This window comes from Paroedura picta, chromosome 13 (assembly GCF_049243985.1).
Source record: "Paroedura picta isolate Pp20150507F chromosome 13, Ppicta_v3.0, whole genome shotgun sequence".
Lineage (NCBI taxonomy): Eukaryota > Metazoa > Chordata > Lepidosauria > Squamata > Gekkonidae > Paroedura > Paroedura picta.
In genome coordinates, this window is record NC_135381.1 from 8,495,514 (window position 1) to 8,638,159 (window position 142,646).

A 142,646-nucleotide genomic window follows, 5' to 3' on the forward strand; every position below is an offset into this window, starting at 1 on the left:
CCAACCTAGCAAAATGTGTGTGTTTTACACATTCGTTTCTCCTCAAAGGATTTGCTACACCTTCCTCGCGGAAAATTTGAACGGGGAGGAAATGCGTCTCGGGGCTGTTCCGCCACAAGCCCAGTGGCAACTCACACTTTACAACATACCCTGCGGTGGCATAATTGCTCCTCAGAGGAGGATCATCGGGATATTTGTATTCCGTCGCAAGGCAGTTCCCGTCTAGAATCCCAGAGCCGTTATCGGGGTCCTTTCAGACAGACAGCCTTGTGGCCATGGTGTGCAGCCGGCCTGCATTTTGGGAACACGCGTAGCTCCCTCTGTGCAGACAATGCTGCGCATGAATTGGGTATTTGTGTGCTGAGTGTCACGCCATGGAGGTGGGAGCACGAGTCCTGTGCAAATAGCTCGTATGTTTACCCTGTTTTCTTACAACATCATTTATGAGGGGTCGCGTGGGGTGTTCCCAAAGCTTTGGCTTACTCTCCCTCTACGCTACAGATCGTACAGCTGTCCTGCAGGGTAGGCATAGGTGGGCACTCACCAACCAATGAGACCAGCCTGTGGGGGGGAGGGCTTCATCATTCAGCCTGAAACTAGGCTTGCTGGGTAATTTGGACTGAGTCACTAAACTCTCTCGGGTAGGGCTGCCCATCCCCAGGTGAGAACAGCCCTATCAGGGCTGTGACAAGCCCAAGGTCACCCAGCTGGCTGCATGTGGAGGAGCAGGGAATCAAACCCGGTTTGCCCGATAGGAAGCTGCCACTCTTAACCACTATCCCACGCTGCCTCACTGCTACGTCACACTGCCTCGGTGTTGTAGAGCTGTCTGCAGGACTAGCTGTCTTGCCTATAACACGGCCGTGTCGGGAGTCACCTTCCTTGAGGGCTTTGAACTGCAAACATTAAAAAGGTAAAAGTTGCACGGTGAGGGCCGCAGCGAGGGAATAAAGCAACATATGGCTTCATTTAGCAAGAAAACAGAAAGTGCAGCTGGTGATCTCTGCATCGGGGGGGGGGGAGACTGCTGCCCCCCAACAGGGTGGGAGGTGGTGTGAAAAGCCACCGTGGAAGTCCCAGCCTCCATCCATCACTCTGGCGCCGAACTCCGTCTATTGGATTGCAGGCTGCGTTAAGCCAACCTTTTGTCTCATCCCCGGGGGGGGGGGGGGGAGAGGCGGAATCAGGAAGGAAACTGGTCTTGACTGATGAATCGGAGGGTGCAGAGATGGGAGGTACAAAACCTGTGCAGGAGATCAAAGTGCATGCACCCCCTTTGCGGAAACACTGGGGTGACGGTGCTGGGGTCCTTCCAGCAATTGAGTGCTCTCTGAAAAACATGCGCTACTGGGCAATTCAAACCATGCAGAAAGCCAGTCAGAGCTTGAGGGGAACTTTGGACGGGGACGTTATCTCGGCCCGTAGTCGTAGCTGGCGGGAGCGCCTGCAGCGGAATACATGTTGGCCGCCGCGGCTGCCGCAGCAGCTGCCGCCGCGGCTGCCGGATTCATGTGGTGGTGATGGTGGTGGTGGTAACCGTGTCCCCGGATGCTGGGCAAAGGGTAGGGCGCCGGTCTGCTCTTTGCTCCCAGGTAATGGTCGTAGGCCGAGACGGGGTGTTTGTAGGGGTGGTGGTGGAGGGTCTCCGAAGCAGAGGGCTCCAGCCGCAGTTCGTGGTGCGGAGGGCTGGGCCGGCTTCCTGCCGCGCTGGTGAGGGGGACCAGGCCGCCCCCGCCGGGCACGGGCAGGGCGGGGCTCAGCACTCGAGACATGAGCTGCTGGTGAGCGGGATCGGCGTGCAGAGGCGTCCCGCTGGCGGCTTCCCGTTCGTACTCCCGCCGACTCTCAGCTGCCTCTGCGACGGGTGCCAGAGGAAGAAGGGAGGGAAAGGCACAAGAATCAGAAACGGATAAAGACCTTGGCAGCCACATGGGAATGCCTGGACTCCATGGGCTGAGCTAGTTTCTGGAGCAGCCTCTCTCTACCTGCTTACATTCTTCAGGCTTTGAGAAACCCCAGAAGTGGCATGGTTGTGCAGAATATTATTTACTTATTCGTTCGTTCGTTCATTCAATTAGTTTGTTTGTTCGTTCATTCGTTCAATACCATCTCAGTCAAAGTCACAACTGCACAGGGCAGGCCAACATGTAAAAAAGCTAATAGCTACTAAATTGCATAGCACTTTATGCTATTTTGTAAAAACGCATGTTCTACACCAAGTCATGTTATGCTAGACAGAGTGATTTCTTTCCTTTCTCCCTGCTTGCTTGATCGCTTTAAACTCGCCATTAGAAATAATTTTTACACCCACCCCTGTCGAAATTTTGTTTTAATGCCGCTGTGTTTCAGAACCAAAACCAAGGGAGGCTTTTGTTGTTCCTTAATGTAAAGCTCTTGTGTTAACACAGAAGAGAAGAGGAATGCCAGAAATAGCAGCTCTTTAAAAAAAAAAAAAGTGTTTAACATTGTGTTCGGCAGAAATCCATGCTCCTGGGACAAGACATTCTGACTGTGATAAATAGAGCTGAGTTGAGTGACAAGTCTGCACACGCTTGAAATTTTTGAAATTGTATAACACTAAACAAATAGTGACTTCTCTTTATTTTAATAGGCTTGGAGTGTGCTGCAGGAGGGGGGGTAAGTGGGGCCCTGGGTTTTTCTCTTTGCGATTGTTTACTCTGCATAATGGAAAGAGAACCGATGCAGAGTACCTAATGGGTATTCAGGGCTTGGCAGAAGGCTAAATACAACTACCGAATTTTAGGATTTGTGGCACTTTGCTTTTTTAAAAAAAAGTAAATAAAATAAAACAGAGCATACAAAAACACTGACAGACAAGGGCGAGAATGCGGGGCACGGGGAAGAGATCTTGGACGGTAGGTGGGAAGAGAATGGAAAGGGGAGGAACTGATATTTAGGTGCGGAGTCAATTTTAGAATCAAAATCTGTGGCTTGTCTTCCTCCCCCCAAAAAGTAACAGAAATCAATGCTTCGCTGAAAATAATATTTCAGGCTTGGTTAAGAGCGGCAGCCTCTCCACTGGAGAAGTGGGTTTGATTTCCCACTCCTCCACATGCAGCCAGCTGGGTGACCTTGGGTCAGTCACAGTTCTCTCAGAGCTCTCTCAGGATCACTTACCCCAGCAGGGCGTCTGTTGTGGGGAGAGAAAGGGAAGGCAACTGTAAGCTGCTTTGAGACTCCTTCGGGTAGTGAAAAGTGGGGTACAAAAAAAACAGCTCTTCTGTCTCCAAGATTGAACATTTAGCCCCCCATCAAATGTACATGAATTGGAACATTTCAAAATGTAGGTATATTTGTCTATGAATATGTCTTTCCAACATTTATTAAGAACTCTGCTCTTAATAAAGCATCAGTATGAAAGAACATAGAAATGATTGGAAATGGGGTAGTGATACATCAAGAGAGACTTTCAAAATATCAAGCCAAGTCAAAGGCCATTAAAGTTTAATGATGTCCCTTTATTTAAGAAGTCACTGAAAGAATGTGTAAATACTACAGTTTTAAAGTGACTGAAGTGATTTTTGAGTAGCACCATTTGATTTCCACAGTAAAGTGCATATTGTCCTTAGTATTCATTACTTTTAATAATTAATATTTAGTAGTATGGATGTTGCTTTCGATTAGGTTTTTCTATATGTCACCAATTAGCATAGCACAGGCTTTCTCAACCGGGGTTTCTTAACAACCCTGGAAGGATTTCCTGAATGGGTGGGAATTAATTTTTAATATATTTTTAAATTTTGTGGGTCAGGAAGGGGTGGGGAGGGGAGGGGCCCAAGTTGGGTGTGTTCACAGCTATGCTTCCCAACCATATTCTGCCTTTCTCGACTTTTTTACCATTGAGAACCCCCTAAAAAATTCTTCAGGCTTCGAGAAACCCCAAAAGTGGCACCATCAGGCAGAATATGGCTGGAAAGCAGAGCTGTGAACACGCCCACCTGAGGCCCTTCCCCTTCCCGCCCCCTCCAGGCCCATCGTCGGCCATTTTGGGAGGGGCAGGCAGGTTGACATGACCATATATGGCCCGATCACCCAAGAAACGTTTATCAGACTATTAAAAATATATAAAAAATTAATGAACTCCCACCCATTCAGGAAACCCTTCCAGGGCCATCAAAAAAAACCCATGTTTTCACGAACCCCTGCCCTAGCATGTTCCTAGTCCTCCCCAGAGATAGTACGGCAACAAGGGTAGGAGACTCCCATTCTATTTCTAGAATCAATGTTTAGAATTGACTGCTTAATCTTGCCAGTAGGTGTGGGATCAGGGGGGAACTGCCTGTTCCAATGCGCCCTGAATTCCCTTCTCAAGCCAAGCCACATAGCAATTGAATCCTGGAAGCGCCCTAAGCAGATTTTTTTTTTTTAAGCCTTGAATTGCACCCCCGCCACTTGGAATGGTACAACCCAGGAAGACCTTCCCAGTGCTGGATTCTGCCGACTGTTGGAGGTGATGCTTGGATGGATACCTGACACCACCCATCCCGCATCTTGACCCTAAACACAATCATGCTGATCCAGTGAGTGCAATCTTTGTGCAGAGACAGGCCTCCACAAGTAGAGTTGCTTTGCCAGGTGTGCCAAACCTTTCTCTATGGGGAGGGGAGGGGGGGGGAAGGTAAATACTGCGTTCAACTGTTGGGAAATGCAGGCATCGCTCCGTTCCTTAACCCCATGGCTCCACATGCCCTCCGAGCGAAAGCACGATGCTCACCGTTGGTATGGCGGAGACAGAAAGAGCCACGGTTCCTAGATAATGTCAAATCAAAAAGCCCGCCGGGGACTGTGCACGGAGAATTCGCTTCAAATAAGACATCACAGGGAGAAAACATTTCCCAATGTTCTCGTCAAATAGTTCCAGAACAGTAACCGACAATGGCTTATAGCAGCCAAAACTGGATCGCGTTGTCATAGCTCGGAGCTCGTTTTGAGCCTGGCAGCCCGTGTGAACCCTGACCTCTTTTTGGTTTCAGGAAATGATTCTTGGAAGAAGGCATTTAGCCGACAAACCAGCACTAACCGGCAGCTTTTCCAATCAGAATTATACTTCGATTGTTGTATTTTTTAGCCATTGTTGGTTACTGTCCTGAAACTATTTGACGACAGTGTTGTTTGGGAAACGTTTTCGCTTTGGGATGTCTTGTTTGTAGCCATTTTGCTGTCGACAGCTCCTGCAGGGCTACTCTACGCCGTCGGTATGCCAGCAAAGCAGCCGGTGAGCTAACTTGGATTGCTCCTTTGGGCCTGGCCTGGAGAACAGCCTGCCATTTCCCAGGCTTGTAGAATGTTGTTTTTTCCCCCGGTTCTATATGAAGAGCTATTCCAGGCGTCTGCCTGCTTTGGCTTGTATATGCATGTCTTTGCACTTCTGGGGCCTTCCGTAGGGACGTGCCCCATTTCAAGACACCTTGGTTTCCAAGAAAACGTTACAAAAAAGAAGCCCGGACTGCGACACAGGAAGCATTTGGATTGAAGCGGGCTTCCTCCAGGCCTGTACGTTTGACAGGATGAAAAGGGAACATGGAGTCGGAGCACCAGGCATGGTTTAAGGATTTGCAAGGCCCGCCCATTCCTGGCTCCACCCCCAAAGGCTCCAGGTATTTCCCAGCCCAAATCTGGCCACCCTCATGTGCAGACTTACAAGAACTGCAGGGTGAAATCCCTCGCTGTTAACATATCTCTGATTCTAAACCGTTGCCCACCTTGCTGCAGGGGTCAGTACAGATTCTCTACCCAAACCATACAAACTCACCTTTCTCACTACCGTTCTGATGTGCCGGGGAGGATACTGGATTTCTGGACCTGGCAAAAGCACTCATGAGAGGCAGGGCCCCAGGCCTGTGATTTCTGGGCCTGAAATGAAAACACAGCAGTCATAACCAGTTACAGGGTGCTGAGTTAGCGAAATGATCAGATTTTGAGAATACGCTCTCACCGGATGCGAACAAGGCCTGCAGCTTTAAGAGGAGGAGGGGGAGAGATGCAGCGCTTGCTATTTTAATGTGGGTTTCGACTGAAAATGCTTTTCGCTATTCTTGTGAGATGCCATGCCCCACGAGGAATGAGGGGCTATCAATATTTTACATAAATAAACACAGACATTTTGATCTTAGCACCCCAGTTTCTGGCATTGCTTCTGGCCTCTTGGAATGAAACCATAGCATCCTCCCCCATAACCAACCCTACTAATAGAACTGTTGCCAACAAAAAGTATACCCGTCAAGAAAGGGGGTTCGTTATGCATCAAAGACATAAAAATGGCAGAAGATGGCAGAAGAACGGCAAACAAGAAAACGAACAAACAGTGAACTCCAATTCAAGGCAGGGTTGGCGGTAATGCACAAAAACAAGGAAGATGGCATATTTCCAGGGAAAACCTGGAAGTGACATCATGCCACTCTAGGAATTCCTGGAATCTCTATGGTAAGCTGAAACTAACCTCTTCATATGCTTGAGAAATGTGACTTCTTCCTCAATACTGAGTACTTCAGGATTAGTGAAGGACCCTAAGCCTCACAGTCTTCCCATTCCCTGTCCCTATGTGGTTGTTCCTTGGACAGCCATTTGCTGGAACCAGCTAAGGGAATTCATTCAGGCAAGGATACTACTTTCTAAGCGGTTTTCCTGTCTCAGAAATAACTTGCTTTCACAGTTAGGTTTCCACCAATGTCTGCAGCATAAAGAGCTTCCAAGGGTCCCGTTTCCACCAGTGGCTATAGATATCTCTCCAGGAAATCCAAAAACAAGACATGAAAGCTGCAAGTTTCTCCCTGGATTTGTCTCCTGGAAGTCTTAGACAAGGAAAACACAATGCCCACGCATCCTCTCAACCCCCAGCCATTCGAAACCCAACGCTCAATTAGCAAGGTCCTTTTCAATCTAGCGGCAAAAATTCCAGCATGAACCAGAAAGGGGAGAAGCAGAATCGGGGGGAGCTTGCTAACCGAAACCCGACCTCTCGTGGACCAAAAGCCTTGTCCATGGCCTCCTTCCAAGTTATTTTGAAAGATTTGGGAAACAAGACTAGAAGACCATTCGGGTTTCCTCTTTTGCTGGAATCTCTACTCCTTACGAAGTCAGATTCTGCCCTTGGGTCCCACTTTGCTGTAGTCAGGGGCTGCTGGCAGGGGTTCATGGGAACTGTAGTCCATAGGCCTCTGGAGAACCACATTTCGGCCACCCCTGCTGCAGTCCCAAAAACAGCCAGATATAGAATGGCAATATAAAAGTTCCTGTTAAAAAACGCTACAGCATTATATCCTGCTGGAGCCCTTCCCTCCCCCAACACGGTCTCCAGGTATTTCCCACAGAATGACATGGCGTCCTCGTGTTTGTGGTTCCAACGAGGCCCTTAGTGGTGGAAGGAAAGAAAGGGCATGCTTACCAGTCTTCAGGGTCACAGTCTCGGAATCCTTTAGCAAAAGGGTTGCTGGCAATTTTGAGTTGGGTAATCTGAAAAGAGACACGAGGTCGGGGAGGAATAGGTGTCAGAGTCAGCTGGGGACAATGGGAGACGCTTGAATCGACACTAGGCAAGTGTATGAAGTCAGCCCTCACCCCCAATCTAATTAATTACACCACACTCTTGTGGCACAGAGTGGTAAGGCAGCAGACATGCAGTCTGAAAGCTCTGCCCATGAGGCTGGGAGTTCAATCCCAGCAGCCGGCTCAAGGTTGACTTCCATCTTTCCGAGGTTGGCAAAATGAGTACCCAGCTTGCTGGGGGGGTAAACGGTAATGACTGGGGAAGGCACTGGCAAACCACCCCGTATTGAGTCTGCCATGAAAACGCTGGAGGGCGTCACCCCAAGGGTCAGACATGACTCAGTGCTTGCACAGGGGATACCTTTACCTTCACCTTTATATGTATGCACTTGGAAATGAGCGGGAAAGCTGAGCAAAAAATTCCAATAACACAGTCCTAAAACACAGTCCAGTCATAGAATCACAGAACCATAGAGTTGGAAGGGACCAAAGAGGCCATGTAGTTATATATATATATATATATATATATATATATATATATATATATATATATATATATATATATATATATAGTTATAGTTATAGTTATAGTTATAGTTATAGTTATAGTTTGCACCTGTGTTACAGTTTAATGTTAATATTATTACTGTTTCATGAAAGTTGTTATGTAAACTAAGTTCTATGTCCTGTTTCTACGTTTTATGTAAACCGCCCTGAGCCTCAGGGGAGGACGGTATATAAATACAAACAAACAAACAAAACAAATAAATAATTATGCATATTAATTCACTCCCACCCATTCAGGAAAACCTTTCCAGGGCAATCAAGAAGCCCCCGGGTTTTCATAAAACACTGGTTGAGACAGCCTGCATTACAGGGCACCTGTTATTGGAATAGCCAATGTCTGGTGTACAAAGAAGAAGAGAAGAAGACCCTGCAGGGGGCAGCAAGAAAACTATTAGGATAGTGAGAGGACCTTCTCTCCTGTTACGTGTCAGTCCTTGTCTGTCTCCAGATTCCTGCTTGTAGGGGCAATTTCCTCCTCCTTCTTGGATACCACAGTTTCTCTCTCTCTCTCTCTCTCTCAGTTAGACCTGTAGTTAGCTACTATCTCTGTCACTCCCCTGCACTCAAGTGGGCAGCCGTGTTGGTCCGAAGTAGCACAACAGAGTCCAATTGAGTCCAATAGCACCTTTAAGACCAACAAAGTTTAAATCATTGTCGGTCTTAAAGAAGCTATTGGACTCCACTTGCGTTCTCCTCTGCACGATCAAGTCTATTATTTCCTGAATAAACTCTTATCTCCTCTTTAATCAGGTTGTGCAACCTCGCTGCGTTATTGACTCTGCTATCGCCTGTCTCCCCCTTGCCCTGCCCTCCAGCCTCTGAGCTGGCAATCAATAGCTGGCGACGCAGAGCTCGGTTGTGTCTTATTTCTTATTAGCTGTGTCTCTCTTCGGGGGCTTGAAGCAGAAGGCGAGAAAATACCGCTTTGGCACTGGTGCTCCACGCTAATCCACACCCGCTTGCCTTCACTTCTGTCAAGAGCCAGGGTGGTGAAACGCACTAACAAGAGAGACACTGATGATTCCCTGAGGTCAACAGCGAGAAACCCGGGAAGTTGCTAATATATGCTCATGGGAGCGGGCTGGAGGAGAGGGTTGAGGTCTCTATGTCAGCCTGGCATGTGCTCTGTCATCTGAGCTCCAACTCTCTCCCTAAGGTCATGTGGGCACTATGGATGCCCAAAATCACTCAAACCACTTTCCTGCATGGAATCCTGGGAATTGCTTAGGGTGGGGAACATGGAGATCTCCGACAGATAATCCTTCGCCCTCCCACAAAGCCCCAGTGCCGGAGCCTCCTTACGGAACCGGTTTTCGATTTGCAGAAGGGATGAGCAAGGGCTCCTTTGCTCTCTCTGCTTTATGTATCTGTTTACATTTTCCCCGGTGGTTTCAGTTCTCGGCCGCTCGCTGTTGTCTTTGCAGATTCCTTTGCGTTGGGTACACATGCGGACGAGCTTCAGTTTACCATGCGTAGATTTAACATGTGCTGTCGACCCATTTCCTTCATGTAGTGTGGAAAATACTAAAATCGTCAATGTGAAAACACGGTTGGAAAAAAGTGGGCGCCTTTCCACCGAAAATTTGGTGCGAGGAAGAAGAAAGTGGCACGAACACCATCCTATGGCCCAAGAAACGAAATCGAACAAGGACTGTTTCAGGACAAGAACAGCCAAGAGTCGCAAGTAGAAATCTGACATCATCCCTCCTTTGCAGGATACAACATGTAAACCATGCTTCTGCTTTGCGATTGAGGGGACTTTTTAAGTCCTTCCACCCTTGCTTGCACTTAAAGGGTCTTCTTTGTAGACCCTCTCAAAGGAAAAAGGCATGGAGGCTGTTTGGGAAATCGCCAATCAGGCCTTGGAATTCAACCATGTGGCTTCCCTCTGCTCCCCAAAGCAGAATTGCATTCTGTGTAACGCTAATTCGCGGCACCGGAGAAAGGCAGCTCCTAAGCTGTCTGCCATGAATGCAGTTGTAAGTGGATGCCGCATTACATGGCCTGCTCCCCCCCCCCTGCTGCCGCCACCGCCACCGCTGCCGCCACGGACCAGCCATGTATTTATTTCATTCACCAGGGAGAGGGAGAGAGAAGAGAGAGAGAGAGGGCATTTTTCTATATTTAAGCAAATCCACGGATAAAGTATGAGATTGTAAGTTTCCGGAATGGGTTGAAAAACAAACTTTAAGCCCCTCGGTGACAGTTCCAGCCTTAGAGGTCAAACTGATAGAAAGCAGGAGAGAGGTGCAGCTGTCTCCAGCCATCAGAGGGATGCCAGTCTGGGAAGGCCTGGGGAGTCTCTTAAAGGCACAGTGCCCTGCTTGTGGGGGAAGCGGTGTGTGGGGGGGTGGAACGACGGTTTCAGACGCTGTCAAAGCTCAACACAACCATTGTGACTTAATCCACCCCCCTTCCCGTTGTAGCACATGGTTAAACGGTGAAAACGTACAGGTGTTTAGTTTTTCGTTCGGCGGTTATAAGCACTGGGTTCTTAGAAGAAGATTCTGTCACCGAAAAGAGACTTTTAAAGGCCGCTCGTCTAGTTGCATTTGCAGGCTAGGCTTGTTCCAGTGATTTCGGTGGGACTTTCAAGTTTGAACATGCAAGCTTGATTCTGCACACATGCATGCACTCGGTAGGGCATGCTTTCTCAACCAGGGTTTCGTGAAACCCTGAGGTTTCTTGACCATTGTGGAAAGGGTTTCCCAAATGGGTAGGAGTTCATTAATTTTAAATATATTTTTAAATTTTTGTTGAATATTTATCAGGTGATATGACCTTATGTGGTCATGTGGACCCCCCAAAATGGCCAAAGATGGGCCTGGAGAGGGGGGAGGGGCCCTAGGTGGGCGTGTCCACAGCCCTGCTTCCCAACCCTATTCTGCACGATGGCACCACTTCTGGGGTTTCTTGAAGCCTGAAGGATGTTTCAGGGGTTTCACAAGGGTAAAAATGTTGAGGAAGGCTGTGGCAAGGCATATGAGCTTGAAAAGAAAAGGGATGTCAAGGTATCCAACCAAAATTTGAATCCAGTGGCACTTTTAAGATCAACAGGGTTTTATCTGCGCTGTAAGCTTTTATGTACACAGACACTTCTTCAAAGCCATGTGGTTGCCCGTGGAAGCTGGTGCCCAGTATTAAACATCTGGGGCTCTCAGGTGCCAGCGTCTCTGTATGGAAAAGTACGTGCAACTCTTTTGTTGCCATTATCTGCACCCTGCCAGGCTGGCTCCTCTGTATGAGAATGGTCTGTTTTCTTCTCGCAAAGTTCAGTAGCACCTCTTTTATAGAATGTTTCTGATACAATTTTGATATCGGCCTTGCTTGGATACCTCCGTTGTTCTGTGTGTTTTATCTTGGCTTCCTAGCGATTAGCTTTTTAATTGTGTGTTTTTTTTTTTGGTGGGGAGGCTAACTGGTTTTATTTTTTTTAATACCACCATTTCTGATTAGTCTTTTTAAAAGTTGTAGCTTAGTTTAGCGTCACGGCCTTCCTACTTTAAAATATTTCTTGTCCAGTTTATAAATATTCTATCATTAATTGCGGGATTCTTGAAAAATGTTATTGTCTCCATGAATCTGAGGAAGGTGAGGTAACGTTTTATGGTACGAATGTATGAGATTTACTGTTATTTCTTGTGCACAGTTTTCTATATTATCTTTTGTACTTCTGCAATTGTTGTATACATACATACTTGCCTATACCCCTCGGAATTTAATTGATTCAAAGCTCTTTCTGTCATTTGACTTGTTATCTTATTTTATGCCTGGGGGGTAAACGGTAATGACTGGGGAAGGCACTGGCAAACCACCCCGTATTGAGTCTGCCATGAAAACGCTGGAGGGCGTCACCCCAAGGGTCAGACATGACTCGGTGCTTGCACAGGGGATACCTTTACCTTTACCTTTACTATTTGTTTATCTGAAACTAATACACTCAGTACACCCAAGCGGCTTTCATTTGCAATATGAATTCAACCAATTTCGGGGGTACGTGAGAATACACAGTCAGCAAAATCCAACAAAAGCCACTGAAATCACTATTAGAAGCAATAAAACTATCAAGCATCTATCAAGGGAAAGCAATTGAAATTACAAAAAAAAAATCAAAGCAATAAAACTACCAAAACAGCCTGAACACTTCCTTAGATAGGAACAGCAAAAGCAACACAAAAGTTCAGTGTAATAACAAACTCACGCAACATTTATCCCTAAAAGGAGTTGCGAAAGAGGGTGGTCCAATATGAACTAGAGCCATAAAGTTGAGGGAGTTGAGATAAGGTTGAGATGAGGATGCCAGCCCTGTTAGGAAATACCTGGTGATTGTGGGGGTGGAGCCTAGAAAGGGTGGGTTTGGAGAAGGGAGGTGTAAAATCCTAAAGTCCACCCTCCAAAGCAGCCAATTTCACCTGGGTAATTGATCTTGGTTGTCTGGAGACCCCCTGTAATAGCAGGAGATTTCCAGGTGACACCTGGAGGCTGGCAACCCAAGGAAAGGAAGTTCATCACACCTCCACTCCACCTGCTGCTTACCTAATTTAAAAAATTCAGGCAGCTGGAAGAAGAAGAAGAAGAAGAAGAAGAAGAAGAAGAAGAAGAAGCAGCAGCAGCAGAAGCAGAAGCAGAAGAAGAAGCAGAAGCAGCAGAAGAAGAAGAAGAAGCTGGGTTTTATATCCCACTCTTCAGTAGCTAAAGGAGCCTCAAAGCGGCTTACACTTACCTTACCTTCCTCTCCCCACAACAAACACCCTGTGAAGTAGATGACACTGAGAAAGCTTGACAGGACTGCTCTGGGAGAACAGCTCTAACAGGATTGTGACTAACCCAAGGTCACCCAGCTGGGCTGCATGTGGAGGAGCAAACCCGACTCACCAGATTAGAGTCCTCCACGCTTAACCACTACACCAAGTCTCAGAAGAAGAAAAAAAGGACAATATTTGGCTCACCCCCCCCCCAAAGCCACACACCCCCATGAGGGGTTACCTATTTGTAATCATCAAAACTATGTGAGGATGGTGGTTGAATTCAGCCCTACCATCCCCAGAACTGCAATCATGAAATTCTTGGACCCTTTTCCACAGCTAAATTAGGGCAGGGGTAGTCAAACTGTGGCCCTCCAGATGTCCGCGGACTACAATTCCCAGGAGACCCTGCCAGCGAATGCTGGCAGGGTCTCCTGGGAATTGTAGTCCACGGACATCTGGAGGGCCGCAGTTTGACTACCCCTGCATTAGGGGTTCTAGTTATGGAACTGTCCTGCCACTGCTTAAAGACTGTCAGTAATTGTTATTATTATTACAATTGTTATTGTACATCTGTGTACGACGTTCCCTACAAACTCTAATATGAACGCCTTTAATTGGGAAGAAAAAGGAAAGGAAATGTGTTCAACTAGTCTTTGGTCTGACAAAACTGTCAAGATGGGGGGGGGGAGACATCGTAAAGGCTTTCTCTGGTTCAAAAGATACATTTAGGAAGTCGGAGGTGGTGAGTGACTAATTGCAGAGTTTAACCAAGTAATCCTTTCAGCCTTAAAACAACTATATTTAAATTTGGGCCCGAGCGTATGCAGCACGTCGATATTTATTTTAACAAGGAGAGGAATATTTTTTTAAAAATAAACAAATCACACCTACAGAAACAGCACCGGCATTATGCTCATGCTTCTGAAATGCAATTTAAAAAAAATACAGTTCAACAAAATGTCTGGATGAACCGGAGGGCAGGGGGTTCTCCAGAAATGGCGCTTCGATTCTCGCTGAAGAAATCCAATTCCTGTCCTCTTCCAATGCACTCCAACGATCATTTTGCAAGCTGCTTAAACCATTCTGCACACTTTGGATAATGCACCTAAAATGCGCTTTTGCGCATTTAGTCCCACAGTGGCTAAAAACTTCACGGCAGCACCCGTCTCGCGTTAATACACAGAAGCATCACCACACATGCGCAAACGACAACATAAAAGGAAGCAGTAGGGGCCGCCCAAGCTTCCCAGAGAACCAAAGAACCAGCCTCCCACACCTCTGAAGTAAATGTCAATGGCATGAGATGAAACCAGTTCCCATTATTGCCATTCATAGACAACATGTGCATAGAGCCAGGTGCAAATTCGATGGTAACTTCCAGAGACCAATGCAAAGGAAACCTGGAAAATACAGGCAACTGCGGAAAAGCCCCTGGGCTTTCTGCGCAAGCAGGAAAATCCACTTGTGGAGTGCATTATATAACGTGTGCAGAATAGGCAGCGTTGAAACAGTGTTATTTGGCCTGTACAAAAGAGTCAGCAAAAGTGAGGAGACCCGCCAGTCCCAAGCAAGAGCTGTCTGCCTGGCTGACCAAGTGGCATTGACCATGCTCTGTTCTGATCAAGATGTGTTTAGTCTGTCTGTCGCAAGAGAAAAGAGCAAGACTCCAGGAACATCTTAAAGACTAACCAGGCCTTTTATGAGTATCTGAACAAGTGAGCAGGGACTCACGAAAGCACATCCCTTGCCACAAGTTTGGTCAGACGTTAAGGTGCGCCTGGACTCTTATTCTGTTCTGAGCAAGCCTGGCCCGCTAGTTCATGATACAAGCGATATCTCACTGACTTCCGGGAAATTTTTGCTGGCATTACAAGCAAATAACAACAACAACAAATTGTCTGACGAAGAGTGCTTGCGCTCGAAAGCTCACGCCCTGAACAAATCTTTGTCGGTCTTAAAGGTGCTACTGGACTCTGATTCTATTGTGCTACTTCAGACCAACACGGCTACGCATTTGAATCTACAACAAATTGTGAAACCCTTGCCCTCTTCTTTCAAAGGGATAATGAAGCAAGGACTCCCAGGAGGATCAGATTCCTCCAGTAAGCAAGACATGGGTTTAGAAGAAGAAGAAGAAGAAGAAGAAGAAGAAGAAGAAGAAGAAGAAGAAGAAGAAGAAGAAGAAGAAGAAGAAGAAGAAGAAGAAGAAGAAGAAGAAGAAGAAGAAGAAGAAGAAGAAGAAGAAGAAGAAGAAGAAGAAGAGTTGGTTATTATATGCAGCTTTTCTCTACCCAAAGGAGTCCAAAAGCGGCTTACAATCGCCTTCCCTTTCCTCTCCCCACAACAGACACCCTGTGGGGTGGGTGATGCTGAGAGAGCCTGATATCACTGCTCGGTCAGAACAGCTTTATCAGTGCTGTGGCGAGCCCAAGGTCACCCAGCTGGCTGCATGTGGAGGAGCGCAGAATCAAAACCGGCTCGCCAGATTAGAAGTCTGCACTCCTAACCACTACAAATCGGTTTCAACCAGAGCTAGGACTTTCTCGGCCCCGGCCACACCACAAGCGATCAGCACCCTGAAGGATCTTAGACAGTTCCACAAGGCCTCTAAAACTGAGCTGATCCACTGGGTCTATGGTTGAGGCCTACAGTAACCTCTAGCTGCTGACTACTCTGCCTGTAACCACTAGGTGATACTCCTCAGTTAGAGTTACATTATGTGGCATACTCCCCCTCCCATATAAGAACACTATTAAAGGTGTATACTAGCTGTGTGATTTTATTTATTTGTTTATTTGCCTGCTTATTTACTTACTCATCATTTATGGATTTATTTGATCCATCGATTTTTTTATACCACCTCTCTCGTTCACCCATCTCAGGGTGGCAAACAACCAGCATTCGTTGTGTACAATGAAATGGTTCAGCGATAAAATCTACAAACTTTAAAATCATAATTAAAAACTATTAAGAACTATCAGAATGATTAGCACCTAGCATGTGTTCCAAAGGTGGAATTGGTTGACAAAGGCGTTTGAAGGCAGGAGGAGTAGGAAAGAAGGGAGAGGAGGGAGGCCTGGTAGTTTTGGAGGTGTTGTTTCCTTGGCCGGCCTCAACCGTAAACCTGGTGGAAGAGCTCCATCTTGCTGGTCCTGCAATACTTAGCAAGTTCCACCAGGGCCCTGCTGTCTAGGGAGCTCGTTCCGCCAGGCAGGAGCCAAACTGAAATGAGGGACGGAAGAAGCCATGACTTGGGGGAGGGCGATAGCAGCTGGGGAAGGGGAACGATCCAGATCCAGTCTGCAGCCTGGGAGAAGATGAGGCTTAACCCTTTCCTCCAGTCAAGGGGGTCTCCCTTTAGGTCCAATGGTGCTCTGAATTTCTCTAAGAAAGAGCAGGACACAGCTGTTGATTATACGACCTTGAATCCACGGGTGTTGTAACTCGTTACAAAGGCTTATTGGGTGGGATTCAACCTAGATCCCGTTTATGATTCATTTCCTGTGTTTTTAAGGAATAATAGCCTTGACTCAACTCAGCAGAGAACAAAGGGGAAAGGCAGTAAAGAACAAAGCCCCCAAATTATCCCTGGCTTTAATGAAACAAATAAGGCACGCACATGTGACTTTGCCCTGACCTGGATAGTCCAGGCGAGCCTGAACTCATCAGATCCCAAAAACTAAACAGGGAGGGCTCTGGCCAGTATTTGGAAGGGGGACCCCCAAGGACTTCCAGGAGGCAGGCAAGGCCAAACTACTTCTGACCGTCTCTTGAAGCCCCTGCAGGGTTCTAATAAGCCAATTGGGACGTTTAAGAAGTGACTTGGTAGAACTGCAGGCCATCAACCAACAGGTATTGCTATTCAAGGCACAATTCCAAGGCTGTTTTATTCATGTAGGGCAGGGGGGTGGGCAAACTGCGGCCTTCCAGATGTCAGTGGACTACAATTCCCATGAGCCCCTGCCAACGAGTGCTGGCAGGGGCTCATGAGAATTGTAGTCCATAGACATCTGGAGGGCCACAGTTTGCCAACCTCTGATGTAGGACATGTAGCACATGCTGCGGGCCCCGCACTTCCAGGGGCCCCGCATGGAGCCTCCCCCCCATAGATGAGGACTGTAGCCTCTCTCCTTCTCCCTTTCCCCTCTTTAAGGACCTTGGAGTGACACCCCTTTCCACTGTGGAAGGCCCCTCCGCCCCCAGTCAGACTGGTCCCACCACAGTTGTTCTCTGCCACAAATTCTTAAACTGGCTACGGGCCCCATGAACCCTGGGAGGGTTTAAATAAATAACTAATTGGTATTGGTATTGATATTGATATTAATGATGATGATGATGATGATGATGATGATGATGATGATAATACATTAAACCACTCCTGGACAATTCCTAGGGAATAAGGCTTGAGTGGGATCTACTTCTTTGTAAACATGCAAGACTGCATTTTAAGTCTCCTAACTAGCACGTGTGACTTGGTTTCACACTATTTCAATCCTGTGCGCAATTCCTGGAGAATGTCCCATTGACCTCAATGGGATTTACTTCTAAGTAAATGTGTCCGAGGATGCACTATAAACATAAAAACGAGCACATCAATGGGCGATCCACCCTAGTCCTCCCCTCCAAAAAAAACCCCTAGAAATAAATTTTGTCAGTGGCATTAGAACTCATTTCTACATGTTTAAAACAGAGCCCCCAAATAACGCAGTTTAATCCGGCCAGCAGAAAAGAACATCAAAAGCCAGGAACAAACATCCAGCTTAGAATATTCCGGTCCATATCAATTGCAAAAAGGGGACCTTCCAACAATTCCAAAAATGGCATGCCTCCATTTATTTAAACCACGTTTCATCTCATCTGTTTAGTCTGATCACAAAGCGGGACTAGACGACCTTTGAAGGTGTTTGGTTCTGAGGTTGTTGTTTTTATCCCCTCCCCACTACAGCCCCCCCCAACTTGATTGACTGCTCTGAACAATCTATCCTTCCTGCCTTCCCTTCTCCACCTCCCCATCCATCATGTGGCTGGAAGTGGGGTGAGGGGGGACCATTTCTTTCTTTCTTTTTTTTTGATAAATGAAGTACTGGAAGGTTTGTGTCTCGGTAATGAATTCCAGATACTCACTCGGTGGTTCTGGTAGGCCGTCACGGCGGTGAAGCGGGTCTCCTCAAAGACAAAGGTCTTAAAGTTCTCCTCGGCGTACTTCTCGCTGTCTTTCCGAGGGTCCACGTAGACCACGTGGAAACGAGGCTGGTATCTGTGCATGGAGTTCAAAATGATCTGAATGATAAAACGAGCAAGGGAGATCATAATGGATTCATTCGACGACACAGAGACAGCATGTTGAGCGAGGAGGGGAGGGCCCCGCACCCGTACCCCGGATATCAAATGCTCCGGGTCAGGGTGGGAGGCTACGAGGGGCAAGGTTGGGAGGGGAATCATTGAGATCGGGGGTAGGAATGATTTCAGGGCATACTGTTGTCATTGAAAAGAGCTGGATTGGAGGAGAAATGCATGAAAGTGGCCAAGTGTGGGACAAATTATTTGAATTGATCAATTGAGAGGGGGGGAAGCCCTCCCGCTATAAAACTTAAATTTTTAGGTGTCAAAATAAAATCTTTGGGCTTCTCTGATTGTTTGAGTGCACCCTCTCCCCGCTTCAGTAATATCTTGCCTGGGATGAATTTACTGGCAGTGATAAATTTTGGCCGATAATGATCTTGCTGTTTATTGATATTTTGATCATCAATTGGGTTTTATTATAAATGTTTAATGTTTTATTGTTCTGATTTATAATTATGTTACTGCCCTGAACCGGTCTCGGAAGAGTGGTTTAAAAATGTTAATAATGATCATAATAATAATACTCTCTTCATTTGAGAGAATAAATTCCAGTAACTTTTTTGTATCTGATAAGAGATTATTTAAGACAAGTGGTCTCTCCTAGCTACGTTTCGATTACCTTTTGACGTAGACCCTTCAGCTAAGCATGCAATCTATGCTCATTCTGGCACACGTTGGATAATGCACTTTTAATACACTTTAAAAGCTAATTTTCCTGTTCCGCACTGGAAAATTCAGCTGCCAAAGCACATTGAAAGCGCATTATTTGACATGAGTGGGATAAGACCTAGTACCAGTGTTTCAGTTCTGATTTCAGCAGGAGGTAAAATACATGCTTGCTTCTCCTGTGGGAAATGGTTGTGTGTTGTGTATTCAAATGCCAGCAAGTGGCTCCCCACCTATGGCAACCTTATGAATTGATGACCTGGACTGAAAACTGGTCTTACAGACCATACCCAAGAGAGTGCCTTGCCGTCTCAGTTTCCCATCCGTTAAATGGTCTCCGAAAGTCACTGTTGTAAAATTTTAGGGAAGACATACCAAGTTGTCCTCATATTCTTGGAAGACAAATGCCCTGTGTATTCATGGAAGTTAAGCCCTGGTAATTTCGGGGAGAATTGTTTCCAAAGAACTATCGATAAGATAACAGCCGTAGTCATGCATGGTCAAAATGACAAGCTTAAAACAGCAAAATACACCCCAATAAAAATTATTATTATTTTTTAAAGTCGTTTTTAAAAGACACATCAATTGCTTACTTCCTAGGGATATTGTATGGATATAAGAGCTCCAGAACGCAATGTGGCAGAGATCCAATAGATATGCTCTGCGGTAGCTGTTGTGGCCTTTTGCTTGTAGCCCTTTAGAAAGTCTCAGGCTTTCGGAGGCCACACATCTGTCCCAGATGTGAACCCTACAGCCCTGGGCTAACTCCCTGAGTCATTTGCTGAGGCTTAGCAGCCCACCCGCAGGAAGGCCTAGCTCCACTGTCCCACCACACTGAAATTCATCTGCTGTTTCACTGACCAAGCCGTCCCCCTGGGGTCTTCTGCCTCCCCCTCGTAACACTTACGTGTCCGTTGTCATCCAGTAAATTGTTCGTCAGCTTCAGTTTGTCAAAGGAGACGATCTGTTTCATCCACTGAGCGCCCCGGGCAGGGGAATCCGGGTGGTAGTGGACTCTCCCCGGAGTCGCAGGGTCGGCCTTGCCAGCTACCAGCCAGGAAGAGCTGTGAAACGCGTATCTGTGCGGAGAGAAAAGCCAGGGCTGAGTTAAGCCTGCAGTGTCAATCCTTTCGATGTGTCTTAACATTCTGTAGCTCGGGACCCAGTGGTTGTTTCCCCAACACAAATCAGGGATTGTATAGGCCAGGGGTGGCCAAACTGTGGTTCTCCAGATGTCCATGGACTATAATGACTATGAGCCCCTGCCAGCGTGCTGGCAGGGGCTCATGGTCATTGTAGTCCATGGACATCTGGAGAGCCATGGTTTGACCACTCCTACTAAAGGCGTATTCCGAAATGCATATAATTCACCTAGCATAAGAAGCTGACATGGCTCTGGTTGGTATTTCTGTAGTGCGTTAGAGTGCATGTAGTGCGTGCTCCCCAGATGTCCATGAACTACAGCTATTTAAAGGTATTTAAAAAGTATTTTAAAAGAGAAGGTGATTTGCAGCTAGTACCATATTATATTATTGTTTAAAAGAGCCAGTGTGGAATCGTGGCATAGATTGGTGGCCTCTAATCTGGAGAGCCGGGTTGGATTCCCTGCTCCTCCACATGCAGCCAGCTGGGTGACCCTTGGCCTCTTCACTGTTCTCTTGGAGCTGACCTGTCCTGTCGCTTTGGGACTCCTTTGGGTAGCGAACAGCAAGGCATTTTTTTAAAAAACAGCTCTAAATCGGAAGAGAGATGAAAGGGAAATTCTGTGGCCCTGGAATCATTTCAGCCCCCCCCCACACACACACACACACACAGCTTTAGGAGTTGAAACATGTTTTCTCCCCACAGCTGGGGAGGGTAGCCTAAAATTTCAGGGAGCCGGGCAGAATCGTAGACCACATAGTGTCTAATATCTGAAAAATGGATTTGTCTCAGCAGCAAACAGCCAAAAGCAACCATTGCAAAAGAGTCTTCTCCAATAAAGCCACGAAACCTTCCAGCTTTTTGAACGTTTTACCGAAAACTTGACCATCTTTTTTGTATCGGTGCTGATAGCTGCCTAATGGACGGCTTAAATTCTTAGAGGCTTTTAATGGTCTTCTTAAGGATGACCACTGTTCTTTTTATTGCTGTTGTACGTTTAGCCCCGAGGCAGCTAGTCCATGAGAGGAGGTATATAAATCCATGTCATAAATATCAGCATATCCCTAAACGGCATATAAAACATTCAAATATCTGTCAAGGCAAATCCTCCCCAAATATAAATATAACTGGATATTAAAATTTAATAGGTTAATTTGGGGACAGAATGAATGAATGAATGAATGAATGAATGAATGAATGAATGAATGAATGAATGAATACTACGGAGGGGACAGGATGTCAGATAAACAACACTGTGGCATAAGAAGGCCATGAATATTATGTGAATATTATGACACATTTTACTAATTTGCTGCTGATTTACTTTTGCCTTCTATCTGTACGCTTATGATCCTTGTTTCATTTAGTCTAAGGAAGAGCGCCTGCCCTCGAAAGTTCACGCCTTGAATAAGTCTTGTTGGTCTTCAAGGTGCTCTTGGACTCAATTTTTGTCATTTCCCCAGGTCATTCCGTAAATCCTGGAGCACAATAAGAAACTACAGCCCCATTCCGAGCACGGATCTTGTCTTCTGCATGCAACCTGAGTCTGGAGGAATCTCTGCCCAGGGGTGTGCTGGTATGGGGCAGAGCCCCAAGGCCCAGGAGAGCATTTTCCAGCCTCCCCCCCCCTCCCAGTTCATCCTTTCAAAGTACATATTGATTCAAGAGCACAGACTCAGAGACCTCTCCCGCTCGGCGTGTTTATTTAAAAGCCAGCCCCGTTGCTCAGTGGGAACAAACCGTACAGCATCGGTTCTTGAGCAGAAACACAAAGGAAAGAAGAAGGGGGTGGGTGGGTGGCTGGCAGAAAGAGAGAGAGACACTCAACTGGATGTTATATATCCCGTTTCCTTTGACAAGCAAACATTTCTGAAACGCCCTGGGAAGCTGGAGATCTGTCTAAATATTTACATCTTCGGCATCACGATTCGTAGGCACTGGGGCTTTCCAGGCGTCTTGGATCTGCCCAGCGGAGGGCATAATGCGTCTTTCACTGGCCCTTTTAAACGCGGAGGTGTTAAGAAGTCAAAGCGCCTCACTGCAAGGGGGCTTTGGAGTGGGGGAGAGATAGCAGAGCTGGGCCGAGTCCCTGCCTTTGGGGAGAGTGCAGAGAGAAAGGGGGTTGCAATAAAACATCAGCAAGGTGTGGTGGCTGCAGAGAGACGGCCTCTAATCTGGAGAACGGGCTTTGATTCTTCACTCCTCCTCCACGTGCAGTCAGCTGGTTGACCTTGGGCCAGTCCCAGTCCTGGTGGAGCTGTTCTCGCAGGGAAGTTCTCTTTAGAGCTCTCTCAGCCCCACCTGCCTCAAAGGGGGGCTGTTGTGGAGAGAGGAAGGGAAAGGGATTGTAAGATGGTTTGAGACTCCTTTGGGTTGTGTAAAGTGGGGTATAAAAAAGCTCTTTTGCTTGGTGCAACCCTTAGGAGTGGGAGCTTCTAATCCGGCAAGTTGGATTTGATTCCCCTGCTCCTCCACGTGCAGCCAGCTGGGTGACCTTGGGCCAGTCCCAGTCCGGATAGTGCAGTTCTCGCAGAGCAGTCCTGTCAGAGCTCTCTCAGCCCCACCTATCTCGCAGGAAGAGGAAGGGAAGGTGATTGTAAGCAGCTTTGAGACTCCTTTGAGTATTATATACAGGGTACAAAAAACAGCTCTTCTTGAGAAAAAACTCCCCGGGAGGTCTGATTTCCAGAGAGAGATGCAAGCTAGGGCTGCAGCAGCCGAGATATCAGATGGTTTATGAGTTGACCCCCTGGGGGGATTGCTGACGGCAAGGCGTGCCCCTCGACCAGTTCAGACTGAAAGGGGGCTGTCTTTTCAGGGCAGGGGAAAGCCCTTTGGGGATTCAGAAAGCACTGACATGCTTGCAAGCCCAGGCGGCGATCCCTGTAGGTCATCTTGGTGCCCGTAAGGGGGCTCAGCAGGAGAGCAAATCTCTTTCAGCAGAGGAATGGCTCTTTGCAGGACGGATTTCTTGCTCCTTCCTGGGCTTTCTCAGAGGCCAAAGCCCAGATCTTCTCCTAGAGACTGGCAAACTGTCTGGTGCTTTCAGGCAGGCTAAATAATGCACTTCACTCCTCTCCAGCAACCGTCTGCAAGAGGGGCTTGCCATTTCATACAGCAAAATCCAGTTGCAAAATGCATTAAAAGCAAAACGTCTCTTAGGGTGCGTGTGAAAGCACCAAGGCCATTGATGTAACTGTGGACCACGGTGTAAAAAGTCCCCAGGTGCCTGAGTTGATTATTCCAGTTTGCTTCTTGATCTAGGGCAGCAGGGTCCTTTCTTGTTTCCAGCAAGGGGGGGGGGGGGCAGGTTGCCAGATCCAAGCTGTGAAACTCCTGAAGATTCGGGGATGGAAACTGCAGACGGCAGGGAGCTCTGTGGGTTACAAGGCCATAAAATCCAACCTCCCATTTCCTCCAGGAGAACTGATCTCGGCCTTAAGTCAGTGTGTGGTATAGTGGTTAGAGAGTGGCCATCCTGGACCGATTCCCCACTCCTCCTCCACATGCAGCCAGCTGGGTGACCTTGGGCTAGTCACAGTCCTCTTAGAGCTGTTCTCTTGGAACTCTCTCAGCGACGGCAAGCCGCTTTGAGCCTCCTTGAGGCAGCGAAAAGCGAGGTATAAAAAACAACTCTTCTTCTTCTTTAAGCCCCTGACCCTGTCCATTTCCAAGTGAGAATTTCCAGCCCATTCCTGACTTTCAAGGAAGTCCCAGGGGACCAGCGGCGCTCCTGACTGGGAATGCTGGAAGCACCTCTGAGGACTGTGAACACCGCAGGACTATTATTGGGGAAATTAAGGAACCGCCTTCTGCACAAAATCTTCAGGAGACTGCTGTGAGACAGATTTATTATTTTTTAACCAACTACAAAATTGGGTCTAATCGGTTACAAATTGCAGATGCCTCACAGCAAAAAGAGAAAGAGAGAGAGAGAGAGAGAGAGAGAGAGAAAGAAGCAGATGATTGGAAAACCCCACTCACCCCGCCTGGGGTCAGATGGCAAACTGCAAGCACCAGCTCTGAGTCAGAGGACCCTGGGGGAAGAGGGGGGGAGAAGCTCCCAGCCTCTCTTTCTCTTGTGGCCTCGCTGCTCCTTGCGAGATCGCATGCAAAAAACGTTGCAAATTAAAACTTCCTAGACAGGTGCAAACGTAACCGTCCAAACCCAGATGACAGGACAGCCAGATAGGACAGCGATCCTGTGCGCATTTACCTGGGAGGAGTACGTTCTGCTGTGGGGCTTGCAAAGTTTGAAGACCAACCAAGTCTTATTCTGGTGTGCCATCCTGGACCTTTCTCCAGAGACAGAACGGAGTTCGAATCCGGGGGGGGGGGTACCTTGAAGCCCAACAAAATTTCAATTTGGAGCTCCGTCTGCTTCTACCTGTGAACAGAACTTCAGTGGTCTTCCAAAGGGCCCCTAGACTCAAACTCTGTGTTGGAATGGGCAATGTCTGGTGTACAAAGAGAAGTGTACAATGCTATACACTTTTCTTGGATGCTTTAGGATGCTTAGGGCTGATCCTGCGTTGAGCAGGGGGTTGGACTAAGGTAAAGGTAAGGTAAAGGTATCCCCTGTGCAAGCACCGAGTCATGTCTGACCCTTGGGGTGACGCCCTCCAGCGTTTTCACGGCAGACTCAATACGGGGTGGTTTGCCAGTGCCTTCCCCAGTCATTACCGTTTACCCCCCAGCAGCAAGCTGGGTACTCATTTTACCGACCTCGGAAGGATGGAAGGCTGAGTCAACCTTGAGCCGGCTGCTGGGATTGAACTCCCAGCCTCATGGGCAAAGCTTTCAGACGGCTGCCTTACCACTCTGCGCCACAAGAGGCTCACAAGAGGGGGTTGGACTAGATGGCCTCTATGGCCCCTTCCAACTCTATGATTCTGTGATTCTAAGAGTAGAAGAGCCTGAAGGAGGCAGCAAGAAGACCATTGGATAGTTCAGTGTGGTGAGGACCTTCCTCTCCTGTTAAGTGTCTTTCTTATTTGTCTCTAGATTGCTACTCTTAGGGGCAATTTCCTGCTTCTTCTTGGAAACTTCTCTCTCATTCTCTCTCTGCTGGGCAGCCAAGTAGACAGGCAATCTCTATCTCTCCTCCGCACTATCAAAATATGGTTGTTCCTTAATAAAACCTTTTTTTCTCCTAACCCTAAAATACAGCGTGTGCATAGCTATGACTTGATTACCCTGCTAACACTTTGTTCCATCTCTGGAGAAAGGTGCATGCGCACAATAGCTTATCCCTTGGACAAAACTTCCTGGCACTCTGTTCTCGGAACCTTACTTCCGAGTAGGCACCCAGGAACCCTCCTCCTGCTCCCCTTGTGCCCTCCCCCCTTCCCCCAGAAAGCAAGAAATTTCTCAGAGGATTGACCAGGAGGAGGGGGGGAGCTGAAAGCCACCAGAGAAAGTGGCTAGGGTACCTATGCTCCTCTTGCAGTCCCAGTTGTGGCCTAGGGAAGGGGAGGGGGGGTCGCACGATGGTTGGCAAGCGCCTTGGCTGCTCCAGTCCCCAGACCCATCTGGCAAAGCCCGCGTGGGTGGAAGATGACGGACACCTGTCCTTGATCGTCCCGGGCAGCTGCTTCTCCGGAGTCAATAATGCCTCTGAATATAGAGCCTCCGTATTTAGCCGTCACAGCCTCTGGGCCGCCTTCTGCCCTAAGCCAGAGACCTTCGCCACACCCCACGGCCATGAATGTCGTTCTTTGGGGTGGGGGTTCGCTGCTGGGGATGGATTGGACTGTGCATCAGAGGAGCCTGCTGGGGTTGGAGGGCTGGGGTTTTATCCGTGCCTTTTAGGGCAGGCTGTCTCAACGAGGGGCTCCTGAAACCCCCGGGTTTGTTGATGGCCCTGGAAGGGTTTCCTGAATGGGTGGGGTTTAATTAATTAGATAGATAGATAGATAGATAGATAGATAGATAGATAGATAGATAGATAGATAGATAGATAGATAGATAGATAGATAGATAGATAGATAGATAGATAGATAGATAGATAGATAGATAGATAGATAGATAGATAGATAGATAGATAGATAGATAGATAGATAGATAGATAGATAGATAGATAGATAGATAGATAGATAGATAGATAGATAGATAGATAGATAGATAGATAGATAGATAGATAGATAGATAGATAGATAGATAGTTTTAAACGTTTTACACTTTTATCAGGTGATATGACCATATATGGTCATGTCAGTCTGCCCACCCACCTCCCCAAATGGCCAGTGATAGGCCTGGAGGGGGTGGGAAGGGGAGGGGCCCCAGGTGGGCGTGTCCACAGCTCTGCTTCCCAACCATATTCTGCACAATCGCACATTTTCTGTGATTTCTTGAAGCCTGAGGGATGTTTCAGATGTTTCTCAGTGGTCAAAAAGTTAGGGGCTAGTCTTGCTGCTGAGAGTGCCTGGAGAGCATTTTTAAGAGGAAAGCATTTTTTTGAGAATTGCCTCAATTTATTAGGCTCCCTTATGATGGCAGGGAATTCATGGTACTGATTGGTTTATGTTAATTGTCACTGTCCTGTCTGCAGCAAGCCTGGTGTACTGGACATAATGTCCAACTCGGAACTGGAGGGACAAAGGGAAATACCACTTGACACAAAGTGATTCAAATGTGGAACTCCCTGCCAGAGGATGTAGCTATAGCCATGGGAATAAATAGACTTAACAGGGGGGTTAGATAGATTTGTGGAGGATTAGTTTATCAGTGATTACCAGCCATGGTGGCTGAGGAGAACCTCCATGTTCAGAAGAACTAAGCCTCTGAATTCCAGATGCAAAATATCAGAGGAAGGCCTCAGCCGCCCTGCCCTGTTGTTGGCCCTCCAGAGGAATTGCTTTGGCCACTGTGTGAGACAGCATGCTGAGCTATAAAGAATGCTGGTCTGATCTAGCAGGGCTCTTCTGACGTTCTTATGAAGGCCTCAGCCTCTATGCGGCTCTCCATGGACTACAATTCCCATCAGCCCCTACCAGCATCAGGCCCTGCAGAGGAACTGGTTGGCCAGCTTCTGAATGCTGGACTAGATGGGCCACTGGTCCAGCAGGGCTCTTCTGATATCCTTAAAGGGATATCCCCTTTCTATCCATCGCACCCCCTGAGACCTACCTTCACAATCTGGGGAGGGGGGTCTAGAATGAAGGAGAGGGGAACGAGGTAAAAGCAAGAAGTAAATAAATGAAATACTTATAGTCGGGGTTGGAATTTCTCTGCATACAAGCAGGCTCATTTTTGTCTTTAAAGTGCAAATGCAGATCAACCCCCTAATGTCAACCCCCTTGCCTGAATTGCCTGTTTATCTGAATTTGGGAAACTCTGCAGCTGGTTCTTTCTTTGCTCTTAGCAGAACCCAAAACAAGAAGCTGAAGAGAGTAGAGACAAAAACATGCCTTGAACAGCAAACCAACAAGCAAGTAGCGTTTTTCACATTGGTGTAGAAAATCGGAGATCCAATTCCCTTTGAATTCGAGGAACAAATTTAGAGCTCAAGGGCACCTTTAAGACCAACAAAAATTTTATCCAAGCCTGAAATGGGAATTTTGGTGATTTTGAGTTCCGCCAAATTGCCATTTCCCGCCAATGGAAAGTCCCTCAAATCCGGTCAACCAAGACCTTGCAGGTAAGACAGTGAGGGCAACCTTCGGCAAGCAAGTCTACTCAGAAGTAAATCCCATTTTATTCAATGGGACTATCACTCAGGAATGCCCGTTTGTGAATGCACACTCTCTCTCTCTTTGGGGTGCGAACCTGTTCCCGTTTAACTAGGGTGAAGGGATTTTTTTTCGTTTTCCATCTGGAGGCGCGCTTACCGGTATCGCTTGTCGTCCACTGGAACAAAGTCCATCAGGAGCATGTAGTCGGCCATGGGGTCCATCCCGAAGATCTTCACCTGGAAAGTGGGGAACATGCGCCTGGAAAGGAGGGGAAAGGGAATAGCACAGAGCAGAAGGTGAGCAAAACACCCCCTTCTCAGGCAGAAGGTCTTTCCCGTCCCCTCCTGCCTGGTCTGTTTCCCTGGAGATGCTGGAAACGAAGGCAGCATCTAAACAAAGCCCACAAATGTCTCTTCCTGGGATTAAGATGCGCCAAGACTAAGATCAAGATGCGCTCTTTGGCCGGGCAGTCTGGCCTTGAGATCACGAGTGGCTGAGACCTGTGGCAGCAAACGGCAAAGTGGATATTAGTCACATTAGTCACTGGGTTTTTGGGGGGGGGCAGGGGGAGACGCTGGAGGAGCACATGTGCCCAGATCTCTCCGCAAACAGGAAAACAACGCAGTGAACAAGAGGGAGGAGGGTGTTTACAAGATCTGTGGGTTTCCTGTTCCCATTAATTGTTTCCCCACACTTCAAACTGTGGCTTCATCTGCATTCTCATTGCACGTGTGGACCATGCCTAAGAGATTATTATTATTAATAATAATCATAATATCAAAATATTAATAACATTATTAATAATAATACTAATAATGGGAGGGATACAAAATAATTTATCGTGATTATTATTGACGATTATGATAACAACAATACTAACAATGATAACAATACTACTACTAATAGCAATAGTAATAATACTAATATTACCACTACCACTACCACCACTATCACTACTACTACTAGTAGTAGTAGCAGCAGCAGCAGCAGCAGCAATAATAATAATAATAATAATAATAATAATAATAATAATAATATGATTTGCTTCCTGCCCCTCACTTGCGGTCTCCAGGCTGCCGGTTAAAAAAAATTCTCAGCTCTTTATTCGGGTTGGGCTTTGTTTTCTGTGGGGCTCTTCCGCCTCCAGGGTTTAAGGAGATAACAGGAGGGGAGTTCCTGGCGAGGCAGGCATGCGAAGCATCCCGTCCTTTACTCGGGAGTAAGTCCCAAACGGAACCCGGGAGATTTACTGCCCGCCGACGCCTGCGAGCCAGTTGCGCCGTAAATCTTTGGCCTTAAGCCGGTTTCAGTCCTCCTGAAATCCATTGGCTCGACTCCCGGCGCTGCCAGGGCGCTGCAGCGGGCTTGCCGAAGGCGGGCCTGGCGGGGAAGGCCTGCAGGACCCAGAACCTGGGAGCCCGCCCTGACAGTCTCCTTCCAAAAGAAGCTTGGAGGGACAAAGGGACGGACTGTCGCCTCTCCCCCTGCCTTTATGCGCTGCTGCTTGTTGTTCGAAGTCGGCTCCTAAGGATGCGTCCTTGCTGTGGCTCTTTTGCACCCTAATGGGTCGCCTTAACCCCTTCCCCGCTGGCTTGGATCTCTGGCGGCTTCCACAGCTCTGCAAGCCAGATCTTAAGGCTCTGGACTGGGTAATCCGCCTTGAGCCCCAGCGAGGAGAAAGGCGGAGGATGAATACTTATGGGGGAAGAGGGGAGGGGTTGCTACTCATAACTCCCTGCAAGAAAGGGGGTGGCCCGGGGAGAATGGGCCCGATGGGTGGGGGCGAAAGAAGACGTTTGCTACCCGAGGAAGCTTTCAAATGTGATCCCTCCAACTTCAGTAAAAAAAAAAAAAATACATTGCTTGCTATTTTATCCACACACACATACCCCAACATGCGCTTGCAGACCGGGCCCAGAACAGCTGGGAGGGGGGATGTTCGGCGGATGCAGCCAACCAATTTGCGGGAAAGTCTGCAGGGGTAGTCAAACTGGGACCCTCCAGATGTCCATGGACTACAATTCCCATGAGCCCCTGCCAGCGAACGCTGGCAGGGGCTCATGGGAATTGTAGTCCATGGACATCTGGAGGGCCGCAGTTTGACTACCCCTAGGGCTTCTCTTCTGGGCGCTGCAGAACCCACGGAGAGGAGAGGACAGAGGCTCGTGGTGGCCCCGCACGGCCCTAGGCGCTTGGAAGGGGGGTCCTCGAATCAAGAGGATCAGAACGGGCTCGCGAGACGCATTTCACGGCGCGAATCCCCCGGGCTTGATTGCCCGCTGGCTTTAGGATGGCGCTGCGCAGCTGCTTAAGGCGGACTCTTTTGGGTTCGAGGAGGGGGGCTGCGAGTGCAGGGACAAAGCGGCTTTCCCTCGGGGCTCCTCCGAGCTAAGCTGAGCCCAGCCTAAACGCACACCAACACCAACAAATGCCTCCGGTAAACCTCACGGGCGCCCGCTTGCGTCCATGGACATCTGGAGGACCACAGGTTTGACTACCCCTGCCGGCTGTACTGCAGAGCCATTTGTTGTTTTACATTTCTGCACTTTTGCAGATTTCTGCCTGCCGAGCCCCAGGGCGCTGTTCCCCGGGCGTCCCCTCCTGTTAATCGTCTTTTGATTTATTGTGTTATCCGCCTGGAGTGGCCGTGGGAAAGGCAGCCTGATGCACCATATGCAGAAATGCATTCGGGTGGGGGTTGGCCCATGTTGGCCTGAAGCAGCAGAACAAAATTTGGGTCCAGGGGCAAGCGTCTGCGGAAGAGCCCCGAACGGTGCCACCAGGCTCGAAAGGGTGCATGCGCAGAAGAACATTTTTTTATTCCAGGGACAAGCTTTCCTGCGCGTGCACAGAGTGCACGCGCAGGAAAGCTTATCCCGGGAATAAAGTTGTGTTGGTCTTGGGTGCCACTCAGGGGATTCAAACTTTGCAAAGAAAAAAACGCAGCGCTAGGGAGCGGCAGTCCGCGCTTGCCATCAGAGGAGACTCCGTCCTCCGGCTTCCCTGGCTGCTCAGCGCACCTCCTCCCGGCTCCCAATTCACAAGGTCTCCTTGGAAGTAAAGCCGAGCGAATTCCCTCCCTGGGACTTTCTTCCCGTGAAGCACCCTCGACGGGCAGCTTCTATGCAGCTTCCATGAAATTGCAAGCCCAACCGAGCTGAGCTGAGCTGACGGTTACGAGGGGAGGATCTGCTGGGCGCTTTGCGGCCTCCTCTGCAGACAGCTCCGCCACAAGCCACGAGGCTTGGTGAAATCTCTCCCCAAGGTCACCTCTGCCAGCACGGGGGCGGGTGCAAAGCGGGAGTAGGGGGCCTCTGGGCTGCACGGCTGGAGAGTTTGTCTCAGTAGGCCGAAAGAAAAAGCCCTGCGGGCAGGGAGTTATGCCCCACTTTTCCTTACCGGAGTCCCAGAGTGGCTTACAATTGCCTTCCCTTTCCTCTCCCCACAACAGACACCCTGTCAGGCAGGTGGGTCTGAGCGAACTCTGAGAGAACTGGGACTGGCCCCAAGTCACCCAAACTGGCTGCAGGTGGAGGAGGAGTCGGGAATCGAGCCCGGTTCTCCAGATTCGAGTCGGCTGCTCTTTAACCGCGGCTACCCCACGCTGGCTCTCGGAGCCGCCTAGTTAACCAGAGTTCAGAAGAAGAGTTGGGCTGTATACCCCGCTTTTCGCAGCCCGAAGACATCTCAAAGCGGCTTCCACTCCCCACAACAGACACCCTGCTGAGCTCGATGGGGCTGGGATAGCTCCGAGAGGTCGCCCAGCTGGCTGCATGTGGGAGAGGTGTTGGGGAATCAAACCCCGCTTGCTGGATTAGAAGCCCAGGGGCTTAGCTACTACTACCACTCTTAGCTACTACACCACACAGGGTCTCAGAGACAAAGTCGCTTTCACTTGGTGGTTTCTGGACAAAACTCAGAGCTCAGGCTGAGAGAGAGGCCGTTTCCTGGGGGGTCACGATCCTAACACAGCTGAAGAACCAAAACCCTGGCTCAAGGCGAGGCAGCCTTTAATCGGTGGCCTGCGAGTCCCAGAGACTCCTTCAAGAAAATGCCACCAGCGTGGTCGGCATTTCCCCTGAGGACTGGGGAGCAAATTCGGTTCCTGTCCTCCGGCTTTGCTTGCAGACGAGGCTTTCAGCCTCACAGCTGTTGGGAGAGGAGGAGGCGAACTCTCTGGCTTGGGGACACATGGCTGGGCCAGGGACCCCTTTTCCCCTGAGTTCTGGGACACTGGAATATCCATACCAGGGGTGGTCAAACTGCGGCCCTCCAGATGTCCATGGACTACAATTCCCATAAGCCCTTGCCAGCATTTGGGAATTGTAGGCCATGGACATCTGGAGGGCCGCAGTTTGACTACCCCTGATCGATACCATCCAGGTATGTCCCAAGAGGGGGAAATCTTAGGACAAACCAGGGCCCTGACGGTTCCCAGCCAACCTCTGCTTACAGAGGGGCTGGCCCTTAAACGAAATGCAAAAATAAAACACACAGAGATATACACACACACACCCCACAGATGCCTTTGATTAGGACAATCCCAAGCGACACAAAATGTCACTCCAGCCTCCCCCCCCAGAACTGGATGTTGCAAATGAATTATTTTCCAAAAGTGGGGACAGAAAAAGGGCGTGGTTTTCAAGGCCCTTTCTCACCAGCTCCCCTAGAATCCATGTGGCCCCCAAGTAGATATACAATGGGTGGGGGGGGGTGTGTGCCTTCCAGCATGGGGTCCTGGTTAAAGACCAGCGAACTCTGATCTGGATCATTGGGTCACAAAGGGCCATTCACAGAGCTCTCTCAGCCCCTCCTACTTCCCAGGACGTCTGCTGTGGGGAGAGGAAGAGGAGGCGATTGTAAGCCGCTTTGAGACTCCTCTTGACAATCAAAAGTGGGGTACAAAACACCAGCTGTTCTTCCTATTGTCGTCCCGTTACCTGAAACTGCATCTAGGATGTATTTGCAGGAGAGAGATCCCTCTAATACTGGTCTATTTCCGGTGAGACCCAGTGTGGCCCGCTGCCTTTCTCTCCCGTCCATCCCCGGGGTCCCTGCGGAGACCAGGGGGTGGCAAAGGCCCCTCGCTCTGCTCCAGAAACACTCGGGAATTCGGCGCCTGGCCAAGCCCAGCCATCTCCACCATGCCCCCTTGACAGCAACCCAAACAAACGGCTCTTGTGGCCTAACTCGTTCCTCCTAATGCGGCGCTCCAGCCCTTGAAGGAAAGAAGAGCCGAGAAGAGAAAGGCGTGAGCACTCGCAGGGACAAAAAAATCTGCACAGCCCTTATCGGTTCAGCGGGAGGACATTTGGAAAGTTGCTTTCAATTTTACCAGCTGCTTGATCTCCTGTTTACATGGGGGTGTGCCAGGGAGGAGAAAGCCCCAAGGTTTGCTTTTTTAAAGAAAAAGGACAGGTAGATAACTCTATCAACAACCGCAGAGCAAGGCAGGATGTTTCAATTCAAATAAATAGAGCCTCCAAAGAAGGCTCCCGGGATCTTTTCACCAGGGACTAGAAGCCTGCTTTTGCCTAAATTCTCACATGCCACCCTAGATTATAGGCCTCTCCGTTCTTCAAGATTTTGAAACAGTTGGGGAAACACCAGTGTGCGGAAACCACAAGAAATCGTATCTTTCTTAATTGTTGTTGATTTTTTCATTTTCGCTTCTTTGCTCCCCCCCCCTTTTCCCCCCTAGTCATTCAAAGAAAGGACCTGGAGCTTGGCTCATCCTTGGAAAAGGATCCCTCAGGGCAGACCCGAAGCAACCTCCAGGAGAAACAGTAACCCTTACTCCCGAGTAAAATTTCTCCCTGCTCCCAGAGGAGCCAATGGGACTGAAGGTTGAATTTTAAAGGGAGCAGCTTTTATCTCTCTGGTCACTTGAGGCCAGAAAACCTTTTCTTGAAAACCCTCCCAGTCTCCACGGTTGTTTAAGCGCTTTGTAAATAATGAAAGTAATTTTTTTTTAGAATTTATAACCTGCTAATTCTCCCCAAAAGGCATTCGGAGTTGCTCTGCGATTCCACCCTTAATGGAGCGCTCCATTGGGTTTGATTTCATGGCCTCCCCTCCTCTTAAAACACCCTTTGCTGAAATCCTTCCACTGCTCCCTGTGTTACTCGGGTTAAATTGGGAAGGGGGGATATCTAAAGAAAAACAGAGCTTCAAATCCAATCCTCTCCTCCTTCCTTCCTTCCTTCCTTCCTTCCTTCCTTCCTTCCTTCCTATTTATTTATTTATTTATTCTCTCTCTCTCTCTCTCTCTTTCCGAAAGCAGAAGAGATCCAAGCCAAGGAAATCCGCCCGAAATAAATCCGGAATGATAATATTAATTATTGATATTAACATCACTATTAATATGACTATCATTGTCGTCAGGGGCATAGGTGTTGGACTTCTCCTCCCCCCCCCCCCCCCGTGGCCTGACTCCTGAACAAAAACGGTGGCCGGCCCTCTCATCCCAGAAGTCACCCCAAAACGCCGCCCTCGCCCAGAGGTACCGACAGGATCTTGCTGGGTCTCGCTGTCACGGGTCGCCGCGGCCGCTGCATCCACCCAGCCTGCCTGGAAGGCGCAGTCTTCGTTGTATTGCGCAGGCAGCCCCCCCCCCCCCGGCTGCAGAAGGCAGACGGCTCTTTGGGCTCTCTGGTTTCACGGCGACGGCCTCTGGGCTCGCCTCAGTTTCTCTCTTGGAGGCCTTGCGCCCGGCCGCCTTCTGCCCGCTGGCCCCACAATAGAATCCGATTTCAATGCAGCGCAGGTCTGACGCTCCGGAGCAACAGGGCCGGGAAGGCGCTCTGCTCTGGCGCCCACGAAGGCCTCCGAGGCCAGGCTGTTTCCCCCACGCGGTTCCCTGTGAGATTTCAGCCCTGCTCTCTTTGGGGGGTTATGCCCAGTTTTATGCGCCCTCCCCCAAATCATAGCTGGCCAGAGGACAAAAGGAAGGAAGGATCTGCTTTCCTGGATCTGCTTTCCTGAGAATTCAAGTCCCCCCGGGCGTCCGTCCCCGTGCAGGGGGGCGAGGTTTTAGGATCTTGGAAAGCCCCGTCCCCCGAGGTCCCGCTGGGAGAGAGCAGAAGCCCACCCCCACGCTTGGAAGTGGGTCCCGCCGGTTGGAAAAATTTGCTCCAAAATAACGGCGCGCAGGGGGGAAGTTTGAGGTCCTACAGCGAGGTTTTTGAGCAAACTCCGTCAAATTGCCTAGCGAGCAAATTCGGAGTCAGTCCGAATCCAAGGACTCGCTCAGTCAGTATAGGACCGCGCTGCAGAACTCCCACGAGGACCCTCGCGGGGGGGGGGGGTTAAATGGTGAATTTCTGGCTGCCTCGTGGGCCCTGCCCCCCCACCCCCCAAATGTACATATCCCACGTGCAGAAGTTCAAGAAGCGGTGTGTGTGTGTGTGTATTAATCTGTGTTCCAGTTTGCAAATCGCCATTCACCAAATGCCAGCTGTTCGTAAACAAGGGCACTGCGGGTCTACGGTCAATATTTGCACAAAACTATTCCGGTTAAAACCGCATCGAAAATACCTGCAGAGCCCTCGTTTGGAGGAGGGAGGGGAGAATTATTCGCCAGGGGCCAGATCCAAAACTTTATTCGTTTGGGAAAGGGCACACGTGGAGGATTTCAGCGCCCAAGAAGACCGGGTCGCCTCAGCCCTGCTCTCTGCCCGCCATCCAACAGAGAAAGAGGCGTTCAGGATACCCCCCCTCCTCTTCACCCACTGGAAAACGGAGAGACGCTGATTTGATATAAATGAGGCTGGAAATTCGGTTTGGTGCCTTAGGACCGGCGGTGGGTGCGGTGAGGAGCAGCAAGGGGAACAAAAATAACAATTTATCGCAAGGAAGTCCCGGGTCATCTCTGACAACAGACGGAAAATTCTCGCCGGGGATTGCTGACAATTTGTGGGTTAGAAACAAATAAATTCCAGGGCAAGATTTTCCCGGGGACAAGCTGGAAATATTAGGGAAATATTTAAAGGGAGTGCGGGATTTGCAGCCCAGTGCAGATACAAAACACACACCAATTAAAGATATGTAAGAAATTGTATACAGTTTTAGGTTTAAAAAAATGATGTGCAAGAAGGCCGGGAGAAATAATAATAAATAATAATAATAATAATTAGTATTATTAATTATTATTATTGTCACCTCCTGGCGTTTATCAACTGGAAGAGGTGAGCGCGGTGGCTTCCCATTTGCAGTTAAAATTTTTACGAGGCTCTTTCTGTCTGCCCGCCTCGACCTTCTCCCCCTTCGGGCCAGAGTCAGCCCCCCCCCCTCGCTCCTTTGGGCCTTTCTCCCCGCCCCTCCGACACACACACACACACACACACACACACACAAACCTAACTCCAAACGACGACAAAACGCAGGAGCGGCCCATGCAGAAACACGACGGGCTAAAGCAGATTACTGCGGGGAAGGGAGGCAGGGAGAGAGAGAGAGAGAGAGAAATCTCACAGGCCTGCAAAATGCGTCCTGCTTCCCCCCCCCCCCAAGGGGTTTTTGGTTTCATTCCTTAAGGGGGGGGGAGAGAGAGAGAAAATTTTAAAAACAAGGATCCCCTGCAAGGGCCGTCGGGAGCACAAGTCCGCATTCATGGCGCCGCGTTGCCGGAAGGCAGGGAAAGACCAACGCGCTCCTGAAGCCACGTTTAGACCGAACGCCAGGTGGGCCCCGGATCGAGTCCGAAGCCCCGCGGCGTGGGAAATGGGCACAGGACAGAGCGAAGTTAAGGCAATCGAGGCGGAGGGAACAGACATTGGGGGCTCCTTCCTGCTCTCAGCCTCTAGAGCAGGGGTAGTCAAACTGCGGCCCTCCAGATGTCCATGGACTACAATTCCTATGAGCCCCTGCCAGCGAATGCTGGCAGGGGCTCCTGGGAATTGTAGTCCATGGACATCTGGAGGGCCGCAGTTTGACTACCCCTGCTCTAGACCCTTCCTAAATATTGGACCCCCTCCCCCCTTAACAGAGCTAGAAAGGGGTCCGGGACGATAACTCCGGAGCCCAGAAATATTACCTTCGAAATAAGTCCCCAAAAGGCTTAACTCGTTGGGCGAATGGAAACGGGAAAGCTGCCTCGCTCCGCTTGAAAGCTTTGTTGTTTGGGGTTTTGTTTCGGGGGGTGGGGGTCCGGCTGGCGTCTTCCAAAGCGTCCAGGCCACCGCTGGCGCCCCGGCCCAAAAGACATAGGGGGTGGGGGGTGGACACGCGCTCCGGGATCGAGCGATTTACGCGTCGTGGCCTGAAGCGCAAACCGGTTTGAGGGCCGGGGCCGTCGCTAAACCGAATCGCGGGTCTGACGCCGGAAGGAGAAGCAGGTCGAGGCGACGACGGGGCTCGTAAACAAAAGTCCCATTGAGAGCGCGGGAAGGAGCGGGACGATCCCACCCCCCACCCCCGCCGTCGCCCCCTACTCCGAATCGGATCCAGGAATCATTTTCACAACACTCGTTTGAACTCGGAGCGCTTTCCCCGTCGGGATTTCGAGGAAAGCTCTCGCCGTCCGAGCGCCTTGAATCTCCGAGGCTTCGAGGCTTCCGAAAGGAACGAAATCGGGGGTTTGGGGGGAACAGGCGTGGCAGCATTTGCAGGGGGCGGCGGAGGGGGGTGCAGGCAGGCAGGCCGTGGCTCAAAGGGGACCCGCGTCTCAGAGGGGGAAAGTGGTCCTGATGGTTTTTAAGGGCCGATTGTGCGGGGTCTGCACCCATGCATTCTTAAACGCCTCGCGGAGGGAGTCTCTGCAGGAAGGGAAGGCCGGACGGCAGGCAGACGCCACCGAGCGCGCCTGGGAAATTCGGATTCATCCGACCCCCGGCGCCGGGGAAAGTCAGGGATTCCCACAGGCCCGGGGACCGCCAGACGGCTTGCCCACCCTCGAAATCATGCGCTTCCCATTCCACTTCGGTTCTGTTGCACGAAATGTCCAAACGCCGCTTGCATGCCCAGGGACATGCGGCGGCCACTCTGGGGGAATTTCAGAAAGGGAATTTCTTCCAAGCCAGATTAGCCAGGGATTCGGTGGGGTTTTTTTTTTAGGGGGGGGGGGGCTCATCTGGCCGTGGAATTGGGGTCACGGTAGGCGGGCGGGTCGTTGTGAATTTCCTGCATTCTGCAGGGGGTCGGACTAGATGACCCGGAAGGTCCCTCGCGACTAGGAGTCTCGGATCGGAAAGGCATTGTTTGGCCTTGAATCGAAAGCAGCTCCCAGGTTGGCTTGGCCGGCCGCCGGGCCCGACCGGGAACCGAGTGCTTAACCCCGCGAGGCCTGGTGCCCAGGCCGAACCGCACGCGAAACAGCCACACGGCCGCGGTTGGGCCAGAGTCCTCCTGCCAGCGGGGTCTGGGCAAAGGCCGCTTTTGGGGACAAAGCCCAGCCGAAGCCTGGGGGAACCAGTGGGTTTGGATGGGGGGGGGAGTCTAGCCACCCCGCCAAGTGTCCCCTGTCGCGGCACACGGAAGGGACGCGAAGAAACTCGACTAGGGCGGCCCTGGAAGACTGGAGACTCCTTTCTCCTGTCTCGCCGAAGTTTGGAGAGGACGGGGTGCCTCCGAAGCCCCCCCCCCGGTCCTGGATCCCGCCTGTCGGTTTCTCTGGTCAGCCTGCCCGCAAACGGCTCCACCGGGGGTCCCAGGGCCACGGCAGGCCCGCGAAGGAGAAAAGGCGTCGGAAGGGAGGGAGGTGGGGAAGCGCCCTTGCAGGCGGCTCGACCTGGCGTCGGAGGAAGGCGAACCCAGCTAGACGTCGCTCCTTCCTCTCGCAGGCTTTAGGATCGCGCCTCCCTCCTTCAGGATCGCCCTGGCGCTCGCTAGGACGGCCCTCCCGCCCGCCAGGCCTCCCCATTCCCAGGGCCCCGCTTGCTAGGCGCCTCCGCAAGGCGCAACCCGGACCAGGAGGGCCGTCTTTGGGGAGAAGGGGACGGAGGTCCTCCCATCCAACCCGCCCCCCTCTTTCCCGGTCTCCCTCGTGCCCCCTTCCCCCCACCCTAACCTGCCAGGGGCCAGCGCCCTCCGGGGGGTGGGTGGGCGCGACTGACCTGCCGGCCTTGGTGACGATCATCTCGGTGCCCAGTTGGTTGAACTCGTCCCAGAGCGCCTTCATCTCCAGCTGCACGCTGACGTTGGCCACCTTGGGGTTCTTCTTGACGGGCGCCTTGGCCGAGGCGGGGGCCGAACCGCCGGGCGCGTCGGGGGCGTCGGAGCCCGCGGGCGCCGGGTTGGACACGCCGGGGCCCCCTCCGCCGAACGGGTAGCCGTGCTGCTGCTGCTGCGGCTGCGGCTGCGGGGGTGGCGGCGGCGGCGGGCCGGGGTGCTGCTGCTGCGGCTGCTGCTGCTGGGCGGCGCAGGGCTCGTAGTGGGGCGGCGGCGGGGGCGGCTCATGCTGTGCGTAGGGGTCTCCCGGCGAGGGCGAGAGGTGGTGGTAACCGGCCGAGGCGTTGAGGCTGCTGAGGCTGTTGGCCGTGAAGGCTGCGACGTCGCAGAAGTGCGAGAGCTGCGTCAGCCACGGGCTCGAGATGGCCGAAATCATGCCGCGCCGCGCCCCGCAGGCAGCTCTGCGCCCGGCCGCCGCCACTGGGGGACCCTTATAGCGCCCCACGCCCCGCCAGGCCCGCCAGCACCAGCGGGGAGGGAGGAGGGAGGGAGGGAGGCGGCGCGCCTGCGCCCAAGCCCCACGCCCGCCAGCCGCGGCCGCCCAAGCTCCCCCTGCCCTGCCAGCCGGGACAGGGGAGGCGCGCGCGCAGAAGAGGGGAGGGGGGAGAGGCGGCTCCTGAGCGCAGGCGCTCCGGCCGAGCCCCTCTCGCGCGGCTTATGCACACACAGCCCTCCCTCCCTCCCTCCCTCCCTTTGTCTCGCTCGCTGTGGCCAAGCCTCCCCAGGCGGCGCGCGCTCGCTCGCGCGCCTCCCCCTCCGCCCGGGCTCTGGAGCGCGCGCCTCTGCCTCGCCCCGCCCCGCCTCTGTCAGGCTCCGCCCGCTTGGCCGCCGCGCGCGCCCCGGTCGGCCCCTCCCCCTTGCCCTCCCCCTGCGCTCCAGACCCGCCGCGGCGTGGGGGGAGAAGGAGGGGGTGGCTGCTGCGCCCGCCCGCCCGTCTCAGGCTCCGGCCCCGGAGTGGAGCTCCGAGCCCACGGGCCGCCCAACCGGTTCCCTTCGCGGAGATTGGCGGGGGAGCGGGGGAGAGGAGCGTGTTCCGTCCCCCGTTCCGTCCCCCCTAGCGCCGGAGGGACCCTCCAGCTTTGCACCCCCGGGCGATCCTCAACCACGGGATCCTCAACACGCTGCGCGGAAGGGAGCCGTCTGACTCCGCCTGGCGCTCGCTCGCCTCGCTTCACTGCCGGCGCCCGGCTCTCGGCGGCCTGGCGGCGACCCAGTTGCACACCGGGCGGCCTCTGCCTTGGCCTCCTCCGCTGCCGGCCGTCGAGCCCCGGGCGGCGCCAGGTGTTTAGGATGCGGCCGTAGGAGGAACCGGATCGTTGAAGTCCCTCCGTTTTGGAAAGGAACCCGGTGGATCTAAAGGGCTGGGGGGGGGGTCTAGAAACAGGGCTCAGGGTCCCCCCCCCCTCTTATCGGAACCGAACCATTAAAAGTAGGGCAGTTAAACTGCGGCCCTCCAGATGTCCATGGACTACAATTCCCATGAGCCCTTGCAGGCAGGGGTTCATGGGAATTGTAGTCCATGGACATCTGGAGGGCCGCAGTTTGACTGCCCCTGATTATAACTAACCGAACAATAAACGCCCTTCCAATAAAGGCCGCCTGTTTCTCCTAGAAAAGTCTTTCAAATGATTTCAAACGCGTCCTGCGACGGGCAAAGGGGATCGCGGGAGTCGCTTCTGCGCCGGATCTCTCGGGGGAGACCCATAGAAGCGACCGGATCCGCTCCAAAAGACCCTTTCTCCCAGTCACGGAGTCGCCGAGGAGGTCTCGTCCGCCCCACATTTCCAAGGGCGCGTTTCGCAGCCTCTGGGCTTCCCCTCCTCCGGGATCTGGCCCGGCTCCTTCCCCCAGACGCAGCGAGGGACAGAAGGAGACGATCCACGCCTCGGCCTGTGGGTGCGCAGGATTTTAAGGGCCATAAAAATACGTTTCTAGGCCATTTCAGAAGAAAACCTCTCCGGCCAATTCCGATTAATTGACTGCAATACTCTTGACAAAAAGCTATTGGGGTTGATTTATTAATTTCCCTCGCACACAACTCCAATTCGACCCCCCAGACGTTTTTAGAAGGAAGTTACTCCCGTTGAAATCCCCCTAGATTTCTAGTCTTGAACTAAATTCAAAATGCAGTTTCGAAAACACTCGAAAATCGGACTCGCCCCCCAGGGATTTTAGGACGAGGGCGCGTGTTTCAGACTTGACTATAATTTTACCCTCTGCGCCCTCTGTTTTTCGGAAGGCGTATTATTGTTATTATTTGGGGAGACCTTCAACTTGGGCCCGCTTACTCCGAAGTAAGGGCCACGTGTGCTCTGTGCAGGAGAGTGAGAACAGTTGGGTGTACCCCGCCGAGAATATCGGAGCGGAATCATTCTAGATCCTGCATGGGGCACCTTTCGAAATCCAAATCGGAACGAGGCGAAATCCGGTGTCTCCCGCCCCTCAGGCCGTTTAAGCGCCGCAGCTGCGCTGTCAATGAAACGGCCGTGCTGTGTCTGTTTACTCGAAAGTAAGCCTGGCTCTCTCTCCTCCCCTGGTGCGTGTGCCTGGGTGCACATCCTTCTAAGGGCCGGGCTTCGGCTGGATCGAGCCCTGCGCCCCTGTGCTACTCCACAGGGCATCCCGACCCCCCTCCCCTCCAAGCCGCGGCTTCTGGGGCCTGGGATCCGCCTCCCTGCGAAGCGGATCGCTCAAAGCGGCCTCCGGGGACTCAGTGGCAACCGGCAGCGAGCTCCCGCTTGGCCCGGAGGCGAGTCCTAGGGGTTGGGGGGCTCGCCTTGGCCCCTCCGCCGCTCCCGGTTCGCGGCCGAGCTGGGAGAAGGCGCTGCAACGGCCTAACGGCCTGCCGGTTCGACCGGACGGAGGTTTGGGGGAAGCGGCGAGAAGCGACCGTCCGGCGGGCTCAGAGTCCGGTCTCGCCGACGCTCCGCCGGGCCGATCGGCCTCCCCGCCGCCGGCTCCCGGGCGCCGCGTTCTCGGGCAGGTTGCGTCGGCTGGCGACGGAAGCGTCCTCCGGGACCGCAAGCAAAGCGTGTTGAGGATCGCGGCGCAAGGGTGGCCCAGGGCGCGGACCGCGGAAGGGGGGAGCTTCTTTTTTTTGGGGGGAAGGCCAGGCGAGCGCAGCTGCTTGCCGCCGGGAGCGCTTCCCCTGCCCAGGATCGAGACCCTCCACCCGACGGCGCCGGCGGCTTACCTTCCATGTCCCGGGTGACGGCGCTGAAGTGCATCCTCCTGCGGGCGGCGGCGGCGGCTTCGAGGGCGAGGGCGGCGGGGCTGTAGGGCTTGGCGAGCCCCCCGACGGCGGCGGCGGCGCTGAGCTGGGCGTCCAGGGCGGCGAGGGCGTCCTGTGCGGGGCCGGGGCCGTCCCCCTTCCCGGCCCGCCGGGCGGCTGCAATGAGAGAGGCGATGCTGAAGGCGTTGGCCTTGGGCGACAGGGGGCTGCCCTCGTCCATAGAGGAGCGCGGAGGCCGCAGCCCGGCCAGGCGGGCCCCCACCCCGGCGGGAGGGCGGGAGGGCGGGCGGGAGGGCTGGCGACGCCGCGGACCGGCGGAGAGGCGCGGGAGGCTTCCGCCGCGACTGCCCTCGGCCGGGCCCGTCCCGGCCCTTCCCCCTGCCCTCCCCTCCCCTCCCCTCCCTTCCCTTCCCTTCCCTTCCCCTGCCCTCCCCTCCCGCGCCGCTCCCTCCCTCCCTTCCCGCTAGAGGAGAGGCTCTCGGTGCGCCCTCGCCCGGTCCGGCCCCGGCCCGGCCGCCCCGTCTCCCCCGCGCCTCCCTCCCCCACCCCGCAGCTATTTATTTCTGCATCTCGCCCGTCTCTCTCCCCCCCCCCCGGGCCTCCCCCTCTCCCCTTTGCCCCATTGATCCGCTGGCACGGATCGCTGGCTTCTCTTCCCGGCCCCCCTTCCCTGCCCAGGTATTGATCTGACGCCCTTCTCCCCCCTCCCCTCTTTTGCACCCAGGGCTTTCAGGTCGCCTCCCCCTTGCCCCTGCCGCCGTTCTCCTCCCCCGGCCCGCTCTCTGCCCTGCGCCTTCTCCTGCGCCCGCCCGCAACGGTCACAGAGAGGGGCTCCTTCCGAAGAACACCCCCCCCCCCATTCTAAGACCCTGGCTGACAGGGAGAGCATAAGGAGGGTTAGTGTGTTAGCAGCACCGTTCAAACACCCTCCCCCCCAAAAAAATCCTTATTTTTGCCAAAAGGGCATCTTAAAAGAGGACCTAGGGCAGAAGTAGTCAAACTGCGGCCCTACAGATGTCCATGGACTACAATTCCCATGAGCCCCTGCCAGCTGGCATGGGCATGGATATCTGGAGGGCCGCAGTTTGACTACCCCTGCTCTAGAGAAACCTCAAACTGGAAGGGGTCGGTGGAGGGGGGGGGGAGAAAAGAATACCACAGTGTGGTCTAGTGCAGGGGGAGTCAGCAGGGGCTCATGGGAATTGTAATCCATGGACATCTGGAGGACCACAGGTTGACTACCCCTGGTCTAGTGGTTAGAGCAGCAAACTCTAATCTGGAGAGCCAGCGGGGTGACCTCGGGCCAGTCACAGTCCTTATAGAGCTGTTCTTGCAGAGCAGTTCTCTTAGAGCTCTCTCAGCCCCACCTGTCTGTGATGGGGGAGAGGAAAGGAAGGCGATGGTAAGCCGTTTGGAGACGCCTTCTGGTGGTGAAAAGCAGGGTATAAAATCGTTTTTGGATTCTGCAGGTAGATTCGCGGGTGGACTTTAGGGAGCAGCGGGGGCTCCCCTTCGTCAGACGCCGGGTGAGGTCGTTTCAGAGGATCGCCGCGCCCGTCTGCGGGAGGACGGTGAGATCCGAGACCTTCGGCAGAGCTTTGGCCCTGGCTTCGAGAGCAACGCGCTTCCCTCCCAAAAATTACATTTCTACAGAGCCGCGCAGAGGGGAAGGTGACGATCGGAAGAGTATTTCTGGCCCAAGTCGCTGGAGATGGCCCGGGAGCACCCGAAAGAGTCGCGGCATTTGTGGCAGGGGAGGAGCTGCCGCGATCCCCGGCTGCGATCCGGAGAAGAGAGCAGAGGCTCACGAAGGCTCCTCCCTGCCCCAAGGGGCTTTCGGGTGCTCCTGGGCTCCGGCTGTGAAGGTCAAGGGAGGGCGAGGCAGCACAGGGCCCGTGGCGAGGGAAAGGGTCCCCCTTTCGCTCGGCGGCTCCTTTTGGGTTCTCCATCGAGGCCCCGGCAGGCGCTGCTTCCGGCGGTTTGCTGTGCAGGGCCTCGGCCTCGGGGCAAATGCCCCTCGCCCGCATCGTAGGGAGGCCTACTCGAAAGGAAGCCTCCTCGCCTGCGGCTAAAGAGCAGCAAACTCGAATCTGGCGATTTCTCCAATGGAAGCGCCTGTGCCTTCCCGGGCATTTCATCCCCATTGACCAGAGCGGAATCGAGGAGATTCAGGCGATCACCCCTGCAGTCCTGGCCATCGACTCAGCCCCAAACCCGGGCCAGCGAGCATCAGCCGGGATCACTTGGCGCACTTTGGGGAAGATGTTTAGGATCCTGAAGATGGAGACGGAAGGCAGGCAGACAGGCAAGAGTGAAAAGCCATCAATAATTTGAGGAACGCCGAAGGAAGGAAGGAAGGAAGGAAGGAAGGAAGGAAGGAAGGAAGGAAGGAAGGAAGGAAGGAAGGGAGGGAAGGGAAGGGAAGGGAAGGGAAGGGAAGGGAAGGGAAGGGGAGGAAGGGGAGGAAGGGAAGAAAGGAAGAAAGGAAGAAAGGAAGAAAGAAAGAAAGAAAGAAAGAAAGAAGGAAAGAAGGAAGGAAGGAAGGAAGGAAGGAAGGAAGGAAGGAAGGAAGGAAGGAAGGAAGGAAGGAAGGAAGAGAAATGGGAGGAAGGGCGAACTCTTTCCCGAATGTTGAGAGGAATTCTCTTTTTACAAACTTGCAAAGATCCTTACAGCTGAACCCAAGTCTTCCAGATGGAAAAGGCGTGTTAAAAATCCGATGCCAGTGGTGAGCGGCCCGAGATCCCCCCTCTGCCGCCCAGCCCTGCTCCGGCCGTTTCATCAAGCCTCGATTTCTCCCGCAAGAGGCTGAGTTCGACCCCCGGCTGGCCCTCCCTGGGCTCCTCCGCTGCTTCCGCGCGCGGCCTCCCCGGCCGGCCGAGCCCGAGGCGGGGATCGGCTCGGTGGGGCGTCCCCTGGGAAGCCGCGGGCGAAGCGCCTTCACCTTTCTCGCCTGCAACGTTAGAAGGCCAGCCCGCGAAACAGGATCGCTTGCCGCGGCTCGGCCGGGCGCGGGGCTTGTGCAACGCGATACGCCGCCTCCGTCCGGCCCTCGCGGGGGGTGGGTGGGGGTGGGGGTGGGGGTGGGTCGAACCTGCACTCCTGAAATTTAGAATCCGGACTGGACTACAAACCAGTTGAGGCATCTTTGCCTTCATGGTTCATGACCCGGGTCTCTGCCGCAGGGTTTTCTATTGCTGTACTCCGCCTTGCGTCTTGGCGAGAAAGGCGGCAGAGAAAGGCAGGAGCCCGAAGAAAGAAGCCGCTGGGAAAGTGAGCGTCGGGCGGCTGCGACGCTCGGATGTTTCGTAACGTTTTTATTTTCAGACCGCGGGGGAAGAGGTGCCGCCATGTCGCTTCCAACCAAGGACTGACCTCCAAAAAGGGCCTAGCATTTCAAGATTGCCCGTATGTTGTCGTCCCTGACCAGGGTGGGCCGGATTCTCACGGTCTCGCCAAACCTCGGAAGCAAAGCAGGGTCGGACAGGGTTAGTGGGAGACCCCATGGAAACGTCACTGGAGGGGTGGCCACGCTGCAGATGCCCATGGACTACAATTCCCATGAGCCATGAGCATGCTGCAGATGCCCATGGACTACAATTTCCATGAGCCCCTGCCAACAGGTTATGCAGGCTATTCCTTCATGGGAATTGTAGTCCATGGGCATCTGGAGAGCCACCGTTTGACCATCCCATGGCCCACCGGATGGCCATAATTCGGCTCCCACTCAAGCCCATTTCCCACCGCCAAATCATACACGACTGGCATGATTCCATAGGGCAGGGGGTGGCCAAAGGGTGGCGCCCCAGGTTCTATGGACTGCAGTTCCCATGAGGCCCTGCCAATTGGTTATGCTGGCAGGGGCTCATGGGACTTGTAGTCCATGGGCACCTGCAGAGTGCACAGAGTTTACCGGCTGTCATTCCCTTCTCCCTCAGTCTCAAAGCGGTGCACACACACGGGTGGACTCGGTGTAGAAATCCTACTCTGGACGGCAGATCTGCTGCAGGCGAAGGGAGCTGGGGCCGGGTCGAGGTGAGCTTCAGGCCGCATCAGTAGCAGCGGGGAAAAGCCAAAATTTAGTGGTAAGTAGGGGATGAGCTTCCCGAAGTCCCTGCTCCCTTCTTTAGCTAGCAAAGAGCCAGAGTCCAGGAGCACCTGAAAGACGAACACCACTCGTGGCTGAGATGGAGCTTTTGGGAGTCATGGCTCAGTTCTTCAGATAGCAAAACCAGATCGGGAATCAGATAGGCAGCCAGCGAGGTGTGGTGGCTAAGAAAGGAGGCCTCCGCTCCTCCACGGTGCAGCCAGTTGGGTAGCCTAGGGCTCCTCACTGCCCTGATAACGCTGCTCTCCTGGAGCAGTAACATCGGGGCTCTCTCAGCGCCACCTACCTACCCCACAGGGTGCCTGTTGCGGGGAGAGGAAGGCAAGGCGATTGGAAGACGCTTTGAGACTCATTTTTTCGGTGGGGCAGGAGCTTTCAGGTGTGTCAGCTCTCTCCTCCGGAGGCTTCGGGTCTTCCCAGCCACCGCTCGGCTGGCGCCTCCTTGAAGCTTCCTGCATGCCGGTCAGGGCCAGGTTTTCAACGGGTTTGGTGCAGAACGCTTTGACCTGAAGGCGGGTCCAGTTGGTTTGGATGCCCCCGCGCAGTCCCGGGCACGATCCAGACCTAGGTCAGCGCCTGACCAGCAAGGCGATGGATTTCCACACACCCTTTAACTCCCCTGTTAAACCGAAAGGATGGGGGGGGGGGTTCTTAACTCCTGCCGGAAGCCCCTCTGAAGTATTGCCGGGTATCCCGCACAAACGGTGGAAATCCAGTGGCCTCTTGATAGGGTGGGCAAAAGGACCCATGCAAAGAAATTTACGCCCCTCGTGGGATGACAGCTCCTAGGAGTTTTGTTGTTCTTTTTCCTACAAGGATCAGGAGACTTTTGAAGACTCTCTCCTTGTAGGAGAGCCAGCTTGGTGTAGTGCAGGGGTAGTCAAACTGCGGCCCTCCAGATGTCCGTGGACTACAATTCCCATGAGGGCTGCAGTTTGACTACCCCTGGTGTAGTGGTTAGGAGTGCTGACTTCTAATCTAGCGAGCTGGGTTCTGAAGCCGCTTTGAGACTCCTTCGGGTAGAGAAAAACTGCGTATAAGAACCAACTCTTCTCCTCCTTCCTCTCCTTCTCCTTCAGTAATATCAGGGATCTCTCAGCCTCACCACAGGGTGTCTCTTGTGGGGAGAGGAGACTCCCTCGGGTAAAGAAGAGCGGCATATAAGAACCAACTCTTTTTCTTCCTCTTGGGCCCAGCCACCTGCGAACCACGGATCTGAAGCTGAACATCTATTTTCAATTTACTGTGAATGAAGTCCAGGGTCACAGATTCAGGTGAGCAGCCCTGTCGGCCTGAAGCAGCAGAGCAAAATTTGAATCTAGGGGCACCTTGAAGACCAACGGAGTTTAATTCTGCACATAAGCGTTGCTACCAGAAGGACTACAATAAAATCAGAGTCCAGTGGCACCTTTAAAACCAACATAGAGTGCTTGCACTCGAAAGCTCACGCCCTGAATAAATCTTTGTTGGTCTTAAAGGTGCCTCTGGACTCCGATTTTATTGTGCTACTTCAGACCAACACGGCTACCCATTTGAATCTACCTGACAGAGTCTGCATGGCGGGTGCCCACAAAAGCTTGAATAAAACTTGCTTCGTCTGAAAAGTGCCTCTGGACTCAAACTTTGTAAAGGATTGCACAAAATTAATCCACCTGGAAAAACCTCTAGCCTTTTATTAGTTACCCAATTTCGGTCTCCCTACAGCAGAACCGTGCATGTCGCAATAATTACCATTGTAGACCTCTAACGCCATTAATGGTTTACGGATATGAATAATATTAACCACTAATGTAGACATTTTAAGGCAAGGTGAACCTCTGGAGATTTGGAGCCCCTCGAGGAAATGTTAACTCTGCAGGGTGTCAATTCTTAGTGATGGCTCTATTCAGATTCTCAGGTTTGAATGGGGCGGAACTGCAGGGCGGGGGGGGGGGGAGCAAGTTGAACCAGTTTGATGTTTTATTGTTTGGATGGTTTGTTGCGACCCGCCGTGAGCCGGTTTCCAAGAGTGGTGGGCTATAAATCCAATTAGAAATAAATAAAAATAGGTTCAGTGGATGCTGGCGGGGAGATCTGTGAGATCAGATGCTAGTTATTAGGCCTCAGCTGTAGGCTTGGCGGAACAGCTCTGTCGGAACTCTTTAAGGCCCCACTGGGCACTGACCTCATTTGACAGAGCATTCCACTGGGCCGGAGAAGGCTGTGGCTCTGGTTCATGCTGATTTGATCTCTTTGGGGCCAGGGATCCGGCCAAGCTTCCACTTTTCAGCCCTCCCAGCTCACTCACTGGTGTTTACAGGGGGACTGAATAGATCCTTGTGTGTTGTAGATTCCTGCTCCCACCCTCTGGACTCAAATTTTCTCTCCTCTCATTAGGAAAGATGAGCCACCCCAGAGAGAGAGAGAGAAGCTACAGTGCTAGGAGGGAGAGGAGAAGGGAAATCAGCAGCTCCTTCATTTCTCTCCCCATCAGACACAAACGCACACACACACACGCACACACACACACACACACCTGCCTGGTTATGCGGATGCCTCTCTTTAAATAGGTGCAATATCGTGACATCAGATGAGGACATTTTCCTGGAGTGGGGCCTGCTCTCCCCGCCAGGCTATTTCCACACTTGAGAAGCCTGACACAACAGGCAGGCCAACCTCTCAGGAGCTGCTTCCGACTGATTTGTTATTTATTTTTATACTTGCATCCCACCCTGCTTCACCCAAACATTAGCTGAGCCAGCATCCTGACTTCAGCAGACCTTGCAAACCGTATTTTTATTTTCCTCTGTATCCAACCCTTGGCCGAGGGAAAGCGACAGAGAAATAACCCTCTGATGACACAAGGATGCCTTCACCCTCCCTTTGGAACCATTTACATTTGAGTAGGAGTGTGCAGCTTCACCATCCCCCAACCAGACACATTTCCTGATAAGAGAAAACACACGCCTGTTTACATCTGCCCCAGTGCTTGTTTTACAATGGATCATCTAAGGACTGGTGTTCCGCCTTCCACCCTCGGCTGGCTACTGAATTGGGCCATATTTCCCGGATGGTGCAACCCGAGAGTCTCCACCACCAGCACTGAGAGCCTTGGCACTGCTCTAATTGAGCGTGGATTGCATTGTTGATTCTTTGCTTCATTCCTTGTTGTGTCTATCAAGCAATGCACAGTGGCAGCCAGGGCTTCAGAGCAGATTGGAGAGATGAGAAGCTGATGGACAAGGCCTGATGCAATCAGCCTCTCTCAATGTTTTGATCGTGGAGGGAACCCCTGAAATATTTTTGTGGAATCCCGGAAGCGGTGACAGGCCTCTTCTAAGAAATGGGCTCAGAAGTAAAATTCAGGAGCCAGCCAGTCAATGGACTGATCACTTACCTTTTCTACAGACCAGGGCTGAATCTGAACATACTTTGTTTATTCTGTTGTGGATCCTGCTGAATTCAGATCGATTTGAACTCGGGTCTCCCCCCCCCCCCATTGAAGCAGAAAAATGTTCTGCACATGATTAGGGAAGCTCAGAAGAGGGGGGGAGCCAAGCGCAGCAGGAGCTTCTTTCTTTTTTTGAAGTGGGGGGGGGGAGAGGATTGGAGACAGCAGAGGAGGGGGAATAAATCCAAGAGGCAAATAGACACACTGGTGTACATGCATATATTGTGTTTGCGTCTGAAAACTTATGCCTTGAATAAAACTTTTGTTGGTCTTCAATTTGCCACTGGACTCAAACTTTGCTCCTCTGTTTCAGACCAACATGGCTACCCACCTCATCCTTGTCTGCCTGGCCTTTGGGAGTCAACACATCCCGAATCAGGACTACATAGCCAGATTGGGACTGAATTGCAGGAATGGATGGTTAATCCTCACAGCAGTTCTGTTCAATGACAAGAATCATGCTTTATAGTCTGGAACCACGAATGGACTTGGTTCTCTGCTAAAACCCGATTCTGTATTTGTTCCGTATTTGCCGAAATGCTACACTGCGCATCACATTCCAGTGTGCGCTATCTGTGTTCATCTAAGTCAGGGGTAGTCAAACTGCGGCCCTCCAGATGTCCATGGACTACAATTCCCAGGAGCCCCCTGCCAGCGTTCGCTGGCAGGGGCTTCTGGGAATTGTAGTCCATGGACATCTGGAGGGCCGCAGTTTGACTACCCCTGATCTAAGTGGTGCCTATCTGTAATTGAACCTTATGCCATTAAAGGTAATCTTTCTCTCTATCTTTTCTTTGCATAGAAATCCAGAGCGCCTTGAAGAACTCCACCAAAGCAAAGCTCTATCCAATGAGGCAACCAGCACTCCTACAGGAGGGACACTTGGTTGCATCACATGGGAAGAAAGAGTCACTGTTCAAGGCAGAGACCAGACAAAACCAAACAGAGCCCCATAAAACAGATTCCGTCACCCCAGCCCTGCACAGCGACAGAATCCGAGGCTTAATTATAGCCAGGGCAGGCTGGGACAGGCGTGGGCCTGGCAGCCTGCCTTGCAGATCAGATCTCCATGGTGGGATGTCATCTCATTGCCACTCCCTGGTCCAGCCCAGATGCCAAAACCCAAACTGCACAAGCCACCCGCCCTGGATTGCTTCACGGCCTCAGCTGTTCTACGGAAGGCCTCGGCTACTCGTCTCTAGGCAACCTGAGAGCCAAAGATGGGCCAAGTTCTGTGCCCAGAAAAGGGGTCAAGGGCAAATCTGGGAAAGCTGGAACGCCATCGAGGACAAAGCCCTGCAAGCTGTGGAACCAGAGCAGCCCTTCTGAACCAGGGTTTCGTGAAATTCTGGGGTTTCTTGGCAGCCCTGGAAGGGTTTTCCAAATGGGTGAGAGTTCATTAATTTTTCATATATTTTTTAAAAATTGTTAAAACATTTATTGGGTGAGATGACCATAAATAGTTATGTTGGCCTCCCCTCCCCTCCCAAAATGGCCACTGATGGGCTGGAAGGGGCAGGGCCCCAAGTGGGCGTGTCCACAGCTCTGCTTCCCAACCATATTCTGCATGATCCTGCCACTTCTCGCAGCCTGGAGAATATTTCAGGAGTTTCACAGTGGTAAAAAAGTTAAGACACATTTGAGTCTGATAGGATCTCGGAGGCCAACAAGACTTTCAGGGGATGAGTGTTCAAGAATCATAGTTCCCAGTGGGGCTACTGGATTCTACTGCAGATCAGCATGGCTACCCTCTGAATTAAAAAGGGAAAGGGAAAAGAAGAAAAAGAAAATTAAATCTTTATGGGGTATCCAGAGGGCAGATGGGATGCTAGCGTAACTGATATGTGAAGCACAGAGTTCGAGTCCGGTGGCCCCTTTAGGGCCCCAGGGAAGCACGCCTGGCCTTGACCGGGGCCAGGGCCTTTTCGGTCCTGGCCCCAACCTAGTAGAATGAGCCCCCAGGTGTTCTGCAGGGCCTGCAAAATGGAGCTCTTCCGCCAGGTCTATGGTTGAGCCTGGGGTCGGTAAGGAAGATTGATGCCTCCCCTTTATCTTATAGAATCTTAGAGCTGGAAGGGGCCATACAGGCCATCTAGTCCAACCCCCTGCTCAACGCAGGATCAGCCCAAAGCATCCTAAAGCTGGCCTTTTGTGGATCTATCACTTATTGTCCAGCATTATCCAACATCTTGAGCCATCTAGCCCTCCTGCCCAGGGGTAGGGTTGGGGTGAGATCTTATTTTTGCCATGTTCTTACTTTGTTGTGATTATAATTGAATTTTTATGTCCTTTCAATGGGTTTTTTAACTTTTATGGACATGTAACCCACCATGAGCCAGCTTTGGGAGTGTCAGAGAATAAATATAATAATAATAATAATAATAACAACAACAACAATAACAACAATAATAACAATAATAACAATAACAATAAACAATTTTAATTCAAGGTCTAAACTTTTATGTGCATGCGTACCTCATCAAATACCTGACCAAGTGTGCATGCGCACTAAGTTTATACCTTGAATAAACCTCGGTTGGTGTTAAAGATGCCCCTGGACTCAAATTTTGTTCTGCTGCTTCAGACCAACACGGAGTCCCGCCTGGATCCTCCTGGTATGTGAAGGGAAAGCTTTCGATGGAAGTCAAGAGCTTATTCACAAGCCTCTATAGAAAGGAAGACGGCTGAGGGGAGCATGTGTTCCATGCGCAGATTCATGCCGCCTGTATGTTCTTCCCGCTCGGTGTGAGACCTCCCATGTGCCTCTTCCTAATAAAGGACTCACCTCTCTCTCAGGGTTCGGCCTGTGGAAACTTGATGGATTATTAATCAACATGTCAATTATCGGGGGAGTTGAGTTTTGTATTTGCAATTATGCAAATGAGCTCAGTCACGCTGGCTTTTTGTGGATCTTTTCCTTTGAATCTGGATACAGTTCCATTCTTAATTGATGTAAAGGCTGCTGACCCCTAATCTAGGAATGATGACTCAAATGGGGTGTTATTTTTTGTTTTTATTTGCTACAGTGTGATCCACTTGCTTCTCTTGACAAAGGCCATTTTCAATCTATTGACCGTGGAGGTACCGCTGACGTCTCTTTCAGGCTTCAGGGTACCAGGAAGTGATGTCGGCTGGCCATGCCTCCCTGCAACACACCCCAGAGGTGACAGAATTCACAGGTGGCAAAGGTTTAAATCAGGGGTAGTCAAACTGCGGCCCTCCAGATGTCCATGGACTACAATTCCCAGGAGCCCCCTGCCAGCATTCGCTGGCAGGGGGCTCCTGGGAATTGTAATCCATGGACATCTGGAGGGCCGCAGTTTGACTACCCCTGGTTTAAATGGTCAGGGCCCCTCCCCTTCCCACCCCCTCCAGGGCCATCATTGGCCACTTGGGGAGGGGGCGGGTCAACCTGCCCAAATAAGGGTAGAAATCTTCCACACACCCCAAATAAAGCTTTCCCCTTTTTGCTCAGAGCTGGAAACAGAAATGAAATAGGAGGGGCAGGACCCAGTGAAGGACCAGACGCAAAAGTAGTAATAGGGCACTGGGATACCAGTATGGTGTATCAAATGTTACAGTATAATAAACATAGATCCAAACGAGTAGCCATGTTGGTCTGCAGTAGCACAATAAAATCAGAGTCCAGTGGCACATTTAAGACCAACAAAGATTTATTCAAGGCGTGAGCTTTCGAGTGCAGGCCCTCTTCTATGGACTGACCATCAGACTTCTAAGGAATCTTCAAACTTCAGTTGGTTCTTTAATGTCCAGAATATTAAACAGGGCGTGTTTCACGGCGTGGCTTTTTCAAGGGACATCGATTTCAATGCTTTCAGCGGGAAACTTCAATGATTTCTGGTGGGGGGCTGGAAAATTGAGGCAAGCAGGGACCTGGGCCACAACATGCACAGGGTGAATCCAAAGTGGCAGGCCCTTTCAGTGATTTCACAAAAGAAGGGTCGGAGCTGATTGGGTTGGTTCACAGAGGAATCCGAACAGCCAAAGCCCTCTATGCGCAGCATGCGTGCCTTCTATTTTAAGGCTCTGGAAAACGCAGGCCCAGGGACTAATCCTCTCGGATCTGCACTTCCCTTTCTTTGAATTCTTAAAACATGTGTACAGAACATCCACCCAGCTGACAAGAGGCACACTTCTCTATTTGTGTCTTGGAAATGCACAAGGACTCGGCACGAGACTGCATTTTCTTCTGCCCTGGGATGTGGGGTGTGTTTTGCAATGCATGCAGTTTTGTGGGTATTTTAATTGTCCCTCGCGCTCCATGACTTTTGGGTGGGCTCTAACTTGGAGAACCAGGTTTGATTCCCCCGCTCCTCCACACACAGCCTGCTGGGTGACCTTGGGCTAGTCACAGTTCCCTCAGAGCAGCCCCACCTCCCTCACAAGGTGTCTGTTGCCAGGAGAGGAAGGGAAAGGTGTTTGTAAGCCAGCTTTGGACTCCTTCAGGTAGTGAAAAGCAGGGTCTAAAAAAAAACCCAGCACTTCTCTTTTTCAGCTATTTAACATGCCAATAAAATGAAAGTTATTTGTATGACATTTGTTACCTTGTGCAAATTCATCTTTGTACACATTGGTGTTAGAATCCCTGTAGGTGAGAAACAGGATGAGTACTTTGGTATGTTCATCACATTCTCCTTTTCTACATTTCAGAGTTCTAAGTACACATTTTAATTACACCTTTCTCTATTTTATCTTCCCATTTATTCTCACACTCTTACCTATAAGTATTCCAGGACACTGGATCTGAGGTAGTGTGGGCGCACACAAAAGCTCATACCTTGAACAAAATTTTGTTGGCCTCAAAGGTGTCCCTGGACTCTAAATTTGTTCTCCCTCCAACAGACACCCTATGAGGAAGTAGAGGCTGAGAGAGCTCTGAGAGAACTGTGACTGGCGCGGGGCCACCCAATAGGCCTCCTTTGCCTGAAAGCAGCTCACAGTCACCTTCCCTTCCTCACCCTGCAACAGACCCCCTGTGAGGGAGGTGAGGCTGAGAGAGCTTTGACAGGACTGCTCTGTACAAACAGCACTATCAGGGCTGGGACCAGCCCAAGGTCACCCAACTAGCTGCATGTGGAGGGGCAGGGAATCAAACCCGGCTCGCCAGATTAGAAGCTGGCTCGGATTGGCCACTGCTGCGTGAGATGGGACACTGGACTAGACGGGCCATGGGTTCCGGCCAGCCCACTTACATTCCAACTGAGAAGCAAAAGAAATCCTGCCAGCCACTCCACTAAATTCAATATTTTGGGGATGGAGGGGCAGGGATCGCCAGCTGCCCTCCTCCCAGTCCCAAATATATTTGCTTGGAAGTCAGGGCTGCTAGAATCTAGGAGAGTTTCCAGAAAGGTGCCCCCGGAATCAGGCAAACAAAGGCCAGGCTGTCCAACGGATACGTTGACAGAGGAACCGTGTTCGGAGGGGAAATGAAAATGACCCTGGAGAAGGAAAATGAAACTTCATAGCTCTGCTCTTGGCCCACCGTTTCTGGATTTGACAGCAGGGTATAGTGTTTGGCATGTCAGTCTATGATGTGGGGCAGGGGGAGGAGGGGCACCAGCTTCAAACTCTGCCAGGGGAGCTAACTCAGTGACCTTCGTGGGTCACTCACCTGCCACACTGGGTGGCCCAGAAGCCGAGAAACTGGCTAGGAAGAAGTCCGAAGAAGAAACATCTTGCATTCTGGTTAACACAGAATGCCTTAAGCATGGATCCGTTAAAAGACACATTCTCATGGCTTTCCTCTGTGGCCTTACTACAATTTAAAATGCAACAGCAGCCACGCTGATAAAGACAGAAGGGGAGGGAGAGAGACCCATATCAGAAGTTTCTGGGGGGTGGGAAATAGATTCCGGTGGGTCTTCTGAAGCAGCATGACAAAATTTGAACCCAGCAGCACCTTTCAGGCCAGCCAAGTTTTACTCGGGAGAGAAGCTTTCATGGGCAGGAAAATGTTACCGAAACGTCTGCGGTTTTTCTTCGTTTGGGGAAGGATGCTCTCCCAGTCATAAGGCGTGGAAAAATTTCCTCTAGTAGATTCTCAAATACTCATGCCAATACTTACTAGGTTGTTTAAATAAAACATCATGTGGGTGTCCTGAATTTTATCCCAATGGCTCTCCTCCTTTGGCTGGGAGAAAAGATACTTTTGAATTGGTTTTCCAGGTTAAATTGAACAGTTTTGGGCCCAAACCCTCCATCATTCTGATATTCTGACCTGCCAGTCCTTGGTTTTTTCCAAGCAATGCCATAGATCTTTGCTGGAATATGATACCAAATGTGGGAATTGTTTCCCTGTTATTAACCGGGTGTGGGTCATTTTCCTGAATAAAAATAATAATAATAAAAATCCCAAAATTCTCATATGCTGTTGCAGAAATAATAACTGGCAACCTAAAGAGGCCAATCTGGAAAATAGCCGAGAGCCTAAAAGATTGATTTCATAGGGATGAAACCAAATGTAGAAAAATATAAAATATAAAAAATATTTATCATTAGTGCTCCAAAATGTTTAAGAGCCATAAATGTGCATCTATTTGGTATACATAAAAATCTCAGTGAGTATGCCAGTAATTTATTGATATGTTTATTAATTATATTTCTATACCGCCCTTCCTTAAGGCTCATCACAGGTCAATATACAGGTCCACACACCTCTGATGATGATCCGTAACCAGATCTGAACTTCTTGCCATGACTGGGGCACTCACGGGGTGGTTTTCTGCGTGCCAAATAGGTCTGCTTTTATGGCTTTTAAATCTTTATGAGCTCTAGCAACAAATTGTTTCTTTTTGTCTACATTCAGAAATAGTAATCCATCTCAAAACAGACTGGGCCAAGTCCGATTGTAAGGAAATCACGACCAGGTGTAAGAGGTTTTGGAAATCAAGGCTTCAGTTACTTAGAGAAAATCTCCTTGGCTGATTTTACAGATATGCTCAGAGCTGGATAGTCTGCACCAGCCTGATCTGGTGAGCTCTCAGACCCTAAAGGGGGCTAGTCCTGATTCCTGCTTGGATGGCAGACCACCAAGGAAGTTGAGAGTCCCTTGCAAAAGCAGTCCAAGGCATCCCCCCCCCAGAAGAAAGAAGAGAAGAAGGAGAAGACCTGGCTTTTCACTTCCCGAATGAGTCCCAAAGCGGCTTGCAAACTGCTTTCCCTTCCTCACCCCACAACAGACGCCCTGTGAAGTACGAGGAGCCAAGAGAGCTCTGAGAGAACTGGGACTAGCCCAAGCTCACCCAGCAGGCTGCATGCAGAGAAGGAGTGGAGAACGACCAAGCCCAGTTCTCCAGATTAGAGGCTGCCAATCTAAAGGACGCCGCTCTCCCCAAGCGAGCCACACACCTCCACCTCCTTCTGCCGGGACTGCTGCTGCCCCTGGAGTGGGGTGGACGGAGGTCCTAAGCCGCAGTCAGGATGAGATCACCCCAGATCCCCATGCTGCACTTTGGCGAGGTGAAGTGCATGGTGGGCTCCGAGCCTCCCCCCCCCCAGTCTCTCTCTCTCTTTTTCTCTCTCAGACTCAGGCGGGTGGCCTCCTTGGTCTGCAGCAGCAGCCCAGAGTTCGAGTCCGGCAGTCCCCTTTTATGACCACGGCAAGCTTTCTCATGTCTAACCGCCTCCCTCCGACCCAGCAAAGTGGCCGGCCCCGGAACTCCCCTTTCAGTGTCCCACTAAAGGTGCCGCCACACACCCTCGAATCAAACTGGCATCAAACCTAGGTGGGTCTTCAGCGGAGCTGCGGGACTCGAACTCTGTCCTTTCTCTAGAAGCCTGAAGGCCGATCAAGTTTCATTGCAGGTCTTAGCTTTCCTGGGCCTGCAGCCCTCTCAGAGGGGCAGTTTTATTGGGGGGGGGGGTCTAAGTTTTCCTGGATAGGCCCACAGGAAGGTTTATCTCCAGGATAAACCTTGGTTTGTCTTCAAGGTGTCCCTGGCCTCAGACTTTGTCCTGCAGCTTCAGGCCAACCCGGTGACCCTCCTGAAGGTCTCTCTCTCTATCCCCCCCCCTTCTCGGGACTTCAGCAAGACCATTAACCCTTTCCCTCCTGCTTTCTCCGGCTCAGGTTTCAGGCTTCCCGGGGGTCAGTCCAGGAGCCAGGAAAACCTCAGCACTGCCTTCTGCTTTTTCCTCCACGGAGGGAGAGTCTCTCTGCCGACCCACCCAGACACCCGCCTTGGATCCCGTCTCCGTAGCCCTCCATTGCCCTCCAGGGACCCCTCCGCAGGTTTTGCACCCAGTCCCTGAAGGAGACTCCAGGATCTTGGCGAGGGATCCTCCCACGCGGCCCCCGGGAGAAGAGGAAGGGACCGGTCGCCTGGCCTTGATCCCGGCTCTGCTGTTTACGGGCACCCCACCACACCCCTTTGGGAATTTGCATTTTAATCGACAGCTGCACGTCGGAGGAGGGGTGGGGAGAAAAGCTGGGGCAGGAGAGAGGGGCTAAAGTTGATTCAGGACAGCAATAAGGCACCGAATTAACACAGGTTTTCAACTGTCTTAGGATCCCCCCCCCAGTCAAGAAAATCATTTCCACGGCTGCGATCCACATACCAGCTAAGCCGGAGTAGCCGACTGAGTTTCTCAGTGATGCTTCTCACTTTCCGGGTAGGGCCCGGTTGAGTTTGACTTCTCGTCGGCCGGCTTCGCTGGTTTGAGGCTCGTTCCGAAAACACGCGTCTGCAACCGCCGCCGGGAAACGGGCGCGCCGGGCCAGGATCGGGTTCGGCTTACTCAAGCCCTCGGGCGGGAGGGAAGCGGGAGCGACTCGCGTGTCAACAGCCCTGCAATCTGTTTCCAGAACAAGAGCAGCCCTCTCCTTCCCTCCCTCCCCCGCGGTTTTGCTCCGGCTTAACGATCACCTGGGAGCGAATTCGGACCAGGAGGAAAACCGAAGTGAACCCCGATTCCCGTTCCCAGGCGCAGCAAAGCCACCGAGAAGCCATAGAGCCTAATATTAATGTTAATAATGACGGCATGAATTAATATTAACAATAGCAACGATCTATTATTATTAATAATTATATCGCTAATAATCATGCGGTAGACGGCGCGAGGGTTCCAATCCCACGCCTCTTTACTTGGGCGTAAAGAGCCGGACGGACTGACTCCCGAGTCGCTCCTGCCCGCGTTCCCCAGGGACCCAATCCGACGGAACGCAGCCGCTCTCCGAGTCAACCTGCTGCGAACCGAACTGCGGCGCTGCAATCCTAGACACACTTAGGGGGGGCAGAGAAGGGAGTCCTTTGTAGCCCACCCCCCTCCCCGTCGGGCAAGGAAGGCAGAGCTCAGCGCGGAAAGACTTACGGCGGATCGCCTCCTTCTGCCGAGCTCGCAGCTCCGCCGGGTCTCCTCGGAGCCGGAGGGAGCGCGTGGGGCCGCGCAACCTCTTCTCTGCTCTCCTCGACGGGCTTTCCTCTGCTGCAACAGACGCTGCCCGGGACCGTCTCATTGGACGCCGAGCGACGCCCTCAACGCCGGCTGGAGCGGCAGCCGGAGCCCCCCTCGGCCCCCCCTTCTGCCTGGCTGGGGTTGGCCCCGGAAAGGCCCTGCTCCAGGCCCGGTTGGCTTTTGGGTCACGGACGGGGTCCCCTCTCGGCAGCCGGCTGGGGCTTCCCCACGACCCCGGGGCGGCACTGTCCCCTGCCAATACTTGGAGGGTGGGGACCCGGGGTGGGGTAGGCGTTCACGTGCCGGACAAGGCTCTGGGCATTTCGGGTCCGAACTCCAAGGAGTTGCAGGTTCGAATCCTCTTAGAAGTTCACGCCCTCTCACCCTCACCTTAAAGGAGCGGGAGACTGTGGAAGCCGCCTTGGGAGAAAGGCGTGGTATAAATTAATTAATACATGGAACACTTGCTTCCCTCCCCAGTGAGTGGAGTCACGATTGGGGGGAGGGGAACGCGCATTGCTGGACAGGCGAAAATCAGGCTGTAGATGGGGGCAGGGAGGAGGAGGAGGAGGAGGAGGTGGAAGAAGAAGAAGAGTTGGTTCTTATATGCCGCTTTTCTCTACCTGAAGGAGTCTCAAAGCGGCTTCGCCTTCCCTTTCCTTTCCCCTCAGCAGACAACCTGTGTGGAATGTGAGAGCCAGTTTGGTGTAATGGTTAAACAGCAGTAGTAACTCTGTGGAGCAGTAGTAACTCTGGAGTAAAGTAGTAGTAAATATGGAGTGGAGACGGGCAAAAAAGTATCAATCTCTTGTGGACTGTCAGTGGGTCACTCCTGTGCCACCCTTCCTGTATTCTCTCCCTCTGGCTTGCCCACCCACTCCTCCATTTTCTATCCTACCCTATTTTTTGCAATGACCCTTCCTTTCTCCTCTGTCCCACAGGAGGCTCCAGCCCGCTCTCCTGCCTTTTCAGTTCCTTCACTTTCACACTCCATCTTCTTTCCCATCCCCCACCTCTCCTCTTTTCCATTCCTCTATAAATCAAGGGCCCTCTTTGGCTCTCCAGGCCTTCTTCAGGATATGAAGGCGGTCCCTCCCCCCCCCCCCCCCATTTCAAGGAGCCCCGTCTGGGCCAGGCAAACATCGACCACAGCTTCTCCCTGTTCCCAAGCTAATCTTGATTAACCAAACCAAGGACTCCCTAGGGGAGTGGGACTTTGGCTGACAACCTACCACTTCCGGGGTGTGTCTGCCCCGCCACTGGAAAGGTGGGAAGCTCTGAGCATGTGCAGAGTGCCTCCCTCCCAGGAGTCACACAAAGGCACGCTTCTCACTTGCCAGATTAGAAGTCCACACTCCTAACCACTACACCAAGCTGGGTAATCTTGGGCCTGCCACAGTTCTGTTAGAGCTGTTCTCACAGAGCAGTTCTGTCAGGGCTCTCACAACCCCACCTCCCTCAAAGGGTGTCTCTTGTGGCTTGGGGAAGGGAAGGTGATTGACAGCCGCTTTGGGACTCCGAGTAGAAAAAAGCAGGGTAAAAGAACCAATTCTTCTTCTTCTTCTTCTTCTTCTTCAGATCAACACTTCAGTCAACATTCAAGTCTCTGCTAAAGGGACAGGGCTCCCCCACCCCCTCCAGGCCGTTGGCAACCCCTCCTTCAAGCAAAAAGCCAAACCAGAAGCAAATGGGTTTTTGGGTAGCTTCCCGGCTCCACCAGGGAACTCCCCGCCAGCGCTCCAGGCCACCCGACTACTGCGAACCTAAAGATCCGTTCCCACGCAGGCAGCGGGCCTCCATCTTGGAACAAAGCCTCTTGGGACAAATGGGGTTTACTTCCAAGTAAACTTGCTTCGGGATCTCCAGCGGCGGGCCCAGGGCAGTGCAAAATCGGGAGAGGCCCACGGGCTGCGGGTCCTCTTTTGTGTCCCCCCTCCCCCTTTGGCTTGGCGGGCGCTTCGTTTGGGCTTCCCCCTGTGTCTGGCGGAGCCCCCCCCCCCCCCTCTGCAGGGAGATGTTTTGTCTAGGAAAACGACTCTTCCCCGACAAGGCAGCTTCAGAGGGGCTGGCAGCTGAACGGGGAGCGAAGGAGGACCTGAAGGAAGCCTTCCAGGCTTTAGGGTTTAGATTACCCCACCCCCCACCCCAATCCGAATTGGGAGCCGAATCCGGTTCGGGTGGGTTGGCTTTAGCTTTGCAAAGAGTCCTGCCTCGCGGGGAGACCGCCTCAACTACAGTGGAACTTCACCTTCTGCGAGATCCTCTGGCAAATATCCCTTTGCTCGCAAGCAAGGGAGGGATCGACTGCGGATCTGGTTGGGAGGCCACGGAGACGCCTCTTTGGGAAAAGGAGCAAGAGTTTTGCGCCGGAAAATGTTCGGTTTCAGAATTGACCATTTACGCACTGGAGGTTTCATGCCGAGCTGCAAGCTGGAGTTTTAGTCATGGCAGGTTGCCCCACCTCTTCCTGCACCCACCTGGGGGAGCATTTGACCCAGTGCACCTCTTCTGCCCCCCCCCCCATCTGTGCTCCTGCATGGGATCTGGGGCAGTGATGTTCCCAGTGCATAAACGGTCAATAGGCAGTCTAGTCCACCGACGTTTACCCGGGGTAGATTCGGATGGATCGCCGGGTCGATCTGAAGCAGCAGAACAGAGTTGGAGAGTTCAGTGGCACCTTGAACACCCAGCGAGGTTTATTCGCGGTACCAGAAGAAGGGTGCTTGGAAGAAAACTTGGGCCTCCGGCACTCCAACTTCCTTCTGCTGATCCGGAATAAGACCTGGGTAAAGTCTGGATATCCGGGGAGGTATTCTGGTTAATGGCCAGCCCTAACTGACTAACCGGGATACCCCTCTGGAAATCCTTCCTTCCTTCCTTCCTTCCTTCCTTCCTTCCTTCCTTCCTTCCTTCCTTCCTTCCTTCCTTCCTTCCTTCCTTCCTTCCTTCCTTCCTTCCCTCTCTCTCTTTTTCCTTCCTTCCTTCTCTCTCTCTCTTTTTCCTTCTTCCTTCCTTCCCTCCTTCCCTCTCTTTTTCCTTCCTTCCTTCCTTCCTTCCTTCCTTCCTTCCTTCCTTCCTTCCTTCCTTCCTTCCTTCCTTCCTTCCTTCCTGTTTAGGATTGCCCTCGAAGGAAATGTAGACCCGGAATTACTTCTAGAAGCAAAAGCGCTCAGCGGCGGCGCTTCCTTGAGGGGGGGGTTATTAGAGGACCGCGGCTTTAGCGGGAAGTGAATCCCGTAGGTCGAAGGCAGCAGGGAAATTGTAGACCCCGATCATTGGATGGGTCGACTGTCTCCAGGAAGCCGCAGCCCTCCGCGTGCAAGACCCGAGCGAGAGTCCGGGAGGACATTAATGCGCACCGTGGAAATCAGAGTCTCTCTTCCAAGGAGCTTCTTAAAGAATCGCCGGAAGTATAACAGATCGGATTTAGCCTAAACCTAATTCAGGAATACTTAGGACCCGATACTCCTTCCTTCCTCCCTTCCTCCCTTCCTCCCTTCCTCCCTTCCTTCCTTCCTTCCTTCCTTCCTTATGCCTTCTTTCCTTATTTCCTTCCTTCACTTTCTTTCTTTTGCTTTTTCTTTCCTTCCTTCCCTCTCTTGTCTTCCTTCTTCTTGAGAAGACAGATTCCAAAATGAGAGAAAACAGCATAAAATAAAAAAATTAAAATAAAGCAAATGATGCAAGAATTGGTTTGCAGAAATCAAAAAGGGGTGGGTGGGAACAAAACGGTTTCGCTCGGTTGTGACTCTGGTTTACGGCTCAAGCCCACTCCAAGGCATTCCGGGACAGCATTGCGCTGTTCGATCATGTTTGTAACGGTGGATGGTTGTAGTATTCGATATTTCCCAGGAGTCTGTCGCATCGGACCCAGGAGAGTTCCCTCTTTAAGAGACGGCGATATTTAGATGGCAAACCCAAGCACGGTTTAAAAAAAAAATAAAATCGCACGCCTTTGCAAAATTCGTTCACTCTTGTGCTCCCTTACTGGCGAGTAAGACCTGTGGGATGCAACCAGGCTTACTTACGAGCAAGCGGCATGTGGCCATTGCCTCCGCTGGGAGTTATGTTGCAGTCCAGAATAGTATTAATACTGGGGAGGTTGACGGTTTCTTCTGCTGGGGGGACAGAACCAGAGAGAGAGAGAGAGAGAGAGAGAGAGAGAGGGAGGCTGCGTTTTAATCCACAAGGATTTACGTTCGAGTAAATCCATGCGAAACGAGGAGAGGGGCTTCTGTCTGCCGGCAAAAGCTCCTCTTCGGGCCGGACTATTAAAATTCCCCACCCGCCCCCTCCCCAGATTCCCTTAACATCTCTTGCAGCGACCCGGATGTGGAGCCCCGTTTAGGAGGGGAACCGAAGGAGCCGATCCCGAGCACATTTTATCCGTGGCACTGAAATGAAGGGGATATTTCCAAGCACCCCTCGCTGCGCTAGAGCAGTTATCTGTGTCTGTATGCATACACGTGTAGGCGTGTATGGAGTCCAATGGCACCCTTAAGACCAACACGATTGTTCAAGGCGTGAGCTTTTGAGTGTATATCTGAGACCTTTTAGCCCAAGGTGCCACTGGACTCAATTTTTGTCGTGCTCCTTCAGACCCACACGGCTACCCGCTTGAATCTACCTATATATAGATGTGTGCCTATATATGAGATATTTTAAAGACCAAGGGGGGGGGGAAGACTCTGGGAAATCCGCAATGGAAGTTTGGGTATCCACAGCGTTAAATTGGCAGGTCTGTGTCCCTATCCGCTGCATCCACTTACAATATTTGACAGAAGGTGCGATCCTAAGCGTGTTTAGTCTAAAGCAAGCCCCCTTGGATTGCTCTGACTGTCTTTACAAGCACCTGCAGACTTCACAGGTACAGCTGTACGCTTAGAAACTTTTAAATATTTCATTGCCTTCTGCTTTCCCGGGACTGGGCCTGTGCAGGACGTCGGAAATCGTTCCTTTCTGAAGTTTGCAGATGTCCCGGGAAAAGACCGGCCAATTGCTTTGGGGAGGAAGGAAAAGATCTGGACAGAGACAGGGAGAAATTAACAATGTTGTGAATTGGGTGTATGACTCAGCTCTTAACGAGTCTCCATTTTTAAGAGCTGCAAGGGGTTGGGGAGCTCGAAAAGAAGAAGTTTCGGTAGACCACATTTTGTTTTTCGTGAATACAGCCTGTGGTTTTCCTCCGGTTCTTCCGCCTGGGAGTAGGGATTTTCTGCTTTAAAGAAAAAGAGGTAAAGGGCAGGAATTCAAAGAAAATTCATTCATTCATTCATTCATTCATTCATTCATTCATTCATTCTACATTTGTATACCGCTCTCTCCTAAGACTCAGGGTGGTTAACATAGAACAGAACAAGCCATTAAACTGACTGAATATAATAAATAAAGGGAACAATGGTAGCGACAATAAACAGAATAACATTCTAACAGTGAACAATTGAACAGGCCCCTGGCTGGTCAGATCTGCCGCATGGGTTTAAGGGAGGTGGGGTTAGGGGCCCAGTAGGTGTTGTTTAGTTTTGGCCGACCTCAACCAAACTCCCTCCCTTTTGCAGGCCCTGCGGAACTGTTTTAGCTCTGCCAGGGCCCTGATCTCCTCTGGGAGCTCAGATTCATATCCTAAGGGGCTTGGGACCACTTTTTGCCAGTACTGGAAAAGGACTGCAGATGGCTCCACTGAAATTTGGGCGATTTCCCTCCTTCACACAGCCACACAAAGACACGTGAGCCAGCCAGTTTCCTCTGATCTAGGCCTTCCGACGTGTGTAAGCAGTGCCCGGGACTCTGCCGGTGCTTGTAAGAACCAGAACAAAATTTGAGCCCAGGGGCTCCTTCAAGATCAACACAGTTTTCTCCTCCTCCTCCTCCTCCTCCTCCTCCTCCCATATGGTTTATTTGGGTCCTCTGCATCCACACCCCTTCAGCCGGGCCAGGAAGCAACCATTCAAAGCGCCCCTCGTACCCAGAGGGGGTGGATGGAGCTGGCCATTAAGAAGCGGCTGGCCGTGACCGGGGCAAATTGGACACCTGGCTGGTGGTCATGGCCGGATTTTCCTATAGGCTAACTAGGCTTCAGGGCCTCTTGTGGCGCAGGGTGGTAAGGCAGCCAAAATGCAGTGTGAAAGCTCTGCCCCTGAGCCTGGGAGTTTGAGCCCAGCAGCCAGCTCAAGGTTGACTCAGCCTTCCATCCTTCCGAGGTCGGTAAAATGAGTGCCCAGCTTGCTGGGGGGATAAACGGTAATGACTGGGGAAGGCACTGGCAAACCACCCCGTATTGAGTCTGCCATGAAAACGCTGGAGGGCATCACCCCAAGGGTCAGACATGACTCGGTGCTTGCACAGGGGATACCTTTACCTTTAACTAGGCTTCAGCCTAGGGCCTCAAGATCAAGAGGTGCCTATATTCCACATTTTTTATAAAGGTTAGTACCAATCACAACATATTGATATATATCACAGTAATGATGTAGTTTATTCTCTCATGTAATTTACAAACTTAAAAATGGGAGGTGAGAGGACCACATAAGTGGAATAGCTTAGGGCCTCTTTTCATGTAAATCCGGCCCTGCTGGTGGTGCTTGGAGGGCGGGGAGAGGAGCCTCTGAGCCCCGGAGATCTGTTTAGGGCAGGGGCGCCCCAGCCCCAGGACTCTCCTCTCTGCGGGCAAAGGGCGAAGGGGTGGAGGGGTCGGCGCCCTCCAACCCACCCTCCAGACGCACAGGCCAAACCTCCAGCCCATCCACCGGGAGCCAGGCTGAGCGGATTCGTGTGATCCTCTCTGAGCGGCTCCGTTTCTAGGACAGAGTTCGAGTTCAGCGGCGCCTGGAAGGCCGGCAACGTTGAATTCTGGGGAGAAGAGCTCTGATCGGAGGAAGTGTGCAGGCCCACGAGAGCTCCTACCAAGAAGTAAACTTCCTCGGTCTTCCAGGTGCCCCTTCGTTCTACTGCTCCAGTGGACCATTCCGCACACGTTGGATCGTGCACCTCCAGTGTGTTTTTGCAAGGGGGCGCCCTTATGTGGAACAGGATAATCTACTTCGAAAGTGCATTATCTTGTGCAGAAATTGCATTCCCTTGTGCAGGACGGGACAGGGTTGCTCACCAGAATCCGTATAGCTTTCGTCTTTCTGGCCGAGGCTGAAGGCGGATTGTCCTCATTCCTCACGCACTGAATAGCGCCTTTTCCGTGTGCTTTTGCGGCTGCGCGAAACAAGACAAGTGCCCAGTTGGCAGGGGCTCATGGGAATTGTAGTCCATGGACATCTGGAGAGCCACAGTTTGGCCACCCCCCCTCGATCTAGAACATCTGATTGGCCGGCCTCCCCCAGGGAAATTTCTACTGGAACATCGAGAGTAACTTCCATTTCTTCCCAAAACAAGACTCACCCAGTGCTCCAGGCGCCGGTGGATGTTTTCGGATCCTGTAAAGTTTTAAGATAATTTGTGGTTTTTAATGCTTCGTGTTCCTGTGGCTGGATTTTACTGAGCGGTGTTCCCCGCCCCGGGCCTTACGGGAACAACGGGCTAGCAGAATAAAGAGGCGCCATCTATTTCTTAACCCGGATCCCGGCCCCTCCAGGCCCCGCTGCCGCGGCCTGACGCACTCTTACTCGAGAGGAGAAACTGCGGCTGCTGCCTGCCGAGGGTCAGTCCGCGAGGCCAAAGGGGTTCTGGAACGGGAAGATCCCCCGGGCGCCAGAAGCCTTTCTGGAGAGTCCCCCCTCTCCACCCCACCCTCTGCACCGGCCGCCGCTGAAAGCCACAACCGAAGAAGCCGGTCGTAAAGAAAGAGTCACACCAAAAAGGACAAGCCGGTCGCCAGGCGGATCTCCCTTTTCCTGCCGCCACTGACAAACCCGAGCCCCGGTCGGCGCCATCCGAAAGCCAGGAGCTCAACGGAGCTTAAGTCCCCCCCTCCCTTGATCCGAAGAGAACTGCTCTCCCCGCCTCCCCCCCCTCTCTGATCTATGACTTTCGTCTCTTTCAGACCTGCAGATCCCATCTTTGACGTGGTCTTTTCGCGCCCAACCGGCCCTGGTCAATTTCACCGCCCTGGTCAATTCCACTGGTCAATTCCACCGCCCTGGTCAAATCCACCGCCCTGGTCAATTTCCCAGCTCAATTTCCCCGCCCTGGTCAATTTCACTTTGTGCGGGCGCTGCGTCACGCCGTCCCGGGTCAAGGCGCTCGGGTGCAGAGGACCCCGGGCGGAACGACCGGCTGAGGCCGCAGCGGCCGCGGCTCAGAGAGGACAGGCTAGCCCCATCTCGTCGGATCTCGGGAGCGAAGGAGGCTCGGCCCCGGCTGGCCTTTGGGTGGGAGGCAGAGGCAGGCAAGGGCAAAGCGCCTCCCAACGTCTCTTGCCTTGACAACCCCACCGGGAACTCCATAAATCTGTTGTGACTTGACGCCACCCCCCCCCCCCAATACATTGATTTGAGCAACCCTGTTTAGGATTGCGTTTATCACAGACCTTTGCTTGACAAAGCCGGGTTTCATTCTGCCTGCCACCCCCGGCGGTATTTGCGCCAAAAGCGCACCCCGCGGGGTCAGAGGAATCAGACGTAATTCGCAAAAACCAAAGCTGGGAATAATTCGCTATCACGTGTGCGTTTCCCAGGGCGCCGATTTCTTGACTTTAAAAGGCCAGGAGATGCCGGAGGGAAGTGGAGTCAGTAGGACCCGTGAAAGGGGGTGGGGAGGCTGTTCATGAAAGGGGTTGACGGTCTTTTCTTGGAAAAGCGCCTTCCCCAAAATCTCCCGAGAGATTTCGGTTTTGTTGTAGCTATAACCTGGAAGTCTCGGTAGAAAGAAAGAAAGAAAGAAAGAAAGAAAGAAAGAAAGAAAGAAAGAAAGAAAGAAAGAACACAAGTTCATATTACAGAGATAGCAAGAGCCTATAGGTACCAGCAAACGCCGTGCTTACTCAGAAGTAAATTTCATGGGACTAATTATCACGTTAATTATCCTAGGACTGAAATCGGGGGCGCTAATTTCAGGGTCTACCAAGTAAACATGCCAGTTTTGGCCCTGAGAATCCCTCCCTTTGAAATAAGCCAGATAAATTTTTTGTTTTTGATGGGAAGGAGGCCTAAGAAAAAGAAAGCGATTTGAGAGGGGAGGAAGAGAGGGCTCCAAGATTTGAGATCCACCAGCCCCCAAAGCCGCTCCCTCAATAATTTATCCACTTCAGCTGTAGCCCGCCTTTCTCCACTGCGGCTCAAGGCGGACTGCACACCAGGGCTGGCATATTCAGCATCCGACCCCACACGCGTAGGGGCGACGCCACTAGGAGAACCGCTCCAGAAAGTAGAAAATTCCCTTTCTGAGCCCCAAATCCAATCGCCACCTTCCCTTCTCCCCACAACGGAATCCCTGCGAGGGAGGCGGGGCAGAGAGAGCTCTGACAGAACTGTATGGCTGCGCGCGTCTCAAAGCGGCTCACCATCGCCGTCCCTTCCTCTCCCCACAACGGCCGCCCTGTGAGGTAGGCGAGGCGGAGAGAGCTCTGAGAGAACCGCGGAAACCCCAAGGTCATGTGGGGGAAGTGGGGGTTCAAACCCGGTTCTCCAGATGGGAGCCTGTTGCTCTGAATCGCATCACCAAGCTGGCTTTCTCCCCTCATACCTCCGCGTCTTTCGGCGCCAATCCAGATGGTCGAATCGGATCGCTCCAGCCCTCCCCTTCCGTTTAAACGAAATCCCCATCGGAGGTAAAGGGCGAGCGCGGCTCTTTCAGCGCCTGCTTGGGGAAATAAACGACCATTGTGAACCGCAGGGGCGATGGGGAGAAGGGAGAGATACAGCCGCAGAGCAGGCCTGGAGAAGCGCCCCCCCCCCCCAGCTTCTCCTCCCCAGGAGAAGATCTCTTTCTTTTCTTGTCTTTCTTCTAGTAATTGCTCCGGATGGTTTTTTTTTTTGGGGGGGGGGGAGACCCATTGGGTTGGGTTTCCAATGGCAGAGAGCAAGCCCGGAGTGTGGAGGGAATTGGGGGGGGGGAGAGTCTTCTGCAGAAAGAGTGGGGAACGAACCTGGGAAGGTGTGTTAGAGCTGATCTTGGTTTTGTTTTCTTTAAAAGAGAGACCTCCTGTTGGAAACGTCCCTTTCTCCTGCTGTTTCTGTGTGTCATACGCAGGGCCGTCCAGAGCCATCAGGCACCCCCCCCAAAAAAAAAAAGTTTCCATCCTCCTCCCCCAAGTGAATCAGAATTGTTCCCTAGGTGACCCTTGGTAAGCCGCCTGGAGCCTCTCACAAAGGGCGAGGTATACAACAATAACAACAACTATTTACATTAATCACAATAACCATAATTACAATTACTCTTAGTACCAAGAAGGATGGGCATCCCTGGGGACTGGGGCCCTCAGCTGCTGATGGAAGGGGGGGGGACATGGGAAGTAGAGGAGGGGTTTTTATTTTTCTCCGCACTGGAGTAGGTTGGGGTTTGGTTTTATGGGTTTGATGTTTTGATGTATTGGGCTTTTATTCTTCTTGTAACCCGCCACGAGTCAATTCTGAAGCGGCAGGCAAGAAATCTAATAATAAAGAATAATTATTATCTTCATAAGAGGCATTTCAGGGGAAGCGAAAACCTGCAGAGTTGGCTGCTGTTGGACCCCTGAATTTTGGCTGTCCTTGTCAAACTGACATTGGACTCCCCAAATGTTGTTCTCTCCCTGCCACACACATCGCCTTCTCTGGACACCCCTGGTCCTGCAAAATGCTTATATACCGCCTTCTCCGAAGGCTCAGGGTGCTTTACATACAACTGAAAACTATACAGGAAACATTACATATAACTATCTATAACATTAATATTATTAACTGATAATAACAAAGTAACATTAAACAATAATCATACAAACATGTCCACCACTCCCAGAAAGCTGGCTCATGGCAGTTAACAATAAAACATAATATAACAATTTAAAACACGCCATAAAACAATCACAATACAAATCTACCAATACAGACAATATAAACACCCCATAAAACAATCACAATACAAATCTACCAATACAGACAATGTAACAATACAAATCTACCAATACAGACAATTTAAACACCCCATAAAACAATCACAATACAAATCTACCAATACAGACAATTTAAACACCCCATAAAACAATCACAATACAAATCTACCAATACAGACAATTTAAACACCCCATAAAACAATCACAATACCAATCTACCAATACAGACAATTTAAACACCCCATAATTGGTTCTAAAATCTGAATGCATCGGGGATGGAGAGCCTGGGGTTTTATTTTTGTGATCGTACTGGCTCCCTCTGCGGGATCCACCTCAGTCGCCCGTTCTGATTCAGGGCTTCCCAGCTCCATGCACACTGGATCATGGACTTCAGCGCGTTTTGGTGCAGGAAAATGCCCCCCCATCCCCTCCTGCCTTGTGGGGAAACGGGGAGTCGATCCCTGAAGAGGGAGCGAAAGCGGGGGAGGAGCAGTGCCTTGATGATCACTGCGGCCCTGGAGAAAGGAGCGAGAGACCCTCTGGGACCAGGTGGGCCCAAAACCAAACCCAGCCACGCACACTTTCTCTGGGGGCCCTCTCGGGGGTCTCTATTTTTAGTAAACGGTGGCTAAAGATAGAGTCTCTTGGCTTTAGAAGGAAGGCTGCGGTGGTGGTGTGGAGGGGGGGGGAGGAGATTCCCGAGACACCGAGGAAGGGCAGCAGAGCGAGGTCAGCTTCTCCTTAAGGGGCTCTTTCCTACGAGCGAAATAATGCCCTTCCCATCCACACCAGTGACTCATTTTTGTGGTTCAGACTTCTGAGCTTGAAAGGTGAGGACAGGGCCTTCCTACACAGACGCCTTCTCATGGGGCAGGGGTGGCCAAACTGTGGCTCTCCAGATGTCTCTCCAGAAGCTACCCTTTGGCTCATGGGACTTGTAGTCCATGGACATCTGGAGAAGCTACCCTTTAGCTCATGGGACTTGTAATCATGGGACATCTGGAGAAGCTACCCTTTGGCTCATGGGACTTGTAGTCCATGGACATCTGGAGAACCTACCCTTTGGCTCATGGGACTTGTAATCATGGGACATCTGGAGAACCTACCTTTTGGCTCATGGGACTTGTAGTCCATGGACTTCTGGAGAAGCTACCCTTTGGCCATTCCTGCAAGTTATACCCCTAGACCTCCATCCAAGGGATCCTGTTGGTGGGGGCAGAGCATCCTCGCAAAGCAGGAAGGGTACAAAGCAGGAGTGATTTAGAAGGTCTGGCCAAAAATACTTAGGAGACTAACAGACTAGTTTCCGAGGGTCAGGGTTCCCCCATAGCAGGGCTGGCCAAACAGACGGTCTCCAGATGCCCTTGGACTACAATTCCCATAAACCCTTGCTAGCACTGGAATTGTAGCCCATGGGCATCCGGAGAGCCACTGTTTGGCCAGCCCTGCTAGAAGAATATCCGTGTAACCACACACAGGTGAGGGTCACCTCCAAGCATTGTGGCCTCTTCATTCTACTTGCCTTCCAGACATTCAGAGGGGCGCAGAGTTAGAAATAAAATACGCATTTTCCCTCCCTGACTGCATCTCTTTGTACAGGCCCGCGTTACAAACTTGTTACAACAGGGAAAAGCCGCTCGGGGCCCTGAGGAGTAGGCTGTCAATCCTGAAGCACGCATCCTTGGAAGTAAATCCTCCCGAAATCCACAGGACTTTATTTACTAGGGAAATTAGGGCTGCTCACCATAACTGATGGTGGTAGATTAGCCACCTAGAGCTGTAATTGGCCTCAGCCGATTACAATCTCCTCCTCAGCTTCCCTTTAATCAGCAGCTGAGGAAAAGAAAACACAGACTCCAGAATGCCCGCAGAGAACGCGGGGTTAGAAATTCCCACAAACACCCATTCAGCTCTGAAGATGACCTTCTGTTGAAAGCAGCTATCCTGGTCCCTATCTCAGACTGACTTTCACTAAGGGGCTTCCTGCTTTCTCCCCCTAATTAGTGGTAATTAGCACATGAAAGCCCAGGCTTGAAAATCCCAGCTGTTTTGACTGACAAGGCCCTCCCCCTTGTGGTTCTTGGAGCAATGGGAAACCCATACCAGGCCCCAGCAGGTGGATCTGGGGCTCAACTATGTGCCTCTCATTTCTCTAATCTGGAGCATCTCTGGCTTCCAGATGATGCAGAGACATGTGGAGCGTGTTTGCCGAGATGCAGTTTTCACTGATCTCAGGGCATGGCGGGTAGCCCCAGCCATAATCCGAAATCGGATGATTTGCGCCCAATCCTAAACAACCCGGCAATTGTTTATTTCATTCATTTGCATCCTGCCCTCCCACTGGGAATCATTCTCCACGTGCTGCAGCCGGTCCGGTTAGCCTCTGATGAACAACATAATGTTCTATGTCCCATTATCAAGCCCCGCCCCTTGGTTCTCTGGCTCCGCCTTCTCCATCTTGGGCAGGAGGTGCTAGAATTAGAATTACGATGCAAGAAAGGCATCTGCTTTAGCCAGCATTGATAGATAACTGGGGAGGGCTTGAAAAGCAGCAGCAGGTCACAGTTGGAGGGTTTTCAGAGCAAGATGTGGTTTGCTGTTACCTCTACATATTGACTCCAGATGATGGACTCCCATCAAAATACTAACCAGGGTTAACCCAATTTAGCTTCCGCAATTGGATGAGATCCAACTAGTTTGGGCCGTCGAGGCCAGGGCTGCTTCTTAATACAGGGGTCAGCGGTAGACCCAAGCAAAAAAACAGGCAATTTTGGGAGGCCAGACATTTGGCAGAAGAATATAGCTCAGGGGTTGCCAAACTGTGGCAGGGGCTCATGGGAATTGTAGTCCATGGACATCTGGAGAGCCATAGTTTGGCCACCTCTGTATATAGCTGGTTCTGTTCTCCTTGGCATGCTCACCTTATTTGTATTCCAAACCAGAAGACTATGAATTCATCCGAACATGAAAGATGAATCTGCATGAAAGGAGGTGATGGGTGTATTTCTTTGTGCCAGTCCAGTTTTAGCATCCAATTGCCCACTTGTGGACATGCCTTAGGACAAAGGGGTGGCAAACCAGTGTTGTCGTCTTCTGAACATTTGATTGTTGTGTACTATTTAACAATACTTGCTGGAACGCACTGAGGCTTTGAAAAGTCTGGTTGTCTTGTAAATTCGTCTATATTTTCAGTGCCTTTTCTCTTTCAGTTTTCCTCTTCCCCTTTCCTACCCTTTTCTAGTCAGTTCCAGAGGCCTCTTTGGGGTCACTGACAAATCCCCCCTCCCCACATGGCTGTAATTTTTCCTCCCATTCAGGGTGCTTTGAAAATCATTGTCGCTTCTTGCCTGTTTTTACAATGTACATGACAGGACTTCAGTTCTGGTTCCTATTCTCACTCCAAGACAGACAGACAGACAGACAGACAGACAGACAGACAGACAGACAGACAAGAAAGAAAGAAAGAAAGAAAGAAAGAAAGAAAGAAAGAAAGAAAGAAAGAAAGAAAGAAAGAAAGAAAGAAAGAAAGAAAGAAAGAAAGAAAGAAAGAAAGAAAGAAAGAAAGAAAGAAGGAAACTTTGTTTTCTTTTGCATGCATCGCCTCCTACCAATGACGTGGCTTGCGTTATAATGCTCCTAGCACTGACCAGGTATCTATCTATTTAAAATGAGTTATTCTCAGTATTGCACATTGATTAATAATCATACATTACCATCCGCTGTATATTTACTTCAATGTAAGGCTCACTTAACTTTGTCCATAAGCTAACAAACCAGTCTAAGTTCATTTTGGATTCTGAAGGATAAGACATGACATATGTAATAGATCTGAACACTGCAAGTTTGTATTCCAAATTTGTATTCCAAATCAAGAGATTATGAATGAACTCATCGAAACATGAAAGAGGAGTCTGCATGAAAGGAGGCAATAGGTGTATTTCTTCATTCCAGTCCAGTTTTAGCAAGCAATTGCCCTCTTGTGGACAAGCCTTAGGACATAGGGAGGGCTAACCAGTTTGGTTGTCTTCTGAAAGTTTGATGGTTGTGTGCTATTTAATAATATTTGTTGAAATGCCCTGGGACTGTGAACAATTAGATTATCTTGTAGATGAGGCAATATTTCCGATGGCTTCTCGCTTCCAGGACTTTAGTTTTGGCTCAAAGAGTGTAGGTTTCCTTCATGGAAGGAACCCCACTCCAAAAGGAAGGAAGGAGGAAGGAAGGAAGGCAGGAAAATGGAGAGAGAGAAAGAGGAAGGAAGGAAGGAAGGAAGGAAGGAAGCCAAATGAACCTTACTTTCTTCAAAATAAAGCTCACTTAACTTTATCCATGCGCTAACAAAACAGCAAAAACTCATTTTTGTATTACGTGCTGGAAAAGAAATTCGGGGGGGGGGGAATAAGACACTCCATCTGTAATATATCTGAGCACTGCAAGCTCATCTAATTTGTATTCCAAACCAGGAGGTTAGGAACTCATCGAAACTCAAACAAAAATCCTGGCATGAAAGGAAGTGATACCTGTCCCTACAGTACAGGGTTTTCATTCTCCTGGTCCTGTCTCCGGTCACTTTAGCGTCAAATTGCCCACTCACGGAGATGGCTTCGGACAGCGATGGCTAACCAAGGAGCCCTCAGATAGCATCCATCCTTGGGGGGATTTGAATGGTCTTCATGAGGTCCAGCCCTGCGGCTCATGGGAAGCGTTCCTGCCTCCTGTCGGAGGGCCCAACACATGCAAAGAAACGCCGATACGACCCCTGTAGTGTTGACAGAGCGAAGACAAGCCAATGAATCCAGTTGGCGCCAGCAACTGCTCTCTTCTTCTCGTGATCAGACCCCCTAAGCAGCTGAGGGGCTGCAGGAGCTGGAATCGGGCCATCCCTGACCTAGGAGAGGAACAAAGAGTTAGCAGAACAAGAGAAGCATCAGCAACGTCCACGAACATGACCCGAGTTGCCCATTTTACATGGCTCTCAATAACTGGGTGGAGGGATATCCCAATTGGTAACACTGCAAACCTGAGCCCCGGGACCAGAAGGGGTCGATTGTTCAAGCCGCATCAGCTGCTACTTTGGACTAGAAATCTATCCTAGAAGCGAGCCGGCTCTAGCCCGTAAAAATTTTCTACTTGTACAAATGGTGGGTCTCGTTGCCTGGAGGCCGTGCAACACATGACTGTGACCCCGATCTAGGCAATAAGGTTTTGCAGGTACGACGGAATGGCTAATGGCCAGTCCGAGCAGGCCTTTATGAAATGTTTTGAATGGGGCCCCTAGTTATAGACCTTGATTTATTTTTCTCCAACTTCAGCGGTCCTTCCATTAAAGGAAGAGTCACTTAAGAGAGGAGGCATGGCATAGTGGTTAAGAGCGGCAGCCTCTAATCTGGAGAATGGGGTTGGATTCCCCGCTCCTTCATGTGCAGGTAGCTGGATGATCTTGGGCCGGTCACGGTTCTTTTAGGGCTGTTCTCACAGAGCAGTTCTGTCAGATCTCTGTCAGCCCCACCAACTTCACAGGGCGTCTGTTGTGGGGAGAGGAATGGAAAAGCACTACCTTCGGGTAGTGAAAAGCAAGATACTAAAAAACAGTTCTTCTTCTTCTTCTTCCTCTTCCTCTTCCTCTTCCTCTTCTTCTTCCTCTTCATCTTCCTCTTCCTCTTCCTCTTCTTCATTGAGTTGGTCCTAATGAAAGTGCCCTGATGGATTGTATTCTCCACTTCTTTCTGTGTTCACAAAGGGCATTGCTTCCAGATTTTATTCAGAGGGTTTCTTTCTAGGGTCAAGGAGAGATGGACCTCCCCTCCAATTTCGCCTTATTTTTCTGGATCACCCCCAGTGCACCTTTGACGCCTCTAGGGTCAGACCCATTGTCTGAGAACCAAAGTTTTCAGGAAACAATTCTAGGTTCCCAACCCTGTTCAAAAGCAAGAGTCAGGAAGCTGTAAATGAGATTGGTTGAGTAAGACACGCCTCTTCCCTTTGGGGGGAAAAAAAGATTTTTTTTTTCCAAGAGGAAATTGATCATGGGGAGGGGAAAAAACGAGAAACCTTTTCAACTGCAGAAGCAAGATGCAGACAAACGCACTTTGTTTATTATTTTCGGCCAGTTGGCATGAACGAGGAGGGTCTGAGTGTTCCGCCAGTTACTTCCTCTGTGGCGGAACACACACTGAGCAGCAGCCCAAAGGGGACCCAGAGGAAGTGGAGGGGAGACAGAATGAATGTCAGCGCAGAGGTGCGCGAGACTGAGGAGTCGTGAAAATGTCAGAGGTTCAAAGCCGGCCGGGAACCAGCGCAACGGATCCGCTCTCTCATTTGTTGACACTGCCATAGGCCATGTTTTTCTTGGCCTGGAGATCACGAAGACCCCCAACGCATTTGTGAATTAATTACCAGATACCGTTCAGAACAACAACACGGGCGTCCCACGCTGGCTAAAGGAAAACACGGACCCCCAAAATGGATCGCCCAAAGTTTACAAACCTGCAAATGTCCTCAGTTTGTTGGGGGATCGATTGCAGGGCCTGGCGACTGCAAGAGCAGCAATTTGTCTCACAAACCCAACGGCTGGCTTTGATTCACAAACCATTGCCTGTGTACTGTTATTGGTATTAATTATTCTTGTCCTTAGTGAAGTGGTCAACGGTTTGACTGTCACGGGTGTTCTCAAACTCCCCTCTTGAGAGCAGCATGGTTCCCAGTTTCCTCATTCCTGATAGGGTCGGCCTTGAGCATTTCCAGCTAAAGAAACTCAGACTGTGAGGCTGAGGAAGGAAACCTTTGCCTGAGACCCAAGAGGGTCCCCGGCCGTCAGAACAGACAGGAAAAGCTACCGGAGCTCCCAGTTCGATCTGGGATGTGGCGGTTCTGTATTGATTACAGTGTAGTGCCTTGGTTCATTCATTCATTCATTCATTCATTCATTCATTCATTCATTCATTTGATTCCTAATCCTAGCCAGCCAGCTCACGGTAGATAACAAGGACTGTGAAAATCCAAGACAATATAACATCCATTAAAATTATTATTATTATTATTATTATTATTATTATTATTATTATTATTATTATTATTATTATTATTATTATTATTATTATTATTATTATTTAATTTTGAGACCGCCCTTCTCCAAATAGGTCTCAGGGAGGTTTACAACATAAACAGTTAAAACACAATAAAATCCCCATAAAAACCCTCAATTTATGTCAAACAACATGTCACATATAACATATTAGCGGCGGTGGTCACAATTCTAATCGTACTTACCCGACTTCCCCCAAGTTCAGCCTGGTGGGGAGAATAATATTCAGAAAAAGGGTGGCGCCAATGCAATATGTTAATAAAACACCCCTCCCCCTCCCTCCTTTAACCCCACCAAGCCAAAACAATTTTCTGCACTCAATCCAGGGTGATATAGTAGGCTATCAGAGCACCGGGGGGGGGGGGGGGCAAGACCTTCTTTCAACTTAAGCCAGCCTCAACCAAACGCCTGGTGGAAGAGCTGCATTTTACCAATGTGACTGCTCCTCTCACAGTGCGGTCCTCTATGTCCACTTCCGAAGGAAGGAAACCAACCATTGCAGGGCTGTCCCCAGAATCCTGGTCCCAGCGAGGCCAACAACTCATGGTTAAGAGTGGCGGCCTCTAATCTGGAGAGCTGGTTTTGATTCCCTGCTCCTCCACACACAGCCAGCTGGGTGACCCTTGGGCCAGTCACAGCACTGATAAAGCTGTTCTGCAATGGTGCAGAATATGGTTGGGAAGCAGAGCTCTGTACATGCCCACCTGGACCCCCTATCTTTCCCATGATCTATGGGACAGTTATGCTCCAGATTCTTGTAGCCTGGAGGACAACAGTGAGAGGACTTCTGGAATGGTGGTCCCACTGGTGGACCTCCTGATGGCACCACAGTTTTGGTCACTGCGTGACACAATGTTGGCCTCATCCAATATGGCTTCCCTTATGTTCTTAGTGGATATTAGCCATGATGTCTAGCTGGAACACTCTGTCTGGAGCAGCAATGCTCTTAATTCTTGGTACTTGGGGGAACAACAGGGGGACAACTTCTGGAGTTCTTGCCTCCATGGTGGACCTCTTGATGGCTCTTGGATTTTGGCCATTGCATGACACGGAGTGTTGGACTGCCTGGGTCCATAGGTCTCACCCAACACGGCTCCTCTTAGGTTCTTAAGCATGTCCAGCTGGAAGGAGAGTTTGCTGCTGGAAATGTTCCGCCTCTCCATCCATTTCCCCGGCCGTGTCAAAGTTCCTCGCCACCGTTCTCAGGCCAGGGAGTTGGGCTATTATGGTACATCTTTGGGATTTAGCACTTTGCCACGCCAAAGGAGTTAAGCAACAGTTGGCAGCTAATGAGTGACGGGGAAGCTTAATGCTGGTCCGCTTCTCCCCCTTTGCCCGAGACCTCACTGGCTCTCATTGCAGAGTTTCCCGAGTCAGCAAAAAAACCCGGCGCTTTCCCTGAAACCTTGCCCTCTGCCGGAGGCGAGTTACGCCCAGCCGGGAGCTCTTCGAGTCACTCGTTACGGGCCACAGTGATGACTGCATCTGATCCGCAGGGTGATAAAATGTGCCAACGCGGCTCGTTGCCCTGGTGCTGACATTGGGGAGGCCAGCGGCCCACGGACAGAGACAGGTGGCAAGTCATTAGCTCTCCCCTGCTGAGCTGCTTGTGATGGTTTTGCGATCAGCACACCAGCAAATGGGCTGCTTAGACTCGGGAGGAAGGCAGATTCTGTTACAGGGCTGGCAGGGGCAGGTCGAAGGCCTGGAAAGAACCCTTGTGGACTAACAGGGGTGCACTATTAATGGAGGAGAAGGGAGGGGGCCGTGGCTTGACTGCAGAGCGCCTGCTTAGCATTCAGAAGGTCCCCGGTTCAATCCCCGGCATCTCCAGTTCAAAGGACCAGGTAGGAGGTGATGTCAAAAGCCTAAGACCTCGGGGACCCACTGTGGGTGTGACTAGACTTGCCTTATTCAACCTTTAGACTGTGGAAGAGCTCCTGAAATACATTTTCAGGTTTCCAGAGCTCCCGGAAGTGATGTCAGCTGGTCACGCCTCTCTGCCATGCCCCTGGAAGTGCAAAAGAGGGCCGGTCAAATGGAATGATCCAAGTTAGAAAAATTCGACCCGTTATTCAGCAGATATGAGGATAAAATCTATTGAATATTAATCACTGAAGTTATTCATTTCTTTCAATAAATTGGAACAATTATTATAAACAATAAATAGTCACATCTTTTTGATAGCCAACCGGTCGAATTTTTCTAACTTGGGTGTTAATTGTTTTCTAAAATTCGGTAGGTGGGACTGAGAGAGCTCTGCCAGGACTGGTCTGTGTGAACGCCAGATTAGAAGTCCGCACTCCTAACCACTACACCAGGGGTAGTCAAACTGCGGCCCTCCAGATGTCCATGGACCACAATTCCCAGAAGCCCCTGCCAGCATTCACGGGGTAGTTTGACTACCCCTGCACTACACCAAGTAGACCCTCTCTCTCTAGACATGACCTGTCAGAGGTATTGCGTGATGATCGGAACGGGTTGGTGGCTGCTCCTGCTAAAATCAGGGGCTCCCCGCAGAAGTCAGCTTCCTCCCCTCTCACATCCACGTAAATCCCTGCTGGACAGAACGGAGTCGGGAAGACTGAGCCAACCGCCAGCCGGGATCTGGTGGTTTTGTTCTGGCCCTAACGGGCCGCTGTTGCCGTCCGAGGGATGGTTTCCTGCTGCATCGCATGTCTTCGCTTTGGGAGCTGGAAATGCTTTGATGGATATTATTAGGCGAGGAGGGGAAGCGTTGGGAAGTCTCCGCTTCCGCATGGTCCCCCCCAGAGGGTTGCTGGATGAAAGAGGGGCAAATGGGAAGAGCTCGTGTGCCTCCCAGGAGGGCTTTTCTGGCCCCATGCTGGGCCTCTTGTATATATCTCAAGGCCTGTGGAAATATCCACCCAAGCCCTCAGCTGCCCGTTCTCGGTCAATTTGCCTCCTGAGCAGAGGGGAGGATGTGAATGGCTTTGCCAAAGGATATTTGCTCTGTTCCCCCGGCCCCCCAGCCTGTGGCTTGTTCTAAGTTCCTGCCCACAGCCTCCACCAAACGCTGGCAATGGAAAATGAAAATTGCAGTTCTCTTGTGCGTGTTTGTTTTGGGGTGGGCAGGGAAGGGGGTACTCTTTGCCCCCTCTCTCCTGGAGCTTCTAAGTCAGGCTTTCTCAACCCTGGGGTTTCTTGACCGCCCTGGAGGGGTTTCCTGGATGGGAGGGAGTTAATTCATTTTTAATATATTTTTAAAATTTGTTAAATGTTTATTGGGTGGTAGAAGAAGAAGAAGAAGAGTTGGTTCTTCTGTGCCGCTTTTTCTCTACCCGAAGGAGTCTCAAAGCGGCTTACATTTGCCTTCCCTTCCTCTCCACACAACAGACACCCTGTGAGGGAGGTGAGGCTGAGAGAGCCCTGAGATTACAGAAGAAGAAGAGTTGGTTCTTCTATGCTGCACTTCTCTACCCAAAGGAGGCTCAAAGCGGCTTACCATCGCCTTCCCTTTCCTCTCCCCACAGCAGATAACCTGTGAGAGAGATAAGGCTGAGAGAGCCCTGATATTCCTGCTTGGTCAGAACAGTTTTATCAATGCTGTGGCGAGCCCAAGGTCACCCAGCTGGCTGCATGTGGGGGAGCGAGGAATCAAGCCTGGTTCGCCAGATTAGAACCCCGCACTCCTAACCACTACACCAAACTGGCTCTCTTTTGAGGACATTTCTGCCCTGCTTGCCTCCTGAATAGAAGAACAAACACAGAACAGAACAGTTATGAGTACTAGGTCTCTCTTTAGCCAATCAGAACACTGGGGCAGACTACTATGGGAAGAACGATATCGGCTACATATTAGGAAAAACATTTTCACAGTCTGAGTCGTTCAGCAATGGAATTGACAGCGTGAGGAGGTGGTGAGCTCCCCCACTGGTGGTCTTCAAGCAGCGGCAGGATGGATCCTCCTCCTGGATGCTTTGGGCTGATCCTGCATTGAGCAGGGGGTTGGACCAGATGGCCTGTTGGGCTTCTCCCAACTCTATGATTCTATAATTCTGTTTGTAAAAAATATCAAGAAGTTCCTAATCTAACCATGCTAAACACCCATGTCCTCCGATGCCCCCTGCTGGCTCTTCTTCATATGCTTTTGAATCATGCTCACAACAGGTCTTACGGGTTCCCACCATCTTCTTGCCGCTTGTTTCCAACCCCAGCACGGCCCTGGCTCTCGGCTACCGTACGATGACCCCGTCGAAGGAAACAAACACGGCTAATGGGGTCTATTAAATACAGAAGGTTGGTGCCAGCAGAAGTCTTGTGGTAGGACTCGGAATTCTGAGAGTTCGAGCATTCTGTGGGCCCTTAATACAACCCACACATTCTTTGATGCGGAGCGAAAGTGTGTGTGTGTGTGTGGGGGGGGGGGATGTCTCTGCAGTGGAATGCCTTCTGTTTCCCATCCTTCATAAAAGCCTGAAGCTTCCTCGGGCTGGCCTGATCCTCAAACCATCCGAGTGAGCGACCGCAAGAAAGCCTATTATTTTTCAAAACCAAAGGAAGCTCCGTAATTGGAGACCAAACCCTGCTAAAGTGGAATTGTCGAGGGAAAGAGGCCCAGGCATTATTTTGACTGCAGGTTTTTCCTTTGGCTGGGGATATGGCTCTGATGGCAGGGAGTGGTTCATGACTCCTCATAAATCCCACGCAACCTGGGAAGTATTAGAGCAATAATAGCAGGAATAAATCTCAGGCGACAACAATCCTTGCTTGCAAGTTTAGGGAACGGAATGGGAACCGGGTCTCGGAGGGGAACGGATCTCAGGGCAAGAAGGATGATGTAGAAAGGCCCTGGTGAGAGAAGACAAGGGGCTTGTCCATGGAATCCTGTCAGGATAACAGCACTGGTCATTGGAATGGGAGTGGTGGGAAATGAATGAATGAATGAATGAATACATACCCGGAATACTGTGTGCAGTTCTGGAGGCCTCATTTCTAAAAGGATGTGGACAAATTGGGGAGGGTGCAGAGGGGAGTGATGAGGATGATCCGGGGCCTTGGGACCAAGCTCTCTGAGGAAAAGCTGAAGGACTTGGGAATGTTCAGCCTGGAGAAGAGGAGGCCGAGAGGGGACAGGATGGCTCTCTTGAAGTATTGGAAAGGTTGTCACTTAGAGGAGGGCAGGGAAAGGTTCCTGTTGGCAACAGAGGGTAGGACCCGCAGTAATGGCTTTAAACTAGGAGTAGAATGGTACCGGCTAGATATTAGGGGGTAGGGATGGCATTGACTGGCCTTGCATAATTTTGTTGAGTTGCAATGAGAAAGGTGGAAATAATATAGTAATGTCAATTTTTTAAAAAAGACCACATGTTTGTATATTGTCATATCCCCCGATAAATGTTGAACAATTTTTAAAACGATATTAAAAATCAATTAACTCTCAACCATTCAGGAAACCCTTCCAGGGCTGCCACAAAACCCCAGGGTTTCACGAAACCCTGGTTGAGAAACATTTTATATAATACAAATGTTTATTTTTTTTTAAATCATCATTATTTTTAAAAGTAGTGAAAAGGTCCTAGAATTGCCAGGAGTGAAATGAATTACCAAATAAGATATAGGTTTCTACCAAAGATGTGTCCTGTCTTACTCATGAGGGAGTCAGCATCAATTCATCATGTTCCTGACCAAACTAATTGCAGAGGGAGAGAGAAAGAAGAGATGGTTTTTATACCCCACTTTTAACTACCCAAATGAGTCTGAAAGCAGCTTACAATCACCTTCCTTTCCTCTCCCCACAGCAGACACCCTGGGAGGGAGGTAGGGCTGAGAGAGCTCTGACAGAACCGATCTGTGAGAACAGCTCTAACAGGACTGTGACTAGCCCAAGGTCACCCAGCTGGCTGCATTTGGGGGAGCAGGGAATCAAACCTGGCTCTCCAGATTAGAAGTCCACACTCCTAACCACTACATCAAGCTGGCTTTCAGAGTACCCTTCCATTAGATTGAGCCATATTGCTTTTCCCAGTGGTCATCTCTGGCAATATATTCAGCATGCGAAAGCATGTATCAGAGTCATACTCTGCCATGCATTTTGAAGACCCCCTACATATTTGAAAAGCCCCCACCCCCCATGTTTGAAGCAAAACTACTTTGACCCTAGCACAAGTGCTAACCACAGAGAAATTCACCTCTTGGACTGCCCCTGATGTTTTGTGATGTGCTTCCATATTTAAACAAGACATGACTCACTCCAGGGGTTCTTCTGATCAGCTGATGAAGGGTGGGGGGGGGAATCATGGAACAGGAAAGAAAGATGAATCCCAGATGTTGAATACAAGCATAACTGTAAAAAGGGGGGGAAAGTATCAAGGATTTTCAGGACTGATGTCGTAACATGGCTTGAAGGTTCAGCCAATAAATCTAGGGCAAAATTGATGGTCAGACAGATGTGTATTTAAATGAAAGCTCAAAGCAGTCAGCTGGGGGAAAGAGGGTGATTTGATTGGGCTGTCGGGCTGGTTTTGCACCTAAGCAGTATGTCACCTGCATGTTTTCACGGTGAGACTCATCGCAACTTTGGGGTGGGCAGGAAGCTTTTATCAGGGTAGTGGTTGCCAGCTCTGGGAAATACCTGAAGAATTGCCAGGAGTGTAATGCTATGGATTCCACTATCGATTTTTCCCCAGCAAAACTGATCTCTGTCACCTGGAGATAAACTGTAAAATTAGGGGATTCCCAATTTCCCAGGTTCCAGCTGGACGCTGGCATCCCTAGAGCACTAACTATCTCTAAAAGTCTTCCACAGCCCCCTCTGGATCCTGAGGTTAAGAGACAGCGCAATGTCCTCTGTTTCAAACAGGCCCCTGTCTCAGGGTATGTTGACACCAGCCCTGACTACACCACATCCACCTTCTCCTGCTTGATCTCTTTATTGTGCATTGACTTGACGGGGAAGTGATATCTCAGCTAAAGATTTCTGAGCTGGCTCAATTCTCACCAGCCCCACATAAGTCCTGATGGAGGTCCTAAGGAAGTTTGGCACTGAGCAGTCCCCAAGAGATTCATTGATATTTTTAGGGCCAACTTACCAGAGGGCTTATTATGAAGAGGCCATATCTCCCTGGTGGACCGTGTGCTTATCCTTCCAAACATCTTAGGTTCTCATCTTGTGATCTGTGATTTGAAAGAGGGTTTCAGGAAGCTAGGCCTTCTGCTTGAGATGTTGGAAACCTGCTGGCAGTCCAAGCTGATGGTACCTGGTTGGTTGGAAGAGCGGTACAAGAAAGATCCATATCTTTTCTTCCCAGCCACACTGGCTGATGGAATCTCTACTGAGAGTTGCCCACATAATGGATGTTCTGTGGGAGTCCCTGCCTTCTGATCTGTCATGGCGATGGATATTTTGCTAGCTGGTTATCATTGATTTGTTTTCAAAGGTAGAAAAAGAAAGCTATATATAATTCCAAGCAGATCACCCAGTTGAAACCACAACAATGACTAGATACATCCGTTCTTGTTTGGATTTACCTTTCAATTTTTGATGCCCTTGAGAAGAACTAGGCATCAATTGTCTATTCAATCCAAATATCCTTCTCTCTCTCCCCCCCTCCCCCTCTCTCTCATGCACTGACAGAAACACACTCTCTTTGCAGTCAAAACATTGATTTTCTGTCAGGATTCTCTGACAGCTGTCAACACATCCCTGTTTATTTGTTCAACAGGAAGTTTGAGGTGTGGGGACTGGCAGCCAAGGAGGTGGGCAATTCAGTTCTGGAAGAATCCTCCCCCTCCGTCAAAAAAGTCTGAGAGCAGGGTTTCTTGGGGAGGGGAGGGTGTCCCCCCAGGCATGAGAAGGGTTGAGAAGGAAAACTAGTCAGGGCCAAGAAGATCCAGAGGGCTTGTGTTCTTTAGGGCAAAGGGATTTCCTCTGGATCGCTGGACCAAGCTCATAAGAGGGCTTTTGTTGTTGCTCAAGGTGTGCCACAGATGTCATGGGATGAGGCAGCCATGTTCAGCAGAGAGAAGAGTAGACAAAACGTGTGTCATTCCTTCTCAAATATTCCATCTTCAGTGGGGATCAAGTCTTCTGTAGATATGAGGTCCTGGAAGAGATCCGGGCCCTTTTGGAGATGGCAGTTCCACAGGGCCTACAAAATGGAGCTCTTCCGCCAATCTTTTGGTTGGGTCTAGTGAACCGTTAATATCTATTGGGCCCTCCAGGAACACCCCCCTCCTGGAATTGCCATCAATACACTCAACAGAATAACTGAAAGAAGCTGAAATTGAAATGGACTGGACAACTGTCAGTTATGGTTGACTGTTTTAATACTGTGGTCAATTTGATAATTGCTGTGAGCCATTTGGCCCAAGAGCAGCAGGCAACAAATCTCATCAATAAATAAATGTATTTGAACACAGTTTTTTGTTCATGTTTTCTTGGGCTGACTGCAATAGAAACTTCTCAAAGTGCATCGAAAGTGCATCATCCAGCATGAGCTGAATGGAGAAATTTAATAATAATAATAATAATAATAATAATAATAATAATAATAATAATAATAATAATAATAAATGGCCTTGTGCTTCTTAGCCAGGCAACGTTTGACCAGAAGGTTCCTGATCTTCCTTTCTCCATTGAACACAAGAAGAGCTGATGATTCTCTGGACCGGCTCTTTCTTGACATCCTTCAAGAGGCAGAACAGGGTCTCCAGCATCCAACCTGCCCCGGTTCCTTTTCCAAACCACACTCCTTCCTTTCTCCCCAGTTTCTCAAAGGATCCTCTCTTCTCCTCGGCTCGGAGATGTCATCGCCTCAGCCACCAGCCTGTACCGATTGGCTCCTGTGCAAATGCCTCGAATTCCAGGCTGAAAGAACTGATGACACGAGGCGGGGATTTCACCTTCTCCCCGATTAATTAAGCTCTTTCCCTTTTGAAGCCAAGCTCCTTTACCTTGTATTTTCCCAATCCTTCCCCAAAAGACCATCTGAAAAGACCATCACGATTTGGGGGAAGAACCCACCCCGGTTCACTCTTGGCTTTCCTGTCCCCCCCAAAGGAATTAAGAAAGGACTCAGTCGGTCAGTTTCCATCTGCAGGCTTCAGATTCTTCAACCCACCAACGTTGGTGGCTTATTGGTCACATTTCCCAACCTTTCGCAGATGAAAACTGGGATGTTCCTTGGAACACCCAAGTTCCTTATGGCAAAGATTGCTGTTCTGGTTAGGGAAAAACGGGCTTTCACTTTCTAGAGTCTGCCGCATTCATCTCCTCGGCCTTTTGCTGATGGGGCACATTTGCCCATCATTTTTAACCAAAAGGCCAGCTCAGTTGATATGGGAGAATATAAAACTGTCCCCTGCTGACTGGCTATCCGTTGAGCTTGCATTTCCTTCCCGCGTCAGCTCCGACAGGGCTTGGATCTCCTCTGGGAGTGAATTGCCCACAGTTCTGTTAGGGGGCTTAGCTTGAAAGAGAGCCAGGTTCCCTTGGGAAGCTTTAGGGTAGAGGAGAGAAGTGAACTTCGGTGGTCTCCTGGATTCTAATTAGACATGTTCACCTTTACACCATGCAGGTTCACCACAGAGCTGGCCTACGGATCCACTGAGCTCCACATTGCCAGCTCTGACTGAAAGTAGCTGCAGGGCAGAGGGAAACCTTTCCCAATGCATGGTATCTAATATGCTTTGACTGGAATTGCTGGAGACAAAATTTAGGGGCTTCTGCATGCAAAGATGTGAAGAAATGGACATTTTAATAGGCAATGTTCTCATGGAAGGAACATCTAAAATAGCTGGCTAAAGCCAAGGCCTTGGTCGCTAGTTCCCTCCTCAAAGTGGTAGCATTCCAAACTGACCAATTTCTGCCTACCCACAAGTTCTTTCATGGATTTTTCGAGCTGTCCCTCCAATCAGGCTGGAATGATCCTTAAACAAATCCGCACCCCTCCCCTGCCCCTTCATTTCTGTCACCGCAATCGCTGAAGGGTGCTTGAACAGGGGGGAAAGAGGTCATCGATATAAGTTGTCGCTGACTGAAGGAAGTCTGTCCATTGTAAGCCAAGAAGGCAGAGGCTTAGAACTCAGAAACAACGCAAAGTCCCAGAGATCGAAATACTGTACGGCATTTGGGCTTGGCGACAGAGTTCTGGAAGTTTCCATCAGTCACCTGTCGTTCCATCAGTCACCTGTCGCTCGGCCCGAGCTGGCATCATTGTGTTCCAAAATGGCTGCCATTCTCTGGAGCTGGGCCACTGCCTGCTGGAGTGTGGAGATTTGCTGCCCTACGATCGTCGCCCCCATCGACTATGAAATGAATCCAAACGGAGGAGCCCGCCAAGCGCCACGCCTTTGAGTGTCAGCTTTCTCCTCCCACCCCCACCCTCCCGTTGGCATCCTTTTTCCTCATTACCAACTGTAAAGCTGGAGGAAACCCAATGCCAGCATTAGGGGGGGGGGAGAAATACTTTTCAAATTATCCTTTAGTTCCAACAGCTTAGTGTCCATACATGTGCTCAGTGTGGGGTTTCAGCTCCGTCTGGTGCATTGCGCCCCGGAGCGTCTCTCTTCAGACCTTCAGTGACCGCTGCACTCCCCCCCCTCCTTCCGTGCTTTCGTGACTTCTTCTGACATCAGATCAGTCCCTTTCACTTGCCAGCTGTTGAAAAGGACGGCCGGCTGCGATGTTAGTCCTTCCCAGAAGAATGCCATATTCAAGGCTTTCTTTTTTAAAAGGAGGGAGGGGAGGGCATCCTTCTCTTTCCACCAGTCCCTCCCGGGTTGTGCCAGGGTCAGAAAAGGCAAGGACACAGGAATGTTCCGTAATCGCCCTGGGCTCTCCTGCCCCCCTGTGGGTTAGCAAGGACACCTGCTTTGGTTTTACTTGTCATGTCGAAGCCGGGTTTCATTTTGTCAAGCCTTCCCCCCCCCCCACCGCTCCCCAAAGCTTGGGGATTCGAGGGCGAAGCAAATCAGGGTGGGAGGATTCGAAGGGTGGAAAAGAAGAGGACTAGGTTTCCATACCCTGCTTCTCACTACCTAAAGGAGTCACAAAGCAGCGTGCAATCCCCTCCTCTTGCTCTCCCCGCAACGGAGCTGCATGTGGAGGAGCGGGGAATCAGATCAGAGGCCACCACTCTTGACCACTACCCCAGCTTGGTGAATATTTTGCAACAAATCAATTCTCAGCTACTTCACAGGACTGTTGTGTGGATTAGGAAAAAAGTGGGTTTTTATATGCTGCTTCTTTCTACCTTAAGGGGTCTTAAAGCAGTTTACAAGCCCCTTCCCTTCCTCTCCCCACAACAGGCACCTTGTGAGGTCGGTGTGGTCTCCTCTCCAAGAACCAACCCTGCTTACAGCAACCCCAGCAAGGGGCTTTCAAGGCCAATGAGAAGCAGGGGTAGTTCGCCATGACCTTCCCTTCTAAGTACCAGCCCTGCTTAACCTCTGAGATCTGAGGTGATGGGGCTAAACCATCCTCTGAGATCTGATGAGATGGGGCTGAACCACCTTCTGAAATCTGATGAGATGGGGCTAAACCATCCTCTGAGATCTGATGAGACTAAACCATCCTCTGAGATCTGATGAGATGGGGCTAAACCACCTTCTGAGATCTGATGAGATGGGGCTAAACCACCTTCTGAGATCTGATGAGACTAAACCATCCTCTGAGATCTGATGAGATGGGGCTCAACCACCTTCTGAGATCTGATGAGATGGGGCTACCTCCCACCACTTGATCTACTGTTTATGAAACAAGACTGACTGGGAAGGAGCCTTTAGGATCTGATAGATGGCTGCATCACCCCTAGTTCCAATTGGCAGTGACTATTTGAGGTCGTCAAATAGTCTGCTAAAGTTTCTGGAGGCATGTTTACTTATTTGAGACGCACCAATAGAGTTTGTGGCCATGGGACCCAACAGAAGCCCCGCTGGAGAGAATACCATGCCAGCCCTGGTCTCACTCATTCTGTGTGAGTAAAGGAGAGAAGAAATACCAGGGGTTGCCGTGTCCCTGACTTGAGCAATGAGGCATGCAGGAAATTGATAAAATATCCTTTCCCCCCAAAATCCTGCAAGGCCCCTGAGCTGTGATCACAGGAGCCCGAAAAGCTGCCAGCCCTCACGGAGGAAGTCCGGTCCCCTCTCTGCAAAAAGACCTCTGTGAGTGGAGATAGGAGAATTACCCTCAGTGTGGCTTTGTGTGTGAGCAGAGTAATGGAGAAAGGAAGGGAAATAATAATTTTGAATGAGGAGATTCTGTTTTCCTCTTTCTCTCTGCTCTTCGGTGCAATGCAGCCAGTAACCTTTCAGGAAGTCCCTGGCCACCGGGAACAATGTAATGGGGAGGGGGGGGGAGCAAGAGGATTTTCCCTGGCGAACTTGGCTCGAACCCAAACTGGGCCGGTAATGCTCCGAAAGGAAGGAGGATCGGAAGGGGTACATCTTTCCTAAAGGAGCTTCCCCTCCCCGTTTTCTTTTCCTGTTGTTGCTTTTTAAAGGGACCTGCCTCGGCATGGTAGAGATGAGCAGCTTGGCTGAGCCTAAGGAACATCCGACACCTGTCCGTTATGAGAGATATCTTTGTTTTACATTTGCCAAGGGACAGACTTCCCCTGCTTTGGGGATCTGGGATCGGATCTCCGGACAAGCCATTGAACCTTACCAATAGCTACGGGGCCTCCTGATGTGAATCAGGGTGGGAGCATTGGAAAAGAAGTGTGTATTTGGGGGGACACATCCATCCATCCTTAGCAGAAAATTGCCAGTCTGCTTATAACTACAAGAATGTACTATCTCCGCTAGGAATGTCTGTAAGAGAGAGCAGCACTTGTCAATTACCAGCATTTCCCTTAAACATTGTCAGGAATGTCAATTTCCCGTGGATGATCCATCTCCCCGGTATCTGGAGATTTCAGATTTTCTTTCGACGGTGATTCAAAAACGACCACAAACCCAATGTGAAATCTTGAGGATGAATTTGAAAGTTAGATGGCTAAAAACCGAAGTCAACATTTCATAGAGGGTGGGCTTGGTGGGGTGGTCAGGGATTCAGAGTAGGTTCCTGGAGACCCGAGTTCCAATCCCTGCTCCCTGTGTGATTTTGGACCAGTTGTGCACACTTAGCAGCCTAAAAACCATATCCTGTTTGCCTGTTTGATGGCTGCAGCTCTCCTCTCTTGTGTGTACTGCGTGTGTTTCGGGTAGATAGCTGTGTTCAAACAAGATCTGAATCCAGCAGCACCTTAAATAACAGCTTGGTTTGCAGGCTTTTGAGAGCCAAAGCTCATTTTGTGAGATACATGTGCATATGGTTAACTATATTTGGGGGAAAGATTGCTATCTCAGGATTTGCTACTACATGTGTGACTCGTTCCCTCTTTCTCACTTAAACACAGATACTAAACTCCTACCTACCCAGGAATCCCATTGACCCTAAACAGGACTTGCTTACAAGTAACAGGGTCAGACTTTCTACCCCCTAAATCCATAACAGAGTTTTAAAAAAAAGCATCAGGACATACAAGAAACCATGCTGGATCAGCCCAATGGCCCTTTCCTTCCAACACTCTGTGTTATACAGTTGCCAAAATACAGTGGCCTTTAGGAGGTCCAGCAGCAAGGTCAGAAGCTCTCCTACTGTTGACCCCCAAGTACCAAGAAGACGGAGCATCACTGCCCCAGGCAGAGCCCTATACCTAGATAGCGTGGCTAATAGCCCCTAACAACGTAAGAAAAGCCATGTTGGATCAGGCCAACGAACCACTCAGTCCAAACACAGTTACCGAAACCCAGGGGCCATCAGGAGGTCCACCAGTGGAGCCAGAACTCCAGAAGCCCTCCCATTGTTGACTCCCAAGCACCAACCATCACCGGCCGTTTAAAATGTAATCTCAGCAATTGCAGGGTGAGAAGCAGCAGGCTGTGCGACCCCGCAGTGCATTCATGTGCGGGCGGAAACAAGATGTACGCAGCAGCCGGACTCAGAGATGTTGACTTCTGGAAGCCTTATGGAGGGAGCTCAAGTCCGAAGAAGGTGCTAACAGTTCACACTAACAAGGCATCCCTAAAAGGGCAAGAACAGAGACACGAGACCGACATGGAGTAGGACACAGGGACGTTGGGGGTGCATGTGAGTCGAGTGGAAAGCCTTCTGTTAATTCCAACAAGGCAGGATGACGTTCCAAGATAGTCCCCGTATTCCACGACACCATTTTTCACCTTCTGCAGCCTGAGATTGTCACAATGACAAAGGCTGTGAGTCTCTAAATAGACGACTTTCTGGGAATCTCTCTGGATCACGCGGAGTACACCACGGCTGGCATTTGACTACTACGAGACGCCCCCCCCCCCATTGTTTCCTAGAGGGGTTAAGAATAGCCAGCAGGCCCAAAATAGCTGCTCTTTCGGATCACCCGGCCTGCAGAAGCAATGCATAAACTTTACCAAACGGTGTCCTGGCCTCCGTGACAAGCACTTAGCAAGCCAATGAAGACATTCAGGGCAGGAAGTCAGGAGGGCAACGGCTGAAGCCTGCCAACGAAGATTCTCTGCAATGCTTGGGACGTGAGAACATCTGATGGAGCATGTGGTTCCAGCAGCATGTGGCTGAGCTGGGGACTGGAGGCAGGTTTCTTGGCCAGGGTGGAAGGGCTGTTTCACTCCCATGGGAAGCTGTTGGGGGGTGGCTGCCCGCCCTGAGGGACCACCAAGTTCGCCTCAAGGCTTCAAGGCCTCCTGAGCATGGACCCTGTTAGCAACAACCAAGAGGAAGAGCTCTTGTTTTGGACCCTCGTTCTGTAACCCCAAGGAGTCTCAAAGCGGTTTACAATCACCTTCCCTTCCTCTCCCCACAACAGATACCCTGTGAGGGAGGTGGGGCTGGGAGAGCTCTGACAGGACTGTGACTGGCCCAAGACCAGCCAGTAGGCCTTATGTGTCGTTAAGTGACTGACAATTGCCTTCCCTTCTTCTCCCCACAACAGATACCCTGTGGGGTAGGTGAGGCTGAGAGAGCCCTGATATAACTGCTTGGTCAGAACAGCTTTATCTGTGCTGTGGGGAGCCCAAGGTCACCCAGCTGGCTGCATGTGGGGGAGTGCAGAATCAAACCCGGCTCGCCAGATTAGAAGTCTGCACTCCTAACCACTACACCAAGCAGCCTCCCCGAAAAACTATCCAGCCCAGAGAACCAAGCAGAACATCAAAAGAAGCAGCCAATAATGAAACTAGTGCTATAGAGATGACCTCTGTGCATATGGAAGGAATGAATGAGGAAGGGCAGAAGCAATCCTGAAACATCTGAAGTGGGTAGAGCTGTGGACACGCCCACCCTCCCTTTCCCACCCACCCCAGGCCCATCATTGGCCATTTTGGGAGGGGGAGTGGTCAACATGGCCATCTAGGGTCATATCACCCAATAAATGGTTAAGAAATTTAAATATATATATTTTAAAAAATTTAACTCCCACCCATTCGGGAAACCGTTCTGGGGCTGTCAAGAAACTCTAGTTGAGAAAACCTATTTTAGACCGATAGAGGTCCATAATCTTCATCACGTCTGTTTTGCCCCTGCTTAGAAGTTTCCCCCTTCTGGGCTTATCACTTACGAGGGAAAGACATGCCACATATTCTTAAAGGTACGCATGTTCCATAGTCAGATCCTGTTAGCATCAACTGGTTTGGGGGTTGGCCATATGACGCTTATTCCATCCTTCTGAGCCAGATTGAGACTGGACTAAGCAGGTTCCAGCAGCAAAGGACACGCATTGGGGAAGGTATCTTAAATTATTATGGCTGAATTTCCCCCCCTTAAATGGGCGCTTCTAAGGAACTAAACAGAGACCACCTACTGGCTCCAAACAACCTCCCAAGAAACAGTTGGATGATAGTGACCTTTGGTCGCTGCTGAGCTAAGATGGATTTGGAATTCGAACTCGAAACCCAGAGGTGAAAGGCACAGTATCCCGTTACAAATCCTCTAGGGTGGCCGTACCCCTTGTCTGGATCTGGGCTGGGGGGTCTTTTGGTTCAGCTGTGAGTTGAAATAGATCCCCCCCCCCTCTGCTTGCATTGGCCCCCTAAAAGGTTTTGGAATCTCATCTGCGTTTCAGAGGTGGATTCTTTGGGTGGCCGTAATTTTATCTGCACATTAGCCTCAGTTTTTTCCCTCTGTTTTGCCTTCTCACTGGTCCAAAGGCACGAGCTATGATGATACAAAAGGTATAGTGGGAATGTCAGACTAGTTTATTGCAGGAAAAGAAATACAGACAGAAGCTAATTGTAAGCCACTTTGGGCAGTAAAAAGCAGGGTATAAGAACCAACTCTTCTTCTTCTTCTTCTTCTTCTTCTTCTTCTTCTTCTTCTTCTTCTTCTTCTTCTTCTTCTTCATAAAACAGAGGTCCCATGACACCTTAAAGACTAGCCGCATTTATCCCAGCCTGAGCTCTTGGGAGTCAGATGCCATGAAAATACAATTATTTGGCTCTCATTTTATCAGGAATGTTGCAGAAAGAGAGGGGAAAGATACGCTGAAAATGATTTTCTCTCCATTGCCTCTGAGGATTTTCCCTTCATCGCATCTGATTCCCAAAAGCTTACACTGGAAGAAATGCATCTTTAAAGTGCCACTGGACATCTGTATTATTTTGCCACAGTAGATTAACATGGCTACTGCACTGGAATTAATTCAGTGGGCTCAAGCTGCAAGAAGAGAAAGATCTCAGCTTGCACCAAAAAAAAAGAAAAGAAAAGAAAAACACCATTGGGAAAATGAAGCGAAGTCTCCTTCCCTGTTGAAAATGCAGAATCCAGCCGCGATTTAGAGCTGTCTCCGACAGCAGCGAATCTGATGCTACTTTCAACACGAGCAGATGTATTGCAAAGTGTAGTCACAGGACTCGGGAGTAACTTTTCCCACATGGTGTAAACACCTTTCAGGCTGTCACGAGCTATTTCTTGACCTGTCTGAAGGTGGCTGTAGCCAGTTTAGGGAGTAGGAGAAAACAAAGAGGCAATAGATATTTTCAAAGTTCCCTTGCAGAGAAAAAAGTCAGACACACGGTGGTTGACAAAATTATTCTTTGGGTCACACTGTGTTCGACGTGGAAAGTCTGTGTGATCTCTTGGTTTTTCTTGTTAGGGAAATAAAGTTGTGTTTGAAGCAGAGGACTATGGGTTGTTGAGTGTTTTTTTTTTTTGCCATTTCCTGCCCTTATGCCACTTCACCCCCCCCCCCCCCAATTAAAACCAAGCTGCTGAAAAATACCCTGTCCAATTGTAAACACAATTATGCCTCCCTAAAACCATTGACTTCGGAAAGGTTTTGATCAGCTTGGAACACGGCTTGGTGTTAAATATAAATGGAATAGAGCTTCAGGAAATGGGACGGGCTCCCGGATGAGATCAGGGCCCTGCGGGACCTAAACCAGTTCTGCATCGCCTGCAAGATGGAGCTGTTCTACCAGGCTTATGGTCAAGGCCCAAGGTAACATCCACCAAGAAATGCCACTGCGAGAAGGAGAAAACTGGAAGTTTGTCTCCTTCCTGACAAAACCCCTGTCTGCGAATTTCAGCTGGGGGGGGTCATTAAATAGATTGTAATGTCTTTAAATTCCTAATTTTGCTTACTGTTTTATTGTTGTTAGCCGCCCTGAGCAATACGGAAGGGCGGGATAGAAATAAAAATATATTATCATTTTTTTTCCATCCCATAATTAGAAAAACAAAAAAACGAGGATAACTGGGAGCAAACGTTTGTGTTATGAGACCATGATCTGTGAATGTCGGCATTGTAGATAGGTCTGAGAGCTAAATCCAGCTAAATAGGCTTAGTTGTACTGTTTTTATATGAAAATACATACAACTTAGTGCAATGACTGGTTAGGGGACTACGTAACTCTGGTGGCTCCCGCAACGATTGTGTTCAATGGCCGCTAACATGAAAAGAGGGTTTGTCAAGAGACAGACCTCTAAGGGACCACATCCTCCCAATTAATGTATAGGTTTTCATGGTAGGCCGAAGACTGCAAACATAAATTGGTTCCAACGTCCTCGTTTGGCCCTGAGGAACTGAGGTAGTTTTATGCAGGCGATCCAAAAATGTAGCTTGAAGCATTTTGCCATGGGGTAGAAATATTGCAAGCAAGCAAACAAGCAAGGAAATTCAGATCTAGGTTATCGTTCTTCGGATCTGGACTTATCTTTAACTCCAGTTTGTAAAATGAAATCATTTTAATTTTTTGACTCTATCTGCTCATTTTTCTCCCCTCTTTCTGACGATAATTTCCGTTGTCTTATGGGGAGAAAAAGAAAGAACCTTTAAATATTTTAAACTAGAGTCCAGACGCAGCTTTAAAATCTAGCCATATTTATTCCAGTATAAATTCAATGGCTGATGCATGAAAATTTATGCTGGAATAAATATTATTAATCTCAAACACGTTGACTGATTCCTGTTTCATTTTCCTGCATCTCCGTTACAGGAGATAATTCTCTCTTGTGTCAGTTTTTAAAATTATTTATTTCAGATAGAGTAAAAATAATTATTAAATTTATTTTTAAAAAAGATAAATAGAAGTATAATAGAAATATAGGAGGGGTGCAGAAAAGAAAAAGAGTCTATACATATAATTATTCAGAATTTGCTTTGCCCTACATAATATATTAAACAAACCAACCGGGGGGGGGGGGGGGAGGAGATGTTCTTTCCAGCATCTTCGTCCTCATACCTTTTACTGTAATCCTTATTTCAGTTACTATAACAAATCTATTTTACCATGATATTAATATTTTCATGATTACTATATATCCCGTATCTGGAATTATTTTAAAATCGAACAAAATGTATTCCAATATGAATTCTCATGGCTGATTCAGGACAATGTATGATGGAATAAATATTATTAATTTTAAAAAATTGGCCAGATCCCTGTTTAATTTTTCTGCAACACAATAACAGAGCTACCCCTCTGGAAATATTTCTTGACAAATGTTCCCCCTATATTTTTGGTTAATTCCTCCCCCTGGGGTAGATTTGCAAAAAAATCAGAAGACAAATTACAGTGTACAGAAATGACAAAATAATTAAAAAAATCAATATAAATATGATGTTTCTGTATGTAAAGACCAAATTCCTGCTAATTGTGGTTACAAGCCTTGTACCCCTTTGTTTGTATTGTACAATTAAAGTTAAAACAGCTATTACAATATAATTAAAATTATGTTTGTTTTAATTTTAATTATATTACCTTTATTTCTAATCGCCTTAGGGACCTTTTAAGGCCAAACCGAAGTCAATAATATTTTAATAAACAACCCCCTACACGCACATCTATCTAATAAATAAGAATAAATTTATTATTTTATGTATTTATATTGAAATGTATATAACTGCCTTTCCATGAAGGCTCCAGGAATCTCACAAAGTTCCATAAAATACATCAGTATCAATACATTTTAGAATCAGCCCACTTAATTTAATTGAAAACCATCAATTCGCCACCTTCTCTCTAGCTGGAGAGGGGGAAAGGTGAGGTGCCTTCTTGACGTTAATTTTGGCTGAGGTTTTCACGAGGATCAGAGTTGTTAACTGCTTCTAATAGGGAGGCCAGATTTTGTCAGGGACAGTCCGAGGCCTCAAATGGTGGGACAGACGGAATCGGTGGGACTTGGTGGGACAGGCAGAATTAGTTACAGTAGTCAACCTAATCGGAATTAAATCCTTCTAAGCACAGTTTTATCTGTTTTATCCTTTTATTGTTCTTATTGATTGGCCAGAAATTTGGATTATAGTTGTTGAACACCAGACCGAGCCTGACGGGTGAGCTGAGTCTATAAATTAAAGACCTTGATGATAATGATTGCGATAATGATGCATTGAAACGGTGGTCTTAATTGGATATAACTCTAATTAGGGTTTCACTATGAATCCTTAGAGTTATGCTCAATGAAGATCACAGGTCTTCCACCCAGCTTTTGGTTGGGACCAAAGTTAACATCTGGTTACCTACCTATTTATCTGTCCATCTTTCTATGCATCGTTCCACCCCAAATAATCCAAAATTTTTGGGAGAACTCAACACCTGTGATAAACATTCCACGAACGTATCGTTGCTGTTTTAATTTGTCACTATTTATTTAAATAATTTTTAAGTGTAATTTTTTATCTTTTTAATCTATTGCGATTTCTCGGCACAGCTGTTACCAATTATAATCGGCTGCTTTCCTTCTTTAACAAATTCTCAAAGCAAAGGGCAGTGCTAAAATCACCCCCAAAAGATACCCGTCAAAAAAATCCATGGTGAAAGATAAAATAAATGGGCATGGTTACAGCAGAGAGATGAAGACAAACTTATGGCTGCCACCTCCAGGTCGGGAAATACCTGGAGGTTTTGGAGGTGGATCCTGGGGAAGCTGGGGTTTGGGGTAGGGAGGGACCTGGCACATGGCAATTGTCATCCATGGACATCTGGAGAGCCACAGTTTGGCCATCCCTGCCATAGAGTCCTCCCTCTAAGGTAGCCATTTTCTCGAGGTGACCTTATCCTAGTGGTCCTAGGAGGCAGCTTCTAATCTGGAAGGCAATTGTAAGCCACTTGGAGACTTCTTCGGGTAGTTTAAAACAGAGCCTAAAACCCAACTCTTCTTCTTCTTCTTCTTCTTCTTCTTCTTCTTCTTCTTCTTCTTCTTCTTCTTCTGCTTCTGCTTCTGCTTCTGCTTCTGCTTCTGCTTCCCCACTCTGCATTGTAATGTTTTCTGGTCACCAAGGGTTCCTCTTGAGCTAAGGCCCATCACACAATAAGAGGCAGAATTTGGATTCTGTGTTCTGTTAATTTCTTGTGTTTGCATCCTGTATCATCCGTTCTGTGTAAAGTGGCTTTTCTTTCATCAGCCCACTGAGATATTTATGGGACATGAGGTAGGAAAACAACCTCAAAAACAGATGTGCTGTTTTGGGAGAGACAGTGAGACCGCGCACAAAGCAGCAAACAGTCTGCAGTGTCCCCAAAGTCTCTTTTCTCCCATTGCTGGGGGCTGTGGCTTTCATGGACAGTGCCTTCTTGACTGCCCCATGCATGGGGATGTTCTGACGCTGTTCGTGAGGAGGGTTTTAGCACCCCTTTGTGGTGTCACTCTGCCCTGTGTGAGCAAACACATCCTTCCTGAGGTTAGCGACAGAGTACAGCTGTTGATGGGATGCCAGGCTAGTCACAACTAAGATTGTGCATGAACAGTTCGCCTTACAATGGTTGGCAGAGTTCAATTATGCAAAGAGGAGTCAAGCACTGAAGGGCTTAAATTATTAAATACTTTTTATTGAGAAGAGGGAAAAGTAGGTGTATAAAGGAGCGAGAGAGTCCCAACTAACTGTACTGTTTGTTTGTTTGTTTGTTCATTCATTATATTTATATGCCGCCCTCCCCTGAGGCTCAGGGTGGTTCACATAAAACAGGGAACAATACAGATAACTCAGTAGTTGAAAAGTAACAATACAGTGATAACAAAAGAACAGTATAATAGAACAGTAGAACGATGGTGAGAACCTTAAATCAGCTTCATAGGGATGGGCAAATTGTATCCCTCCAGCTGTCCATGGGCTACAATTCTTATAAGCCTCTCTCCCAATTGTAGTCTATGAGCAGCTGGAGGGACACAATTTGCTCTTGCCCCGGAGGGATAGACCAGAACCAATGGGATGAAATTTTCAAAAGAAATTCCGTCTCAACATTCGGAAGAAGATCCTGACATTGAGAGCGGTTTCTCAGTGGAACAGGCTTCCTCAGGAGGTGGTGGGTTCTCCATCTTTGGAGATTTTTAAGCAAAGGATGGATAGCCATCTGACAGAGAGGCTGATTCTGTGAAAGTTCAAGGGGGTGGCAGCTACAGTGGATGAGCGATAGGGTGGTGAGTGTCCTGCATAGTGCAGGAGGTTGGACTAGATGGCCCAGGAGGTCCCTTCCAACTCTATGATTCTATGAGTCTATGATTCAAGGTGCCCCTGGACTCAAACTTTGTCCCAATGGGAGGACAGGGGTGTATTTTCTAGCCTAGCTGTTACCCAAGAAACGAACATCTTTGTGGCTTTTCCATTGGCCCAAGAGAGACAGTTGCATAGACAATGAATGCAAGATGCGGAAGGAGGCCTGGAGCCTTCTGCTATGCCTAACAGTTACTGGGGGAAACGGAGGAAGGCTCCCTTGGTATTACAACTGGGGTGTTAACAGCCTGTCTCTATTTTTGTTCCTGAACTGATGGAGCAGACGCAAATTGGCAGTGGCACAGCCCACTAGATGGTTCTAACAGGCAACCGCACACTAATTTAATCCAATCATCTAAATCATAGAGTAGGAGCTTTTCAGACATTTGGCTTTTTAAAAAAAAAATCTGCACAAAATTAGTTTTGGGGAATAATTTCCACCCTTGTAAGCAAGGCTGGCTTGTTTGGTTTTATGGCACGCCGAGACCTGGATTGTGTATTTTTCTTTCTTTAGCTGAGGCTTTCTGCGGTTCCGCTGAAATGGCAAGTTTTGCCAACGCACAACATAAACTCTTGGGGTTTTTTTTCCTGACATGTGTGTTAGCCCTGCGCAAACAACAATTAAGCTGAGCTGCGATCCTCCGATTTAGAAGGGCGGGCAGTTAAAAAGATGGTCCTCGCCCACATGTTTATTTGCGTTGCTTATGCTTGAGGACCAAATCCAAAAGACTCCGGTTTACGACCGTTCGGGGAATATCGGATTCTCAACCAAGTAGCTGAGATCGGCCCTGCAATTCCAGTGGAGTGGTATAGATAAAATAACTGCTTGACCAGCCGGAGAATTCAACAGAATATTTCTCCCAAGGAAAACATATTTTAATGATTACTATCAAGCCATTGATGTTGACTGCCTGGTTCCCACTCCAGTATTATTTATAATTTAATCTTTTCGACTCCGAGTATTGGATTGCAGTGGTTTCCACTTTAATTCCTTGCCAAGTCACAGAATGGTGAAGGTACGCTGTGTAGAAGCACCGTGATCCAAGGCTATACGAAAGGCATACAGAAGGCTTTGCGTATAGATTTGCAGCATTTTGAATGCAGAAAAGCCAGCAAAGGGGGGGGGGGAGTAGGGTAACCAACCTCCAGATGGTATAATAGCGGCTCTGAAACTACAGTAAAGAATGCCTCCAAAAGTGCAAAATGGTAATCTATAAAGGACCCTAAAGACAATCATACGTAATAACCCTACGATACTGTAAATTTGTGTACAACAATACAAATGTAATACAAAAAAATAGTTCAGGCAGAAGTCCAACTGTTGGAACTAATCGAAGGTGACCAGATTGTCCCACTTTTGGAGGGACATCTGGCAAATTGCATTTATCTTGAAAGTAAAAAATATATATTACTGTTTTCGTGTTGTATGCATTCTATGAAAATTTTTGTTGCTCTATATAGACCACATTTTAATCCAGGACCCCCCCCCTCCCCCGGTCAATGGTGTCCCGCTTTACCAATGTTAAAATCTGGTCACCTTAAACTAACCTGTGGGACTTTTGCCTGAACTATTTTTTTGTATTACACTTATTATTGCACACAAACATATAGTACGGTTATTACTCATGATTGTACCCCAGTTTTTGTTTGTTTGTTGTAGCCTCTAGGTAAAGGCTGACAATCTCTTGGGGTTACAACTGACCACCAGGTGACCAGTTCACCTTAAGAAAATGGCTGCTTGAGAAGGTGGAATCTATAATATTACACCACAATGAAGTCCCTCCCCAAACTCCACACTCCTCAGGGTCCACCCCCAAAATCTCCCAATATGCCAACCAAGAAGAAGAAGAAGAGTTGGTTCTTATATATTACTTTTCTCTACCTGAAGGAGTCTCAAAGTGGCTTCTAGTCGCCTTCTCTTTCCTCTCCCCACAACAGACCCCCTGTGAGGTGGATGAGGCCGAGAAAGCCCTGATATCACAGCTTTATCAGTGTGGAGGCCAGCCCAAGGTCACCCAGCTGGCTGCATGTGGGGGAGTGCAGAATCGAACCCGGCATGCTAGATTAGAAGTCCGCACTCCTAACCATTATACCAAACTGGCAACCCTAGGGTAGGCTGACTCTGTTTCCTTGATACAAAAAAATCAATTCATTTAGCTCTTAATTAGTTAGCAAACCAGGCACACCATGAATCCAACCCCATTTTCCTCATTCATGCCCATCTGTACTGTTCATCTGTTAAAATGCAGTGGTTTTGATTGTTTTTTCCCCAAGGACTGAATGAATACATGATGTTCAAACATTTGCAGTGTCTTTGTATCAGTAGCTCCTTGCTCCAATCCGTGACTTAGCGACTCCCAAAGCATTTGAAATCCAGTTTCTGTTGGTCTTTTAACCTCAGTAGCTTGCAAGCATAAACACTCTCAACCAGTTCTGGCATCAAATGAGGATCAAAGCGTGCGCACAAGGTTTTCTGTGCTGTTCCTTTCCAGTGGAAGCCAAGATCTAGTTTGGGAATGGCACTTGTTAAATAAACAAATGTTACCCAAAGACTGTGACGACAGAGAAGATCGGCGCTCTCTTCTCATTTTTGGAGCCAAATTGATGAGGGACATCTGTTTGTAACATGGAGTTGCCCACAATTGTTTCTTCAGAATGCAAGAAAGAATTTCTCTTAGAGGTGGCTGGACTGTGATGGTTTTTACAACTCAGCTTCGTAGCATTTCAAACAGAAATCAAGATCTGCTGCGAGAGCCTGTTTCTAAAACTTCTCGAGACCTTGAGGAAGAAACAGATCCCTGAATGATCGACAGTGCCCGTCTTTGCAGGACTGTACCACTCTTAGCTCAAATTATTCTGTTTTGGATTACACTGTCACACTTGAAGCGTTTTAGAAAGGTATTCCCCCCCTCCACCAGTCAAGAAGACAAATGAAACAGGGATGAGACTTTAACAGGGGCAGGACACGAGAAATGAGTATAGTCCTTGATAAAGAGCAGGAGAGGACTGCAAAGTAAAAATGGCACTGGGACAAGACCACGTGAGTAGCCCCTAAAAGCCAGTGTTTCTGGGGATAACAAACTCATTGGCATTCCTAATGGCTCACCCTCATCTCACAAAATAGCTGTACAGGTGGGAGGGCTCTTGGCCTCCACGTGGGGCTGGAAATCTCCCGCCATTACAATTGACCTCCCTTGGAGAAAATGGCTGCGTTGGAAAGGGGACTCTTTGGCATCGTATCCCCTTGAGGTCACTCCCCAAATCCACCATCCCTGGGCTCCAATCCCCAAATCTCCCAGAGTTTCCCATCCAAGAGTGGACACCCTAGCAGGAGGACATAACTTGAGAGCAGGCACTGGTTTCCAACAAATGGTCTGAACCAAGTGGGCCCTGAGGCACTTGCGGAATCTCCAACGCTTGGTCACCAGCAGCCCTCAAGTGGCTCAACCGCAATATTTCCCTGTAAATTAAATGGCCAATCTGCCCCCAAAGACACAAACAGCATACCTGGAAGCAGAGTTTGCCAGAAAAGATGAGGACCAAGCTGACAAGGAGATGATGATCACAAAGTCTAACTAAAATTCACACACTGATTGAAAATACCAGAAAATATCTGACAAAACCTTGGCCTGTACTGATCATGAATACGTGACTATAAGCCATGGAGCCTGTTGGTGAGCTGAACATTGCAATGCATGTGTAGGATGAAACATGTGAGAAAGATAACCAAGGTTGAAAAAATAGGATGCAAGAAGGACCTTAACATTCCATGGGGCTGTGATATTTGGGAACAAGTGGAAATAACCTGTCTGGGATCAGAGTGCCGATCTCAAGGTTGGACCTGGAGTTCTCTCAGAAGTACAGCTGATCACCACATGACAGAGATCAGTTCCCCTAGAGCAGCCTTTCTCAACATTTTTTTTACCAATGAGAAACCCCTGAAACATTCTTTAAGCTTGAAGAAACCCCAGAAGTGGTGCGATCATGCAGAATATGGTTGGGAAGCAGAGCTGTTAACATGCCCACCTGGGCTGACCTATGCGTATAAATGGTGCTTGATGACCTTCCAAAGCAGCCTTTAATTACCTGATGTTTTGTGAATGGTGTTAAGTGTTGTCTAATTAGGGTAAATGAATGAGGGAAATTGAGGCTGGAGGTTGATGAAATTGAAATTTCTGCCTCATAGCTCTTGCTTTATCTCAAAAAAAGAACCCTTTAAAAGAGAGAGAGCAAGCCAGCTGCTTCCTAATGTTATGTAGGGGAAAAAAGATTGTTCTCCTAGACTTGACAGCCAGTTTGGCAATCCTTTTTTCACCTGGCACTGAACCTTATTTTAAAAACAACCATTTGGGGGATTGAGGCCGGGGAACTAGTAGGGAGGGTAGTCTGAGGTAACAGTGGTGGTAGGTGGGTTTGAGAAAAGCATAGCCCTTCTGTCTGTCACTCCTCCCCGAAACACCAGCACTGACAGGCCTGCAATAAAATTCTGATGTATTACAAAATAACGAACCACGAAAACACCACAGCAACCCGGCTGTCCCTCCAACCTGGAGAGAGAAGGCAGCTTGTAAATATAACTCTGGCCTGCTTGGCTACTCTCAGGCTAACTAGCAATGCCACAAGGTTATTTATTTTACACTCCGGGCTCTGCTTCTGAGCCATGGCGTGTAAAAACAATCAGAAGGACGAAGTGTAAATTCTCCCTGCTGATTTATTTACTGTTGTGTTTTTATAGGTCCGCATGGCTCACAGTTTGCGCTAGGCCCGACCATTCAAGCAAAACTCATGCCGTACACATCCAGAGAAATGAATGACTTTATAAATTCTCTACAATAATAATCCCACGTAGAGGAATGCGTGCAGAGGAACACCCAGACGGGGCTGGAATGTTTTAAAGAATATAATATTGTGCTTTTTTTGGTCAGGGAAACACATTTCTCTCAGGGCTCTGTGGTATGGCTCAGGCTCCAGGCCTGTCTGCCTACCACCTGTAATGAACCCGTGGGGAGATTCTAGTTCAGGCCACCCAAACGGAGAGGAGGGGGGTAGAGACAGCGACACGGGGATGTTAACAGCCTTAATGAAGCCTGGCCCGCTGGAGACTCTCTACGGCCTTTTAAATATGTTTTTAAAAAGAGGTTCTGATTGGGAAAACATCTGATACGGTCTCGATATCTTTGAGTAACGCCTCAGTTGCTCAAGGAAAGCTGTCGGAATCCTTATTATGAAATGCAAAATGACCACTTTTTGGCACTTAAAAAATGCTGAAGCACTTTCTTAACAAAGACCATTTAATTTCTCTCTCTCTCTCTCTGTTTCTCTCTCTGTTTCTCTGTCTGTCTGTCTGTCTCTCTCTCTGTCTTCTGTCTGTCTGTCTGTCTCTCTCTCTGTCTTTCTCTCTCTCTGTCTGTTTCTGTCTCTCTGTCTCCCTCTCTGTCTGTCTCTGTCTCTCTCTCTGTCTCTGTTTCTCTCTCTCTCTCTCTCTCTCTCTGTCTCTCTTTTCAGCAACTGGGCAAGGCTCTCCAATACTACAATTATACTGATGGGCCATTCTATCCTCTCCTCTCCTGTAGTTTGGTAGGGATTAATTTTGAAAAGACGCTAAGGTGTGAGACTGTGTTTACAAACAAGGCCTTTCCCTTGAAATCCCTCATGTCTTTTGAGTGGGGTAGATGGTGGTCTGTTCCCTCAGTAATAAGGGAAAGATGTTCTGCGGTTTCATATGCTGACCCTTCTCCACATGAATAGAAGGCAAGAATTTGAGGCAAAGGATTTCTCAGGGTCTCATCCTGTCAGTTTAAGACAGCCTTTCTCAACTTTTTTACTGCTGTGAAACCGCTGAAACATTCTTCAGGCTTCAAGAAACCTCAGAAGTGGCACGGTGGTGCAGAATATGGTTGGGAAGCAGAGTTGTGGACACACCCACCTGGGGCCCCTCCCCTTCCCCTCCCTTCCAGGCCCAACATTGGCCATTTGGGGAGCAGGGGGCGGGTTGACATAACCATATATGGTCACATCACCCAATAATTGTTTAACTAGTTTAAATATATATACAAAATTAATTAACTCCCACCCATTCGGGAAACTCCTTCTGGTCTGTCAAGAAATCCCAGGGTTTCATGAAACTCTGGCTGAGAAAGCCTCATGTAGGAAGAAGCCATGATTCCAGAGCTGTTTGCTGGAAACACTCCAGCATAATCTCATGATCACAACTGACAGGTCCGGGTTGGGAAATTTCTGGAGTTTTGAAGGTGGATCCGGGGGAAGGACCTCAGCCAAGTGTGATGCATAAGGACCCCTTTCCAAGACGTCCATTTTCTCCAGGGGAGCTGATCTCTGCCATCTGCTGATGAATTGTAATTCTGGAGACTGGCAGACCTACTTCATGAAGCGATAAGCAATTTAAATACGGGGGGCTGTGACAGGATGACCCTCAGAAAGTTAATTTCTTCAAGATTTTTTTTTTGTTTTGTTTAGGAGAAAAGGTCATCATAAGTGGACAGTTCTTAAATTGCCATTGTTGATAAATTGCCAGTTAATAAATGGTCAGTGCTTTCTTCACCTTCCTCGTTTTAAAAAAAGGTGCTGTTCTTTCGGGAATCCTGACCCAGCAATTCCAAACTGATGTCCTTAGGAAACACAGACTTGGCCTCCCTGAGAACATACCTTGGGTTTCCAAGATCTACTAGATGCCCCACTTGTATTTAACAGCAACTTCAAAACACCATAGCGCGACATTGTAAAAAATGATTATTATAGGCCGGGGCGTAACTCAATACAACTAACGTTTACGTGCTTTGATAACACAGCGACATATGCCACTGCTGGTGCTATTAAGGGTGACAGTGATAAGGCCCGAGTCTCAGAATTCAGCAGGAGGTGGAAAAAGTCGCTGCTCCCATGGCCTTATGGGACATATCAAAATAGCACCCGACTGATAACGGCTGCTGCTATCATCACAGCCTAGGCCTGGGTGCCCACCTGATGCTAGCATTCATGATAAAGATGTGATGGTTAACCCCGCTGTCATAGCCAGGACCTGTCTGGGGAGAAGCAACAACAACAAAAAAAAAACAACAACAACCCACTGGCTCTGTTCTGTTGCATTCCTGGACTTCTTCCAGGTAAGATCTTTCTCTCTCTTTTAAAGGAGGATATTTCCGTCCTCCTCTCTCTTCCCATTTGGACCCTGGGGATGTTGCAACAGCTGTTTGTAAACACTGCAAACCCAAAATTAGCAGGGGGCTGAGCGGGAGAATCATTTATCAATGCCTGCCCTCTTGAGCATCTTAACAATGTGGCAGCTACGTTGGCACTTCGGCCGGGGATTTAAAAAGCCAGCCTAAGAAGCCAATCGCCAGTGGGCTGCCTATTCGCAGAGATGCCCCGCAGGACATGTGCGGGCCTTCCGGAGAATGTCCATTTGCCCGTACAAATCAAGACCTTTGGCACCAATGACATAAAAACCACAGGGAGCAGAGTTTAGTTTTGGGTCATCAATCATACATTGGGCCCCGTTTTCAGCACCATCCGTACTTAAGGGAACTCTTGGTACACCCCCCCCTTCCACTCCCAGATGAGGACAAAATAGTGACGAAAGCCAAAACACTCTTGACGTTCATGGTACTCGAAGCTTACTGACAAACGTGGATGAAATGTTCTCTGGAACGCCATAATCTTTTACTTCTAGCTTTGTACGTGCCCGCCCTCGTCTATGCCGAGTATTGGACAAGAGGGTCAATTCAGGATGAGAGAAGTCACCAAAGTGTGATTTATCAGGGTGTCTGTGACCCCGTGAGGATTTTAAAGGCTGAGCTGACTTCCCCTGGCCCTTTTTGGAACGTTGCCTGGTGCTGCATCCCTCTGTTCTTGAATTCAGGTTTACATTGGAGAAGGATGTGGGTTTTGCGGGTTTGAAGAGAAGAAGAGATGGGTTTTTGTAGCCTGCTTTTGAGAGCAAGAAGAAGAGTTGGTTCTTATATGCCGCTTTTCTCTACCTGAAGGAGTCTCAAAGCGGCTTACTATCGCCTTCCCTTTCCTCTCCTCACCACAGATACCTTTTGAGGGAGGTGAGGCTGAGAGAGCCCTGATATTAAGAAGAGTTGGTTATTTAGTTGCGGCTTTTCTCTACCCAAAGGAGTCTCAAAATGGCTTACGTTCGCCTTCTCTTTCCTCTCCCCACAACAGACACACTGTGAGAGAGGTAAGGCTGAGAGAGCCCTGAGATTACTGAAGAAGAAAAGTTGGTTCTTATATGCTGCTTTTCTCTCCCTGAAGGAGTCTCATACTACTGCTTGGTCAGAACAGCTTTATCAGTGCTGTGGCGAGCCCAAAATCACCCAGCTGGCTGCATGTGGAGGAAGAGTGGGGAATCAACCCTGGCTTGCCAGTTTAGAAGTCCACACTCCTAACCACTACACCAAGCTGGCTCTACTACCTGAAAGAGTCTCAAAGGGGCTAACAACTTGCCTACCCTTCCTCTCCCCACAACAGGCACCTTGTGAGGTAGGTGAGGTGGTCGATTTGACTGCTGCTTTACGGCAGCCTAGAAGACTGATCTGCTGTACAGGTGTTTACGACTTTTCCTATGCAGAACATTCTTTTGACTCTTAAATAACATGCTGAGTGAGAGGTCTTTCCAAGCTATGATGGGTCAGTCAATTGGCAAAAATTGAACCTAAGGGAAAAGAAAAAGCAAAATGTTGAGTGATCTCCCAAAGCATATCATTCCAAAGAATTTTTTAAAAATTAATTTTCACTCTGAAAAACTGAAGCAATCAGAATGGGGTCCCAGGTATTCAAGAAACCCGCATTTTCTGAATCTCCTTCTTTGCAATGATATGCTTGAGAGACGACTCAGCATGTAGCCTTGGCCATGGCCGTATGATAGAGAACCTATTTTCCATGCAAGAGGTCCCAAGTTCAAGTAAGAGGTCCCCACCAACTTCATTTAAGAGCAGCAGGTAACACGACTTGACCCCACGTTCTACCTCCACCACTGCCTTTTAATGTCCTTTCAGAGGACAAAGGGCCAATCAATTAGTCCTGAAGGTTATAGTGATGGGGGTAGGAAGGGATTTTTGCTCCGCCATGTTGTGATGGTTTTAAGTCTTTTAATGGGAGTTTTAATGGGGTTTTAAGACACTGTAACCCGCCACGAGCCATTTGGGAATGGCGGGAAATAAATTGAAACAATAACATTAACATTAACATTAACAACAGCAGCAGCAGTAGCAGCAACAATAGCAATAGCAATAGCAATAACAATAGCAATAGCAATAACAATAACAATAGGTGTTTTCCAAACACCCACACCCCCTTGCTGAAAATGCAATAGGCCACTGCCATCCGGAGAGAGTTGAGATATTTTTAGCTGACTAATCCAGTTGTGCAGAAATGGGCATCTTTTCTTGTGGAGACTGACACAGCTGTGAGTTTTGTCAAAAATTCTCTCCTTTGATGGCCCTTTTGCCATCTTCAATTTTTTTTCCTTTTTTTTTTTTGCCTTCTTCAGACGACCAGGCTGGCAGGAGCCCTTCCCTTTTTTGAAACGTCGAGCAAATGTTTTCCAGGGCTTGATGGATTGGCGTAGCGCATCAGTGGAGGCCGGGATTTCTCCTTCCAAGCTTTGCTAGAGAGTTTCTCAATGTTCCTAGGAGGGCCCTTATTTAACCTCTTTTCGGAGAAATATTGTTTTTTCCGCTGTCCAAACAGCACCTTAGTGATAGCCTGTCGCTTGGCAAAACCAGAAAATATATGATTTTCCATTCCCAAGGAGGAAAGGGATGATATATGAAGCTCAGCTAAGTGTCAGATTTGTTGTTTGGATACATACAGTAGAGAAATTATAAGGCCCGAGGAGAGGACTTATGGCTCCCAGAGCAAGCAGCAATTTCCCCCCTCCCTCCCAAAAAAATCTGAAGCACATTGCTGTTGTGTTTAAGCATCTGAGCAGGCTCCATCCAGTTCCTTGGCCGAGCCTTCCCAACCCATAGATTCCCCCAAGTACCTGAATGTCCCCCACAACACGAGAGATTCAGGGAACATGATCTGCAATTGGCTTATTCCTATCCAAAACCCGGACTCAATGAATCCAGGGAGGATCTCTACTTCTCACTTCCTACCAGCCAGTCCTTCCAACTTGGAGTAATCTCTTCTACCAGCTGTGTCCATTTGGAGATCCCTCCTTAGGTTCACCGGCGATTGTTGCTTGTTCCTTAAACACTGTCTCTCTGTTACTGCCTGTACCCTGTTAAAACATTAATAAAACATGTTACAGGCCTTGGTTTGTGGTAGGGGGCAGAAACCTGTAATTTTATGGAGCCTGTAAACTGAGCTTGTAAAGTCTTCCCCCCCTAAAAAAAGAGTATCTTGTGTATATCACCCTAACGATGTCCCTAGAAAAATGTCAGACCATCGATAGCGAGGATAAATTAAATAAACAGAACCCCTGCCATGATTCCCTGGAGCCCAATGAGTTTACACTGCAGGTGAATTTTGCGGCTTAATTACCTTAAAGGCAAATGTTCGTCAGTCTCTGTGTAATTATCTGACAAGTCACTCTGTGTTTGGGTTTTGACGAGACATAGGAGACGAAATAGAACTGCAGGGGTAACTGGCAATCTCCTTTGCATTACGACGGCGTTGGTAATAATCTATGGATGTAGAGGTAGGGAACAACGATTTAGCAACAGTCTTCTAGCCACATCTAGTCATGTTAGATGGAACAGATTAAAATTTAAAAATTGTTGCTCACAATTTGGATAAAGAGAGTCGGTTTTTGGTCAGATCCAAGCATAGCAGCACCTGAGGGATCAACAAATTTTTCTGTGTATAAATTCATCATCACTGCTGGCTTGGAAGCAACACCAGGTTCCCCACATGGTCTCATGGAGCACGGAACTTAGAGATCTAGCGGTAACAGCTAAATTAACAGATTCGGTTAACCACAGACCGCCGGAAGACTTTCGAAAGCACTGGGACGAATCTCTGAAATATTTGTCCAACTCTATTTCTGTAACTTTTCTGAATTCTTGTTTTTAAAAAATTGAAAATGATGATATACTTTTTTCTGCGCATGAACTTTCGAGAAGCACAGCTCTGTTGATCAGATAAAAATCTAATCTAGCTCATTTGACTGCAGGCCAACAGGAGCGAGCAGGTTGTGTATGGGAATCCAGCCATCTTTTGAGAAAGGTTTGTGAGTAGGGAGGTACCTAGCTGGGTGGGGTCCAGTCCCTGTAGAAATCTCCTGGGCTTCCTATCAAATGTTTACAAATGCTGATTGAGGATTTTCGAAGGCTGCACAGCGACGGCGGCATAAATGTGAGCGCTTTTGGGTCCAATGCAAAATGTTTGGCCACCACTAGCTGCCAGTACAGTTCAGTTGGGGATGGTTGTTGCCTTTTTGTCAAATATGCACACAAAACATCCCAATGCACACAAGGCTTGTGAACATTTGCATCTTTCCATGCTTCCTCCTCACTTAGTAACTTCTTCTGGTTGGATGGGTGTTTCACAGTAAGTTGTAAATTGTCTGCAATATCTATGTGTGTGTTGATTAGCATTTCACCCTTCCACCTAGGAGTCCAGAGTGGCTGTCGAGCATCCCAACAACTGCCTTGGATGGAAACTTAGTGACTAGCTTACGGCCACCCAGGAATTCCCCAGCTGTGGGGATTTCAGCCCACATCCAAGTCCTAACCACGCCGACCGCTGCACCATGCTGGGTCTTGTAAAAAAAACGCTCGTGAAATCATGTATGGAGGCTTCCCCCCCGCTGGATCTTATCCACAAGATAAAAATTCCTTTGAAATCCTTGATGTATTGTTGGCTTCTTATTTCAGCTTGCGGGGCCATTTGAGTCTACGGTTTCAAGGGAGGCAAAGCTGCCCTCAGACATCAGGTGTTCACTGGGGTTTCTAAACAAAAGGGGTTGACTCAGAAGGTCCCTTTCCATTTGTAGGGTTTCAGCGGGGAGCTCAGTTGGTCTGCGGCAGAACTGTCCGGTTTCAGTCCAGCCCATCTTCAGTGGCCAACAGGTATAAACTGACAAAGAAAGCTTTCACTCTGGAAGTTTATGTCCCCCAGAAATCTTGGTGATCTCTAATATAGCCTTTTCCATTAACAGAAAAGCTTCTTTCTTGATCTTCTGTCCCCCTGCAGACTCCTCTTGTGTTCTTAGTGCTTGATTTCAGACTAAGGAGGTAGCATGGTTTTGATCGGGGACACAGTTTGGTAAGTCCTGTTCTTTTTCTTTCTGGAGCTACAATGAATAGGATTTCCTTTCCCCCTGTTCCTGCTCCCACCAAGTCCTGGAGTGGACTCGGGCAATCTAAAAAAACAGTCTGGATTAAAGGAACCGAGTGTTCACCCCACCACAACTCCCTTGTTGCTCTTGCTGTCCCAGAGGGTCCTCTGTCCCCCAGGAGCAGCATTTTGGGGGTGCTCAACGGGCTGCAGTAGAAGCAGGTGGGGCAGGAAAGTTCTGTTCAGTGAGTGGAGTTCTCCCTGGGGCACTTTTGATCTAGCCCCATAAAACCAGGGAGCGAAAGCAAAACAAAAGCAAAAAGCCTTTCCTAAAATACTGTTTCATCAAGGCCAACCAAAACATCATAAAACGGTGGGCTGAAATACAAACGAATATCGAAAGGAACGAATGAAATTTGCCCATGCCGTTTTTGCGAAATGGTCGGCTGGGAAAAGAGATGGCTGTGCTCACGAGACGTAAACCCTTTTTGCTCCTAGGAGCGTAGCAGGTTGCTGGGGACTTTACTCATCCCATCCACCCCCTTTCCCCTTTTCATAAATGATTTCCCAACGAGCAGCGCTGGGAAGGCATCCGCGAGGGACCTTCCATGGACTTCTAAGAGAAGAGGATCTTGTCAATGTCCTGCAGGTGCAAGGGTCCTGGCCAGCTGTGCATACAAGAATTCCAAGCAGGGAGTATTAAACAGGGACAGCTGCAGCGGGTTCCCAAAGCACCCCCAAGCACAAAGGGCTTAGGACGGATTTTCTCTGTATTATGAAACTTCTTTTTACATCATATGCTGGGAGAAAAATCTCTCTCTCAAAGGCCTTCAGATCCTCGACTATGCCAAGCTGCTACAGACAACACCCACTTTGGGCCGACTGCAAAATTCATCCTTCCCAATTGAAGGTTTGCAGGAGTTTTCTTCTCTCCCCCCCCCAAGTCATTGAGATCTTGTTTTCTTTATGTGGCATGTGAATAAACTAGCAGAGGATCACATGTTGTCTGGGGCTCCTCTTTGATCAAGTCTTTTTGGCCAAGTTTTGGTGGGTTTCTAAAGAACACGTCTGAGTAGGACATGGTCAAAGCCAAGTGGGGCAGTGCTTCTCATACTGGGGTGGTTGGTTGGCAGATCTTCCCCTCCAGCATATTATGAGCTTTGACAGGCTTGAATTGTCCCGTTTTCCCAGCCCTCTCAATTTCCTTCCCCTCCTCTGTTAACTAAATCTCAAAAGTGCAATGTCTCACGGTTGCTGGAGGACAGCAGGCCCTTTGGGAATGGGATTCTTTTTCAACTGAAAACATAATATTTTTCTTCATCAGTGGGAAATTCCTCCCTTGGAGCAGACAGAAACAGCTACCATATTTGTGGGTATCTTCATTAGGTTGCGGTACTGCTAGTCATCACGTTTTCTGCAGGAGGAACAAGTTGTGAATCCAACACAACAGTTCATTGGCTGTTCTGTTTGATTGACAGCCAGGGGCGGGAGGAAGTGCGGAAAAATATCGCCTCCTTTGTTGCGATTCCGGCGAGACTGGAAACTTGTGCATTACGAAACAGCACTAGTGGGAGAACCATTTTTTCTATAGAAATGGCTGTGTGCGTTACCGAGACCTGCAGCTATTAATTGCAGCACTTTTCGATAGTGCTCAGATTCAGCTACATTGGTGGTTGTGCGGAATGGCCCTGAGTTGTTCAAGCCCCAAAGGCAGGGCTCCCCAATGTGGCATCCATGGACTAAGTGGTGCCCATTACCACTTCCGTTGCACAGCCTAGCTGTGTGTGCAGCATAAGATGTTTTCACAAAAAATCTCGGTGGAGTGGTGGCATTAAAAGTAAAAACAGAGGAAGCTAGAGGGTAAAACTGAGTTGTTCAAGCCCCAAAGGCAGAGGTCCCCAATGTGGCATCCATGGACTAAATGGTGCTCACTGCTACTTCCGTTGCACAGCCTAGCTTTGTGCGTAACATAAGATGTTTTCACAAAAAATAAAACTTTTGTGGATTCTTCGAAAAGCGCTACAACTAAGCGATTTTTGCAGGAGTGTTGAGGGAGTGCTGCGGATTGTGTACGATGTTGTGCGTAATGTTTAAAAAATAGCGTTACACAACGGTAAGACTTCAGCAACATTAACACTGTGCGGAATGGCTTTCAGTTTTACCATGTACCTTCCTCTATTTTTACTACTTTACTATTATAACAATGATCCAGTGGCATGCCCCTCCAAATATCATGTTATCCCCCCAAAGCAAAAAAGCAATCCCTAATGCATCTCCACCTCAGTGGATAAGGAGGTGTTCCAGAAGACTACTTCAAATTCTCCTTTTAGATTAAGCTGCCTCCATTGTAGAAGGATCCTTGGTATGCAAACCTTGTAAAAGGTTTGACCTGCAATTCAAACAGCAAACACCTGAATCTGCACATTTTCTCCCTTTCCTTTTCCTTCAAAAAGAAGAAGGAAAGAGGCAATCACTGCATCTGACACTTTGGGATACGACTGGCATTCTGCCGAATGTCTTAGGGTTGGATTTGTCATTTTTCTTCTTCTGGGAAAAAGGAAAGGCGGCCTTAACCTGTGATCCTTTCATTTTCCATTAGCATCTCTCACCATGAAATCACATTGGGCTTGGATTCCCAACCCAGAGGCCAATTTCACAACCGATACGTGGGCGAAATGAAGCTCTCCGAGGGCAAAAAAACATTGTCATTTATCACAAATGTGAGGCCTTTCTCCTTTGCTAAAAAGAAGTCTCTTGTTTTACACAATTTTGTTCCGCCGCAGACTATATAACAGGGTATATGGACATAGCGTGAATGTTGAGAGGCTTGATGCTTGCATTTCGCCCTGCTTCTATTTTGGCATTCTGGGTCCATGGGAGAGTCTCCATGCATAATCGGTGAACATGGCCAGACAGTGCAAGACAAAAGTCTTGTCAAGGGGGTCCGATCATGTCTGGGATGTACCATTTCATTGTGCAGCAGGATGTGTGATTCCAGTAGTCCCATGTTACAGGCAAAGCGAGGCGGTGCATGCACTCTTGAACATCTGTAATTTGTTGAACATCTGTAATTAGCATGATGCTGGCAGGGGCTCATGGGAGTTGTAGTCCATGGACCTCTGGCTAGACCAATCACATGAGATCTTGGCAGCTAAGCAGTGAGATCAGGGCCCTGTGGGACTTGAAACAATTCCACAGAGCATGCAAGACGGAGCGGTTCCATTGGGCCAATGGCTGAGGCCTCCAAATAAGCTGGCCTCCCTACCCAAAATGAGAAACACGAACATGCCATTCAGTAGTCAACAAAAATGTGCTTTACGTCCTCCTCCAGCTTCGTGTAGAGAGCCAGCTTGGTGTAGTGGTTAGGAGTGCGGACTTCCAATCTGGTGAGCTGATTTTGATTCTGTGCTCCTCCCCTACATGCAGCCAGCTGGGTGACCTTGGGCTCGCCACAGGACTGATAAAGCTGTTCTGACCGAGCAATGATATCAGGGCTCTCTCAGCCTCACCCTCCTCACAGGGCCTCTATTGCGGGGAGACGAAAGGGAAAGCGACTGTAAGCCGCTTTGAGACTCTTTCGGGTAGAGAAAAGTGGTATATAAGAACCAACTCTTCTTCTTCTTCAGTAATCTCAGGGCTCTGTCAGTCTAACTTACCAAACAGGGTGTATGGTAGAGAAAAGTGCCAAATAAAACCCAACTCTTCCTCTAACACAAATCACCCCTCCACTCTTCTTGCGTGCTTAGCATTGCCGTTTGTTGGATCAGATCCAGTCTAAGGGACTTGTGTGGAAGCAATACAGAGATCAGCAGAGTTTTGGAAGTGCATACGCGCCTTATTTATTTGTCTAGGAGGCATTGTTGCTGAAAAACAGCTCCCCAGGCCCGGTTTTGTGATGTGTTGCTCCTTCCTGTATGGAAGCCAGGTGTCAGTCAAAGCTGTCGGAGGGGAAATCCGTCCAGGGAAGCTGGGTGCCCCTGAAGGTTTTGAGGATCGCCTCTCCCTCTATTATTCGGTCTCCTGGGTTATGGGAAATGGACTCGGCCCTCCAGGAAACGGACACCGGGACCCCTTCCTGTTATCTTGCTCGATGATCATTCAGCAGGAAATGACATCAGCATCCTCGAGAACAGGGCTTCTATTTTTCACTGCTGCGAAGCACCTTGTTTTGCTTTGCGGGCGGCAGGTGAGCGCTCAGACAATGGCCTGCTTTCAGGCAGGCCCTGTCGCCTGGGCTCGGCTTTGGGCCCCCAGAGAGTCATTAGATGGCTTTTCCAGAAAATAAATCTATTCAGATAGGAAGATGAGTTTGGATGGAGCATCCTGTCCTTCATGGGACAAACAGGCATCAATGGTCCCTGTTTACTGGTCCCAGACCCTGATAAATCGCTGCCCTATTCTCTCTCTTTTTTCTTTGATGAATGCTTTGCCTGTGAGTGGGTATTCTTTGGCCTAGAGATGTCAGTCCCTGGAATTACAGCTCATCGCCAGACTAAATGGATCAGTTCCTCTGGAGAACATGGCTGCTTTGGAGGGTGGGCTGCATAGCAAGAAGAAGAAGAGTTGGTTCTTATATGCTGCTTTTCCCTACCCAAAGGAGGCTCAAAGCATCTTACAGTCGCCTTCCCTTTCCTCTCCCCACAACAGACACCCTGTGAGGGAGGTGAGGCTGAGAGAGCCCTGATATCACTGCTCAGTCAGAACAGTTTTATCAGTGCCGTGGCGAGCCCAAGGTCACCAAGCTGGCTGCATGTGGGGGAGCGCAGAATCAAACCCGTCTCGCCAGATTGGAAGTCTGCACTCCTAACCACTACACCAAACTGGCTCTCAATTATACACAACTGAAGTCCCTCCAGGCCGCAAATCCTGCCCACTCCCTTCTCCACTCCCACCCCAGAGACATTTGTGTCAAGTACACAGGAACATGATCAGAGGAAAGGACCCACAGTAATTGCTTGGATCTACATGAAGAACGGTATCGACTAGATATCAGGGGCGAATTTCACAGTCAGAGTAATTCAGCAGTGCAAGGAGTGGTGATCTCCCCCCCCCCCCCCGATGTTTTTCAAGCAATGGCTGGATGGATACTTATCCGGGTTGTTTTAGGCTGATCCTGCATTGAGTAGGGCACTGGACTAGATGGCCTGTCTGGCCCCTTCCAACTCTATGATCCTATGATTCTATAAGCAATGGCTGGACAGATCCTTATCGTGGATGCTTTAGGCTGATCCTGCATTGAACAGGGGTGGGACCAGATGGCCTCAACGGACACTTCCAAAATGGCCAATGATGGGCCTGGAGGGAAGGGGAGGAGCCCCGGGTGGGCGTGTCCACAACTCTGCTTCCCAGCCATATTCTGCATAATTGCACCACTTCTGGGGTTTCTCAAAACCTGAAGAATGTTTCAGGGGTTTCTTAACAGTGAAACTGTTGAGAAAGGCTGACCTAGAACCATTTCTTCGTTGGGCTGCAGCAGCCAAAATATCATTCTAGCACCTCTTTGAGCCTAGATATTCATTGGCCTTTTGTCTTTGCTGCCTATTTTAACCCAGATTTAAAACGGGCTTCTCCCCCTATCAACGTTACCGCATAAAGATGGCTGCTCCTATGGTCCCTAAGAGAAGCGTTCTGCCTGTGCGTCGTCCAAATACCTCCGAGCCTAAAAAGCAAAACAGTATGGTTACATGTTCTGATTTATGACACGCCTGCGGTAAAGAATGTGTCTAGCTCGGGCTAACAGATGTTTTGTTAATTCCCAATTTCTCCCATAATCTGTATATTTTTGTCCCACACTTGGGCACGGTCTGCAGTGTATGATGGAGTGCTCCCTCATCAATCATGTGCGAGTGGAAGTATGAGCCAGTTTTATTAGTTTTCGGAGCACCAGGCCACATAAATTAGCCGGAACGTGCGCTTAACGTATTCCGAACAACTTTGCTCACCTTTCGGTGCGACACAGTAGCTCTCAAAGAGACGATTTGGGCCAGGAGATCTTCTTAGCTCTTTGCTGACTTTTAATGATGCTGATGTTAGTGGAGTTCTTATTGACACAGTTCCGTTCGCAGCGATTTGGTCCTAGTCAGTCCTTGGAGATCCAAGATATGCGCTCGATTTAGAGCTGAGTCCTAGCTGACCTAAATGAGATATTCATCCGCTCACGTTGAAGGGGATAAAATCAGCAGGGATCCAGTGCGACCAACTCGGACAAATGTGTACATTTGTTTATTATTTGAGGTTAATTTGGGTTTGGCGTCTGGTTGTCACTAATTTATTATTATTTATCGTTATTATTTATTTATTGGTAATTTTCCATAATAGAAAATTGTGTGGGAGATTTCGGCGTTCCGCAGGACCTATAAAACGGAGCTCTTCCACCAGATCTATGGTTGAGGCTGGGAGGCCAGGTGGCGAATTCCAACTGAGCCCTCTTCCCTCTGTTTCCCTCTCAGATACTGGGATACGTTAGTGCTGGGTGAGTTTTACCACTGTATCTTAAGGGTTTTATATGTAAATTGTTCCCTGTTTTTATGTCCATTTTAATGGGATTTTCGTTTGTTGGATGATTGTAACCCGCTGCGAGCCTCCGGGGAGCAGACTATAAATTGAATGAATGAATGAATGAATGAATGGATGGATGGATGGATGGATGGATGGATGGATGGATGAATGAATAGGGGGGAATTGCCTTTCCTTCTAATAACAGGTGTCCATTTTGTTTACAAAACCTTTTATCACGCATTTCCTAATTTCAGACATGGGATCGAAGCCATCAGAAGATGCCTAGTTTATCATTAGTGCTAGCTTGTACTTCGTTTGTGGAATGTCATCATTTTAACGGCAACAGTTGATTTTTTTTATCACTATTTGCATCGGACTGTAATTTTAACCACGTTGCTGGTCGCCCCTGAGACGCAAGTGAGGGGCGGGATATAAATTTAATAATCAATCACCAAAGACCCCCCATCTCCTTCCTTCCAGCCGGATGCTTCGAACTAGGAAAGTTCTACAAATCTCTGATTGATAAAGCGCCTCTGTGCAATTTGACATTGCTAAACTTCCCAAACCTCAGGAGGGTAGACTCCTAATGCTTAGGGGTTTAAGGCATAGGGCAGCATTTAGGGAGCCAAGCTCTTTCAGGTTCAAGCCGCCAGGGAGTGGGGCTAAGCAGGTGGGAAACTCTGCCCCTTGCTAGAATGTTCTCCCCTGATGAACAGCAGCCGTCTGAAGGAGGTGGCTTTGCAGTACAAAAGGTCAGGCCAGGTCTTGCCTTGCTGGGTGCCACGGGAGAGCTTTTCCACGAACGGCTGAGCTTTCTCTCCCAGCTCTCTCACACACCCCTGGAAAGCGAGCTCTTGCCAGCGTGCCTAGGGCATTAGACGTATGAGGGAGGGAGTGGTTCCAGTATCCGGTGGTTGTCTTGGGGGACCGCCCCAGCTTCTGGAGTCGAGCACTCCGGTTCCGGGTAGATACCTCATGGGCCAGCATGTAGCAGAAGTGGCTGAAATCTACAGCATATGTTCTCTGATTAGACCTGATTTTCTCCAGGCTGTTCTCTGTTGCCTAGAAATCAGCTGTAATCCCAGCAGAACTTCATCCATCACCTAGAGCAGGTCTAGTCAACCTGTGGTCCTCCAGATGTCCATGGACTACATTTCCCATGAGCCCCTGCCAGTGTTTACTGGTAGGGGCTCATGGGAATTGTAGTCCATGGACATCTGGAGGACCACAGGTTGACTACTCCTGACCTAGAGCAGTGGTTTTCAACCTGGAGGTTGGGACCCCTTTGGGGGTCAAACGACCCTTTCACAGGGGTTGTGGCCGGGCAAGCAGCTTGGGGGGGGGGGCCCATCCACACAACAGCCTTGCAGGATAGATCAAGATAGAGCGTCCGTCTGTCTGGAGCAGTGGAAAAGAGCAAGATCAGCATGGTGGGACAAGAGGCAGAACTGAACTGAGAAACTCCGGGGGGAAAAACCCAATTTATATCCAATCATGAACAAGGGATCTTCACGCTATTGGTCAGTTTCGGTTTAATTTCTGTGAAAGAACACTGGCATAATTCTATGGTTGGGGGGTCACCACAAGATGAGGAGCTGTATTAAAGAGTCGCGGCATTAGGAAGGTGGAGAACCACTGACCTAGAGGTTGCCAACCTGGTCAGCTGTGACCAGGAGGGGGAGGGTCATTGTCCGTCAGGCCTGATCTTAAAGAAGGAGGCAGCCTCAGACGCAACAATGGTTCCCTCATCTATTGTTCCACTTCAGAAAACAAGACCAGATTACCTGGAATGCCAAAATCCCGTGAGACACTCCGAGGAGGAGAATTTCAGAAGCCAAACCAACTAAAATGGTTGCTCTTCTGGAATTTCAGAGTCACCAGTGCTCTGTCAGCCCACGTTGGTGGGAATTCTGCCAACATAAGATAAACAACTCACGCAGGGAAGGACAAGAGAGGAAAACGAACTAGCGTAGGTAAATTAATTAGCCTTTTAAAAAAAAACTGTGGTTACAAATAGATGTCTTTAACAGATCCTACTTTCGTGTCACAGCACTCCCTTCAGCGAAGAGGGATAGGCTGGCCAAATGAGTCCAAACATGACTTCCCCCTTGTTTTTCTATGCGCAAACCATATGTGCATCAGGCAAGGCTTTTTTATGGGCAATTAAGGAACCCTGGGAGGTGCCTAGCATCTGTATTCCTGTAAAATTAAATTAATTACCCTTTGGGGTTGGAAATGCAGACTCCACTTTCCCTGAGTTTTTTTGGCTGAAGTTCCACGGAGGGGAACGGAACCTGATTAATCAAGGCTCAGGCGATTTCCGCTGGCTATTCAAAACAGCCGGCCCTCTCCCCCTTATTGAGGGTCCTCTTCCATCACTCACTGGTGAGGGGCATGGGCCTAGCGGTGCAGGCCGAAGCAACGAGCAAACGCCCTCAGATCCTTGGGACCTTTTGCAGATCGACGGCCGACGTGACTTGTTAGGGCACCGGGAGAAGCACTGTTTTGCCCAAAAGCCAGACAAACGGGAAGATGAATGTGAAGTTCAGGAGCTCATCTTTCCCTGCCCTGGGGTTATTGGGGAGGACAGGGAAGGAAAGCAAATGACGAAGTTCTGGCTAGTTTCACCTCCCTGTGAAATATGGCTGCTTCCTCTTTTCTCTCCACACGTCATTAGGGGACGGGAATGCCTCAGCTACAAGGATGGAACAATGCAGAAGGGGAGGATCCCACTAATGGCGAAAGTGAGATAGATTGGGGAGGGGTCAAATCCACAGCCTGCAATTTAAAATAGATCATCTGCGTTTCCCATAAATAACCCATATCTCTTATTGAATACACGGACATACACTTGAGAGACCTATGAAGGACGGCAGGAAAGAGAATGTCACCCCCTCCCCATCTCCATCTCATGCAGCTTGTTCCAGCTCCAGCTGTTTCCTCATTCTGTCTGCAACCACTGTCTTCTCCGCCTGGTCACTGTTGCCTCATCACCACCAGTTGCTGTGGTAACCCTAAAAAGGTGCCAAACTCCAAATCCACTGGTTTGCTTTTTGAAACCACTGAGTACAAACTTTCTGGATGGTCCCCCCAATTAGTCTCTGTTTAGGAACTCAGGTTTATCTTTTCAGGGCTGGGGGTTGCCCTGATCTCTACATCATAGCCCCATTGTACGGATTTTGCTATCCTCACAGACACCAACCTTTTGCTATTGAAAAAAGTGATTCACATGCATACATATTTGCAATTGGGTGGTATGCTGCGTCTCTACCTAGCTAGCAGAGTAAGGAGCCCTCCACTGATGCAAGAGGCTCTTCAACAAGTGGCAACATATCAGTGGAAAGTAGTGTGTGCTGGAGGAATGTGCTGTTACTAATTGAATGGAGGGGAAGAATATAGCCTTCACTGTACAAGTGAGCCAGTGTAGTATAAGTCTTCTTCTTCTTCTTCTTCTTCTTCTTCTTCTTCTCCTTCTCCTTCTCCTTCTCCTTCTCCTTCTCCTTCTCCTTCTCCTTCTCCTTCTTCTTCCACTGCTGTTGCTTCCACTGCTACAGCTTCTGCTTCTCCTTCTGCTTCTGTTGCTTCTTCCTGTCATAGTGTTGAACTTGACCCAGAAAGATTCATGCTAGGACCATGAGACTGTTCATTTTCTTTCGGCCTAACTTTCCTTTCGAGAGTTGTTAGGGGAGGGGAGATACAGGATATGTGCTCTTCAGGATATGAGCGTGTGGCATTTCTTGTGAAGCTGTTTGAGCAGTGAAGTGACAATCCACTTATCAGTCTTGTATGCAGTATTCAGGCCTCCTGACCGCCAAAGCCAGATTTTGCCCTTCCATATGAAGGGCGCCAAGACAACCGAGACGATTGTGCTGACGGAATCACAATAAACCAGCGGAATGCGCACCGGCCTGTCTGCAAAAGTGGATGGTACTCGATAAATAATAAAATGAGAACCGTAGGAAATCCTATAGACATTTCCCTGGAATCAGACCTGCTGTTTTTATCGTATGGGTCAATGGGACTCAGTCAGTCATAACCAAGGCCTGGTCTAGGAACACAGCAAAATGAGCTGAAACTGAGCTGGTTAAGAATGCAGATGGGGAGATCTCTTTTCCGAGTCATTTGTGAAGGCAATTCCGTTGCCTATGAAAACAGAAGAACAGCTGTGCTGGATCAGACCAACTATCTAGTTCAGCTTTCTGTGTCACAAAGAACCTTCGCCTCTTATTGTCCTCCAGGACTGGTCTTCAGAGGGTGATTGCCAGTCATGGTGTTCTGGTTAACAGCAACAGACTCTGGTCTGGAGAACTGGGTTTCAGTCTGCACTTCTCCACAGTTCTCTCAGAACTCTCTCTGCCTCACCTACCTCACAGGGTGTCTTCTGTGGGGAGAGGAAAGGGAAGGCTAATGTAGGCCGCTTTGAGCCTCCTTCAGGGAGAGAAAAGCGGCATATAACAACCAAATCTTCTTCAGTAATGTCAGGGCTCTCTCAGCCTCACCTCAAAGTCTCAAAGGGGCTTACAGTCGCCTTTCTTCTCCCCACAACAGACACCCTCTGTGGGAGGTGAGGCTGAGAGAGCCCTGAGAGTTGATTCTTATATGCTGCTTTTCCCTACCCGAAGGAGTCTCAAAGCAGCTTACAGTTGCCTTCCCTTTCCTCTCCTCACAACAGACACCTGGTGAAGCTGGTGAGTTGGGTTGGACATGACTTCGCACCTAACAACAACAACAAGCCGGTAACACATTCAGTAACATAAATTCAGAACAAAATGGAAATCTAACTTTCAACACTCCTTCTAAAATGTCATGAATTTCCCCCCAGAATTTTTGCATTTTTTTACATGTCCACCATATATGATAAAAAGAACCAACCTTTTCCCTACATTTCCAGCATTTTATATCAAAGTTTCCAGAAATTTTACCTAACAGCTTAGGAGTCACGTACCATCTAGAAAACATCTTATACCAATTTTCTCTTAATAGCTGACATTTCACCCGTTTCACAGTTTTGTTCCATAATAGTTTCCACTCCTCTAAAGCAATAATACGATTCCTTTAGTGCGTGGGTCATCTTTGACCTTCAAACAGGCAAAAGTCACATGGAAAGGGGGCTTCCATGCCGAGTGGGATCACATGAGAGTGAGTGAGTGAGTGAGTGAGTGAGTGAAACACCTGGGCTGGATCCAGCCCATTGGCAAGAAGGACCCACCATAACGTTGGGCTAACATTGGGCTTTGATGGCAAAGAAATTATACAGCCCTAGGAGGGAGCTCCGTCTTTAAAGCACATTTAGTTTTCAGCATCTATCATGCAATGAAGATGATCTGTCTGGATTTGGCTGGGATTGTCTACCCAGAGTAGGGTGTAACCTTGGCCACATTTCAGAAAGATCTGACATAAAATGGCAGAATTATAGGAAGGGTTGCTTTTTGGAGTCTCTTTTCCCCCTTGATTTTGGAGGTGCGTCACGTTTGCTACCTGTTTGTACGCCGTTTGAGAGGCCCACGTTTTGTGATGCAGCTTGAACTGTTGGGCTTGCTTACTGCTTGCTGGTGATGGAAAGTGCCATCAAGTCCCAGTTGATTTAGGGTGACCTCACCGGGTTCACAAGGTAAGAGGCGCTGGGAGGTGGTTTGCCCTCGCCTCGCCTCTGCGGAGCAACCTGGGGCTTTCTTGGTGGTCTCTCCTCCGAATAATAACCTGGCCCAACCCTGCTCAGCTTCTGAGATTTGACAAGATCGGGCTAGCCTTGGTCATTCAAGCTAGGCCTGCTTACTACTTGGTGTAGGGGTGGAGAAAAGTAGCCTCTAATCTGGAGAGCTGGGTTTGATTCCACGCTCCTCCACACGCAGTCAGCTGGGTGACCTTGGGCCAATCCTAATTCTCTCAGAACTTTCTCAGCCTCGCCCACCTCGAAGGGTGTCTGTTGTGGGGAGAGGAAAGGGAAGGCGATTGTAAGCCACTTTCATACTCCTTTGGGTAGAGAAAAGCGGCATAGAAGAACCAACTCTTCTTCTTCTTCAGTAATAGCAAGGCTTTCTCAGCCACACCTCCCTCATAGGGTGTCTGTTGTGGGGAGAGGAAAGGAAGGCGATTGGAAGCCGCTTTGAGGCACCTTCAGGTGGTTAAAAGTGGGGTACAAAAAAAGCCCTTTCTTCTCCGCCTCCTTCCAGGCCAATTCTCCAGATTCAAAGCTCTTCACCCATACACCATGCTGGCTCTCAGGAAGGGAGGGAAGGGGTCCAACCTTTATTAGGTCTTAGAAACCAATCAGGTTGGCTTTTAGATGAGAGACCACCAAAGAAGGCTCTGCATGGGAACGCCTCTCCTCATTGGCCTTGTTGGGCTTGCCACGAGTCTGTTGGGACCTGATGGCACACACAAAGCCAAGCAAGGACGAATGGTAGAATCTAATAGAGTTGTGTGATGCCCAAGAAACAGGTGGTACTGTGCTGTGCACTTGGGAAGGACTTGGAAGCCAACTGCCAGAAAGCCACAAAGGTGTCAATGAACAGGCCACCTGGCCCTTAAAAAAATTGGCTCCCTGTTCCCAAATGGCGAACAGGAAGTGAACAGAACAGATGGGAATTCTGTCATCCTGAGGTTTTAGAATGCACTTTCCAGGAGAAAATGGAAGAGCTGGAACTTTACTCATAAACCAAATAGTTTTAAAAAAAATAGAATGATATCTGTGCCAGACATCTCTCAGTTGGAGAAACCCAACGGGATGGTAATCTGCTCCACATTGTCTTGTCTCGGGGACTAAGCCCCTCTTTGTTCGCCAACAATTCTTTGACAAGACTCCAAAGCTGGATAAGTGACATCCCATAATTTGTTTTTCTCCAAACCCCAGTCCTTGGTGCATGCTCCTGTTAAGGTCTGAAAGCTTGTAACAAAATCAAAAGGCCTTTCAGAAGATCCGCACTTAACCACATATAATTACTTAACCTGCAAATTGCAGGTTAATGATGGTTAATTGCTCCATTTAAATCTGTCCTGAAGTCTCCACCCAGTTCTTGGAGCTCAAATGCTAGTCAGTAACTTCTGTGTATTTGAGAAGTGAATGCACCGAACCGGCTTCAAGAGGGGAAGGTTATCTTCCCCTTGGAGAGTTTGGGACAGTTTGTGACTAACTGGGGGCAATGGTTAAATTTCAAATATGGTCTCTTACACGTCCAGTAAAAATAGAAAAATAGGAAGAAGAAGGAAAAGGAGAAGAAGCTGTAGAAGCAGAAGCAGCAGAAGAAACTGAAGCAGCAGAAGCAGCAAAAGCAGAAGCAGCAGCAGCAGAAACTGAAGCTGAAGCAGAAGAAGCAAGAAGAAGCAGTAAAAATTGAAGCAGCAGAAGCAGCAAAAGCAGAAGCAGCAGCAGAAGCAGAAGCAGAAGAAGAAGCAGAAGAAACTGAAGCAGCAGAAGCAGCAAAAGCAGAAACAGAAGCAGAAACAGCAGAAGAAGCTGAAGCAGAAGCAGCAGAAGAAACTGAAGCAGCAGAAGCAGCAGAAGAAGCTGAAGCAGAAGCAGCAGAGCGGCAGAAGAAGCAGAAGAAACTGAAGCAGCAGAAGCAGTAGAAGCAGAAGCAGCAGCAGCAGCAGCAGCAGAAGTATTGTTACTGCTGTTTTATTCTAGCAGCAGCAGCAGTAGAAGAAGCTGAAGCAGAAGAAGAAGCAGCAACAGAAGCAGTAGAAGCTGAAGCAGAAACAGCAGCAGCAGAAGCAGTGTAGGCAGCAAAAGCAGCAGCAGAAGCAGAAGCAGAAGTAGAAGAAACAGCAGAAGGATTGTTGTTGTTTCATTCTAGCCCACCCTTCTCAGGACAGGTAACAACAGGCCTGAAAAACAATCTATACGACCTTATACAAGTTTTAAAACAATTAAATATACATTCAATACATTTACGTTTTCAAACAGAGTAGTGAAAAGCAGGGTAAAACAGTTCTTCTTCATATGGTCCGGTCCTAAAAAGCTACCTTACCTGTTTACAGATAGAACTGTTACTTATGAATTGCTCTCGTTTGTTCACTGTTGAATCTAGATAATATCCAAGATATTCTAGAAATAAATTTTACAACAAGCTAATTGCTATTGGGGAAAGTATATTTCCATCCAGGTTTCCTTGAGGAAGACGGGATTTAAAAAAAATATATTCGCAACAGCAGTGTAAACAGCACACATTTTATTATGACATCTGACATTTTTAAGGTGCCACAGTCCCCGTTCTTTTGTGCGCTCCCTTGGAATGCCATAAATAATTTCTCCTTGAACCCCGCAGAGCGGAACTTTGCCCAGGCGGAATTAGGATCTGCAAAGGAAAATCCCGGCTTCTCATCTCGCTTAATCTAGGAAAATCCTGGGTTCTAATCCTGCTTAAACTGCAGCCTAACATTTTGAACCTCCTTGAGTCTGACTTCATCCCTTCTTGCTTTACGCAGCCCAGATGTACAACAGTGCGAAACCCGGGGCTTTGCTGACAAAACCGCACAGATTTCTCGAGGGGAGAGAAGTTGACATCCCCGTCACCCCCCCCCCCCCCCAATTTAGGAGCACCTGTTGAGGGTATGCAGACAATGGTGGAAGGAGCAGAGAGGCTTTCCAAGGACCGATGGCTGCCCTGGAAGCAGATCGAGAGTGATGGCTCATTTGCATATTTTGCTTATGGCTAGGCAGCAGCCTTTGAAGTCAAAACAGATTACCACATTAGCAGTGGGTGCCAAGATTCTGGACAAGCTGCAACCTTTTCCTGGAATGTTTTAACCCCCAATGCGAATTAAAATCTTTGATGAGCTCCTGAAACATAAGCAAATTTCAGATGGGCCAGGTTTGAAAACCATGGGGCTTGGTGGTCCCTTATTCCGGTTTGCAAGGATACATCAGGAGGTCCTGCAAAGACTTATATTCTTTTTTTATTTGTTTTTATTCTTATATTTGTATACCGCCCTCCGCGAAGACTCGGGGCGGTTCACATAAAACAGAAACAATACAGATAACTTCGATTAACAATAATGGATGAAGTGAAACCACAAGCAACTTGGAACAGTAGGAAAATGTGGGTAAATTAACTCATACTGATTATGGTGGGTGCCATAGGAGGGGGCTCAGAAGGAGGGCCCTTGGGAAGTGATGATACAGGTTGACCTCAACCGAATGCCTGGGTGGAAGGAGCAACTCATTCCCCTTATCTCATGATTTCCTCTTTCTCTTACATGAAAGACTCCATAGCCTCTCCCCTTTCTCTGCTTCCTTCTCTCTTTTCCACGCACCAGCGATTCTATCCTTACCTACTCCCTTCCCTTCCATTCCCTTCCATTCCCTTCTCTGCTCTTCCCTTCCCTTCCCTTCCCTTCCCTTCCCTTCCCTTCCCTTCCCTTCCCTTCCCTTCCCTTCCCTTCCCTTCCCTTCCCTTCCCAGGTTTTGTAGTGGTAAAGAGCAACAGCCTCTAAGCAGGAGAGCCAGCTTTGATTCCCCGCTCCTCCACATGCAGCCTGGGGAATGGGAATTGTAAGCCTACCCTGAATTTTTCAACACTCCAGAAATGACTGCGAAATTCTCCTGCAACAAGGGAATGCTCCGCTTGGTAACCCACGTGCCCAATCTTAGTATTTATTCCTCCACCGGTTTTTCCCGTTGGGCAGACGGACTATGTCAAGATTGATTTCAAGAAAAGAAAGAGAGGAAATAATGGAAGAAAACATTGTGTTAAGGCTTAACCTACTTGGCTGGATCCAGCGTATTAATGCGTTTGTTTTGTTTTGTTTAATTTTTTTTCACTCTTGTGTCTGTCGCGCTGAAGACAAACAGGAATCCGGCAACGGAAGCCCAGCCAAAACAGTTTAGATCAGGGTTGGGCAAACTGTGGCCCTCCAGATGTTCATGGACTGCAATTCCCATGAGCCCCTGCCAGCATTTATTATTTTGTATTCTATTGGTGCACACGAAAGCTTATATCTTGAGTAAAACTTTGCTGGTCTTAAAGGTGTCAAAATGGAAATACAGTTTATCTATCTCTTCTTTTAATAGTAATCAGACAACCAAAATGCACTCTAGATTTGTACCGTTTTCAATGTAGCATTTTCATCAGTGGTTGTTTCCTCCTATTGCTGTTTTATAAAGTCATCAAATATCATAGTTCCTTTAGGTTTCCAACTAGTATGTGCTGAGGATCTAGTCCTTCACTGATTCTATAATCTATCATTCTTCACAAAATTTTAACAATATATATATTGGCCATTAGCTCAAAGGTATGGGGAAGTTTAGTCAAAAGACTGGGAACAGCAATAGCAATAGGAGGAAACAACCACTGATGAAAACGCTACGTTGAAAACGATACAAATCTAGAGTCCTCTTTGGCTGTTTGATTACTACTAAAAGAAGAGATAGATAAACTGCATTTCCATTTTCATTCATTGTTAAATTGTTTATCTGTTAATTATAGCCCAGGGTAGGTTCTTTCTTCTGCTGTTATATTCATTTCGAACCGCCCTCTTTTCGTGGTGCAGTCTTAAAGGTGTCGCCAGACTCGATTCATTTCCGCACATGTCCCAAGTCTCTTCTCTGCCCAGAGAGCTCCTGCCAGCCCAAGCAGCAACAGAAGGCAGCTGGATATGTTCATTGGGTGGGCGGCATACGGCGCTGCGTTCGGCAGGTGATTATCCCTCTGCCAAAAGTGCAAATTCCTGACAAATGTCTACGGAAATGCCAGGCAGCCAAAGTACCCCAGGCTATGGCAAGTTGCTGTGCTGTTGTACCCGCGCCTGGCTTCCGGATTGCAAAATGAAAAATTGCATTGTGCTGGCAGCCAGAGCGAGGCCTCGTGGTGTATCTTTGCTGATCCTCCTGAAAGCCCAGGGGACAAGCTGCTGGAAGGATCGGCTGCCCCACATGGTATTTTCACTCCAGTGAAGTGCTCGTCAGGGGCCTAAATCAACGCTTCCCCCGGGACCAAGCAAAAAGAGTTTAGGCATGGATAGCAAGGAAGGGAAATGGGCACACGGCCACCCTCAGCCCATCTGTGGCTCAGAGGTAGAACATATTTTTGGCACACTGAACACCCCAGGTTCATTCCTTGGCGCCTCCAGTTAAAAGCATAAGGATGCCAGCTTCCAGGTGGGGACTGAGGATCCCCCGGAATTACAGCTCATCTCCATACTACAGAAATCAGTTCCCCTAGAGAAAATGGATGCTTTGGGGGAAGAACTCAATGACATTGTATCCAACGTAAGTCCTTGTCCTCCCCAGGCTCCATCCACCAAATCTCAACCCTATAAAAGGATAATGCAGGAGGTGATGTGAAAGGCTTCACCCCAGATAACTGTGCATCACAGAAAGGATGAGAAAGTAGCGCGGCTGTTATCCCCATGGATTTCCAGCTGAGAAGTGTTCCTGGCGCATAACAATCGATAAGAATATGTGTCAGGACCAGAACCAGCTAGAACAGACGAATGAAGTGAGCAAATATTATCATTAGAATTCTCACCATTTAATAGGAATAACAGCAGCAGTAATTTCTCACACTGAGATGCTTTGTGCGTGTCCAATAGATAATCTTACATGGTTTTTAAATGCGTTGAGCTCTGATAATAAATGGCTTATAGTTTTCTATGTACTCTTTTATTCTTAAGCTTTGAAGTTCTCACCTGTTTTCCAGGTTGGGTGTTTGTTTCCCTTTATGTTATTTTTGTAGTGGTTAAGAGTGGCAACTTCTAACCTGGCAAGCCGGGTTGGATCCCCTGATCACCCACATGCAGCCAGCTGCGTGAACTTGGGCTCATCACAGCCCTGATAAAGCTGCTCTGAGCAGAAATATCAGGGCTCTCTCAGCCTCACCCACCTCACAGGGTGTCTGTTGTGGGGAGAGAAAAGGGAAGGCGACTGTAAACTACATTGCGACTCATGGAAGAGAAAAGCAACTCTTCTTCTTCTGTCAGACAGAAATGATTAAACTAGTAGGCAGAATGAATTAGCAGTTGAGAGCAGAAAAGAGAAACCGCTTTTCAACCCTCTTATTTTATAGCTGAATAATTAAGAATTCTGGGCGACTGCATTTTATGAATGTGTTGTGTGTCTGTCTCTCATGCCATGGACTGTGCTCTGAGCAGAACAAAATGTCCCTTCGTCTTTTCCTTTCAATCGCAGGAAACATGTAAGTTTATAAGATTATCAGCCTATTATTAAAGTTTTAGGGAAATAGGGGCTTTCACTTTATCTGTTTACTCTGCAGCTGATAAAACAGGCAGGTTTTCCAGCTTTCAGGTTTATAAGCTCTGTTCCCTTGGGCCCAGACAATATGGTGATATTTCAAGTTGGTCCCCCTCCCCCCTTTGCCAAGTGGAGCTGTTTCTCTTGGCTACTGTCATACAGGAAACTGGCAAAAATGAAGTTGTTTGCACAGGATTTAGGCAGTTGTGGGAGGAAAGAAATGGGGGAAAATGGGATTTGGGAGAGAAAATGCCCAGCAAGTAGTAGGAAAAAAAGTGTTTTGCATGGGAACAGCTGCTTCCTGGCCATTTCGTTTTTATTGCGAAAGTTCCAGACTCTCAGGAAATTCCAGTTTTGTAGACAAAACCAGTTGCATCTGAATGGGGGGCTGCAGAGGGAATGGTACCCCTGTGCTCCCCTGATTATCTGTTTCCTCACTTCCAAAAGATATGGGAACTCTCCTATAGGGATGTTGATGGGCAACAAGAATGCCAAATTTTCATCTAACAGTTGCGCTGTTTGTGAACTGCCAAATGCCAAATTTTCGTCTAACAGTTGTGCTGTTTACAAAATGCTAAATTTTCATCTGACGGTTGCACTGTTCACAAACTGACGAATGCCGAATTTTCGTCTAACTGTTGCGATGTTTACAAACTGTTCGTACCGGTTCGTTCAGTTACATTTCACTTATTCAAACTGTACTGCAGAGCGTCACCAAACTGTACAGAGAGGTCTTTGGAGTGACAATATGAACATTGTCTGAACAAATGAAAAAAAAATAATTGGCAGGGTTTCACGTATGTGGGTACTCAGCCTGGCTAGCTTTTTCCTCTCTCCCCACCCCCTCTGTTGTCACTGCACACAGCCCCGCAGTCAGTTGTGTATAAACAAACAGTGATCAGATCAGTCAGCCAGTGATTACAAATGATCACCATATATTTTTTTTGCTGTTCAATGTTTGTTTGAGTCCACCTTATCAAAGTTATTTTATGCACTTGCATTTTTCATACAGCCTAAAGGGATACACCGTTTCCCTCCCGTGGTATTTAATTCCCTGATCCTACTTCCACGATCCTATATAGACAGGGAGGGCCAATCTACGGGTCTCCAGATGTCCATGGACTACAATTCCCATAAGCCGCAGGCCAGCACCAAGGCACCTAGTAAGCTTCACTGCAGAAAACGTACTTAAATATGGGTCTCCCAGGTTCTAATTTGGCTTCGTCACCTCTGCACCCGATTCCTCCTTCTTGATTCTCAAAGGCTGGATCCTGACTTGACAGCAAATTTGCTGGAGGGACTTTTCCCAGCTTGTACAAATAACTACAGCAGGGGATGTCTGGCAATTACATAAGCCATGGGTGTGTGAGAGATGTTTAGCATTTGTTATTACCGCGAAACCCCCCCCCCCCCACGCTCCAAGCATTGGCACACCTTGCTAAGGGGACTCAGCGTCAGCCATGTTGGCTTCCCATCTGAGGGAGCTTGTGTGGCAAACAAGTGCGGACAGAGTCAGCCATTTTGCTGACAGGTCGCCCCTCCCCCGCAAAAAAAAAAAGAGATGAAGGAAGAGGGAAATTTTAGACTGATTTTTGGAAGGACTCGGAGCGTGTTCAGAACAAATTACTATTTAGCACGTTGTTACCGTTTGCAAATTAGATTGTTGTGGGTCTCGCCGCTCTAACCCCCAAAGCTGAGCGGGGTAAGGAGCTGCAGGAGCATGTTACCTACAGCCACAGGCCCACAGCCAGAAAATTCGTGGTGCCGGGCCTAGGGGTGTGCTGCACGGAACGTCATAAATCACCGGGAAGAAAGCAGACAGCTAACTACAACACACCTAATGGGCCTAAATTAAATGTTATTTACAGTATTAACTAGTCTAAATCAAATACAATTTAATTTTAATGAAATGGAGTGAGATAAGTGCTAAGTGGCTCCTTGTATCACCTTTGCATTGATCACTGGCCAAAAGACTGGAAGGGGGAAACCATTTTCCTTCACGCTAGACGGCTGAAGTAGGATGCCGCTTGAACGTTCTGCCTCTTCTTTCCACGAATAGGAAGGAACAAAAACTGGGAACCCTAAGGAAGAGGTCGGGAGGATCCACGAGGGAGACAGGCCTCTTCGTGACTAGGACCCCTACGTGAAGTCAATGCAGGTCGGAAATCAGTTGCGCCTGTGAGAAACGAATGCACCCCGAACATGAGGTAACAGAACACTTTGAACATGAGGAAACATGACATAACGATCACACAGTGATGGCAGCTGGTGCTCATGGATGCTGAGTGAGCTGGAGCTGAATTTGGACCTGAGGAAGGAAGGGAGGGAGGACTGTGGGGAGGGAAGCATTGCTGATGGGGTGATGTCACTTCCATGGTGTCACCCGGAAGTGATGTCACTTCCCCCAAAGCCACTGTAGGGATTCTGTTCTCCCAGTCTCTATGGCAGCCTTTCTCAACTTTTTTTTACCATTGAGAACCCCCTGAGACATTCTTCAGCCTTGGAGAAACCCCAGAAATGGCACAATCATACTGAATATGGTTGGGAGGCATAGCTGTGTAACACCCACCAGGGGCTGCTCCCTTTCTCAACCCCTCCAGGCCAATTATTGGCCATTTAGGGAGGGAGGGAATTTAACAATTTAAAATGTATATTAAAAATTAATTAACTCCAACCCACTCAGGAAACCCTTCCAGGGCCTTCAAAAAACCCCAGGCTTAACCCTGGTTGAGAAAGCCTGCTTTGTGGTAAAATCCACAGTGTCACAATGGCCCTGTCCCCCTGACTGCGTGGTGGGAGAAGAAAAGAGACATTGTCCTGCCGATACAACTTGCACCCATCCTGCCCAGAGCTTAGGCTGTCTGCTCCCAGCAACACCCACTCGTGCCCACCCCGGCCTCATAATGTTATCACCATCTTTCCATGTGATCCCTGATAGGTTGGGAAGCCATATTGAAGAAGCAACTTTTAAAATGACAGTGAAAGAGGAGCAGGGAGAAGCAGGGAGAGGGCACACAATGTCCATAAACTGCCTTGTACAAAATTGGAAGGGTGGGGGTGAGGAGATGTGCCTTCAGGTAACAAAATGGCTGCCAGCTTTCACCAGAGGGCCAGGTTGGTTGAGGAGACTTGGCTTGTTTGGCCAGGGATTGTGACAATGGCAAGCCAGTGATCCTAGGGCAGGTGAGACCAAACTATGGCTCTCCAGATGTCCAAGGACTGACTACCATTCCTATGAGCCCCTACCAGCATGGTGCTGGCAGGGGTTCATGGGAATTGTAGTCCATGGACATCTGGAGTAGTGTCCCCCCGTCTATTGTTTGCAAAGAACGGGCCTTCCTTTTATCAGGCTTCATTAGACGACAGCCGTAAAGTTCTCTTTTCAGTGGCAGCCTGGCTCAGCCAATGGAATCCATGCGAACATGTGCAAAACTCTTTACCATCCCCGAGCAACTAGAACTAGGGGAGCTTGTTTTTCCTGCCGTAAAAATTTATCAACTGTTGTGTTTTGGATTCAGTTCACCACCTTACAGCCGGCGTATGAGGGGGAGGGAAATTGGAAGATTTGATCTGAAGTAGCGCCACCTAGTGCTTAGAAGCAGCCTTGCATCCTCAAACCCTACTAAAGTTTCGGGATCACCCACTTCCATTCCCCTGGGATGTTATTTTAACTGTTTCTCCCTATAAAGGAGGGAGATTTTTAGTTTAACAACTGCTAGGGGAGGGGAAGGATTAAGAATCTCCTTCCCTATCCCCTCCCTTCTGCTGGCTCCCATATACACCTGCCTGGTCATTATGAGCTTCTGAACAGGACGGGCCTATGGGCCCCCCACCTGCAGAGATAAGTTCAGAGATAAGTCAGGATCTTCTCCGTGGTGGAACCTTGCCTTTGAAACTCTTTTTCTCTGAGATGGTCCCACCACCATCTAGTGCAGTGTGACGTTTCCCACAACGGCAATCCAACACCTCTGGAAGACTTACAAGGAGGCCACAGGGGTTAGATCCTCCCCATAAACCAGGTCGTTCTTTTCTTAACCACATGGATAGGGCAGAAAGGTGTGCCGGCTGATGCAATCTCTCCACTGCATCGCCGTGGAACAGTCCCAGACGGAAGAGACATGACCCCTATTTAGAAGGGGTGGGGAGGAGACATCATATAATAAAATGTTTGCCCAGCATTGTATAGCCTGCAAAGCAAACAGCTAAACGTGTATGCTGAAACCTTTCCTTGTAAAAGGAGCAGATTAGCCCCCCCTTGTTTGCAAGAGACTCCTCTGGGGTGTTCGTTTTGACAGTGGGCAAAGGCACGCCGAGCCAAGTCAATAGAGGGGGGCGGGGCGGAGAACGAGGAAATCCCAAACCAGCAAACACAGACAATCAGAGAGAACCCATTCATGAGGATGGAGAGGGCTGGATCGAGGCACACGATCTCCCCTGGCTGAGCTAACCCACTCTATTCGCCTCTAAGCTTTGAAAAATTATTATTCAAAAAGGACTCTTAATGTCAATAGTGAAAATGTAGTTTCCAAGCAGAGTACAACAAGGGATGCGAAGAAGAAGAATTGGTTCTTATATGCCGCTGTTCTCTACTCGAAGGAGTCTCAAAGCGGCTTACATTTGCCTTCTCTTTCCTCTCCCTACAACAGACACCCTGTGAGGGAGGTGAGGTTGAGAGAGCCCTGAGATTACTGAAGAAGAAGAGTTGGTTCTTAGATGCCGCTTTTCTCTACCCGATGGAGTCTCAAAGCGGCTTCCATTCGCCTTCCCTTTCCTCTCCCCACAACAGACACCCTGTGAGGGAGGTGAGGCTGAGAGAGCCCCGATATTACTGAAGAAGAAGGAGAGTTGGTTCTTATATGCTGGGGAGTAGAAGTGAGCTCCCAAGCTCATGGGCCAAGACAGACTGAGGCTGTAAGTCTTCTAAGGGCAGGCTGCTGGCTTGTTCTTCCCTCCCAGCTAGGATCTCAATGTTTGTTCCTTTTTAGAATAAAGTGACAAAGGGTATGACATGAGTCAATATATTAACTGGGCAATGGAAGCTTTAGAGGTTTACCTGCGTAAATATGAGCATTTAAATAAAAGGAATGGAAGCGCAGGTAAGAATCCAAAAAAGGCAGGCCAATTTCACGGTTGCTGACCATACAGAACTGTCAAAAAACTGTGGGTAGAGCTGAATATTCACAGGGGAGAGTTTCCAGTGGCCAAAAAGGGAGTTTCAGTGGCTCTGAAATGTTCTTGGACTCTTCCCATCCAAGATTCCCCTTCTCAGCCTGGTTTCCCCCCCCCCTTCCCTTCTCAGTAACCGTTTCTGTGCCAGTTTTCAAAAGAAGATTTGGCCAGTTTCTCAGGTCCTCAACCTATCACCGGGACAGGAAAGGGGGGCATTTTGCAAAGAACAAGGTTCATTCAACCTAGTTAGTTCAGCGAGTTTGTCTGGGTCTCCCCAATCTTAGGCATCACCTTGCCCTGTGTCCATCAGCACACAGACTCCCATCTTGAGTTGTGTTCTAAGAAACAGCCCTTGCTAGAAGCATCCCTGCCAAAGCACTGCCTTTCTAGTGGTGGCTCCACAGCTGTGGAATAACCTTCCTCCTCAAGTTGCATGCTCTTTACATGCCCATGCCATTTATAGCAAGGGACCCCATCTTTTTTGAGGCTACGAGCACCTCTGGAGCACCATTTTTTGGGGTGAACACCACCCCAAAATGGCTACCACACAAGGTGGAGTCAAACCCAAAATGGGTGCCTTGAGAGGCGGGGCCAAATGGAATAGCTCCCTCCTCTCATCTTCAGGGAAGATGGAAATTCCAAATGTGGAATGGACCCACACACAGACTAAGGAAAGCCCGGTGGCTTACCAGTCCTTTCCTTTGAATCAGGTTAGCCAGTGACAGAGCCTCTTGTGGCGCAGAGTGGTAAGGCAGCCGTCTGAAAGCTTTGCCCATGAGGCTGGGAGTTCGATCCCAGCAGCCGGCTCAAGGTTGACTCAGCCTTCCATCCTTCCGAGGTCGGTAAAATGAGTACCCAGCTTGCTGGGGGGTAAACGGTCATGACTGGGGAAGGCACTGGCAAACCACCCCGTATTGAGTCTGCCATGAAAACGCTAGAGGGCGTCACCCCAAGGGTCAGACATGACTTGGTGCTTGCACAGGGGATACCTTTACCTTTAGCCAGTGACAAGCCCTGATGCGCAACGGCCCCGCCCACTTTTCAAAAGCTTACTAGTCGCCAAGGTAATTCATGGCGGGCACCGAGGTGCCCACAGGCGCCGTGTTATGGAACCCCGTTTTACAATCTGACGCTCAGTTTGGATGGTGAGGAATTTTGCCCTATGGTTTTCCTGGCTGCTTGGATTTTCATGAGTCGAATGTGTGAGGCTTAAAAAAAAAAAGGATAAGGCACAGGAGAGGGGGCCTCCAGGTGGATGCTGGTGGAGGGTGCTGAATTGTTCTTTCTCCAGCCGCCAGGAAGAGCAGGGAAGTCTGTCTTCTTTCCCCGGCTGGCCGGCCAGACTGGCCCCCGAGGCAAGCAGCTCTCTCCAGGTCTCCGTCAGCCTCCTCTGAGCCTGCTGTCAGCAGATCCATAAGTCACTCCCGGCCTTCAGCGGTCTGACACCTTCCTCACGCCAGGCGTTCTCACACCCACTCCACTGAGAGACGGTTCCCGGCAAAATATTTAAACAGCTCCTTCTCCAAACAGCAGGAAGTGAATATTCAGCACACTCAGGGTGCAGCCGAGGCAGCTCTCAGGGGAAAGGTACATCTAGTACCCCTCAGTGCTAATACGGCCTGTTCTTCAGGGCCCTGGCGAGGGAGCGCTCATCATGCCTGTCGGCTTCAAGGCACAACGGTTTCCACATGTCAGCAGCCCTGCCGAGTGACTCTGCTGACATATTTCTGAGAGAAACTCTTCCGCCCGTCCAATAAGGACTACCTTTCTTTTCCCCTAGTGCCCAAGCCCCCACCCACCCACCCCGTGTGTGCCCCCACCCCAATTTCTCACAAAGAAATCCAGAATGCTTTCTGAACGCCTTTTCTTTCGACCAAGTTTCGGGTCTCGCAAGCAGCGCTGGAAACAAACCTTGGGAACGGATTTTCGAAGGAATTTCCCTTTGCTCAAATTTGCACGAGAAGAATTCAGAGAGATCCCCCCCCCCTTCCCGGCCTTGCCAGCTTCGGAACTGCTGGATTTAGGGTGCTCGGAGAATATTAGGTAGACAAAGGCCGTGTCCTTCTTGTCATAGACGTTAAGGCGTTCCACCAGCAGAAAATATTTTAATGGAATTTATTTGGGCAGAAGTTACAGTTACACAAACTCATTGTAGAACTGGCCAATTGTCTCCAGTCAGTTGTGCCAGTGCATTAATGTGCCCCATTCCAAGTGGAGTCGCTAATGCTTGTCATCACCACACTTGGTTATTAAGTTTGATTTTATGAGCAGGAAATCTGTTGTGGGAGAGGAACAGAAGGCGATTGTCAGCTGCTTTGAGACTCCTTCGGGTAGGAAAGGCAGGGTATAAACATCAACTCCTTCTTCTTCTTCTTCTTCTTCTTCTTCTTCTTCTTCTTCTTTAGCAGACTGGTCAATCATCTGATTTGGTATCAGGAAGCACCCTATATTTAACATTAGGAATGGGGAGAAAGAACTCAGAATAAGCTCTCTTTTTGGAAGGCTCACCAAGAAAGTTCCCAGATGGTATGCCAATCTGGACTAGATTATCTTGGGCTGGTCAGTCTCTCTGGGTATAAGCTTTTTGCACATGAAAGCTTATACCACGGATTCCCAACCAAGAAGAAGAAGAAGAAGAAGAAGAAGAAGAAGAAGAAGAAGAAGAAGAAGAAGAAGAGTTGGTACTTATATGCCGCCTTTCCCTACCCGAAGGAGTCTCAAAGCGGCTTACATTTGCCTTCCCTTTCCTCTCCCCACAACAGACACCCTGTGAGGGCGGTGAGGCTGAGAGAGCCCTGATATCACTGCTCAGTCAGAACAGCTTTATCAGGGCTGTGGCAAGCCCCAGGTCAACCAGCCGGCTGTATGTGGAGGAGGAGTGGGGAATCAAACCAGGCTCGCCAGATTAGTAGTCAGCACTCCTAACCACTACACCAAGCTGGCTCTCCCCTACTCACCCCTTAAACTGCCTCCTTTCTCTCCTCCCTCAGTCCTCCACGAGTCTGTCTGTTAACATGGGTGGTGATGTCACTTCCGGTGACATGGCACTTCCTGGGGCGGGAGCATGGCAGGGAAGCATGGCCAGCTGACATCACTTCCAGGGTTCCTTGAAGCCTGAAAAATTATTTCAGGAGCTTCTCCAGGGTCAAAAGATTGAAAAAGGCTGGCTTCTACTCAGACTTAAACATTGCTAGTCTTAAAGGTGCCATTGCACCAAACTTTGTCATGACATGGCACACCCCCTGAGCCTCACCTCCATCATGGAGCTGCTGTTGGGACAGTCAAATGAAGAAGCAGCAATTACATAATCAGTTGCTTGCTCCCCACCCCTCCACCCCGAAGACAGACGGAGGGTATCAATGAATGCGTGGTGAGAGCTCTTGAAAAGCGGGTCTCTCAACACCTGCCTGTTTTGAACGCCAGGAGCAGAGCTGCTGCTACAATACTGGAAGCCAGCAGGGAGGGGCGTCTCTCTCTGCATGTGTGTAAATTCTACCCGGCTTTCCCCTTTTTATTACACGACTCCTAGTTATACTGTCTGTTCCAGATGTTTTTGTTCCCCTGAAAATTCAGGCAGGGTGTAAGCGGGAGTCGGGCCTTGCGATAATTAAGACACCACACTGTTCCCATTAGAGCCCCGGACAGCTGAAGCAGGGACTAAGGTTTCGTATTAGATTTTACGACCTCTCCCGTTGGTAAAGGGATCCGCTTTAAATGCTCCTCAGGCTGGACTGGCTGGCTGGGGTTGGTGGCCCTGGAGCTCTGGCCGCTGTGAAAACCTGCTGACAAGGATGGCGAAGGTGGCGGTTCCCTCGGGAGCCGACTTTGCTGGCCGCTGAAACCAGCATGGGAGACCGGCCTGCCGGCACCTGGAGAGAATTAGCGTCTTGTAAATCATAGACTTTTTGCGGGGAAGGGAGGGGTTAAAAGTGACAATGTGTAAGAAATGTGGCGACTGGTTCAGAAAGGATGAAACCGACCCCTTTCTGTCATACCGAACCCAGAAGAATGTCCCGGAAAGGAAAACGTAACGGGAGCAACCAGAGCCAGGTTAGACAATATGGCACCTGCCACATCAGGAATTCTCAGGTGTTTCTCTCCAGAATTCTCTGGTTTAAGTCGTCTGGTGGTAAAAGTGAAGAAGTCACAGGGTTTCTTCTTGTGAATATCGAGAAGGAGAAGGAGAAGGAGAAGGAGAAGGAGAAGGAGAAGGAGAAGGAGAAGGAGAAGGAGACGGAGAAGGAGGAGAAGGAGAAGGAGAAGGAGAAGGAGAAGGAGAAGGAGAAGGAGAAGGAGAAGGAGAAGGAGACGGAGAAGGAGGAGAAGGAGGAGGAGGAGGAGGAGGAGGAGAAGGAGAAGGAGAAGGAGAAGGAGAAGGAGAAGGAGAAGGAGAAGGAGAAGGAGAAGGAGAAGGAGAAGAAGGAGGAGGAGGAGGAGGAAGAGGAGGAGGAGGAGAAGAAGAAGAACAAGGAGGAGGAGAAGGAGAAGGAGAAGGAGGAGAAGGAGAAGAAGGAGGAGGAGGAGGAAGAGGAGGAGGAGGAGGAGGAGGAGAAGAAGAAGAGTTGGTTCTTATATGCCACTTTTCTCTACCCAAAGGAGTCTCAAAACGGCTTACAGTCGCCTTCCCTTTCCTCTCCCCACAACAGACACCCTGTGAGGTGAGTGAGGCTGAGAGAGCCCTGATATCACTGCTCGGTCAGAACAGCTTCATCAGTGCTGTGGAGAGCCCAAGGTCACCCATCGAACCCAGCTCACCAGATTGGAAGTCCGCACTCCTAACCACTACACCAAGCTGGCTCTAGAAGACATGCCTCCCCACGGAGAGTGATTAAAATCCCGGAGAATGTAGTGACAGCCACAAAAATGAACAGGTTTAAAAGTGGATTAGATAGCTTCATAGAAGATGAGTTTATTAATGGATAGCAGCCAAGGTGAAGGAGGAGAACCTCCACATTCAGAGGCACTAAGCCTTTGGATCCCAGAGCCAGGAGGCAGCATCAGGGGAAGGCCTTGTCTTCTATGCCACCTATTGTTGGCCCTCCAGAGGAACTGTGTAAGACAGGGCGTTGGACTAGATCAGGGGTAGTCAAACTGCGGCCCTCCAGATGTCCATGGACTACAATTCCCAGCGAATGCTGGCAGGGGCTTCTGGGAATTGGAGTCCATGGACATCTGGAGGGCCGCAGTTTGACTACCCCTGGACTAGATGGACCATTGGTCTGATCCAGCAGGGCTCATGTTCTTGCAACTTTAACAGCTGCTCAGGTCCTTCATTGTACAAATAAAATACAAAATGAGTCCCTTGGTATCTTGAGGGCTAGGGAGGTTAAACGCTCTGTTCTGGTCCATAAACTTCATATGTGCTCACACAAATGGAAGAGCTCCCGTTTACCTAACCCGTGTTCTGCTCATGTCCCCTGGCCAGGATGGGAAATGATCCCAAACAGAACCAGACTCATCTTCAACGTGAAATGTCCTTAAGGAATCCGATTCTGTAATCTGAAAGACACCAAGCCCAGGGAGGAGGGAAAGTATTTGCACCACATCTGCCTTTGAGGAATCAAAATGGGTGACTTTTTGGACTGTACAGCTTCCATTTTCATAGGAGATGGTTGTACCTCTTTCTTCTTCTACCCAGATTGCTTTATTAAAGAGAACAGCGTGGAGAGAGGGAGGGAATCTTTTAATGCTTTGCTACCCAGCTATTTTTCCCCAAAAAAGTTTCTCCCAGCTCCAATCTGCTTTTACTCCTGCTAGAAGAAAACTTACAGGTACCTGTGATTTTTCTCCAGCAGTGGTAAAGGTAACTCAGGCCGTAGGGTTGCTAGGCAACCAGTTAGAGATGGGGGGGCAGGAACACGAGGAGACCACTGTTGGTAACAGCATTATGTCACTTTCTGATCATGCCTCTCTAGGAATTGGTGGTTCCTAGAAGGGACTGACATCACTTCCGGGTTTCCCCAGGAAGTGATGTCACACCATCAGCCGGACAGTCTTGTTTTTCTCCCCTCATGCTGCTGCTTTGGGCACCTCAGGCCACTGTAACTTTGGCACTGAGTCCATGGTTGTGGTGGCACCCGTTGCTGTTGGAAAGTAGAGGCAGATGAGCCACCAAATTTTAGCTCCTCACCTTTGGAGTATGGCTTTGACAGGTAGCTTGTCCCGCTTGACATGCGTGAAGGAAGCTCTGGTGCTAGTGTGGCTGGACTAAAGCCCAGAGACGCAGTCAACAGGAGTAAAAGAACTGGTTTGTGAAGTACACAGGGTCCTGATTTAGATTAGGACCATGGTGTAGAGGTAAAACAAGCACCTCAGTGGGATACAATATCATACAGTCTACCGTCAAAAGCTTCCATTTCCCCCAGGGGAACGGATCTCTGTAAGCTGGAAATCAGCTGTAATCCCAGGGGATCCCCAGGTCCTACCTGGAGGCTGGCATCCCTGTTTGGGTGGAGAGCTGCACCTATAGGCTGTCAAGACAAGGTGTCCATGTCGTTGGGGTCTGAGCTTCAACAAGCAGAGCCCTGAAGGTCAAGCATTTACAATGGTACCCTGAACGCTCACGAATTCAGCCTCCAGCCTTGCGTGAACTCTTCACATCATGAATGGGGAAGATGGAGAACCTGAAGTTCTCCTGGATCAGACAAAGCTTTTTTGGGGGGAGGGGGGATGATGAGCCATTGTCAAAAGCGGCTGAGACGTCCTGGCTTTGAAGCTGACAGTAAGGTAATTATGAGAGCAATCAGCACGGGGCGTTTTTTTGGGGACTTAATTAGGGTTTGCGGAGGGCGTTGATCTTCCGAGCATGAAAGCTGCAAGGTAGGTATCATGGGGTTGTTATTGTTGCTGGGCAATGATCAAAGGGGCAAGACTGTGCGTTTAGATAAGAAGCCTAGAGCTGTTTCTCTAAGGATCAGGTGAACCTTCTGGGTCTAGACATTAAGGCGGAGAAGAAAGCCAGACACCTTGAGTTATAATATTTCAGACCTCTCTGGAAGCACGTTTTGGGGTGGTACCAAGCCAAAGGAAGTCCTTGTCCTACCATTTTAAGATGCACAGGAAGCCACGTATTCTGGTGAGTCAGGGGAAATTAAGGCCTTGGGTTCCTCTGGAGTGGAACAGGCTTCCTTGGGAGGTGAGGAACTCTCTTTCTTGGAAGGTTTTCAGTAGAGGCGAGATGGCCATCTGATAGCCTGGCTGAATCTGTGAATTTAGGCCGATCATGGAAAAGAGGGCAGGAAGGGATTGGACATTTCTTATATGCCCCGGGCAATGCTGATGACCACTTTGGAGTCAGGAAGGAATTTCCCGCCAAGCCAGATTGGACCATGGATCATGGAGGTTTTTTGCCTTCCTCTGGGCATAAAGTAGAGGTCACCAGGGGAATGCAGTTGTGAATCTCCTGTGTTTAGCTAGGGGTCGGACTAAATGACTTTTAAGGTCCCTTCCAGCTCTATGCTTCTGGTCCTGTGTTTACTATATAGCCAACATAGAACCCGGTTAGGTTAAGCTAAATGAACAGATTTGGCAAACCATGC

General features: G+C 49.2%; 1 protein-coding gene and 1 long non-coding RNA gene across 5 annotated transcripts; both read right to left on the reverse strand.

Moving 5' to 3' along the window:
* Positions 1–434: 434 nt before the first annotated feature.
* TBX1 (T-box transcription factor 1) lies at positions 435–59,296 on the reverse strand. Of its 3 annotated transcripts, none has more exons than XM_077307964.1 (9): positions 58,913–59,296; positions 42,006–42,200; positions 38,698–39,127; positions 27,803–27,904; positions 19,738–19,909; positions 17,946–18,101; positions 7,406–7,473; positions 5,774–5,874; positions 435–1,855 (listed from the first exon to the last, which is right to left on the reverse strand). In XM_077307964.1, the coding sequence occupies exons 1-9, from the start codon at positions 59,055–59,057 to the stop codon at positions 1,410–1,412; spliced, it is 1,815 nt and encodes a 604-aa protein (XP_077164079.1). In that variant the 5' UTR covers positions 59,058–59,296; the 3' UTR covers positions 435–1,409. The 3 variants fall into 3 exon arrangements, with proteins under 3 accessions (XP_077164079.1, XP_077164080.1, XP_077164081.1); XM_077307965.1 differs by having other exon boundaries at positions 435–1,849; positions 58,913–59,295; XM_077307966.1 differs by lacking the exons at positions 42,006–42,200; positions 58,913–59,296 and having other exon boundaries at positions 435–1,849; positions 38,698–39,429.
* Positions 59,297–64,063: 4,767 nt separating this feature from the next.
* Positions 64,064–67,521, reverse strand: LOC143823001 (uncharacterized). 2 transcript variants are annotated; one of them, XR_013226351.1, is made up of 4 exons: positions 67,473–67,521; positions 66,386–66,420; positions 66,102–66,199; positions 64,064–64,214 (listed from the first exon to the last, which is right to left on the reverse strand). It is a non-coding gene; the product is annotated as an uncharacterized LOC143823001 (long non-coding RNA). The 2 variants fall into 2 exon arrangements; XR_013226352.1 differs by lacking the exon at positions 67,473–67,521 and adding an exon at positions 66,989–67,109.
* Positions 67,522–142,646: the final 75,125 nt, after the last annotated feature.

Coding starts and splice junctions, on each gene's coding strand:
- TBX1 (XM_077307964.1), bottom strand. CDS start 59,057: ATGAGACGGTCCCGGGCAGCGTCTGTTGCAGCAGAGGAAAGCCCGTCG. Junction 39,128..42,005: donor CGTCACCCGGGACATGGAAG/GTAAGCCGCCGG, acceptor GCGACGTCGCAG/CCTTCACGGCCAACAGCCTC. Junction 7,474..17,945: donor CGGCCTACCAGAACCACCGA/GTGAGTATCTGG, acceptor GTCTCTTTTCAG/ATTACCCAACTCAAAATTGC.